The sequence below is a fragment of the Parasteatoda tepidariorum genome, chromosome 2 (genome assembly GCF_982258835.1).
Source record: "Parasteatoda tepidariorum strain Cologne lab strain chromosome 2, Ptep-v5.0, whole genome shotgun sequence".
NCBI lineage: Eukaryota > Metazoa > Arthropoda > Arachnida > Araneae > Theridiidae > Parasteatoda > Parasteatoda tepidariorum.
Genome location: NC_141756.1, coordinates 91813123 through 91940586, shown reverse-complemented (window position 1 = coordinate 91940586; position 127464 = coordinate 91813123). Strand labels below are relative to the sequence as shown.

General features: G+C 29.4%; 4 protein-coding genes across 8 annotated transcripts; 2 read left to right on the top strand and 2 right to left on the bottom strand.

Annotated features, from left to right (window-relative positions):
- Positions 1 to 23068: 23068 nt before the first annotated feature.
- Positions 23069 to 23635, bottom strand: LOC147815915 (protein FAM200B-like). Its single transcript, XM_087156654.1, has one exon. It carries the CDS (start codon positions 23633 to 23635, stop codon positions 23069 to 23071), a length of 567 nt encoding a protein of 188 aa, XP_087012780.1.
- Positions 23636 to 30119: 6484 nt separating this feature from the next.
- LOC107453384 (solute carrier family 41 member 1) lies at positions 30120 to 110230 on the top strand. 5 transcript variants are annotated; one of them, XM_087157743.1, is made up of 12 exons: positions 30120 to 30256; positions 88344 to 88506; positions 91798 to 92264; positions 93787 to 93894; positions 94796 to 94867; positions 96062 to 96203; positions 97370 to 97516; positions 97597 to 97741; positions 101720 to 101793; positions 104157 to 104294; positions 106947 to 107095; positions 108636 to 110230. In XM_087157743.1, the coding sequence occupies exons 2-12, from the start codon at positions 88365 to 88367 to the stop codon at positions 108804 to 108806; spliced, it is 1755 nt and encodes a 584-aa protein (XP_087013869.1). In that variant the 5' UTR covers positions 30120 to 30256; positions 88344 to 88364; the 3' UTR covers positions 108807 to 110230. The 5 variants fall into 5 exon arrangements, with proteins under 5 accessions (XP_087013869.1, XP_087013870.1, XP_087013871.1 ...); XM_087157744.1 differs by lacking the exon at positions 30120 to 30256 and adding an exon at positions 43818 to 43971; XM_087157745.1 differs by lacking the exon at positions 30120 to 30256 and adding an exon at positions 74484 to 74747.
- Positions 110231 to 116628: 6398 nt separating this feature from the next.
- LOC107453382 (U9-ctenitoxin-Pr1a-like) lies at positions 116629 to 122656 on the bottom strand. Its single transcript, XM_016070203.4, has 5 exons — positions 122593 to 122656; positions 118855 to 118966; positions 117176 to 117252; positions 116847 to 116885; positions 116629 to 116729 (listed from the first exon to the last, which is right to left on the bottom strand). The coding sequence occupies exons 1-4, from the start codon at positions 122629 to 122631 to the stop codon at positions 116853 to 116855; spliced, it is 261 nt and encodes an 86-aa protein (XP_015925689.2). The 5' UTR covers positions 122632 to 122656; the 3' UTR covers positions 116629 to 116729; positions 116847 to 116852.
- Positions 122657 to 122841: 185 nt separating this feature from the next.
- LOC147815914 (uncharacterized) lies at positions 122842 to 127140 on the top strand. The gene is made up of 2 exons (XM_087157750.1): positions 122842 to 123321; positions 126564 to 127140. The coding sequence occupies exon 2, from the start codon at positions 126592 to 126594 to the stop codon at positions 126928 to 126930; it is 339 nt and encodes a 112-aa protein (XP_087013876.1). The 5' UTR covers positions 122842 to 123321; positions 126564 to 126591; the 3' UTR covers positions 126931 to 127140.
- The last annotated feature ends 324 nt before the right edge of the window (positions 127141 to 127464 follow it).

The window sequence follows — 127464 nt, the reverse complement described above, 5'->3', positions numbered from 1 at the left end:
TAATCAGTATATATTCTAGAGAAATTTTAGATTTGTTTTAATGTTTATTTAAAATAAATAATTGGTTCCGCGGTGGACTGATCGTTAAGACACGGTTCCCAGCAGATCACCGACAGATCATCAAGCATAATTGGCTGCAGTCAGTGTGCGGTTGGGTGACCACTTGGATCAGTCTGCGTAGGGACCGAGGGTGTGCGGTTTTGGTCCTCGTTAAACTGTTCTACCGTAAAGTGCTCGACTTCGCGCGCAGGTCGTCAGGCTACCGAAGCGGAGGTGCCATCCCCTCTGCAGAGGATCAAAATTGTGATGGCATATCTTCGGATGATCCTCAAGGATGTTTCCCAGACCGTCGCCAATAGTCCATTATGCAACTCTAGTGCAACGTAAATGAACTACAACAACAACAACTAAAGTAAATAATTGAAAAACTACATTTTTCAACAAGACTAAAAGAAGGCTATTTTATTTTTATCAAAAGAACCAAAAAATGAAAGACCTCTAGAGAGGTTTAATTACGACTCTGATTTTTGTGTTGTTGTAATATGTGTTATAGGTTAAGGGAAAACACCGGCTCTTTGCAAATGTCGCAGGCATTCTACAATGTGCTAGGCTGATTGAAACAGTCACCAATATTTTCTTATCTGACTGCTAACTTTAGGCTTATTACGATCATTTTGTCCTCCTAGCTAATAGGATACTGGAGAAATATGACTCAATCTTACAGATTTTGCTTCATTCAATGAACGTTATTAATTATTTCAATGAACATTCGATAAGGTTATTAACAATGAGTATCCTTTTCTTTCAGCGAATTGCAAAGCTTCTTAAATAAACCTGACTAATTGAACAATTAATTATATATTTTGAATTAGTCTACGTAGACTCATGGGGAAAAAACCTAAAAGTGTCAGGCTGATTAGAAATTCAAAGAATTTTTTTCAATCTGCCTGAAGTACTTGTAAAGTAAGGGCGAATGTTTAAAAAGATCTGGATTATTTAATCAGCCTGCGACGAATATCCTTACTGGCACACCTATTTTTTTTTTAAAGAATTCATCAAGAATGCATATTTTTAATGACTACATATAATCAAGAATACATATTTTAAATGAGCAGACCGGACTGTGTAGGTGACAGGGAACTGACCTTGCATCAAAAAGGTTCTGGGGTCGACTCCCGAACAAGGCAAGGATGTTCTTTCATTCTTTGTACTATCTGTCTGTACTGTGGCAGCAACATTGGCCCACCTAATATGGTGCCCCTGAAAGAGTGCCCAATAAATCTGCCCTAAAAACGCCTGAATTGATGAATGTCAACCAAGGTGGACATTAGGAAAAAATATTTATAATTGATGTTGTATTACATGATCCAATTTAACTATCGAAAAGTGTTTAAATAGCGAAAAATGTTTCAAACTACTGGATTACATCATCATCAAAGCCAATTGAAATTACTAAAATCAACAGCGCTCTCAAACAAATCGGTTCATTGTTCAACCAAATTATTGGCACCTTGAACCTTAATATTGAGCAAAGGTGCTGTTGTCTTAATAAGAAAATTAAATTAATTTAACTTTCCGTATTTTCGTTCAACTTTAACTGCATTTAGAATCAAGATGAATTAATTAGCCTGATAATAGGGTTCAACATAACATTGTAATAAGGTTGCATTAAATTTAAGAGACAAATACGGTGTAACACGTGTTAAAACTACACGGGAAAACAAATTCAGGAAAAACTATCATACTTGCACGGTTATGACATTTCCGGCAAACGAATCCTCAATTTCTTTCTAATTAAACCAAAATATACAGAATTCAAACCACATATATGTAACATTTAGCACATTTATTGTCCTTCCGTAAGACGTTGTGAAGCGTAGTAGTGGGTTCAATATCTCTGTGCTGTTTTTCTCATTTTCATGCCTGATTTTAATTTCATAAGAGACAAGTCATTTTGTGCCTTGTGCAAACGAGCCTGTATATGTATCTAAAATAAATGTATTTCTTTACTTTCACACATCTGTGATTACTCAACCTCCATTTTAAATTGAATTTGGTGGAAGGACGAAAGTGCTGTAAAAAAATATTGAAGAAAAAAACATTAATATGCCAAGAATTATATTTATTTATTGATACACAAACATATGCAGACTTGTGTGCTCATTACAAAGTAAGATTTATTATAAGTCCCTGTCAAATAGATGTTGTGGTTGTTGTAGTTCATTTACGTCGCACTAGAGCTGCACAATGAGCTATTGGCGACGGTCTGGGAAACATCCCTGCGGGTGATCCGAAGACATGCCATCACAATTTTGATCCTCTGCAGGGGGGACCTGTCAAATAGAAGAACAGATTGCTCAAATCAGAGAAAGGCATTACAAAGAAGCATTTATTTTAAGGTGAAGGTAGCTGGTTCGAATCCCGCCGTGTCCCAGGATGTACGTTTGTGCTGTCTTTATCTATCTAAAGCTATCTGTATTTCGATTTGACAATAGCATATAAGAAGAGCTTTGTAATAAGCAGACAAGCCTGCATATCTGTGCGTGACGATTAATAAATAAAATAAATATAAATATATAGATGCTTCCAGGGTTACGGCTTGATTTGAAACCATAACCTCTACGCTTCCATTTTATGATGATAGGACAGCTCTGCTACTTAACAGTAGAGCTACTGATTTTGTTTACCCTTGTCCAGTTATTTATGCATTTACAAATGCTTCCCGCAGTGAACTGACCGTTAAGACGTGGTTCCCAGTAGAACACTGAAGTCAAGCATCACTGGCTGCAGTCAGTGTGCAAGTGGGTGACCACTTTGATCTGCCTGCAAAGGGACAGAGGGTGTGAGGCATCGGTCCTTGTTAAACCGTTCTTCAGAGAAGTGCTCGACTTCCCACACAGGTCGTCGCACTAGCAACGCGGGGGAGTCATCCCCTCTGCCGAGGATCAAAATTGTGATGGCATGTCTTCGGATCATCCTCAGGAATGTTACCCTGATAATTGCAAATAGCCCATTGTGCAACTGTAGTGCGATGTAAACCAGCAACAGCATTTACAAATGCGCATTTTTTATAATTTTAAATGTCAGTAGATGTCAATTAATAACTTAAGTAGGAAAAAAACAATTGACCGACGAGAAACAAAATTAACAAATGTTTACTAACTATAGAGGTTATAAAGGTCATCAAACTGGACCTTTTTGCGCCAACTTAAGCTATACTAGTACTATTAAAATTACCAACTATTCGTTAAAATTACTAACTTTTACCACATTTACTATCAAACAGCAAGGTAGTAAAAACTATATTTTATTGTTAATTTTACCACACTTCTTGGTGTTCCAAACAGAACCAGAAAAATGGTAAATTTTACCATATTGTCGTAGTTTTGGCCATACTTTTTTTCTCTTTCTGCTAACTACGTAGAATTTTTCACTATATAAATTAATTTACTACTAAAAACTTATTTATGATGTATTTTTTAAAGAAATTATTTCAACATTATTAAACGAGAATCGATATAAAAAGGAAAGAAGCAAAAACCTCAATGTTTAGCAAATTATGATTGTTATACTCATTGTTCTACCAAAAACTCCGTTCAAATATTTTCGTTTAACTAGCATTTTAACTTATCTCATATAGACATAACTCAGTAAATTGAATGATTTTGTAGTAGTTCTACATATAAAGTAGGTTGTATAGTATGTTTATATTATGTACCCCATACAGATCCGCAATTCTGTACCGAACTGTACTGAATTTGGTTCAAATACGTTTAAAGACACGGCGGACTTAGCTTCGATCGCTACATCATGAAAAAAGAATTTTCCATAGGATTTGATAAATATTTTATAATACTGATTCGCTAGCTTGCAACTACCAATCAATCAGAAATTGGTTTCATTACACGTTCGTATGAGTTATTCATTTACCGTTCCCTGTGTTAAATTCTTTTTTTTCCAATGCCCACCTGTGTTATCATCCGTCAATTCAACCATTTGCAGGGTGTTTTCGTTGGCCTCTCTTTCAGAGGCACTATATTAGGTGGGCCAACGTCGCTCCCACAGTAAGGACAGATAGTACAGAGAAGGAAAGAACATCCATGCCTTGCCCGAGATTCAAACCTAGAACCTTTCTGATGCAAGGACAGTTCCCTGACCCCTACACAGACAGGTCGGTCCTGTGTTAAGTTATCATAAGTAAAATCAACGTTCATTATTTCATAACGTATGAGAATGACATGATTGAATTGGTATTTAAAAAGGTATAGGAGTCCATGTGTTTCCCATATTAATACTTACGCTTTTAAAACGTGTTTCTATAAACTTAATGTTATACCTACAAGTTACGTAGTATGAGTATCTCGATCCTGATTGGTTGTTGAAACGTGGCATTTGTTTAAGTTAGAAACTGTTCTTTCCATTCGATTTCGAATAAGCCGAATAATTTTCTTAAGTAACAGATACTAAATTCTTTCACGAAGATTCTTTCTCAAAGATTTCAATTCTTTCATTATATATTTGTTGTTGTTGCTATTGTTCATTTACGTCACACCAGAGCTGCACAATGGGCAATTGGCCACGGTCTGGGAAATATCCCTGAGGATGATCCGAAGACATGCCATCACAATTTTGATCCTCTGCAGAGCGGATAGCACTCCCGCTTCGGTAGGCTGACGACCTGCACGCGAAGTCGAGCACTTTACGGTAGAACAGTTTAACGAGGACCAATACAGCATACCCTACGGTCCCTACGCATTCTGATCCAAGTGGTCACCCACCCGCACACTGACCGTAGCCAGTGATGCTTGACTTCGGTGATCTGCTGGGAACCGTTTCTTAACGATCAGTCCACTGCGGGACCATTATATATTTACACAGAGACTTACCACAAAGGCAGGCACGAAAACACGTGGAACGTAACTAAACTAATTATGCATCGAAGTTGCCAGGTACGCAAAACAAAAATATATCAAGGTTACAATAAAATACATAAACAAATAATAAATCTAAGTTAAGAAAAAGAAGTAGGCGAGAAATAATTATATTTCAACTAATTCGATGTTAGCTCAGTAATTAACTTATCATTAATTAACATTCTAACTTATATAGAGAAACTTCCATTTTGCTGTAAAGATTAGCCGACGCTGATGTCATAGGTCACGTGCGTGGACCTGTGACGAATATTTTAGTCCGAATATTTCGTACCGAGTATTTTAGTCGAATCATTGGTGACGGAAAGTGAAAAGAGAAAATGGAAAGCTTTCTAAACTTTAAAAAAGTTCATCTGTTAGTCAGCGAAATTGGATCATTTTATAAATCGTATCACTATCGTCGAATGAACCTTCCTTTAAAAGGTCTAAAATTAGATCCAGTTTCCTTTGATCCAATTATAATTATTAACAAGCGAATAGTAACATTGGACATCTTAAAGATAAGAAGTTTTGATCGAGAATACTCATTCCTTGTCAAAAAAGACAATTCTACTGAACAAGTTATTATTTTGCGTTATTATTATTTCTGATAAAATATAAATAGACTTCGCATTTGCGTAGGTTCGCTCATGCAATAATACTTCTGCAAATCACGATGACTCATAAATTATTTAGTAAAGCTTAAGTAAAAAATACAAAACTCTAAAATCTTTAAGTACAATTAAACAGTACAGCTTGCTCATAATTATATTAGGCCGCTGCTTGAGTACCAGAGTTTGACGTCGATTACAGTGATCGATTACAACTGCAATTGATTACAAATAATTATTGCTATGTAATCAATTACTTGTAATCACGATTACAAGTAATCATAATTTTTTATTACGTCAGAGTAGAGAAAAAATGTGATCGATTACATTTTTCACTTACAGTAATCAATTACTTATAATCATGATTACAAACATTCATAATTTTGATTAGAACTGTAATCGTGATTACATAACCAATCACTGTAATAAATTACTTGTAATCATGATTACAATTAGTCAAAATATATGATTACATGTTATCCAAATATACTTGTATGATTACAAGACTATTGTATACTTACATATGATTATATTTTACATAGTATAATGTACCGTATGCTGATACATTTTGTACATATTTACATACAGCGTACGTACGAATAAATAATACTAAAATGCATGTACATATGTATTTATCTAATGCATATGTAGATATATTTGTACAGACATTTTAGTGACACACTCATATGCATACACTTACATTGTATATGTTACCGGCAAAGTATGAAATGCCGGCATTGTATAGAATGCCTAGGAAATGTATAGAATGCCTGGCGTTTTTAGACAAAGTATGAAATGTGAGAATTATTATATACTTTGCCTAGGTATTGTATACAATGCCTAGGCATTCTATAGAATGCCAAATGCTATTTAGGCAAAGTATGAAATAAGCGTCCTGATGAGATTATTATGTAAATGATGTGCATGCTACTGTGAATGGCCGAATTCGGTGGTTGACTCTCATCGGTGAATGTTGACAATCAAATAGTCACCTTGGTGAATGTCCGAAATATTTATTACATCCGATTTGATATTAATTTATTCGTCGATATAATTACATTTATTCGATATTTTAATACTTACTGACGATAGATTAGAAGAAACATCAGTGTTTGGAGTATCTGGCAAATGTATACCGGGCAGTGGCACTTGACCTTAAAAAAACATCAGTGTAGGGTATACCGGGCAATGGCACTTGACCCTAAAAAAACATCAGTGTAGGGTATACCGGACAAATGTATACCGGGCAATGGCACTGAACCTTAAAAAAAACATCAGTGTTGGGTATGCCGAGGAAATGTATACCGAGCAGAGGCACTTAACTAGACCTAGTATATATTTCGGTACCAAAGGTCTAGTCATACTAGGTCTAGTAAAGTGGCATTGACCGGTATACATTTGCCCGGTATACCCTACACTGATGTTTTTTTAGGGTCAAGTGCCACTGTCCGGTATACATTTGCCCGATACTCCAAACACTGATGTCTCTTCCAATCTATCATCAGTAAAGCATTAAAATATCGAATAAATGTAATCTATAGTCAGTAAGTATTAAAATATCGAATAAATGTAATTATATCCACGAATAAAGTAATATCAAATCGGATGTAATAAGTATTTCGAACATTCACCAAAGCGACTATGTGATTGTCAACATTCACCGGTGAAAGTCAACAACCACCGATTTCGGTCATTCACAGTAACATGCACATCATTTACATAATAACCTCATCAGGACGTTTATTTCATACTTTGCCTAAATAGCATCCGGCATTCTATAGAATGCCTAGGCAATGTGTGAAATATAAATCATTTCATATTTCACCGGCTAATTTTAGGCACCCTACACAATGCCTAGGCATTGTATTCAATGCCGGATTTCATACTTTGCCGGTAACATATATATAAAATATATGTACGCATGTATATAGCTAATAATTATGTATGCATGTGCAAACAATGTAGACATGCACATTTATACATAATGAATGTATGCATTTTATGCAAATGTTACTTGTGTATGTAAAATGTATATCCATGTTTATGTCAAGGTTCGTGACTTTTTTGATTTTTTTTTAAAAAAATTAAAAAAATCAGATTTTTTTTTATTTAAACTTGATTTTTATTTTATTTAAATCGAATTTTTTTGATTTTTATTCAAAGACACTGTAAGAACTTTGATTTATGATTAAAAAAACTCTATAAACGCTTAATCAAAATTAAATGAATATTAAAACTATATTATAACAATATTTTAGAAACTCTAACTACCTAAAACAATTTTTTATTATAATACATAGCTTTGAATACATAGCAATCATTTTGAAACAAATGCATAATTGAAATTTAGACTAGATGAAATATAGAATTTAAGGAATACTTTAACTATTAAAACAAAGTTTCAATTAGCAATCCATAATTTTAACTTAAAATTGTGATTTCTTTTTTTTTCTCTCTTGATTCTTAAAATGACAAAATATATGTAACAGATTTAGTTTAGTCATTTATCAAAAAATAAATAAATACCTAATCTATATATTTTTATATTAAAATGTTCATTTTTAATTCTATATCAAAATAGATAAGTTAAGCTAAAAATAAATTTAAGAAAATCTATGTACTCATTGGAATTATTTTCACAAAATTTCTTTATAGAAGATATATTATATAGATATGATAATGTCAAAGATACTGTAAACCTATTATGAGAAAAAAATACTTATTGATAAAAGAAACAGCTCAATTCTGATTCCGGGTTATTTAATTTAATAGAATGACACTTCATCAGGAAAAAAATATCTGAATTCATCAGCATTTTTTTCTTCTTCTATTTTAGGCATCGTCTTCTATATTATATAAAACGCTAATACGTACGTATCACGTATACGTATGTATCAATAAAACCGATGATATTTCTTTTCTCGCGCTGGCAACAGTTTTCATTTTTAATTGACAACAGTTTTCATTTTTTGCGCAAGAGCACGTAGTGAGCAACCAGATAACAATAACCAGAGTGAGCATTATCAGGTTGTTCAATTCAGATTCATGCACTAAAAACATGACAATATTTAATTTAAACTCAATTAGGAATTAATTAATTAATTGAAGTGAGAATGCTTTAAAAGGCCGCTGTTGAATTGATATTTTTCTACTGGGAGCTACCTAAACGTCTAAAAAACGTTTAAGTGTTTGTATTGAATGCATTGAATTTTTTTATATTTCGAGGTTAATTAATCCATTGAATTTTCACGCTTTAAAATGCAGAATATTAGTGAAGCAATATTTGATAATTTATTTTGCTAATATGTTTCTTATTTAGCTAATGTTTTTATTTTTTCACCATGTACAATCTAAATAGCTAATATACTTTTTTAAAAGCCAATAAGAACATTGGTAGAATTCTTCTACATAAGTACAATACTATGTCTTTGATGATAAAATACTATGTCTTTGATGATAATATATTATGTCTTTGTGCTAGAACATTGTGTTCATTGGCGAGCGAGCGCAGCGAGCCATGGTGCACGGCGTGAAACACATAGGATTGCGTAGCAATTCTCGGGGGTTGGCGAGCGTTAGCGAGCAGGAGGCGGAGCCTCCTAGTATTATATAAAACGCTAATACCTACGTATGCATCAATGAAACCGATGATATTTCTTTTCTCGCGTTGGCAACAGTTTTCATTTTTAATTGATATGCTTCGGCGCACAAGAGCACGTAGTGAGCATCATATGGCTAATCTATATTATATAAAACGCTAATACGTTTTAATTGTAAGGCTTCGGCACGCAAGAGCACGTAGTGAGCATGATATGGCTAATCGGGTGAATTCTCCCCGATTATCAAAATTATCTTCATCGAAGCCGATGCTTTACATCCGGCTTTCAGTACTATTTCATATTGTTTTACAGCACATGGTCTTAGCCCTCTGGTGGGAAAGACTTTAAAACAAAACTTACAACAGTTACTTTTCTCAACAACTGAAATTTAGAATAGTGTGATTATTTCAAATTAATATAGAAATGCACAGGTTTAGAATTTTCTACAGTGAAAAATTTTCGGAACTTCAGTGTTCAAAAAAGTATACAAAAGCTAGGCGTTAAGAACGTATCCAATGAGCGAGCAAAGCGACCATCGGATTGCGAAGCAATCCGAAATGAACTGCGAAAGCAGTTTCGGGGGTTGGCGAGCGCCAGCGAGCAGGGGGCGAAGCCTCCTAGTATAAGAATAATTTCTTTTTAATATAACCTCAAACTTTAGAAATATGCATTTTCCACCAATAAAATATAATATAGATAAAATATAATTCCATGCTTTTTCAATCAAAAGGTAGAATTTTAAGTAACATCATTTGTATTTTTTTGTGAAAAAAATTCCTGTTTATTAATTACTTGCTACAGCTATGCTATAAATGTTTACTTTAATCTGTACTTTCAATCTCAACGATCAAAAGATTTTTAAAAATTTTGAATGTGTTGGAATTTAGCACTCACCAAGAAAGAAAGTAATGTTCATGTCTGGGGATTTTGGTGGCCAGCGGAAGTGTCTAAATTCAGAAGAGTGCCGCGGGCCACCAAAATCCCCAGACCTGAACATTATTGAACATATTTGGGATGCCCTGCAACGTGATGTTCAGAAGATATCCCCACCCCCTCTTACTCCCACTGGTTTATGAACAGCCCTGCAGGATTCATGGTGTCAATTATCTCCAGCACTACTTCACACATTGATCGATTCCATGCCACGTTGTGTTGCGGCAATTCTGCGTGCTCGCGGGGGCCCTAAACGATATTAGGCAGGTGTACCAGTTTTTTTGGCTCTTCAGTGTATATATATATGTATATACGTACAAATATATATGTATACATGTACATATACACATACATGCATTCGACATGCATATATTGTACAGATGAATATACATATAGTGTACAGGTTAAACATTCATATAATGTACGTATGATGTAATGAACATATGATGTAATTTGCATATAATGTTCTTATATTGTACATATGCGTGTACATATATTTTACATATGTGCATACAAATATTGGACATAAATCTTTAGTTCAAATAAGAATAAATTTTAAAACAAACTTTAATAACTTTACTGTTATAATTTTTTTAATGCATGCACAATCTATTTGTACATTGTAAATGCATATATTTAAATGTACGCATGTATTTATACATTAAATGTAATTACGTTTATATATACGTTGTATGTACATACGCACATTGTACATCCAAGCATTTTTTGAGCATCCATACATTACATGCTCATATGTATGAACAACGCATATAGTTATATAAGTACATATGTTGCGTGTACAAAACATATATGTTGCGTGTGCAAACCATATATATGTAAGTACACGTAAATGTACGTGAATGCATTTTATTTACGCAACTATGTACATATTGTGTACCTATAAACAACATTCTTACATATTGCACGTAAATACGTACAGTGTATTTACATACGTACATTGTTTATACGTGCTATTATCGCAAATTTATACAATGCATGTACTTACGTACATAAATGCATGCATACGTATGGACATTTTTTCTCACATACGTTCATACATATGTTGTCTATGTATACAAACATACAAAATATTGCATTCGCATACAAACAAACATACATGCGTACATGTATCATGAATGCATAATTATGTGTACTAAGCATATACGTATTGTATTATGTATATTTCAATATAATTATGCATATCGTACTTACTATCATATCACATTTTAGAAATTCGTCCCCTTTGTAATGATATAACAGGAAGTAAATCTAATCTTTTTTTATTCACACGGCAATTAGAGGGCATCTATAATTCATAAATGTATTTATTATATTACTATAATAATAATGTGCGAGAGGAGGAAAAACAAGATTTATGAAAAGAAGAAAAATTTGAAAATCACTTAACTTTGAAATGCCTATTCTATTTATGAATAGAGCGCTCTATGATGTGAACCGGGTTGGATGCGATGGCTGATGGATACGAACTCCGCACCCGGCTTGTACCGACCACTGTGCTGATGTAAAATATCCTCATTGGTAGGCGGATAATAGGTGAGAGTCCCCTTGCCAACAGACTAACCGTGGGGGGCTTTCGTTGTTTCCCTCTTCGTGTAACGCAAATGCGGGTTAATTCCTTTAAAAAGCCTTGCACGAAGACTAGTTCGCCCTGATGCTTAATCCAGGAGTTCTCTCATCTTCTGGGTCGGTATCAAAATTACAAATCTATGAAGTAGAAATTAATAGTCGTAAACTTAGAATTGGGTCAGCTGTTCAATGCTGAATATTGCGATAAACGATATTGTAAACTGCATCATGAATTCACATCCCGGAGTACTGTTCTTGACCTTGTTTTAGGGAGTATGGACAATGACAGTCAAGCCACACGAGATTCCACTTAATACTGTCCTTAGTACCCTCCGGGATTGGGCAAAAGATAATGAAATGAAAGACAACTTTCCATTTCTTTACTTTAAGTACTAAGCATAAAAACATTGTGTCGATATATGATGAAGAAAACTGTAGAGAAATCAAGAAGCCACTTTCCTCGGAATATTTGTGGATACCAGACTGCATAGGAATATACAGGCCTGTAAGATAAAGGGAACTAGCAGTGGAAGAAATGGACTGCTAATAAGAAATACGGGTGTTTAATGTAGTACAACTTTAGATCTTCTGGGTAACATCCGTAAATCATATATTAGACCGTTATAGCAACCTAGAAATTATTTATTTATGTGTAATTATATGTATTATTATAATTTCAAACTAAAATTACTAAATAATAAAAATTGTCTATAATTATCAGAAAAAATGTGACTTGTGTAAGACTTTTAATCTAATATATATAATTCTCTTACATGGCTCCCAAATTTTAGCTGTATTTCTCTTCCGCTGGTGGCAACAGTTTTCATTTTTAAAGAAGTACTTTGTACAACTAAATAAAATTCTTTTCACAACACTTAAATATTTACTTTATTTTCTTCATATATAGGGAGAACAGTCGGCAAAGAATTCTGTTAGGTTAAAAAACATTTCGCTAAAAAAAGAACGAATTCTAAAATAAATAAAAATAAACATCTTAAAAAATATAAATGCTGTTGCCAGCCATAGAATTTTTTGAAAGTTAACTTAGCAACATAAAATCAAAATGCCATAGAAGCGTAACTAGATCAAAATTATGATACCTGAGCCCTTGACGTAACAAATCCTTCAATTCTATAAGTGTTGTATCGCCAAATGCCCAGATTAACAATTGTGTTCTTAAAGAAATTCCATAAAAAAGTTTTAAATTAAAAAAACTTCTATCCAGCTACTTCTACAACTGCTTCTTGAAGAACTTGGCTCATTGATTAAAAATATTGTTTTAATTTTACAGTACTAACTTTACTTCTACTAACATTATTGCTATGACCTTCTTTCATTACATTTTACAACTTCATGCTAAATTTGAGGACTTTAAGTTGTTTTGTGGTTGAATACTGACATTTAGAAATGTGTGCAGAAAAAAAATTAATATTTACAGGTTAAGAGTTGCCTCAGAAAAATTTGAATTGTTGACACTGAATTTAATAATGGAAACAATCGTTTTGGTGAAAAATTGAATTGTATTGCTGACATCAAAACTAAAAATATTGTGTTTCAACTTAGCAATACTACCTTAATTTATACTTTAGAATTGCCTCGGAGAAATTTGAATTGTTAGCAATAACTTAAACAAAAAGTTTTATTCTAACTGACAAAAACTATATTATAATTTTAACTTTTTCTATGACTATACTCATTTTCTTACTCTTTTCTTTGTTTTTTATACATTTTATATTTTTGTGATAAAATAAAAAACTTATAGTTGTTCTACTTCTGAACACTGATGAAAACACAAAATGATGGGCTTCATCAACAATCAAAAATATATACATTTATTTTACAAATTCCATATTATTAGGGTGGCGCCTTTTAGAGAATTAAAAATACAAAATTATCTTCATCGAAGCCGATGCTTTACATCCGGCTTTCAGTGGCAGACTACTATTTCATATTGTTTTACAACACATGGCTTTAGCCCTCTGGAGGGAAAGACTTTAAAACAAAACTTACAACAGTTACTTTTCTCAACTACTGAAATTTAGAATAGTGTGATTAAACAAAATATGTGAACTGTTTGCAATTTCAAATTAATATTGAAATGTACAGGCTTAGAATTTTCTACAGCGAAAAGTTTTCGGAACTTCAGTATTCAAAACAGTATACAAAAGCTAGACGTTAAGAACGTATCCAATGAGCGAGCAAAGCGAGCATTCGATTGCGAAGCAATCCGAAATGAACTGCGAAAGTACTTCCGGGGGTTGGCGAGCGCCAGCGAGCAGGGGGTGAAGCCTCCTGGTCTTTAAAAATTTCCGGTCAGAAATCAGATAAATAAATAGAGCCCAATTTCGTTAATTGTCGCAATATCAGTTTTCCAAATTCTTTACATTAGTATATTTTTCGTAAAGTTTTTTTTAAATCTATTTTTAATCTAAAACAATATTATTATTTAATGTTTTGGGTGAGACAGCAAAAGCAACAATTCTCTAAACTTACATATAGAATAAATTATAATGAATTTTTTTTTTTTAACTTTGCACAATACCATTCGGATAATGCTAAACAAATCATCTCTAATATGTTCGATGCACTAATAAAGCTCCTTTAGTAGAATTTAATGCTTTTATTAAGTTTAGGATGGTAATTATTTTATCTTAATTACCACTCTTCATTCCTCACTGAAAAAATTATAGCATGAATTTTCCTGAATACTGATGCTAATTTTTATTTTTTTACGGATGACTAAGCAAGAAGAAACGTTTTTTGCGAAGAAAAAGTAAATTAAAAAAAAAAGAAATTACGTGTAAATTTGCAGTAGCAGTAATTTTTATTTTATCATTTCGCACAGATTATTTTGAAAATATTAAATATTTTTTTCTTCATATCTGACTAATCAGAGGGGAAAGTATCCGAAAACTTTTTTCACGTTTATTTCATTTGACTCGACTTGAAGTATTTGGTTGCAAACAAAAATAGCCTGTTTTTTATGTGAATCCGTAGAAATGATAATAAAACGGAACATCTATCTGTTGCCTCGAGGTTACTTACGTAATTTGTAGGAACATAAATATTTAAGTTTTATTAACACATTAGTGCTAGTTTGTTGAAACAATATACATTTAAGTTTTTCTTATTTATTTTTCTTTACCTCTAAACAAAATTGTGATAGACGCAATTATGGGACTGATAAAAGAGCGAAGAAGAATATATGAAGAAAACGTTCACCATTTTCCCAATACTTATTGAGCTTTTTTACATGGTTAGAAAAATATCCCCAGATAGAGTAAATAATTCTTGGTATATTGCCTCCAGGCATTATATACTACTAATTATTATTTAATTACTTATAAAAATACTTAAGAAATGCATATATAATTAATTAATATATATATTATTTATGCATCTTATATATAGTATACACAGTATTTATAAAAATTAAAATAAGATAACCGAAAAAAATTTTTAATCAGAATACTACTCCATTGTAAAAAAAAAAAATCGTTCAATATATCAAGGCTAGATGGCAGCACTAAAGTAAGAAATATGTTGTTATAATAATAAAATATAAATAATCCTGCATAATAATAAATATGAATAATCTTGTTTCAAGTTAATTAATAAATACAAAAATTCACCAGATCAGATAGCCGGTTTACTTCTAACCTTGAAAATAATTTTTGCGACAACCTAAGAAAAATAAGCTGTGTTTTCACTCTATATTTACGTATTGTACTCCAGATTTTAGGATTTAAAAAATTATTAAGCTTTAGTGGCGCCATCTAAAAGTATTTATTGAAACTGAAGTTGAAGAGTAATTCGAAATCATTTTCCCGGTACCTTGGCTATTTTTGTATGCCAAGCCCCTTGCAAACGGAGAATTTCAAGTGCATGAGGAGTAGATAAAAATATGGCCAAAATATATTCTTTGTGTAAACTGAAAGAAACAACCTCTTTTTTAATAACATAAATATTCGAAAACTTGGTAATAAAAAGCTGCAGGTAGCTGGTTAAATTTATTAATAGAAAAAAATGATTGGTTAATTTTAAAATGGCAGTTTAAGAATTTTAAAATTAACGCTCCAAAATGTTGTGGCTTATATTATACCTTCTCATATTTTCTTTATTCTATACACATAGTAGAATGAATTTTCAACTCATCAGAATAATTGATAGACATTATCGCCCAACATTAATTTTACATTCAAGATAGATTTTTTTTCTAAAATGCACCATTTGCTCCAGAATAATTTTAAAAAATGTTTGCCAACATTTAAACGACATGTATCTGTTAGTTTTAAATTTAAAAATAAAATGTGTATACTTTATCTAAATAACCATAGAACTTTTCGTTAATATGCATTTGAATGATTTTCTCGAAATGTTTGCTTAACAACTTTTGCTTAAATCAAGTAGGAAAATTTCATCTCATTAATAACCGAATGTTGATGATTTTTAAATTAAGTCTACATATGTAAGTGTACAAAACAGCGCGCAGCATGAAAGTATTTTAAGAATAAAAATTCAGTGATAGTTTCAAATTGAAAGTGCATGGAAAAATGCAATTACTGTTTCCTTACGCTGTAAACGCTTTAAAATCACAAAGATTTTTCATTTTTTTTTCAATGAATAAATAATTAGTAAGTAATCATTGGAAAAAATTTTAAGTAACATTTATTTGAAAATTGAAAACCAGAATTTTTGTTTTAAAATGCAATTTTGTTTATGGAAACAGTAATTACTAAAAGAGAAAGTAATGACAATAAACTGAAGAAAAAAAAGCTTTTAAATTCAAGATAAATTTTTTTTCTTAACTGCACCATTTGCTCTAGAATAATTAAAAAACATGTTTTCCAACATTTAAACAACATGTATCTGTTAGTTTTAAAATTAAAAATAAAATGTGTGTACTTTATCTAAATTATTTATAGTTTTGAAATGGTTAGAAATTGGCTTTGTAACTTTTTTTTATTGACACACACACATAGTAAAATTTTCTTAAATTTTTTAATCGAGTAAAAGTTTTATTCTCGATCTTTTTATTAACTTATATTTATCTAAAATTGTGTGTGAATGGTTAAATTTTTATTAGCTTGGATGAGCACCCCTTTTCCATTAGCTAGAGCGCAGTGAAGTGTTCTATGGCTCTGCGCCTGACGAAAATACCAGTTACAATTATTCCTTACCTTTCATAATTTAATTTATCACGATATTTTCACTAAAGAGAATTTTATCGACAGTTACCACAATCAGAATTTATCCTCATACTATAAACGGAAAAGAACTTATCCTCATTCAAAGGTAGGTAGATACTTTATTTACGCTGCACAACGGGCTATTGGCGACGATCTGGGAAACATCCATGAGGATGATCCGCAGACATATGATCGCTATTTCGATCCTTTGCAGAGAGGATGGCTCTCCTGCTTTGGTAGCCCGACGACATGCGCGCGAAGTCGAGCACTTTATGGTAGAACAGTTTAACGAGAACCAATACCTCGGTCCTTTCGTAGAGTGATCAAAGTGGACTCCCATCCGCTTACTGACCGTATCCAGTAATGCTTGACTTCGGCGTTATACCGTGAAACCGTGTCTTCGGCGGAAACCGTGTCTTTACGATAGGTCTACTGCGGGATATTCTCAATTAAAATTCCGATCACTTTCCGAATAACTAGAAATCTTGAATCTCATCTGGAACACTATGCCTGGCAATGGAATATTTATAGTTTCCTAACAACTCCTGTGTTCCTTGTACTACTAACTAATCTATTTCTATATTTTCAATGCACAAAATTTATCTATCGTTAATTGAGATTCCGACGTCTATCCGGCTCGCTAGACTACTTGAATTTTAATTGGAGCTCTCTGCTGAGGTACATTAGATGTTTCAATCATTTCCTAATCGCTCTAGCATATATTATTTTATTTTACAGCAGTGTAGTTGAACATGTCAAATTTGAACCCAATTTTGAGTTTATGATTATCAATGTTCAACTCCGTAGCCCTATGTTTTTATCCTAATACAGAAGACAAGTGAACTCTTAAATCAAGTATTGCGGACTTTTTTGATGGCATTAACCAGCGTTTGCATTACATTGAGAGGAGAAACACGGAGAACTCTCATGATTAACCCAACGACAAAGGGGATTCAAACTCATGAGGATATTTTTTGTTAGCAATATGAGCATCGTGTGCTGATTTCGCACCGACCAACCATCACTGGGATTCGAACCTGGTAAACCTTATTAGCAAGCGAGTGCTCTATCTCCTGAGCCACCGAGGCTTAGCATTTATTACTGCCATATTATTGACAAAAAGAATTTATCACCCATCACCTTAAGAAAGAATTTACTTTCAGAAAAGAATTTATCACCCATCAATTTTGCAACTAGTCGTGCAACTGGACCTTGCAACTATTAATTGAAGTGTTAACAAATGAAATGAGCTTTGTGCTTGATTAAAATGATTATAGTATGCAAGTTTCAATCGTTTTGACTTCCTCTAACAGAATTTATATCATCAAATAAATGAACACTAGCGATTTGGACTAAGAAGAGGGCTAAAATAAATTGCCTGATGAAAATCATATTCTAAATATTGCAAACTAAATTTATAGCCTATCGAAATTTCTATCTTCGTTCCGAAATATTCTGAGATGGAAAAAAAAACTAAAAAGTAGAAAAAAATAAATTAAATTTAGGAAACAGCATTTGTCAAAAGTGAGCAAAAAGAAAAATAAGAATACATTGATTTTCGTCGGAATAAAAATGAAAATCGAAAAGCGCATCACTTCCTGAATAAAGTACTACCACCGCCGCAACTTCCCCGTTTACTTTTTCCGAAAGGGATGATTTTCTCCTTTGTAGTCAATTTCACTAAAAAATAGTTTTTATAACTTTTATTTAATTTAACCTAGCCTTTTATAACCATTTTTGTTCCAAATAAAAAAAAATTGCACTGCTGTACTCGTCAAATACTGACATTTAAACAAAATATTGCATAATTTAATCTAGGAAATAGCATTTTTACACGAGAAAAAAAATGAATATTTGGCGTATTTTATTTTTTAATGATTAAGTAATTGATTTTGTAAGTTCAGAGAGCTAATCCATTTCGTTTCAACCAGCTGTATATTTAAAAAGTAAAAATAAAAGAATGGGAAAAAAAATGGCAAACATTTTGAGACCCCGCTTTCCGAGACCCGATCAATCACTAAAAAGCTATTAAAAAAACTATATTATCAATGATATATTAATCATGATAAACCTCAAATTTTAATCATGATAATATATCTTGAATAATTAATGATGCATTTAACTTGGAACTTATTAAAAATAAACCAGCAAAATTAACATCCGCACAAAAGTAATATATTGAAAAGAATTTGGTTAGTTAACTTTTATTTTTTAATTATTTGAGGTACTATTATTCAGTTGAAAGTCTAAAAATGTATTAAAGGCAAAATATCAAACATAACCTTAAATGGTTTTTGAAAATTGCTTGTATAGTTTACCTACCGATTTCTGAAGTCTGCCTAATCACTAATCATTTTCTTAGTCATTAGTTATCTTTCTGAATTTATTTCTTCTATGGTGACTTGTTTTCGTTCTCATAATTTTTTTTTGTTTTCAGGTTTACCACCATATTTTTTGCCATTGGGATTGTCACCATGCTTCTTTTCGTCTTTCTTGGTCATTTTCAAAAGAATAAGAGCTGGAGAAAAAAATACAAACAAATTGTAAGGATTTCAATTGTAACTTAGAATCACAAAAGTTTTGTAGTTTTATAACTCATCCAGAAAGATAGTAAACGAATAATGATCCAAAACTTAAAAGTGTCTCACGTTAAAAGAGCATCTGACTAATCACAAGTACCAGAGTATTTTATCAAGGACTCATGACCACATGCGGTAAAAAAATCTTGTTTCGCTCTATTAAGTTTGGATTAAAAGTTTGACAAAAGAAAAGGTATTATAATATTAAAGAATTAAGAAAAGTTATTAAGAAAAATGTGTTATTGCTGTTGTTTTAAAGGTCACTTGCTAATACCATCAAGCCTGCTTAGTGAAACCAAGAGAATATAAGGTAGAGGGTGCGTTTCTTGTCTTTTCAGTGGCGCCATCTATGGCGAAGAATACGACTTAAGGTACACATACGTCACAGCCCATTTTACAGGGAGGACCCATTCATAAATCCATTTATTCATCCAGAAATCGTAATTTTGACCTGAACCAGAGAACGATCAACATCCAATTCAGTTACCCCAGAACAATTATTTTGCTATGGAAACATCGTTAAAACATCGTAAAAACTTATATTGACGACATAGAAGTATTTAAAGAGTTTCCAATCTTAAGCTAGAAAAAAGTGACATTTAGCGACCCCTTTTAAAAACAGACTTTTTCAAACAATTTTTGTCCAAAAGTGCGTAATATTTTTTTTTAATTTTTATTGAATTTTTTTTTTAGTGCGTGATATTTTTTTAATTAACCAATTTGAATAAATATTTTTTATGAACACTGTGATGCATATTTTTCTCTAATTTTATTTTTCTGCTGTTGTCAAGGGTTCTGAACACATATGTAAAATGTTAGCAATTTAAGAGGAGCAAACACTTTCTGTTGAGTAAGTTTTAACCTGAGCTAGTTTTTTTTTTTTTTTTTTTTAACTTGAAACGATTATTGGCGAATTCGAACCTGATTGGTAGGGCGTTTAGGCTCATGACTAAGTGGTCTTGAGTTTGATCCCTGTCGCCCGAGAACTTGTAGTAAATGGTGACTGGTGCACATTTATGGGTCCACCCTATAAACGAGCTGCGACGTGTGTGTGCTGAATTCGTATTGCTCGTCGTAAATGGCACCACTGAAAAACAAGAAACGCACCCTCTGCCCTATATTCGCTAGGTTTCACCAAGCAGGCTTGTTGATATTGGCAAATAGCATTGGAAACACCAACAACATTGCAAATTTGACTTTTTGAAAATGTTCAGTTATACCATTTAAGACTAATCGTGCGTTTTAATGAACGATTAAAGTTTCAAGTTCTGCAAATAAAATAAAAATAAAACAAATGTCGTAAAAAAAAACTTATGCTCAACAAAAGGATTTTTAATTTCTTACAAAAAATATTTTTACTGCAAAAAAATTTTTTTTGTGTCTTAATGAATGCAATTTAAGCATATTTTTATGAAAATATCGCATTTTATAAAATTTCTATGCTTGGTCCAGAAAGGGCTAAAAAACAAAAACCTTCTAAAAAAAACTTCTAAAAAAAATTTTTTTTTAGAACTTTAAAAAATGTACTATTTTGCAGATTTTGTAGATAAAGAATTTTAGTCTAGGTTTACGGCTTAGTAAAATAGCCAATGAGCACACATGTCAACAATAACTTGATAAAATTCATGCAAAATTGTTCTCTGTTTCGTGAGTTATGGTGTCAGCTACGTAGATGTTAAGTTTCATGTAACAAAATATCCCTTAAAAATATACAAGAATCAAGTCCAAATAATTTATCAGGAGTCTCATGGAAATTCACAGAAAATTAAGAACGGAAAATTTCTTTAAAAATACTGAATATTCGGAGGTTCAGTATTTGTACAGTTGAAAAGTAAGTAAGACTTCTCAAATTACTTTCCGGTTTTTAAGCCATAAAAGAACGCTATACCACGTGAGAAACGATTTATGTCGAATTCTGTTTCAGCTCCAATAGTACTTTGAAATTTAAAGCTTAGAGAAAAGTGAGTTCAGGTTAACCTAAGGTAAACCATGAGATTTCAAATGCTGAAAAATATCAAATATCAAAATGCAAACAAATTATGGCAGGATTGTATCTCTTCTGCTCACCTCAGAATAATCCTACAATAATTTGTTGGCATTTCGATACTTTGAAAAACATTTTCAACATTTGATACTTCATGGTTTACACCAAAGGTGCGCAAACTTTTTTCGACTGCGACCCCTTTTGTAGAGAAAAAATTTCTGGCGACCCCTAGAGATAAATGTTCACAAATACGATGTATATTTCGTGCATTTCTTTCGCTTCATCGAATAAAAACATCATCATATTTGACTCATATTAATTTATTTATAATTTTAAGAAAATACTTTTTGTATAGCACAAAAATCAGTAAATTGCCCTTTAATGAGATGTATGTGGATGCAAGTTTCTAATTATCTTATCGATGTTTGGATGTATGTTGCTAATTGCAATTAGCATATCATCTTCAGGGTTTAAAAGCGAGCGGTATTTAGTTTTTATTGAAACTAGTTTGCTAAATCCAGTTTCACATAAATACGTTAATGCAAATTGTATTGACACTCTGATGGCATTCTTGCTTAAAACGGGATATTGTTTTCCACGGATAGCCTAAATTTTTGACAAAGCTGAATCTTAAACTGATTTCGAAGAGTATAATCACTAATTAGATCTATCAATTGCTCTTTCTCACTAATTTGAAGAGTTGAACTGCATTTGTCAAAGGAAAATGGATCACGAATAAAACCAAGATCGTTCTCATTAAAATCCTCGAATCTTCACGAAAAAATTTTCTTTAACTTTTCAATGTAATTGGAAATGATGTTTTTAAATGTAAATATATCTATATTATTTTCCTTGATAAAATCGTTAAAGCAAGGGAACATGTCGGTGTTGTTTTTATTCAGTTCAGTTTGCCAGAGACTAAGCTTATTCTTAAAAGCTTGAATTTTACTGGCTGCAGTTATGATAGTTGAATTCTCACCCAGCAAGCTCAAATTTAAGTCGTTAAGTTTTTCGAAAATATCAACTAAATAGCTCAGCTTCCCTAGCCAAACTTCATTGATATAATAACTTGTTAATCTATGTTTCTTTTCGATTGAAAACATGTACACTTAATTTCTCAAATCAAATATCCGTCGTAGTATTTTTCCACGTGAAAGCCATCTGACTTCGGTGTGCAACAGTAATCTCTCATACGTTGAGCCCATCTCATTGCAAAGTATTGAAAAGAGACGACTGTTGTGGCTGTTGCATTTAATGTAGTTAATTGAACTAACAGCGTCTTGTAATACGTTGTGCAACTCTTCATCCATATCTTTTGCAACAAGAGCTTGCCGATGAATCATACAGCGATTAAATACCATATGAGGCTCCACCTTCTGAATTAAGCCTCTGAGCCCTTTATTCGAACCTGTTAATGCTGCAGCACCATCAGTGCAAACAGCAACACAGTTTGCCCAGGTAAGGGACTTTGTTTCGAAATATTCATTTATTACTTCGAATATTTTTTCTCCAGTTGTTTTTCCTTCCAAACTTTTGCAACATAAAAACGTTTCTGTTATATCTTCATTAAAAATAAACCTAAAGTAAATGATTAGTTGTGATATTTTAGTGATATCGGTTGTCTCGTCCAGTTGTAAAGCAAATACAGATTAATTTTGTATGCGTTTTATGACTTCTTACTCGATATTTCGTGACATTTCGGAAATCCGCTGAGACACGGTATCTCTTGGTAATGGTACTGTTTTTAGTTCATTTCCATATTTATCACCATGCATAATTGATGTCATCTTAGTTGCTGCAGGAAGGATAAGGGATTCTCCAATTGTATGGGGTTTCATTGTTTTTCCCATTAGATAAGAAACTTTTAAAGAAGCTCGTAATGCTTTCTGGGGTATTGTTGTAAATTTCTTTAAATGCGCATTTTGAATTTTCAGATTTTCAGCTCGTCTTTGTAAAAAATCGGCATGTTTATTTTGAAATTCTTTATGTTTAGTTTCCAGGTGCCTTTTTAATTTAGCTGGTTTCATGCTCTCATTTGCTAATTTTTCGTTGCAAATGACACATATCGGGCGTTCTTCATCATCAACAACACAAAATGTAAAACCATACTTAATAAATTCCTCATTGTATTTTCTTATTTTTTTAGATCGAGCATTTAGTTCAGTATTTTGTGACTCCTCATCAGTATTTGTTCGTTTGTTAGCTGAAGATGTACCTGGTGTACGTATTACACATTTATCCATTATGAAGATAGGGGTTAAATTATTTAAACTAAAACAAATAATATATAAAATTTTATCATTTTTTTTCGAGAAATTCAATAAAATTAGCAGAGATCTTTCTCTAATGATGGTACATACCTGATAACAAGTAAGTTAAGTATTACTTCAATACTTATTAAATAAATGAGCAAGATCTAGCATCTCGCAAACACGTTTAATGACAACCTAACGAGATACACAAACACAAACTGAAACTAAACATAAATGCAAACTGAAACTAAAACTAAACAGTTAATACACAGTCACAGTTAATCTGGCTGATGCCACATACACAGCGTCACATGATAAAACTCGAGGATAAACTAAAACAATTGCAGGTCAACTGCTACATGCTACAACTTCAAGCGAACACTTTACGTCTTCACTCTGACTATCAGATACACCACGTACCTCGCCATCTGATTGGCTGATCACGGAAGCGAATTTTTGCCCTTTCCCTGCGGTTAACGTCTAGTCAAATAGGCGTTTTTCAGTAAAACTGGCGAATAACCACGAAGAGGGCGCTATCTACCGGAGTGAAAAACTTGCGTCTTCACACTTTACATACATTACGCATTACGGTCATAGAAAGAGTGGCCAGCATGAAATTGCAATTAAACAGTGAGTGACGGCGCTTCACTCTTTATATGTACATTGTATAGTATGCAGCATGCAGGGATAATGCATTTCATAAAAATTTGGTGACCCCCAAAAAACTTCTGGCGACCCCCACAGGGGTCGCGACCCCTAGTTTGCGCACCACTGGTTCACACCATGCTTACCTGAACTCACTTTTTCCGGTTCTTGAGCCTTAAAAAACGCTATACCACGTGAGAAACGATTCACGTCGAATTCTGATTCAGCTCCAATGGTATTTTGAAATTTAAAATTTAAAGAAAAGTGAGTTCAGGTTAACCTAGAGTAAACCATGAGGTTTCAAATGCTGATAAAAATGTTCTCAAAATATCAAAATGCAAACAAATTATGGCAGGATTGTATCTCTTCTGCTCACCTCAGAATAATCCTACAATAATTTGTTGGCATTTCGATACTTTGAAAAACATTTTCAACATTTGATACTTCATGGTTTACACCAAAGGTGCGCAAACTTTTTTCGACTGCGACCCCTTTTGTAGAGAGAAAATTTCTGGCGACCCCTAGAGATAAATGTTCACAAATACGATGTATATTTCGTGCATTTCTTTCGCTTCATCGAATAAAAACATCATCATATTTGACTCATATTAATTTATTTATAATTTTAAGAAAATACTTTTTGTATAGCACAAAAATCAGTAAATTGCCCTTTAATGAGATGTATGTGGATGCAAGTTTCTAATTATCTTATCGATGTTTGGATGTATGTTGCTAATTGCAATTAGCATATCATCTTCAGGGTTTAAAAGCGAGCGGTATTTAGTTTTTATTGAAACTAGTTTGCTAAATCCAGTTTCACATAAATACGTTAATGCAAATTGTATTGACACTCTGATGGCATTCTTGCTTAAAACGGGATATTGTTTTCCACGGATAGCCTAAATTTATATTTGTGGGGCCTATATAAATTTATGTGGGGGTCGCCAGAAGTTTTTTGGGGGTCACCAAATTTTTATGAAATGCATTATCCCTGCATGCTGCATACTATACAATGTACATATAAAGAGTGAAGCACCGTCACTCACTGTTTAATTGCAATTTCATGCTGGCCACTCTTTCTATGACCGTAATGCGTAATGTATGTAAAGTGTGAAGACGCAAGTTTTTCACTCCGATAGCTAAAAACTCTGATAACGAGAAACTCTTTAATTTAAGTTTGAACTTGAACTTAATTAATTTAACAAAATATTTTGACGGAAAATTTTTATAAAGTAAAATTACTGATTGCGTCTCAGATATGAACTATTTTAAATTAATCCAAAAGTAGAGGGAAAAACAATTTCATTCCCATAATCGATGAAATAACAATAAAATTTATGCAAAGATATCACTGAAAAAATACCTGTTTTACATTTGCTGCAAAATTCTGGAATGTTTCAAAATTGTATGCTTGCATCACAGGTAAATCGTGGTATTTGTCGATTCATAAGCCAATCAGGTTCGACACACGCATGTGACGTCGCTTACAGGTATCCAATTAAATCTGATTTAAATCACGTGGTTAGGCGTAATCACTTCACTTCTTTTGGAGTGGCAAGTACTGAATTGTAGATTTACACCTTTGAAATAAAATATACTAAGGAATATATTTCTGAACCACATACGCTGGAAAAACGCTCCACTCACGTCAAGAGGTTTTTGTCATCGTGCTGTACGCGTTGTAGGTCAACATCAAAGAAATTAAGGTGACGTTTGTGGTTCGTACAGAAATAGGAATAGGTATTCAGATTTCTATTCAGCATTGAATGATTAACGTTTCGCTATGAGTTGTGTTCGACTGTTTTGGTAAGCGCATCCATGGTAAGCGCATTTCTTATCAACACAAGTGGTTATAAGTGTTACTCTAGGAAAACCCAATATTTACCGATAAAATTCATTTTTAACATCATAGTTTGCATTATGTTAATTCGTATGAAATACTTATGCAATAATATTTTATCTGCGTAATAACAGGGCCGGGATAGCATGGTGGGTAGGGCACTAGGCCCATGTCCGAGAGTTCGTGGGTTCGAACCCCGCCGGCCGAAGACTCCCTGTGTTGTAAAGTGACTGATGCACGTTAAATCTGTCGAGTCGCAAAAGTCCTCCATGTTCCCATAACAAATCAATACCTCTGGGGGTACTGGATTGGAGATCGATCGTTCTCTGATTCATGTCAAAATTACGATCTGTGGATGAATGAATGAATGTATGAATGGGCCGCCCTATAAACGGGTGCGACGCATAGTGTGGCAGAAGTCAAATTCTTGGCTATAGATGGCGCCACTGGAAAACAAGAAAAATCACACACCCCCTGCCTAAGCAGGCACACGTCAACAACAACAACGTAATAACAAACTATTTTAATGCAAATTATTACTCAAAAATCTTTTATTTTCAACGTCTGCAGTACAATGTCCGATGATTTCGAAATTTCATCGTTATATTTTTGGAATAAAATATGCTTAAAATATTATTTCTTAAAGATAGGAAATCCCAAGAATTACCGTTGAAATTTGAACATCGTAAATTATAATGAATAAATTCTATTGAAATTTTTATAACGAAACCATTTTATCTACATATTTTGCATGACAAAAACCATTTTTATGCAAATTATCTGCGAAATAATTGAAAACAAAAAGTAAATTAGAATTTCTACACTTATAAAAATGTAATTCACAATGTAAAATAAAACTTTGAAGGACAGATTTTGTTTTCAAAAATATAACAAACGATAAAGCTGAACGATTTATAACCAGAATGTCAGTATTGTATTACTAAAATATAATACTTTCTGTAGAAACTTTACTGTATTTCGATTCATTTATAAAGCTATAATTAACGAAAACAAAATTCTCTTTGAAAGAAAGACGTCCCTTTTTTTATTAAAATTATGAAATATCCTCATAACATTATTTTTCATCGAGAAGAATAAGGAAAATGCAAAACAAATAACACTAGCTTCTTTATCTCTAGACATCAACTGCTCCCTCAAACATATCAGTATTATGTAATTATTGCAACTTGGGAAAAAAATGAACTATAAGCTAAACGTTCATCAGCCTCATAAGAGACAAAAGATGGGTGTTTGAGACAGTGAAGGTTAAGGTTAAGTGTTACAAAACTCAAATAAACAAAGAACGTCTGTGTTCCAATTCAAAATAAATTTTGTGGAATTTTTTGTTTTTTGAACAGGGCCACACTTTTTGTCGCTCATTTAATAATGGAACGGAAGCTTGCTCAGTAAGCATGAAGATTTGGAATTTGTTACGCTACGCCAGATTGTTACAAATGAGGTTTCATCGCTTTCCCATTTTTCAAAGAGATTCGTTTTAAATGGTCTCGCGTCATTGCTTTGTGCTTCAAAAAGAAGGATTCACCTTGATATATCCGGCGCTGAACTTTCGCTATTGTTTCATTATCTTCTTCAAAAATGTTATTCATCAGAATGATTTTTAGCTGAAGACACACACGCAGCTTATGCTTGTTCATTGTTATGTCTACAACACATGTGGTCTGTAGTTCAATACTTTTACGACATCAGTCTAAATCAATACGATTTCTTGGAATTATGCTTGTACGCTGAGAAAAAAGTATGGTCAAAACTACCAGAAAAGGGTAAAATTTACCATGTTTCTGGCTCTATGAGAACATCAAAAAATTCGGTAATATTTCAAAAACGAACTCTGCTAATGGTTTTAGTAAAATTAAAAACAAAATTTAGTTTTATAATGTGTGATAAAATTTTATCAGATTTCCTTAGAGCATGTGAGAGAGAGTATGCAAGACATCACTAGAGCTTTTTAAATGAGTAAATGTGAGCATAAAACCTTTTAATCGGTTAAATTCTTCATTAAAAAATGTTTCATCGCAATGAAGAGGTTGTGAAAATTCTTCATTTATTGTAAATAATGTTTTAGAATAATTTCAGTATTCGGATTAAATAGTCACTGCGCATGCATATTCACTACCTTGGCACTGAAATGATTATCACTTATAAATGTATTATATATGTGTTTTTAGTTTTTCTTAAGAAAATAAAAGATAAGAAAAAAAACTTAACAATATTAATTTGATTTACACAAATTCTCCAATTTATTTTGTCATAAAACTTTCCAATAGCTAAAAAAAAAAAATTTAAGCAGATTTTTAAGTTAAATTAGAATATAAATAAAATTGAATTAGTTTTCAGCGGAAAATGAAAAAAAAACAAAATTTGCAAAAGATGAAAATTTATGTTTCTTCTTTCTTATTGAAATTTACATCAGAATTTTTTTTATTGTTCATGTTTCCTTTGAAATGTTTTGCATTGCGATTTTATTAATAAAAAAAAACCTTAAAATTATTTTGAAATTGAAAATAGATTTTAATACTTTTTAAATAATACTTATACTGCCACTTGTCTACAGCTGTTTTTGCTAATACTGTTTTTAAAAAAAAACTAAAAGTTTTAATGCTATTTTAAATTGAAATTATTATTTTTTCAAGAAATTGTTAAGCAGTCTAAAAATGCTTTAAAAATTTCCTGTAAACAAGTTAAAGTAAAATAGATGTCTCGAATTTCACGCAATCATATTTCATTAGTTTTGAGATTTATTGTTTTGTTACAGAAAAGAAAACATAAAAAAATTATCAGGGGAAAAATTTCAGAACATTTTATTTTTAAAATGGGGAAAAAAGTCATTTACTTTTATCTCGCGAAAATATTACTTAACTTTTTAAATGATAAAAAATCGCTGCTTTGTAAAGATTTTTATCGCTCGATTCCTACTCCCTTTGAAACCTTAATCAATTTTGAGTTAGTCGGAAAAACTTTTATTTTATTGCAGAAATGGCAAAATTCATGTATTTTTCAATAAATTTTGAACCTGTTTATTGCAGCTTCATAGCAGTTTCGGAAGCACACAATAGAAATACAGTATATCTTCAGAACCGATGGATTTCTACGCATTTGCACATGCGTCAAATCTGCTTTGAATAAAACAAAATAAGCATGCGATGAGATGAAAGATATTGTGTTTTTCTTCATAGTTAATGCTCGCATAAGAACTTCTAAAGAAGCAAACCTCAACGTATCTGCCCTTTCTGATAGTAGAATTGTTCTGTTAATGTTCGCATATGAATTTCTAAAGAAGCAAATCTCAACGTATCAACCCTTTCTGATAGTAAAATTGTTCTGTTAATGCTCGCATATGAATTTCTAAAGAAACAAATCTCAACGTATAAACCCTTCCTTATAGTAGAATTGTTCTGCTAATGCTCGCATATGAACTTCTAAAGAAGCATATCTCAGCGTATCAACTCCCTCTCGAAGTAAAATTGTTCCGGAGTGGTAGTTATTGCTTTTGAAAAAGAACACTATTAAGTGATTTCTTATTTTTCTTTTGCATATCATACTAGTTTTTAAAATAAACATCACATTAGTTACGCCACAAAATCAGTTTAAGTGATAAAGGGTTAAAGAGATTATTTTTAATCTGTTACGAAGTCGAAATATATAATTAAAAATATCTTTGAACTTTTAAATATTTCATATCGTAAATGCTCTTGAAAGTGACGTGAATGATATACGTCTCCATAACTAAAAAAAAAAAAGAAGAAAGAAAAGATTTATTCAAATAAGAGGTATTCTTAACTAGATCTGAGGTGTTTCGATAATTTTGCGATTTTTTTTTTTATGTTTATCATTTAAAAAAGTCTACTATCTCAAGTTTGAACACTTAACAATACATTCGAATTATGTTTTTCCACATTACGTTGATAACAAGAAAGGCACTTTTTTATTGTTAAATTGAAGATAAATGTTAAAGCGATAAATAACAGGAAGTATAATTCAACCCTTTTCAAAATTTTCAAGCAAGCTGCGCAGGCAATATTATTCCTTGCTGCAAATTTTATGCCTATGCTGAGTTTTCTGTATTACCGCTCTGTAACCCTGCTTTTAAAAAATTTTCACCCTCGACAGTAAGTATAAATCATTGTGCATAAATATAAATTCAGAACTTGTTTTCTTTTCTACTTTTACTTCTTAAAATGTAGCAAATTAATAATCTCAAAGTATTATAAATCTGATTTTAAGTCATTTCTATGTTATAAAAATACATATTTAATAAAAAATCAGTGTAAAAATAAGTGCTAGCATATAAACTTTTATATTAGATACTAGACAGAGTATGCACTCTCTCGTAATATCACGCAGGCTCACGTACTCAAAATCTGCGCAAAACTACAAAACGTGCGCAAAGCCTACAGTAGGATGCTGCAAGAGAGGACGAAATCTCACTGTTAAAGGTTTTAAGAATTTGTCTGAATAAAATATTTTTTTTAAAAAATTAATAAAAGAAATTTTTGGAAATCAGGAAAAATCTTGTATGTATCTTGAATAAGAAAATCTAAGTTAAAATTGTAAAAGACTAAATTAAACAATGCAAATTTAAATTAAACTTGTGCAATATCTATAAATTTCATGTCATAAATCAAAAAGATGTCAAACGCTGTATCCTTCATGAGACTGTGCCAAAAACAAAATCCTGATTTATTATATTAAAAGAAAACTAAATTAGGAAACAGTATGGATGAATACGATTGAAGATATGTTACAACATCAAGAATTCAAGATGAAGTTGCCTTTTAATGATCTACAAGCCATTAAAAAATTTTGTTGAGAAATAGAAGATGATTAATTTTTTTAACAATATATCCAACAAACAGGATATCCAAAATTTGCATATGAATAGTGTTACTTTCAAGTAATTCACTGGGCATTAGTAACATACTATGAGGTATTGGATACCCGATATAAAAGGGAGCATAATTTTCTCTACCCGTTTTCAACCATTCTCAACCCCATATGAAAGGGAGCATAACTTTAAGTAAGTCCAATTTAGTTTTGAATAAGAGTGTGCAAAAAAAGCTTTGTTTTTAATGCTGAGAATCTGGCTTTTTGTTCTTTAATTTACTAATCAAAATTAATAATTAAAGTTTATAATTAAAAAAAACATATTTTTAATATATTTTTTCATTCAAATAGGTCGTTCAAAAATGCATACATTTAAATAATTATATTAAATTATTCAACGCATTTATTTTATCCTGAAAAATTCATTAATATATTTTCGCAACTTCATGAGTTTTGAGCTAGTACATACATTATAAGAAAGTAAAACAACATTATTACCAATTAACTTGATCAAATAGAAATATGTGAGCCAGGATAGCCTGGTTGGTCGGGTGTTGTGCCCATGTCCAAGAAGTCTTGAGTTCGATTTTCCGCCGGTAGAAGACAATGTACAAAATGGTGACTGGGGCGCACTAAATCTCTTTGGGTCACAAAGTCCTCCAAGTTCCCATAACAAATCAATATCTCTGTGGATACTGGATCGGAGATCGATCGTGCTCTGGCTCAGTTTAAAATTAAGATCTGCAGATGGATGAATGATGTGTGAATCATTGTGTCCTCCCTGTAAAATGGGCTGTGACGTATGTGTGTGACAGACGTCGAATACTTGGCCATAGATGGCGCCATGAAGCAGCGCACCCTTCCTGCTTTATTGGCATACGACAACAGCAATAACAAATATAAATATGTAATTTAAATCGTTATAAATGAACCATTTTTTCGATCTCATAATAATATTTTTGTGGACAAGATGCATAGAACATTTAACATGGACATGCAAAGAACATTCACCGTTTCTCATGTTAGCTAATAGACGTGTTATTGAATGAAAATTTTATCGTAAAATAGAAGAGTAAATAAGGCAATAGTCAAAGATAAATCTTCTTGAATAACTCAGAATTAAGAAAATTTCTTTTCTTAGAATTTAGAAGTTTAAGAAATTCTTTCCTAAAATTAAATTCTTGAAAGATAGTGTTGAGATATGTATATTTATATTCAGCGCAAAGCATATGTTGAAAAACGTGACTTATATAATATATTATATAATTCATGTGTTCAACACACCGTAGAATTTTGTGAGATGGAAATACATATCCCTAGCCATGTTCATCCCATTTGTCATATCTATTTTTTTTATTGTGATTACTCATGAGTGTAATTGAATTTTTATTCTCGCATTTTTATTTATAAATGAAGTGTAATCAATAAACGGTAGGTATTAATTTTTTGATTTGCTATCTTTGCAGATAGCAAATCAAGATATTGATCTTAGATCTAAATCTCAATCTTATGTTGTATTTAAAAAAAAAAGAACTTTTTGAAATTGTAAGCTTCTATTTGTCATATCTGTTTTGTTTTTTTTACATTCTGATTACTCATGTGTAAATGAATTTTTATTCTCGCAGTTTCATTTATAAATGAGATGTAATCAATGAATGGTAGGAATTAATATTTTGATTTGCAATCTTTGTAGGTAACAAATCTAAATATTGATCATAATCTAGAAATTAATCTTAGGTTATACAATTTTTTTTTTCAAACTCCCCAATTTTAGACTTTTAAAAAGGAAAAAAAAATAATTTAAAATTCTAAGCTTCCATTTGTCACATCTATATTTTTATTGTGATTACTCATGTATGAATGAATTTTTATTCTCGCAGTTTTATTTAAAAGTTAAGTGTAATCAATGTTGTATGATATATATTAATTTTTTGATTTATCTTTGCAGATAGTAAATCAAAGTATTTATCTTAAATCTAGATCTCAATCTTATGTTGTACCAAACAATTGTCAAAGTAAACTCTCAAATTTCAAGCCTTCGAAAAAGAAAAACTTTTTAAAATTCTAAGCTGTTCCAAAAGACTTTTCCGACTATTGTTTTATTTACTCTTCAATAAACTGTTTTGCCAAAATACATCAGGATTGATGTTTCATTTCTTTTTGGCTCACAAGAACAAATAGCAATTTCATAGTTTCTCAGTGAATTAAAATCCAGTCATTATTAACGGATATAATCCAAACATATTTTTCATTGCTAATAATAATTGTTTTCAGACGTCCTATCCTGTAAAAAAATAAAAATAAATAAAATTAAAATACCAATCTCGCAGTTTTATTTAAAAGTTAAGTGTAATCAATGTTGTATGATATATATTAATTTTTTGATTTATCTTTGCAGATAGCAAATCAAAATATTAATCTTAGATCTAGATCTCAATCTTATGTTGTACCAAACAATTGTCAAAGTAAAACTCTCAAATTTCAAGCCTTCGAAAAAGAAAAACTTCTTAAAATTCTAAGCTGTTCCAAAAGACTTTTTCGACTATTGTTTTATTTAATCTCTTATAAACTGTTTTGCTAACATGCACCAGGATTGATGTTTCATTTCTTTTTGGCTCACAAGAACAAATAGCAATTTCATAGTTTCTTTGTGCATTAAAATCCAGTCATAATTAACGGATTTGATCCAAATATATTTTTTACTGCTAATAATTGTTTTCAAACTTCCTATCTATAAAAAAATAAATAAATAAATAAAATTCAAATATCAATTCCTTTCAAGGTTAAGTAAATATTCACCTACAAAAACCTACATGCCAAGCATCAATCCCTGACATTCACCTAAATACAGTAACAAAAAAACTTTTTCTGAATGAAATGAAATAAACAAATTAAATGAAATAAACTAGGCGACATAAAAATGTTGAAAACCTTCGATAAAGGAAAGAAATAAGGAATTGCAAACGTTTAAACAGAAAAATAAATAAAATAATATAAAGTGGATACCGCGTGGTTGGATACGGATCACTGGTTAAAACATACAAAGCGTATTTGCTTGCATACCAACCCAATTATCGTCCATTCATTCTAATACACCCACCCCTCCCAATAATTCTTTTTTCACTTTTCGATTTTTTTTCCTTCTGAACACCGGATGTTAGCGGTCATGTTTTTGTGCGAGGGCAAGGAGCTCAAAATTCTAAACAGGTACGAACGTGCTAGGCCTTCTAGAAAATTCGATTGTTCGATGTTCATTTAAGTTGAGAGTAAGTAAAGAATATTTGTTTTAATTGATCAGTGAGAGCTTTTTGAAAATTAAGAATAGGAGACTATTTAGGTTGCTTCCGAATGTTCTAATTGTCGCCAAAGAGATTTTTCATCCTTTTATAAATTATCTGTAATTTAAAAGAGTGCGTAGCTCTAACTTTACTTTGTAAATGTCTATTTATGAAAGACATAACAGATTGTTTAATGGATAAGTTTTCATATGCTTTTAATTTATAATTTGCTTAACTGCATTTTGGCGATTGTTGAGCCAGATGCAATCGCCAAGGTGCCAAATATGTTATAAGCTTTCAAATTTTAAAAATAAAACATTTTTTAAAAAATCATGTAGATGTTTGCCTGGAGTGACTACGAGTTATACCTTTCGAGTTGGTCCCTTTCTGTGATGTCTGATCTGTTGTTAAGTTTCTTGTGGGCGATTATTCTGCCACAGATCGTGATACGGAAATCTCCATTTTCGTCAATTTCATTTCGAACTTTCAGTACTGCCGAATTTCAATAACTCTAAATTGTTAATTAGTCTGAACTGTGCTTAGATCATTCAGGGCAACTCTGAAAATTATCTTATATAAACAAACGTTTTGGGAATTAAATCTTTGATTCGAATTTTGATCATTAAAATATACATATTCTGTTTCTATATATTTTAGTTTTGTTTCTATATATTTTCTGTTTCTATATATATATATATATCTGCTTCTATATATTTTAGTTTTGTTTCTATATATTTTCTGTTTCTATATATATATATATATCTGCTTCTATATATTTTAGTTTTGAAAAAGAAAACAGTTTTAAATATGTTTAAGTCATTAGTTTAGAGACTCATTATCGTATTAATGCAATGAAAACAGAATATTCTTAAATAGAAAGGAAACAATGGGGAATTTTAAACAAAAACATTTTCTGCACATTTTGAAATATCTTCATCAAGCATTTACGAAATAATGATACCATTCATTTGATATGTAATAAACAATCGCTTTATATTTAAAGTTTATATTATTTCTTATTAAAAATCCTACCTTGATTTCTATTGCTTAAAAAAAAAAAAAAAACTAGGATAAGTTTTATCAAATATTCAAGTGTGCATATTAACACAAAATTGCTAATGAACGTTGAAATCATTACTTTTCCTTAATTACTATAATTATAATAAATTTATCATGTTTCTGTCTCCATGGGAGCATCAAAATCTTGGTAACTTTTGCCGAAGCCCTTTGGCAATGATTATAGTAAAATTAACAATAATATATAGGTTTATAATGCGTAATAAAATTTGGCAAAGGTAGTAAAGTTTGATAATTTTATTATGATTTTGGAGTTAGAGCACGTAAGAGAGGGCATGTAAGAGAAAGCAAGTGAGATACCAACGGAGCTTACTAAATGTGTGGTAATAAGAAATATAATTTTAAAAACCACAATTTCCGGTAAACCGTTATCAAATTAAAGGAAACGTTACAAAATAAATGCCTGTTTAGGCAGAGGGGGTGCGATTGTTCTTGCTTTTCCAGTGGCGCCATCTATGGCCAAGAATTCGACTTCTACCACATTATACGTCACATCCGTTTATAGGGCGGACCCATTCATTCATCCACTGATCGTAATTTTGACCTGAATCAGAGAACGATCGATCTCCAATCCAGTACCCCCAGAGGTATTGATTTGTTATGGGAACATGAAGGAATTTTGCGACTCGACAGATTAAACGTGCATCAGTCACTTTACTACACGGAGCGTCTTCGGCCGGCGGGGTTCAAACCCATGAACTCTCGGACTTGTGCCCAGCGCCCTACCGACCAGGCTATCCCGGCCCCCAATGAATGGTTTAAATACCATATATTTTAGTTTTATTAACCAGAATTACTTTTTTTTATGAAAAATGTCATTACCATACACTGCGGTAAAATTAAAGAAAAAAAATTTCGGAGTATGAAACCGAATGAACCAATATGGCAATTTATTTACAATTTTTTATCATTTGTGAAAAATACACTGATTTCCACCATTAATTCAAATGCAATAGAATCAAGACCTATCTTTAAAACTATCTCAACTCTAAACCGAATTTCTTAAAGCGAGCACGATTTAAATGAACAATAAATGTATATAAAGATAATCTTGAATATTTTTCTGTTTGATATTTTCCTTTAGAAAGGAGTTTCTTTAACCTCTTCTTCACAGTCTAAATATCCTCCTGATGGTTATTTTCTTTTGGCGACTTTTTTTTATGATTTTATCGCTCCTCTAGTTTAGAAATTGAACTGTTTAAAGGCGCTCGTAGTTTGGAATAAAGGCCTGTTTGACACGGATTTACTACCAGTATTGTCTGCTCTCCGTCGTTTAAACTGTATGCATTGCAAATAATAAAATATAAAAGCACTTTCACGTTTTTTAGTTTGTTTTATGTAACTGAAAGGCGTAACGTAAACTTAATAAGCAATGGGGTTTTTCCTTTTGTTTCTAAGCAGGAAATTTCATCATGATCTGATTTACTCTTGCTTTATTTGAGAGAATTAATGAGAAAAATTATAAAAGAATTGAAAAATTGATTTAAGAAGTACTTTCAATAATATAATGCATCTAGACAATGGGGTAAATGTCAAAACGTTACAAGAGAAATGGAAAGTTAACCAAATTAGTTTTATAAAATAAATAGTATATTATGATGATCACATAAATTTTATATTATATAAAATTTAACTTTAAATAAAACGTTATATTTTATATAAAAAAAACTATAATTGAAGCTATGATGGAATTAGTTTTATAGCATTTTTTACATATAATTATAGAAAATGTGACAAAATCTAACAATTCAACGAAATCGATTTAGGTTATTGGGAATTAGCTAAAAAATATAGTTTTTTCTTTAAAAATGTAGGTTTCTTAAAAAATTGCTATTGCTCATAAATGTTTCAAAAATTTTTAGCAAAATTACATTTTTATATCAAGTTATTCTGATATTAATTATGCAAATAAAGTCAGTTTATTGACTTTTTTTTACTTCGTAATCAAAGACTTTGACAATGTTATGTGTCCTCTTTTTAATTTGATAAATGGTCTTTATTTATCAAATTAAAATTAAATGGGGAAAATTAATATCAGAGGCCATCCAAAAATGAAGCCGATTTTATTTTAACATACAAACGAATCAAAAACAAAACGTATGTAACAGATCATAATTCAAATTTCATTTTTAAACTTTAACTAAGTGTTTTCATGTCATTTGAGAATATAACAAAAATAATGATTAGATATACACTTATATTAAAAACTAAAAAATATAAAAACTAATCGTATAAAAATATTTTATTTATTGTTTTTAAATGTTTCAATTCTAATCAAAATGTGCAATGCAACTTGTCTTGGTAAACCCTCCCTGCCTAATCAAAACCTGTCATATATTTTAAGAAGCCCTCTCTTTTCTCAAGCCATAACATCATCTAGGGACGGCCCCACAAAATTGTAAATATCATTTTTAATTAATTTTGTTTTTAGTGGAAGAAATTAACTAATTTAAAAAATCACTTGAAATGAAAAAGCATATTTGTCACAATACATATTTGCATATTAAATATCATATTTATCATGCATATTAAATGGCATATTATTAAATAGCACAATGCATATTAGATAGCATATTTGTCACAATGGTCTTTGAAACAATGGATTCCCAGAAAATAAAAGATAATAAGCATTTTACATTAAATAAATAATTAATAGAAAGATCCCGAATTACTATTCTGTGGTACTTTAAAGCATGAAAAAGAAATAAATTCTTTTTAAATCTAACATGTTCTTCAGCATCTCGTTCCCACATCTCTTTTCAATTATCAAAGTTCATCTTCATGAACTTTATTCTTCCATGAAATAGAAGTTGAAGTCTTTTAACTTTTCCAAGACAAGTTTATTTTTTCTTCCCACCCAGACAGATGCAAAAATAAACCACAAACTTCTAAATTCATACATTGATTAGTAAGTGTCGATTTCAGCTGATGGTGAAAAGAAAATATATGAAGGCACTCATAAACTTTGTTTAGATTCTGCCTAGCTGTAGACTTTTACTTAATTTCCGGTTTATGTTGACCTCGTAAAAGTGAAACACTGTTTTATATTTGATCGTAAATGGTGATTGTCATTTAGTGTCTTTAGCCTGCGTGTGAAACAGTTACTAAGCTACCCATTTAGCACTTTCTCAGAAATTCTGTCAGCTTAGTGTGAGGACCTACTGAGTCGTTCGAATAAATCGTGTGGAATTATGGGTAGTGAAAAAAATCGATGTAATGAAATTATATAGTAATAATAGTAATCTATATATTATATCGGTATATCTTATAATCGGTATATATTATATAATCTTATATCGATGTAATGAAATTATATATCATTAAAAAAAGATTAAATTTGTGCCTTTTTAATTAATTTTATTTTTATTTTAATGATGTAAATTTTATAGTTATCTATTTATAATAATGATCTATAATGTATTTATAATAATCTATTAATGATAAACTATTTGTAATAATCTATTTATAGTTATATATTTAAATGATATTTAATGTAATTTTAACGGTTTCAAAAATAAAAATAAATAAGGTAATTGTGCGTAAATAAATTACAAATAATGGCAATCCATCAATGATCAATGAGTTACAGATAGCAACCAATAAGAATAACTTCCCATTGGGATGTGAATATAAATTAACAATCGGAATGGTATGAACGACAATTAATTGATTTTTCCACTCAGTGATATAATTCAGCTTATAGCTTGGACATTCTATTGTCTTTAGTAATAATATTCAAAACAAAAAGATGCTGATAAAAACTTGATAATTAGCCCATGTATTCTCATTTCAGGGGAATTACAGGATAAAAATTTTATTGAACCATAAACATCAATGAATAGTTGCAACAATGAACATCGCCCATGTTTAAAATCCACACCAATAACCCTTTTTACATCTAATATACATGCTCCCCAACTTCCGAAATATCACATCTATCTCTTGTCGTTTACTCATTTCTTTACTTCACTTATTTGTATAAATTGTTTATAACAAAACATCTAAAATCAAGGTCTGGCAACAAAAAAAAGTAAAAATAGCGGCTATATTATTTGTTTGGCAGTTCTATCAGAAAGGAACCTTGATAAATTTTAAAAAAATACCGTAAAAATCAGAGCTTTCCTGACAGTAATATGTGTAATTACAAGAATAATACAGCGTGATATACATTGTTTTCATTATGTGGTAAAACTCATAAAAACTTACTTTTAACCTTTATCTTTTAATTTTGGTATTCTGGTAAACATAATGAGACAGATAATTCAATGCTGTGCTGACAACAACAATAAAAACAAGGATATAATATATCCTTGTTTTTATTGTTACTGAAATAAACAAATTTGTGACAGTTAAAAGTTATACTTCCTTATAATTAAACTTTTTTTTAATCAAACAAAAAGAAACAAACACGAGCCTTACGGTTAGCTGCAAGATATTTATTCCGTTAATTTTCTATTGAATTTATTTTCTCTCGAATATTTCAGAAAGCTTGAAACTTTTATTTATTCATAACGCAATATTGTTTATTATTCATCATATACATTCATCTGTATTATTATATATTGCGCAATACACTTAACGTATTGTACCCAACACTGACAATAAATTTTAAGCCAATTTTAACGGCTGTACTTAAAATTGTTAATCTTAATCTAATGTCCTCTAATAACTATATATATGTATATATGGGCAAAAAATTGGGAAGGATAAAAGATGATTGTTTCAATTTCAAATACAGAGCATGATAATTTAATGAGTTTTTCTTTTCTAAATAATGCATTAAAAATCAATTCCATCGCATTGCTTCACAACGAAACGGTTTTTACAAGCATACTTTAAGTGTTCACGTTGCACGTAAAATATTGTTTAAGGAAATTCTAAAGCTTGTCAGCGTTTTCTTTTGGGGTATTATAGTACATGTAGCTTGGGGAATACCAGAACATTATGAGAGTACAATGTTATCTGATTCTTATATCAATGGCTTTAATGACACACTGATAATTTATAAAATCATAAAGTGTATTGAGTTTTGAAGCTTATCTTTATTGAAAAGGCACATCTCTGTGATTGTGTAAAAGATATTTATTTATAGGTCTTAGTAATTTTATTGATGGTATTAAAAGTAAAAACATGCAGACATTTTCTTTTATTTCATTTGTTTCAATTTTATTTAAAAGAAAATTAAAGGGATCCTTTACACATTTACTTCAAAAAAGGAAAATGCTTGTATTTTTTTTATAAGTATGCAAAATTTGTACATAAAGTTTTTATGGAGACGTTTTGAGTAATTTTCTACATGTTAAAAGTTTAATGTTTCTGATTTGTAATGTAACTGAAAATATTATTTTTTGATACTATCAAGTTGGAATTTAGTTTTAAAACAGCAGATTTTAGTTTATTTTCGGAAATTTAGATGTTATTAGTATTTATAAATAATGAATAAATTTTTTAAATATAAAATTGTAAACTTTTAATTTCAATTGATTCTTCAAAATTTATTTTTTTAAACTATATGAAATTAAATTAAGGAAACCCTAAATTAAAATGAGGTAGACAGAAACAGTATCGCCAGCCAAGCGCTATGTTAAGCATGGAGGTGGCGGGTTCGAATCCTGCTGTAGCACTGGTTGTATTCTTTGTGATGTCCTTCTCTGTATTGTGCTATTTGTCCTTCTACTTGACAAAGGTTTATAAGCCTTAATTGAGCACACAAGACTGCAAATGTACTATGTTGTACCAATAAACCAATAAAGTACCTACCTACAATTCAGAGAGTGACAGCACGAAAATACTTCAGGGGTTACATTGGGATTCGAACCTTTTACCTCTACTCTACAAAGCGTTTGACGGCAATGCCGCTAGGCTAGGGAAGCCCCAGATCAAGGGGTAAGTTTTTGTACATTATAATTCTACATTTAAGAGCTAATGCTTTTCACTTGTAATCGCTGGAATTTTTATATGTATATATTTATTTATTCAGAATGTCAAGCTCAAATCTGTGATTTTGAGTTCTGAATGCACATTAAATTGCATTGTTTTATCGCCCAAACTTGCTCAATAAAGTACACAGCATACAAGCGATTAATTTTAGAATTCTCAAATTTAACAAATATAGCTTATTTCAGATGATATCATCAATTATTATCTATTAATAAATGAGATTGCATTTGACTATGGTTCTGCAGTGGACTGATCGTTAAGACACGGTTCCCAGCAGATCACAGAAGTCAAGCATCACTGGCTACGGGCAGTGTGCGGGTGGGTGACCACTTGGATCAGTCTGCGTAGGGACCGAGGGTGTGCGGTATTGGTCCTCGTTAAACTGTGCTACCGTAAAGTGCTCGACTTCGCACGCAGGTCGTCGGGCTACCGAAGCGGGGGTGTCATCCCCTCCGCAGAGGATCAAAATTGTGATGGCATGTCTTCGGATCATCCTCCGGGATGTTTCCCAGACCGTCGCCAATAGCCCATTGTGCAACTCTAGTGCGACGTAAATTAACAACAACAACAACAGCTAATAGCCTAACAAATGACGTCGGCAGCTTGCAAAGAACAGGACGTTTCAAATAGCCTACCTGCGACCGCGACAAAATTAGCATACATCTCAACGGATACTTGATATTTGTCTCCATGTTCAACTCATCACCAGGAGCTAACTTGAATGTACACACCAACCAAACAGCTCACTCAATATTTCTCTCTCTGTAAAAACTATGCAAGTTAAAAGCTAGAATTATTGCTTTAACTGGGAGATGAGAAAATTTTTTAGGCAGATTTGTGATGAAGTTAGCCCTACTTTAACTTAACTAATGTAAGCCACTCACTTAAAAGCTGGTTCGTTTGTGACTTTCGGGCACAAATTTACGACCTCATCTGGCGAATTCTAGGAACTTTCGTATTAATTATGATAATCGGAATTTGAGTTGAGTACAATAGAATGCCAAAATAATAATTAAAAATACAAACTACTCATAGTTCGGAGCCTCTTTGGCTACGTTGTGTAGAAATTTGAAATTGCAACTGAATTTGTTTTCTACTAACAGCATGCAGGTTCTGGTTCCATGAAGTTTCTAAAGAACCTTAGATTTTATAAGCATACAATTACACTTATCAAAACAGAATTAATAAAAAAAGTCCACAACACACGCATTATGAATGTGCACCAAAAGAATGAGGTTAACTTCGGAAATAGTAATCTTTGGTTAAATTCTCTTCTCGTTCATCAGCCATATCGGATTTCACTCTCATCGGCTGCAGTAATCTTACTTTTTTAATTCTACAGTTACTTTTAAACTCTACAGTTGAAACGCTTTAGCTATTTGTCAGGAAGTGCTGAGGTTTTAAAGTGACTAATAATCACGTGAGCTTTTGTGTTACAATTACAGAGAAGTGCTTGCTTGGTATTTGTTTGCAAACGCTAAGGTTATTGTTGGAATTACGAAGTCTAATTTTCTGTATCTCAGTCTAGGACTTCAGTTTAGAAAAAGACTTCACGGCCTCTTACATTTGTCTCTTGTAAACCACAGTTCCACATTAAGTTGATCTTACTTCAATTAAGCCTTTCTATGTTATACGCTTGCAAGAGCTGTGACTTTTCAATAACTTTCATGACACAATACCGTGTCCTTTTATCTCACAGCCTGTGACCTTAGCCCACACGATTCCACTGTCATTAAAATAAGGTTTCTAGAATACCTCAGTAACACTTTACTTTGAAATAGATCTAATACTTCAATTAAACGTTTATATCTTATTCACTTGTAGGAGATGAAGTTCTTCATTATCACTGCAACACGAACCTGTGACCTTTCCTGTCGCAGTCTTTGGTCTTAGCCACGACCTGTAAAATCAGATCTCCAGAACATCTCAGTGGCATATCACTATGAAATTGATCTTATATTTCAATTAAACGCTTCTATGTTATACACTTGTAAGAACTGAAGTTTTTCACAACTATTGTGAGACAAACCTGTGACTCTTACAGTCGTAGTCCTAGACATTGGTCTCTCGGTATCCGGCCAATCACATGAAGTGTTAAAAACAATTGGATGCCATACAAAATTTAAATGGAAACATGTTCTTTTAAAACGGCATTTTCACAATTAGACAAGTTTGATTAATCTAAACATTAATTGAATTTATAGGTAAATAGATGTCTAGACACTGAAAAACGTAACGTCAGAGCCAACAAACAAAACATCTATATTCACATAATGTAAGATCTGATTCCTACTAAATGTTCTCAGATGATGTCACAGTTTTTTTTTTCTTACCGTGACAAAACCCATAGAATTATAACACCTAGTTCATCATTTTTTTATTTTATTGTTCAGTTCCATGTTCTTAAACTGGCGAAGAAACGAGAACAAAAGTGGAATTTGCTTTCGCTTCGATAAGAATTCTCTCCAAGCATAATTTAATAGGTAAACGAAGATGGCTTCGTTTTTTCCGCTTGTTGCGGTCTAAAAGGTGTGACGTCACATGTAGAGCTGAAATTCGTCTTTCTTTCCCCGCGAACTGACAACTTCAATGAGAAATTCGAAATCGGTTACTTTTTTGTTTGTTCCGCTGGAGAAAAGTGTTGAATGCTATGAGAGTTAAAGTTCGGTCGTTAAAAGTTTTTTCTATTTACGAACAAACACACGGTAAATATTGATTTGAATTTTCCTTTTATAAATATTATAAATAATATGAAATTTGAATGCAGATCAGTTGTAGATTTTTAACTATATTAATGTGACATTGTTAATTGCTTAGAGATTATTCATTAGCTTAATCCCTTAATAGTTGTTTATAAATACAGTATTTTTCTTATGGTATTTGGAGTTATAATTGAAATTTGAAATTAAGAGAGGGGTTAGTAATTTGTTATTGTTTTGTTCAACCCATCGTAAAAATGTGTGCAATGCTATAAGAGTTATAACTTGGTAATTGTTTTTATTTATTTATTATTTAGAAACAAAGTTACATTGCATACTATTTTCAATTTTTCTTAGCAATTTTTAATGTTAATCTTATTGTAGTAAATGATTGCATACCGTAACATCTCATGTTTTAATAAGAGTGATATATAAAGACTGATGTTTTAATATCTGATAGTCAGTTTCTCATTTTCGTTCTATAATACTATGCTTCCCTGATTAGATTGCATTTCTTAAAATTTATTTTAAACTATCCGAATCAAACTGTCGATCGTATTTTACATGAATTTTATTACAAGCAAGTTATTATTGTGCTTCTGTATAGCAATCAATTATTATAGCAATTATAATGTAGTGATAATTTAAAAAAATAATGAAGTATATGTTGACATTTTGAAAACTATCAAATTTCAAGGCTTAAAGTTTTGCTAATGGCAGAGTAAACCTATTCTGTCAAAACTTCAATCAAATACTCTAATTTGTCGGAGACAGACAAATTGTCTGTGTCAAATTAGCGTGTTTGATTGAAGTCAATGACAAATCACTTTGTTCCGTCAAAATACAATTTTTGCTTTTTCAAATAAGATTTTTTGTAACGAAATATGATATAGAATATTCTTAAGAGCTTATACATTCTAAATTTAAATGTCTTGAATTTATTGTCAATTAAACTTGTTCTTTTATATTTTATTTTCAATTATTATGCCCCAAGTCATGGTGGCTCAAGGTAAAGAGCGCTCGCCTCCCAATGAGGTTACCATGTCCGAATCCCAGCTGTGGCTGGTAGATACGAATTCTGCTCCCAGCTGTCACAGACCAGAATACTGACATAAAATATCCTCAGTGGTAGACGGCTCATGGGTTAAAGTCCCCTTACGTTAGGCTAACCATGAGGGGCATTCGTGGTTTTCCTCTCCATGTACCGCAAATGCTGTTTAATTCCTTCAAAAAAGTCCTTCACAAAGGCTAGTTTGTTGCAATGCTTAATCCAGGAATTCTCTTGTCTTCTGGATTGAATTCAAAACTACAAGGCTACAGAGTTTAACATTGATAGTTGTAAACTCAGAATTTGGTTGGCTGCTCAACACGGGTTGTGAAATGTATTCTAGAATTGTTGTGCTTTATAAATCTTTTTGTGCTTATAAATCTGTGCTTTATAAAAAATTTGCTAACAAAATGTCCAATCAGCTGTCAATTTAAGTTGAAAAAGGTGTTAAATGTCATTTAACTTCTATATTGTTTACAGAGCAATGCTAGAAAAACTTATTTACGAATAAAATTTCCAGTCAATTGAAGTCTTTGATAAAACATGTTAAATGTCATTTAACATTTTATTTTACAAAGTTTCAGTTCCCAAATCTTTTTTTACTTTTTTTTTATTTACGAAATTTCTTTTATATTGAAAACCTTAGTAGATCATGTTAAATATCATTTAACGTTTTCTTTTACCAAGGTTTTGAGTGTCATGTTTCACAATTTTTTATTTGTAAACAAATGATCTAGTCTATATTTATAAAACAATTCTTATCAATTTAATAAAAATCTTGTGAAAATAATTGTCTGAAAAACGTTTTTGCTCAATTTTTAAGATTTTTAATGTTAAATATAGCTGTTTGCTGTTAGGAATTTTTTTTTTTATTTGCTATGTTTGCGAAGTGTGAGTGGTTTAATAGAGGAGTTTACATAACTAGGTCAGCACAATATATTTACAAAAAAGATACGAGATAGCTTAATTTCATTTTAAATATAAAAAAATTAACATATTGTAACCGAATTTGTATTTTAGAAAAAGAAAGATGGCAAATTTTATATTTTATTTAAATGTGGTACGTTAAAATATTTAATTTTAAAACTCTATTTCTCACTACTTTCTCTGAAATTAGGGAATTGTTCTACATTATTTATTTGAAATTTAATTATTATTTATTTGAAATTTAATTATTATTGATTTAAAAATTATTTATTTGAAATTGTTCTACATCATTTATTTGTTATTTATTTTGAAATTTTTTTCATGAGACACTTCCGATTTCTATATTTCTGATAAAAATACATTTAAAAATGCAGAAAGTTTTTTAAACATTTAGAAAAATTAATTAAAAGTTTAGCTACTTTAATCGACATTAAAAAAATCTTTCTGTAAAAACTTAGATCGTTTAAATAGTATTATGAAAAAGGAATATTTCAAAAAAAAAATTAGAACTATATTAAAATATGCTTAAAATGTTGAGGAATTAATAATCATGTCTAATTGAACTAAACAAAAATCCTTTTAGCTCTATTCTTTAGATATAAAATTCATAATTAGATTTTCTTATCTCAAACATTTTCTTGCAGCTTTGAATACTTTAATATGAGAATTGTCAAGGTTAATAAATCTGAACTGACTTAATATCTACAAAATGTCAGATTTCTGTTAATTCTGACTAGCAATCGAGCAAATTTGATATGTACTTTTGGGAGTTTTATTTCCTTCAAAGCACGAGGACTCAGAATTATTTAAATTTCTTTTTAATTTATTTAGCTTTCTTTATAAAGTATCTTCACCTTGTAATACTTATAATAACCGGATTAACCGATTAAATATACTTATAATAACCGGATTAAAAATTGGACAGTAATGTATGGACCATTACATTTGCCAGGCATTCCCTACACTGATACGTTTCTAATTATCAACAACAGATAAGCCAATTAAAATAAAAATTTATCTTCCTTAAAAAATTATTTCCTTGAATTAAGAAAATATTTTTTTGGTCATCAATTCAGTAAATATTTTTTTTTAAAAAAGAAAGCGAAGAAAAATAATACGTTCCATAAAAAATATACTATTTCCTTTTTTGTGAATATCCGCTAAATAATTTTATCACGCTTTGCCTGAAAAATGCATTGGTCATTACATACAATACAAGTTAATAACAATTCTCATATATTTATCCTACAAATTCGACGTTATATATATTATGTCGGCAACTTTTATTTATGTATTTCAAAACTAGGATTTTTTATTTACAATTTTATTTGTTTTTTCTCAAAAAACTCATTACTATATTTTCATAATAAACGGAAGCGACAAAAGGGAAATTTTTATACGTTTGCATTTTTAAAGGAAACCTCCACTTCCTTCTTAGAACAGAAATAGAGATTTCTGTTTTTACTTCTTTTACATTATTAATTATATATTAATTTCTTAATAGCTATTTGATTATTTAAAGATTTTGACCATGATTAGAATAAATGGAAAACTTTTAAAGTGATGTGAAATATGAAATTTTTGATGAATGTGAAATATGAAATTTTTGATGAATGCGAAATTTTGATTTTTAAGAAAGGAATTTTTAATAAGATCTTTTAGCTTTTCTTTTTAAGACATGTAATGAGTGATAAAACTAGATCTCACAAATTGTTAGATTTAAAATTTTTAAAACCATGATGCGCAAAATTCCACGTTACATATATATATATAAAATAATTTACGAAAATTATGCATTACAATTTAATTAGTCTCAGGTTTTTTTTCGTTACAGTAGACCATTTTTTAGTTTTTTAAAGTTTTTAAATGAGCACAATATTTGCATGAGGTGAAAAAGTTCCAGGTCCAAAAAAATATAGAAAGAAGTTCACCTCATCGAATACGTAACTAACGGCTCTGTGCGGTATACTATACCAGAAAAATAACTTAACTTACAAAGCGAGCAACATACTCACATATAGCAAAGAATCATATATGTACAGATCCAGCGCATGCGCATGAGAAGCAAAGTGACAGTCAGGAGGTACGTTATCTGAGAAAACGTTGTAGGACAACTCTGCCTGTATAGTGTGTCTAAGCTAAGAACTCCTCCCGCCACAAAGTATGAGGCTGTCTGGTGCTGTGGAAACAAGAATGGCGCATTTTAGGGAGGGTAGCTTCACTCTAAGACTAACACAATAAACTGAAGAAAGAGATTCCCTTTCTCCCGCCGACCCAAACAGAAACCCCTCCAAAGCAGTGACCCCGTAACCCTACTTGAAGTAGTCATACCTTGTTACCATGGTCACCGCCACAGGTCCAGACGAATGTCTGAAGGAGTTCTTATTTTAGACAAACTATATGGCTACGTACGCTGTCTCCCGCTAACCGCCATTTTATTCTTTCTGTCTAAAAATATGTTAGCAGACAAGGATGATATAAATGTATTCTCAACGAAATATCTTAATCAATATTCTGTTTATGTAAATAATGCAAAAATGCATAAAAAACCAACAATAAAAGGAGAACTTTTCCTCCCCAATCCTTCCCCAACCCCAGTAGTGGTTAAGAGGAGAGGAGGGTGAAAACCTATTTCAAAAACTTCTTCTGGTGTGTCCCTAAATGTTGTTTTTTTCCTTTATACACATCAACCGCACCAAGCCTTGGGGGACTGGTTTTGGTTTACATTATGTCTGTCGAAGCTAACCTTCTTCCCCTATGCATATTTTTTGACAGGTCTTGCTTTCAAGTTGGCCCGAGCTCTCAATATCGATTTTTAGAGAAAATTGCGTTTCGGAAATTTATACAAAATAAAAGAAGCAAACCCAAAACTGACATTGGTATTTAACTATTTGTTATACGTGCTGCATATACTTTTATGCTTATTTCATTCTTTTGAAATTCAAATAAAATTTTTTAGTTTCTTTTAAATACTTTCCTTTTTTCTATTAAATAAATACCATAATTTTTTTGACAGAATTATATATGAACCAAACTGAAAAATAATTCAGGCATAAATTAATGCAATGCTATTAAATGTTTTTTTTTTTAATTATACTTTTCGCAATAAAAGTGATTACGATTTTACTTTAAATCTACGAGCTTAATTTGTTATAGTCACCTTTTTTAATTCTAGTTTTTAACTTCTGCGTGTGTGTGTTTTTGCATCAGATACATTTTCTAGCATTATTGTTTTTTTTCCTAGTGAACTTTTCAAGTCTGTTTCTATTTTATTGCCCCCCCCCAATAAAATTGGGGGGGGCCAATTTTAATCTATTTTATTGGGGGGGGGGGTGGAAGGCTGTAAAGCCGCATTTGGTTTATTAAGTCAGGGAGTTTAAAGTTATGTTCTTCCAAACAAAAAAAGAAGAAAAACTCTAACATTTTACTGTACTTATATCAATAATTTCGTATCGTATCATAATACAAATTACAAAAAGTGAAATGAGCTTTAAAATTTAACTTTAATGCAAGCCAAAAATAATTTATTTCAAATTCTTTTTAATTATTTTAAATCATTTGCATGAACTGAATTCAAATATTTCAATTTAAAAAAAAACTATCTTTGAAAACTCTGCTATTCTTGTTTATTCATTTATTTATGTATTCAACGTATTTAATATTACTTTTTTATTATTGTCTTTGAAAATTTTGTTAGTCTAGTTTATTCATTTAATCAATAATATATTCTTTATATTAAATCTTTTCTTTTTTTTTTTAGTTTCAAAACCTTTCCTCAATGGTCTATACTAAATCTCTATAATATTTACTAAATTTTAATCAAGCATTTTCTTGGTAACAATGATCCGAGCATCTCTTGTTACCCTGTAAGTTAAGACTTTAATTTTCGATAAAGCTTCATATATTTTACTTATACTGACTGCAAACGGAAATCGCGTTAATAAGGAAATGCATATAGGGTTATAATAAGGTTGCTTGTAACGCAACCCTGTTTCTTAATCGTAAGCCAACGTCGGTGGTCTTTTGATTATTTTATCTTGTCCCACATTTTTTCTCGTTCATGGAATTGCTATATCCATTTTAGGATCGATATAATAATGTTTTTTTGTGTATGCTACGCTTTATAATTTTTTGAGACATTTTTTTTAAAATTTAACTAGTGTCAGAAAATGTGATTTCTTTCTTTTTTATTTTTAAATATATCTAGCTTAGAAAAATAACTTGTACATGCAATGAAAAATTTTTTTTATTTAAAAATCATATTTAAAAAAAATCATGATTAAAAACTTTAATAAACTTTTCTTGTTTTGTTTTAAAAGTTAAATAACTTTTGTTGTAATTTTTATTTGTTGTATAAAATTGCTCAAAGGGCAACAAGAATCGAACTTATTCTATTTATTCTCTCTTATTATTTTTTGTAAATTATGGAACATTTTTATAGTGCGTTCCTTCGTATTGTGGTCATATAATAAGAGCCCCTTGACTGAAGTAATGAGATAATTACATGCCATATAAAAATACTTAAAAGATTACAGGAATCGAATTTATTCAAATTATTCTCTCGTATAATTTTTTGTACATTATAGAATATTTTTATAGTGTGTTTTTTCGCATTGTGGCCATGTAGCAAAATCAATTTAAATGAAGCAATAAGATATTTGCATGCTATATAAAAATACTCAAATGGTTACAGGAATCGAATTTATTCAATTTATTCTCTTATTTTTTGTACTTTACAGAATATTTTTAAATTGCTTCTTTGCATTTTGGTCATAAAACAAAATCCACTTTACTGAATTGAGATACTTATATGCCATATAAAATTGCCCTAAAGGTTACAAGAATCAAACTTATTCAATTTATTCCCTTTCTAATAATTTTTCGTACATTATAGAATATTTTTATAGTGTTTTTTTGTCATATTTTAACCATGAAACAAAATCCGCTTGACTGAATTGAGATACTTATATGCCATATAAAATTGCCCTAAAGGTTACAAGAATCAAACTTATTCAATTTATTCCCTTTCTAATAATTTTTTGTACATTATAGAATATTTTTATAGTGTTTTTTTGTCATATTTTAACCATGAAACAAAATCCACTTGACTGAATTGAGATACTTATATGCCATATAAAATTGCCCTAAAGGTTACAATAATCAAACTTATTCAATTTATTCCCTTTCTAATAATTTTTTGTACATTATAGAATATTTTTATACTGTTTTTTGTCATATTTTAACCATGAAACAAAATCCACTTGACTGAATTAATGAGATATTTGTATGTCATACAAAATTGTGCAAAAGTTTACTTTAATCAAATTTATTTCCTCTCTTATAACATTTTTGCCTTATAGAATATTTTTATAGTGTATTTCTTCATATTTTTGCATTGAAATAAAATCAACTAGACTGCAAGTAATGAGATATTTGCTTGCCATATAAAATTGTCCAAAAGATAACTTGAATGGAATTTCTTCCTTCCCTCTAATAATATTTCGATTTAATTAAAAACTGCGACCGACAACTATAATTCTTATTGAATTTATAAAGAGACAATTGCTTTGTAAGGGCAAACAAACAGACAAAAATCTAAAAATATTATTTTTTAGAGATAAAATTGCATTAAATGTTGTTTTATATATTGAAAGCTGAATCTCAATAGGTAAAATAAAATAGTTTTTGGAAAATATTTTTTAACAAAAATAACCATGCACTGAATAAAACAATTTAGTGGTTTAGTTTAATCACTTATGTTTATGAATTATAAGTTACTAAAAAATAACTATAAAGTTAAAATTATGAAGAATATTTTAAGTAAAGTATTTTATTCAAAACAATTTTTGATTAGTTACTCTATTTACTGATATTTAAAAAAAAAAAGTTAAAACACAATTTTTGTGTAAACACGTTGAATGCCATGGGGGTCACCGCACCGGTGACTGGCACTGAGTTTGTTCGTAGTGCCACGGGGGTCACCGGTGACCGGCGAAGCCAAGATTATTAGAAACACATAATTCTAGTAAATTTTAATGCTTTTAATTTTTTTCTATTATTATCCTTACTAAAATGGTTTGAAGAAATTAATGCAATATAGAATACACAAAAATCATTTTGGCCAGACGGGCAAGCCATGTAAAATTAGCGTGGCATTTAACGTGTTAATTATATATTACTCATCGCTGTTTAATGTAGTATAACGAAAAAAAAATTAAGCTGATTTTTTTTTCAGCAGTAGCCTATCAAATTATTATTGCTAAGAAGAACTTTGACAACCGGGATTTAAAACTCCAATTAGTCAATAATTCAAAACACTCATCACTAATGTAAAAGCTTTATGAACGACCTGTTTAAACGAGTAATAATTGTTTCCCTTTAAAGCCACTTTATTTTAACGTAAGGAATGTCTTCCGTAAAACTAATTATTCCTAATAATGCTTCATTTTTAGACAGATACAGGTCGTAACATCTTTGGGAAGAAATTAGAGGAATTAACGTCAAACCAACCCTAAGTTAGTCCACGAAACAATCAGACCGAAAAGTTCCATTTGAAATCTAAATCTGCAGGTTTCGTAATTGTATATTTTCTCCGGAGCACATATTTTTAATGCGTATTTTCTACTGGGTATATTTTCTTCTTTAATAGCATTTCTTATCACAAGCATTCAACTGCCAATTGATAACGGTTTGGTGACTTCGTAGAATTTTAAATTTGATCAGTAAAAGCTCTGAAAATAATGGAACATCTTGATCAAGTATTAGTACATATTACTTGTTGTAGAGGACTAGTTGAGTGAAGTCTATCAACAACTTCTGGTAGAGAGAAGGCCTCAGCTGGACTCAATTTAGTAGCCCGATGCAACAAACATAAACTGCGCAGGGGAGCATAATAAGAAAGATGTCCCTACGTTTGGGCTGCTGAGTTGCGCAGTGGGGGAAATACGGAAGATGTCATTGCGTTTGGACTACTAAAAGATCAAATTTCTTGTTTATGGTAACCCCTGTTGAGGCCTTTTTTTTCTAGGAGGTATTGAGCCTATAATCAAAGGAACATTTTCGCTTCAATTCTTTTTCCTGACAACTGGAATTGCCAAGATGACAAAAAAATCTTTGTACTCACAGTAAATAAATAAATAAAATAAAAAATACATTTAACGTTTATTTAACGTTATACATTTAACGTTAGACTAGGAGAACCCTTTGAATTTGTCATGTTTTTTGTTATTTTTAAGTTTTTTGCGTGTCACTGCCGGTTGTTTCCAAAAAAAAAAATTACTCTCTATGATTAGTTCGATGGCAAGATGACTTTAATCCCTGTTTTATATCTCTGCCAATTTTTTTTTAAATCCTGAAAAAAGGTTGATTTTCTTAACACTTAATTTTTTAAATTTTTCTTTTAATCCTTGACTGTAAATCAATAGTAATATTTTTAATATGTATTTTTTTCCCACTTGTTTTTGGTTTTTGTAATTTTGCTCCTCTGATAGATCAATAAAAATTTGGTTTGATGGCAGGTGCGCCGCGAACTTTTATTCTTGGGAAGGGGGAAATTCCAATTTTGCCGAATGAAATTCCTAATTTGACGGAATAAAAAAAAATGCCTGCAATCGTTCTTTGCATGCAATAAACAAGCATCAAGAGCCTCCCTAAAGAAATAAAAGTTTTAAAGAAATGTTCAAAAAAAAAGTTAAAATAAAATGTTCTTGCGCATTATCATTATATCAAATTAATTTAAACATATGTAAATTATCTGATTATAATTATTGCGGTTTTAGAGAGATGTAAGAAATTTCTTTTTATAATTATTGTTGGAATTTTTATTTCATTTCCTCTAGAAAAAATATTGCAAAAGTACATATGTTGGCAGTTAAGAAGAAAGAACTTGTTTTATAGAATATTAACAAACAAGCATATTTTTGAAAGTCTAATCTATAATAAAATAAAATTTACTAAAAGCGAAGGAGGTGGATTTGCTATAATCAAAGCGAAATAGTTTTTATGTATGTAAAGTCAAAAGAATTTGAAATAATTTCATTAATTTATAGTTCTAAAAATAACATGATATTTAATTCGGCAAAAATGGCCGAATATTGAATCTAAATTTATTGAAATCTTTTAAAATACATTTATTTGTCATATTTGAAAAAATAAGGTAAAAAAACTTAGTATTATTGATCAATTATATGTATATAACGATGTAGTTTATTTATTTGAATAAAAAAATTTAATTAATTTGTTTCTAAAAATTTATCTATGTATTATTTTTTCGCGGGTTTATTAATTATTATTCAAGTTAGTAAATAAAGTAATTAATGAACCATTTCATAAATATAAAAAGAAATCTATAATTAAGATGTTTTTTCATAATCCCAAGAGCCGAAACAGGTAAATTTCTCCAAATATCGAAAAGAATTATTGAGGAAGTCGAACCCACTACTTAATAATCCATTAAAAAAACGATAGGAAAATATTTGACATTCGTTGTGTCCCAACAATGTAAAAATTAAGGATTTTTTCTTAATCTTTCAGGTTAGTATTCTGCCGTCCAATAAACAAAATCATCGCAAGCGCGAAAATTCAATATTCAGATTTTTATATATCTTATGTAACATATTGGAAAGAAAATATGTTATCCCGAAATTTATGTTGAATAACGCACGTTGTTTTTATCAATTGCACGGCAGCATAACAATACACAAATTTTTAAAATTCTATTACTTCTAAACTAATTCAATCTCATTTAAAAAACGAGTCAACAGTTCATTTTTCTAGAAATATTAAAAAAAACTCGCTTAGTTTCATCTGATAGTTTTTTAACTATGTCAGTGCCAAGCATGTTAGGCGAAAATTATCTAAAACAGTGGTGATGCAGGCAGTAACTTAAAAAAAAAAGAAAAAAAAACATAAATAATCATAAAATATTTCCAAAATTTAAACATTCAACTTAGTGTCGTCTGTGTAGTCTTTTCCTTTTTAAAATTTATGTATATTTTTAAAAATCAAGAAAAATTTCTGCTGTATATAAGTAAATTGATATTTTTTTCAACTTCGTGCAGCATACGCTTTTATTACTAACCAAGCTGTATTTACCTCTACACTATTGCACTTTTTAATTGCTTTTCTATAAAAGAAGACGAAGAGTTTTTGAAAGTGAGCTAATTGGCATATTTGCTCTCAATTTCTGATGAAAAATGAAACTGACTCCTTCTGAAATAGCTTCCCTTGGAAATAAGAGCTCCATGACGAGTGATTGAAAAATGGGCTTTTCAATAGCAAAGAATAGCATAAGAATTGCTAATTGGATACCTAAAATGTGCATATTTTTTCATTGCTTTTTAAAAGAAAGTTAATCAAAGATGTCATATTGATTATTTTTATTTGTGTTTTCATTGCGAAAAAAAAAAATGAAATTTCTTAAATATGCCGAATGGCCTAGCAAAATTTGCCAAAAATCTTGAGGTGGGTCACAGCAGCCTCTCGGAGCTCATGTCTGGTCTGGGACATCAGCCAGATACATCTGTTTACTAATGTGCAAATGGATGACAATTTAATATCACCACTGCTTTGTTAATTCGATTGAAATCGTGTTTCCACGCGGGTTAGCAGACTATAAAAATTTCTTGTAAGAATTGTCTGTAAATTTTGTTATCGAAAATTGCCATAACTGTTTTGTTTAAAAATATAGTTCAGAGGCCAAAAACACATATATCTATGAAAATTGAATAAAAAATGCGAATGATGCTTATTTTTAAAAAAAATAAATTGGGATATCTTAATGTAAGAGCTTAAAGTTACATGAGAGAAACTCGTAGAAAAATTATACGTGCTGTGTATTGTACTTAAGTGTTTCCTAAGCACCACCCTTCATATCTATTTTTAGAATTTTTGTCCTTAGATTAGAATCTACACATTAGAGGTCTCCAATATTCAAAAAAAAAAAAAAAAAAAAAAAAGAGGGAATACAAAAAAGGAAATCTACATCGTAATTTTAGGACGCAGATTCTAGGTTGATCTTAGCAAAGTTTGGAGGCGAAAAAATCAGAATTAGTAATTTAGTCGGATGAAAAACTAAGACAAGTACCAAATAATGCCTTTTCCAGTTATTTACTAAAATTATTATTACATATTTATCGCATTTTGCATTTTAATAAAAAATTACGCACTATTTATTTTTGTTTACTTTAACTTCTACGGCATTTAAAAACACTTTGGTTCATAGAGTTCGTATGTAGCTAAAAGCGGGTCACATAGTTAACAACATTTATCTTTATTCCACTTTTTAATTCCTACCTGAAGGTTACTTATCTGAAAAACGGAGGTTAATAGATATAAATGAATGCAGAATAGTGCTGCTTTTGTGGGAGATATGCTCTGAATTTTTAATATACTACCATAAAAAAAATTTTTAAGTAACTTGCTTTTTATGCAAAAACATTGTTTTGAAAGAAAACAAAAAATTATAAATTATTTTTATTTATTTTTTTTTAGTTTTCATTGACACTGAATCGTAAAAATTCTTGTCACAGAATCATAAAAATCTTATTAAAAATTCTTTCAAGAAAATTCTTGTAATTTATTAATTTTATAAATATGCTGATGATCCGAATCAAGTTTTAATATTTTTATTTTCTTCAATGTGTTGAAAAAATTCGTTCTGCAAGCTAGAATTTTGATATTATTCGAAACTAATTTTTAATGATAAATTTTGCAAAAAAATAATTTTTTTTTGCCTAAAAAAGTTATGATTCTTTTTCCAGAATTTTTTCCTTGAAAACTTTTTGACTAAATGCTAAACTTACAAACTCAAAGCGTACTTATTTTTTCTTCCCTCTTTTTTTTTCATTTATTTTTTCTCTTTTGTTTCCTCTTTTTTTTCTTTTTTTTTTTTTTGCATGAGACTTAAAATTTAACGTCCTTCAATTTCGTTACTTATTAAAAGCGTAACATCATATTGGTTAGCCCCAAATTGTCAATTTAGGATTTTTTATCAGTGAATAGGACATAATAAATCATATTACATTAAACTTTGTCAAAACTTTGTTGATCATTGAACTATTAATATCGTTCGAATTCGCAGGAAAATAAAGTTGGGTGTCAAGTTAAAACAATTTTATAGAGCGAATTTCTGATTTGTGCATTTGCTTTTACGATAGTTTAAAGCACTTATACGATAGTTTTGTTATTTTTGTACAGATATTGCTACAACGTGAATCAATTATGTGTAAAACCATGTTGTGTTTGCATAACAAATCTATCCAATCATTTTAGTTGAAATTGATAACAAGAATCAAAATTTAGTACACCTCACTACAATTTTGCTTTTTAAAATGCGTATAACTTTTATTTCCACACTTTTTATTATCTTAGATTACTTGTTTTTTGCAAAAAGTAGAATTTACCGGCATTAAAAGTCGGTCACTGATCCCAAAATGACGGAATTATGTAACAGAAGACAGGAATTTGACGAAAACATAAATATTAAAATACAAAATTTACTGACTATTACCGTTGTCTGAAAACAATGCAAATACCTTGGGAACATTTGTTTCTTTCTTAAATGGGGCTTCATAGTAAATAAACTTGAGATAGGTTCATTCTTTTAGAAAACTTAATTTATTACCACATATGACTTAATTTTTTCATTTATTTTGTAAAAGTAATAATAAATAATAAGTGAAATACTTATTTAAATATTATATTTAAATGTCTTGCATAAACAATAAGCAAGCTGAATATTTGAAATAATTTATTTCATATTAATCAAAATTTTAAATACCTTTTTCCGACTTTTTTTTATATTTTAGCCCTTAACATTTTAATTTTTCGTTATAAATTTTGTAATTACTACTGTAATCAATGCCCATTTTCCTGGACATTATACTTCTGTTTTTTTTCTTTCTATTTTCGTTTTTATCATGCTGCATCGATCTATTTGATGCAATATTTCTTTCTTTTTAAAGTTAGAACGGATTATCAAATGCATGTATTTATTTTATAGAACTTTTGCTTAGTTTTTCTTAAATTTTAATTACATTTTTAAACCTTGTATGATATTAAACAAAAACATCGTTCATTTTTTAAAATATACTAAATACAGATTTTTAAAAAATTTTGAAAAAAATTAACGACTAGTCTTTGTTGAATACGAAACTTTTTTTTTCTCTATCTTGCTGAGTTTCTGATAGCGGGATTGAGCTAGTTATGTAGCAAAACGTTATAGTCTATCAATTTATAAGTGATTCCTTATGCATTGAAGCGAGAGTCTATTCATCAATTTGTTTTCTGAATCGAAAGTTAAGATATTGTAACTAACCTGAATGTTAGATGGCGCCATCTAATGTTATCTTCTTTTTTTTCCCCTACCCTTAAGATTAAATTTAAAAGAATCGGATTTCGTTTGAAAAAATGATTACCCCTAAAAATATTAAAAGCATAACGACAGTTTTAAGTTTTTTTCCCCATGAGATTATCTTCCTTTACGAGAAATTTGTTACCAACTGAAAAATCGCTAGGAAAAGTTGTGATTTTGTTATTAGGGATAAAAAAAAAATATGATATCATTATTTTATTGTTCCCGGCAATACTAGTTTGTGTTAGACATAATTATTTATTATTGGAAACTGAGAGTATGCTTTAAAAAAAGCTATTTTAAACTTTAAAAAATTTAACCAACATTAGTAATTAAATTTGGAAAAGGAATTCAGGGCATTGAGAATAAAATCGAATTTTTTAAGAATAAAACAGCATTGCTTCAGATATTTTCTAAATATCAAACTAATATTTCGTAACAAACAACAAAACTATCATCCGTTTTAGAAGGATCTGATTGATGTCTATCACTCCAAAGTGCTTTGATTTACGTTTTTTCCGGTACAAAGAATAATTAGAATTAGTAATTGTCTTACAGAGGCGTTTGGATGCTCGGAGCAAATATCGCAATAATAGGTTACTTGAGATTACCTTGGAAATAAGAAAGTAAATCAGAAAATAAATCCAGTTTAATTAATAAGAAGGGAACAACATAACTTAAAAATCTGAATAAATATTTAAAATTTTTCTTTAGTAAATTATTGTAAGATCTTTTAAGAAAATATTAGTTGTTTTTCTGAAATGCAAAGAATATTTAAATTGTAATGGTTTAAAGTTTTATTATTGTGTTTATCATATTTTGTCGTAAGCGTGAAAGCGTAAATGCACGTTACTAGAAATTTCTTAGCGAAAATTATTTCCTCGCTTGGACAACGAAAAGCTAAAATAAACTGAGCTTGTATGTTGTAAGGAAATAATTTAAAAGTTAAAAGAGAATTGCTCACATCAACAAGCAAATTGTTCTATATTATGTTTTAACTATGCAGGTCAAAAATAGTAGCATTTACTTTCATTTAAATATTTTTCATTCCAATAGCTTATTATTTAGTTTTAAAGTCTTACTTAGCAGCGAGCATGGTTTGGATAGCAAGCTATATAAAATTGCATAAACATCTTCAGGGGTTATGGAGCTGGAGCGTTTGACAAACAGGGGGCAGAGACTACTAGTATTTATAAAATATTTCACTTAGATCACATATATACCTGCTAAAAAATTAAATTGCAGCATAAAAATAATAATAAATTTAAATGTGAGTTTCCTTATACTTCGATTGACTTCCTTCTTTGGCTAGAAGTTTGCAGCCGTCCTCCCTTTGCAGCCTGCTACTGAAAGTATTAAGGAATGTGACGATATGTTTTTAATCGTTTGCAAAAAATAAGGTCAATCTGTTTGTTTTTTTTAATTTACAATTAATTATTTAAACCTATTTCAGAAATAAGCCAAAAATGAATCAGTCATTTAGGGATATTTCAATGTCACTTTTTTATTGCTAGCAAAGATATTTAGCTTTTCTTAAAAATATCAATTCGGTAAATATCGATTTTAAGTTTAAGAAGAAGGTTTACCATAATGTATTTCATATTTTACTTGTACTTCGAGCCTAAAAAGCTATTAGGTTGCCTAACTAATTTTTAATGGCAGGTATCTCCATTTTCAAGCCTCGCTCACATTAAAAAAATTTAGTTTGGCTGCAAAATTATAATTTGATAAAAAGGTAATCAATTACAATTTCAGCTGCCAAAAATGAGAATTTAATAAACAAAAAATTTCATTGTTCTTGGAAAACTTTTTCATGGTAATTTAAGTTTTTGACTTCAATAAAAAAAATTGCATTAAAACCTTATCTTCTTTTATCTGCCTTTCAGCATAATTGTCACTCTGAAAACTTACGTGATTCTTTAAGACAAAATTATCTGAAGTAAAGGCAATGCTTTTATTTTATTTTTGAAAAATTATTTCCATATTACATATTAAAAACTTCATTCACTTAAAAATGATACAAATAGGAAATAATAGTTGATAGGTTCTAAGCGCTTTCTTGAAGCGCTATTCAAATTATTTATAGAGATGTACTTAAAAAAAATTTATGAATTTCCTTAGAATATAAAATTCATATTTAACAATTTAAATTGGACACTTTTATCTAAAAGTGAGATAGAAATAAATTGATTGAAGTAAAATGTTAACTTCTTCCAATTCATACAAGCTACTACAAATAATTAAACTTAATTTGAACTCCGTAAAAACTTCTGTAAATCTGTGTCTATTGCAATAAAGAAATTTAATATCGGAATATGAAAGTTGTCATTAAAATATTTCTTCGGACTATCAAGTACCGAATGAAGTGTCATTACTTCAGTTTAATGACTTTATCTGAACAAGTTATTATTTTCTTTTTCATAACAGTGCAGGATGTGGAAATGGTATTCTAAAATATTCATTCATTCAACATAGATCAAATGTTGTATGCGCATATTTGTCTCGGAAAATAATCCAAACTTCTTTGTCAAGTTAACTGTTTTCGTAAGTTAGTTTTTTTTTCATCATTGCATCAAATAAGAATTCAAAATTCCGCTGTTTAAAACAAGTTTTTAAATAGCCGCCATTTAAAACTGCTTAAACGAAATTTCATTTTAATCTAATTTATTTAACGCAAAACTGCAAAAACTATATAAACTATTTAAAACAAAAAATATTTATCACTCTAACCATTCTTACTTTTTAAAAACAAAGTATTAGTGTTAAAACTAATAAAATAATTTAAATTATTTTTGAACCCTCTTAAATATTTAAACAATTTTACTCTTGTTAAATTATTAAAACTATTTAAAATAATTTTAAATTAATATTAAGTTTTCAAATATTTGAAGTAGAATTGAAGTTTAAAGATTTTTATTAATGGATATTTTGTATTTTATTGTAATGCAGAATAGTGCGACGAGCTCTTTGCGGAAGTTTATAGCTTTGCTGGATATTCTTTTATTTTTTGTAGCAAGTACTTTACTAACGGTTTTTGTGCAGTGTATTGTTTTGTACCGAAAATTCGTTGAAACTATAACGCAATGCAGCTTACTTTTTTACTGAATAATTTTTACTTCTTAATAAAATATATGTTTTGTATAAAGTAAATTGTAATTAATTCTATGACAAATGTTACACATGATAAGCAGGCTGGAGCAGAATTGAAACTTTTTTCGTGTTGCCAATTTTGAAAGACCATTTAAAAAGTAAAATTGTTTAAATTTGTAACGTTTTTTTTATATGTATTTAATAGTCTGAATCACATGATCGGAAGTGCTCCTTAACATATCAGACTAGTTTCGACAACTTTTTTTTTAAATATTAATAAAAAATTTTAAAATACTGATTGATTTGTTTCCTCATGCATAAAAACTTATTAAATTAGCAAAAAAAAATTATTATTTAAATGGTCATTTTTAGGTAAAAAAAAAATAAGGCCTTTTTTTGCATACGCGCTTGACACTGTAAAAAAATTTCTGTGGCCTAAAACAAAAAATCCTTTGAGGATTTTATTTAGAAGCTATCAACTATGCAACTGAGTTAGGGATCAATGTAGTTAAAAAAGCAAATTTTTAAAAATTTCTGCAGTTGTTTCGCGAAAAAACATGCATAAAAAATTTATTCTACTTTTTTCTCTTAGTCTCTAGTTCAAAACACGTGTGCTGTAATCATAAACACTCATGAAAAATTGTAGACAATTATTTTAAAAACAGCATGAAATTGAAAGCGATGTAAAATGTGAAAAAGAAATCTTATTTTGAGATAAACGCATTCATTGACTTAAAATCATTAGTCTATCAGGATACGAACTGCTTCGTTTTCAGCAAAAATTATAATAAATTGGTAGGGAATTAAATAGTAAGAAATGTATATATGTTGCCTATTCTTTAAAAGATTCACCACGAGATAATACTGCAGTAAAAGTGCATTTCATATGATACATCGAATTTTCGATATGTAGTGGTGAAAAATATTTAACTACAAATTACTTAAATTTTGTAAATACTAGAAAATGCTTTTTTACAAAGGGGGAAAAGTTGGCATCTCTGGTCTATCCACTGTTATCACCTTGCACATAAAATGCTATAACTTTGTAAATAATTAGGATAAAAGCAAAAATTATATGTATTTAAAAAGCTAAGAGTACATAGATTCTAAATTTAAAATAAACTCAATTTCAAAAATTTTAACCAAAATCATGTTTTTACACTAGCAAAGCATTTCAAAGGCTCCTGTATAATTAGTTCAGAACATTTCTTTGGCCGAACTAGATAAATTATGACGTCTGGCTAAAAATAAAAGAAGCATATTCTTGAAAACAAAATTATGAAACTAAAACTCTAAACAAGAAACAAAACTATGTAAAACTATAAAACGAATTTAGTTTGTTCTTCAACGAGGGTTATAATAGCGCCTCAAACCAATGTGTAACAGGTTTTGAATATTTCACAATTGTTAGAAATCTAAAAGAACTATTATTAATTGGGTTACTAAGGGAATATTCAATAGAAAAAAGAGAACTTTAAAATTTTTAAATGATGGTGCGCTTTTAATAAGTGTAATAACTTTATGCGGGAAGCTTTGAAGCCATATTATATATTTTATAATGGGAAAAAATACAAATATTTAGTCAAAACCTGACGGGCGGTCATTATTAAATGATGGAATAAAAACGTTTCAAATCAATTTTACTGATAATAAAGAGCAACTTATTTAATAAAAAAAGCACCTTTTAGTTTTATCCAATAATCATTTTTATCTCAATTTATGGTTTTTAAGTTCTTGAAAAATAATTGATGCTAACTATTATAATAATTATTCTTTTTAGTAATTTTTGACACAGTTTTTGCAAATTCGCTTTTGAGATGAATTCAAAAAATGTATCTAAAGAACGTTGGCAAAGTAAAACGCAATAAAAATTCCTGTTGAAGTTACCTTTTAGGCTTATTAAAAAAAAATTTGAAAATTCGTTACACTATTCTTAATTAGACGAACAAATAAATATTTGGTGGAACATATTTCGATTTCATCCATAGATGTGATTACTTTTAGTCTGAGCTTTACAATAAGTGACCTTGACGGTGATTAATTTTTTTCCATAATAAAATAACCCTTTTGACCTCGAAAATGTAAATGCTAATGACTTTATTAGTGAGGAGGACCCTACAAAGCTGATTTAAACAAATAGGTTCAAAAATACTGAGTATTTTCGAGTACTAAAAGAACCGAGAACTCAAAATACAGAGTATTTTTGATTTTTTTTTCTGTTCAAAAATAATTAACTAGTTTAAAACATCATCAAAAAAATACTTCATTAATATAATTTCAAATTCTAAAAGTTTTCAAGCTTTATATTATACTTAGGTTTGCAATCTGGTAGAAAAAATATTTTTTTGGTGCTACTACTATTACAATTATCAAACTAACCAACGATTAAAATACAAACTAATTTGTTTTAAATTTGTCATGTGTTCACTATTTTAAGTTTAAAAAATACCATTCATTTTTAGTCTAACTGCATATTTGTTAAACTATATTTTTGCTTTGTGTTCACTGTTTTATTTCATTAATAACATACGTTTTTTTATCGTTTCTGTCTGTATACTCTTCAAATCATTTTGTATTTGTTTTGCGTTTACTGTTTCAATTTACAAAGGAACATAATTCTTTTTATCTTTTGATTTTTTGCTCATCGTTTCTGTGCGCGTCCTTTGCTCTGAATTAATTTTTTTAATGTTCTATGACTCTGTTTTAATTCGTGAAAAATATTAATTAATTTTGATGTTTTGTTTCATAATGTAAACTCTGGTATATTTTATTGGCTTTTTTAGGTTAGGATAAGCTTTTTTTTGTATCATGGGTGTAATTTAATATTATATTATCAAAGGACTGCTGATACACATAGTAGATTTATCAAATTTAAACCTCTCTGGATTTTTACCTTCCTCGAATTATTGTGGATTCCCTAATTCTGAAAATACTGTTTTAACTCCTTCTTTAAACCTCAAACTCAGAATTTTCATTAAACATATTTTTCATACTTTTTTTCCTCAATATTTCATATTAATTTAGATAAAAAAAAAATTAGTAAAAATGTTATATTTAGCGTTTTAATAATTGATGGTTATATTTAGCGTTTAAATACAGCAAGTAACATCAGTTTCATTTTTTTCTGCCTAAAAGAGAAAATTTTTCAAACACGGCTCATATTCCTAAGCAATTTTTCATCTATGCACTTATTTGCAGATAATTTGATCTAAAAGAAATTTCAGTCATCATAGACAGTTCTTTAGATTAAAATATGAATGAAAAGTATTTCAAATTGAAAAATTTCCACAATTTCTTTAATTTACTATTGGGTACTTGCACTTCAAGAAGATCAAACATACCCACACATGTGAGCTATGAAGTCAGTGCCAGCTGATTGTCAATAAACAAAATGGCTTGTCAAAGTTGACCTAAGCTTTCCCACATAAGTTAGAATGTTAATTTAAGTGAAGTTAATTAAATACAGCTCCGCATCGCACATTGAATTTGTTGAAATATAATCCTTTCTTAGATTAATTGATTACTAGTGGGCTGAGCCCCCTGCTCGCTAACGCTCGCCAACCCCCGAAAATTGCCACGCAATTTATATGGATTGCTTCGCAAACCAAGCTCACTTTGCTCGCTACTAACTTAGGTGCATTGCAAATGCACAAAACTCTAAGAATTCAAAACAATCATTCAAATCCATTTAACAACTTTTTTTTAAAAAAAAAATTACATCTTTTTAGTAAATACTAAGTCATTAAAATAAATTTGAATTCAAATAAATGACATGTAATTCGTTAAACCGATTAGAAATGTGCTATAGTATAAAATCTTAAAGCGTAACAGCACGTCTGAGACTCATTTTTCAATGAATAACTAATAACAATAATGAAACAAATAAATTCGTGATATAAATAAAAAATCGTCAAATAAATTCGTAATATATAAATTCGTGGAAAAAAAGCGCTTTCGACAAAATACTAAAATGGAGATCTATCGACCTAGACTACTCACTTCTGCCTAGCTTAATAGTATGAGATTGCCGCAGCTGATAGGGTGAATTTCGGAAGATATCACATTTGATGAGAATGCTCTCTGGTTATTTCAGTTTCCGTTTTTAAAAGCACTATATGTTAAGCCACCTCAACTAGATTTGGCATGTGACATTTTTAGTGGCAATCATTGGTCGATTTTCCAGCGTTGCCATTCGGGGAGTTGTAATGAGGCTTTTTTTTTGTCACCGTGTTAGAGAAATATATATATGTAGATGTATTTTATTGTAACACGTGATATATTTTTGTTTTGTGTCCATGGCAACTTCAATTACTAATTCATAATTAGTTTGTCTATGTTCTACACGGGCTTCGTGTCTGTCTTTGTGATAAGTAATAAATATATGGTTAAAGAATTGAAATCAATGTGAACGAATCTTTGTAAGGGATCATAGAATGTATCACTTAAGAGAATGGATATTTGACGGGGTAAGCTAACTCGAAATAGAATGGAAAGAACAGTTGCTAACGTAAGCAAAGCCACGTTTTAACGTTCAATCTGGCTGGTGATAGCCACACTACGTCCCTTGCTGGCATCCCATTGAATATGAATGAAAAAATATATCAAACTACTTTTTTTGGACATATTTCAGAACAAATATATTCCAGATAATATAACTCATTTTTTTAGTAAGCAATAAACTGCTTGTTACAATTAAAAAAATATCAAAATATAGTTTTCCCATTAATTAGTGTCAGAAAAATATATTTAAAGGGGACACCGGCGTCGCATTAACTTACATTCGAGTAAGGAGCAGCTTACTGGCTTTTAGCTCTTTTCTACATTATATCTAACGTTATCATATGCATTTAATATCTCTTAATCTGATGGGTCTTTTCATAAATTTTTTGTTTTCCTAAAACTATTTCAACTATCTCATCAAGTTCTCTTTTTGTCGCAAAATTTTTTTATTACGCTCATGTTACCAATTTTTTTTTGTTCAATTCAAAGAAAACCTAAACTTTCTTAACGATAGTTGAAAAATATTCTTTAGCAAAAATTTCGAAATAAAATCCCCCTTTCTTTGTGTCAAATATTTAAAGTAAAACACTGGAAAGTTCTCTACCTATATTCTAAAAATAAATGTTCACACGATGCTGAGACAGCGCCATGTGGTAGACTTTCTCTTACTTACTGCGTGATAAAAATGAATTCATAGGTCAAAGATTACTATATTAATTTCAATAACACAAATGGATATTTCATTTCTTAAACGTAAGTCATAAAAAATTTCAATAATTTAAAATGTAAGTATTAGCAAATTTTTAGTTATTAAATGTTAGTATTAGTTAATTAAACTTCTCCCGATATGTGCTAAATAAACATAAGAATTAGAATAAATATAGCAAAATATACAAATTTTTAAGAAAAAAAGTGACTCAAAAGTTAATCATAAGAAAACTAACTAATAATACACCAACTAGCTGAGAAATATACCAAATTTAGTTTAAATATTTGAGATTAATTGCAATAAATAAACATCAATATATTTATATTAAAAATAGAATATTTTTAAAAAATTTGTTATACATACCTCACCACTTTTTTACGCAGCATCTTTTAACATTATGATAGTTTTATGTTCTATTATTTAGTATTGTATTTTGAATTAGTATTTTGTATTTAGTTTAATTTTCTATCAAAATTCTAATTTAAATTCACATCTTACAAGTTTTCGCTTTGAAAGCTAGAAAACGATTCTGAAAATGTTTTAATAAATTTGTTTGGTCAAAATCGCTTGCTTTTTCTTTGTTAAAATATGAAATTATTATTTCAAAATGGAAAAGGACTCAAGCACTTTTTTGAAAACAAATATAAGGTAAAAATTATTTTTTCGCAAAGCTCTCCGAATTTGAAAATAAATATTTGAGATTTCTAATATGTGTACATATATTTAGTTTTCCTTGTAACACTAAAAATTGTTTTTAATCCATAATCGTTTGACAAAAATTTTTTTAAGAACTATTCTTTTTTTATGTTTTCATATTTGAAGTTGAAAAGTTTTTGAAATAATAAATCTGTAGTTTTCATCAGTATAATTCTTAACATTTAATCGAATTAGACACACGAAATTCATTCATTTGAATTTTATTGTGTAAATAGGAGAAACTGGAAAATTTAGCAAATTATGTTTTGTTAAAAGGGAACCTACGAGTACAAAAAGAATGCTTTGTTATGATAAAATTAGTAAGTAATAAATAATTATTAAAAAATTTGACTGCTAAATTTAAGACAAATCATATATTATATGCTTATTTTTTTAAAAAAATAATATACTGTATATAGTAGTTTTATCAAGCTATTAAAATTTATCTTGCTATAGTATTTCTAACAAGCACTGATTCTGTAAACTTCAGAAATACATGTGAACTTCAAATTAAATTTTGAATGTAATTACATTTTTTTTTAAGAATAATTACGTTCGAATAATTTAATTACATTAAATTTGGGTTCATCAGCCGGAATCGAATCAAATGTAAAATTTATGTAATAGTAAAGAAGGCGCCGTTTTCGGTGGTTTTTTTTCTATGATTTAATATAGAGGCTGTGATTATTCATGTATGGCTGAGATTCGAAAATGATATATTAGTTACTAGACACTCTGAGTTAGTTACTAAGTAATGGAAACATTTTCTGATGACACATCATAAACTTTAACTTTATGAGAAATATTTTGTCATTTTTAAAATTTGAATCAGTTTTATTAAAATACTTTTATAATATTTTACAATAAATGTAAAACAATTTTAAAAAGTGCATTTTAAATTAGAAAAATAAACATCTCGCAGGGTATATTTAATATTTTCAGCAACATTTTCAAGTTATACCTAATTAAAAACCATAAAAAATCTTTAGATTTCTTAAATAGTATTGATCGTTTGATATATAAATTACTTAAGAGCAATTTTACCATTTATTATTTAATTAATTATTAGAAACTTTTAGAAATTTACTACTTTTTTAATTCAAAAACTAGTTACTTTCGTAATGTAATGTGATACATCCATAACACAAAGTTCGCAATTTTTAAAACTTTTTATATCTTATGAAAATTACTAAAAAAGGCAATAAATATGAATGACACCAAGACTATTTATTTAAACAACAGTTATTAGAACTGCTCGATTTTTTTTATCCCTTAACTCAAAAACCAAAGATAACTCAGCCCGAGACAACTGTTAAGTTAAGGCAGTGTTTCCCAAGGTGGGGTACGCGTACCCCCAGGGATACGGGAACAGTTTAACTGGGGTACTCGTTCTTATGCGAAATATCAAACGAAAATTTCAAAATTTTTTTATTTAAAAGCAAAAGCTAGCCATGAAAATTTACGATTACGTATTTTTCTATTGACTATTGTTTGCTTAGTTAACAATTAACAATTAGTGGTGTCAACAGCCAGTTGTGCTTTTTAACTTTAGTGCAATTTTTTATAGCAATAAATACATTCATTTTATTAGTAATACACAGAGTTACGAAAAATTTAGAAAGGATACACAAAAGTCATAAGTTTGGGAAACACTGAGTTAAGGGGTTAACTGAACTATATGCTTTTGAAGTCTGCAACTACGTCATTCCTAAATGACGAAATCGCCCATAAGTATAGTTACTGACATATTTAAATGTGTTGATTCGCTAAATGGATATAAACATAGCGATAAAACAAAAGCTTTTTACATTTCTGTTTATTTCACCACGTCGGAAATTTTTTTTCATAAATATCAATTTATTTCATTTTGATGTGTCTGGTAATGAAATTTTAATGCATAATTGTTATGTCGGCATCAATTGCATATTCAACGTCTTCCTTTGTAATTTAATGAATTGCATTCGATTCCAGTCTGGCTGGCGGTTCTTTTTTCTGCCCTCAAATGTGCACAATATAACTTACTGTCTTTGCATTAATAAGTGCAAAAAAAATGATTTTCAGCATTTATGTTCTCATATTTTATTCTATTTTACGGACAGAATAAAAAAAGAGCTTTATCAATTGTTTAAATGATAATAGCTGTGTTTTCGAATTTGTTTGTTCTAGAATAAATTTATATTCTTAAGTGAAAAACAGTTTGGTTATAAGTATTTTTTTTTAAAGTTGAGATATGTTTGTTGCATTAGATGAAGTGCTAAATCTAAAGGATTTATTTCCAGTTCATACCCTCTATTTGAATTTTTTGTAATATATATTCATTATTAGTAGCGAACTAAAGCAGAAATTTTAAAAACTAATGTAATTTTTTATAAGACTTTGTATTGGGTGTTCAGTGGCTGTTAATTATTTTTACAACATTTAGTACATAGTTATTACGTTATTTGACCTTTTTAAAATATTTTTTATACCATACAGTGGTGAAAAAAAATTCATTTCTTAACATATTAGTGGATTAAACTGTATTGTAAAATCTGTCCCTGTATTGTAAAATCTACGTTTAGTTAGTGAAGTCTTAACTCGGACCATTTAGAATTTAAGTAAAAAAGAAAATATTTATGTACACTATGCACTAAAAACAACCAAAAAATACATGCGTATAATTTGAAAAGTCTCTTAAAAGAAACCCTTTCATACCGTTTTGACAAATCTATTGATTGTACGATCGTATGCGTTTTTCATAAAGTTGCAAGAATAGGGCAAACTAATGATGCACTAATTTTTAAATTGATTTAGAGATCATTTTTTAAGAAAATGTTTGGGTAACAAGAACCGGTATGTACTCCCATGTGAGCGAAAAATCCTTTTCCTATTAGAAGTTATCATGTAAACAGAAACTGTTATCTGGAGGAAATCTCGGAAATTTGTGATATATCTATCTCAAAACAATACTAAGGATCAGTTTGGTGTAAAAAATGACACTATTATAAAAAGTGACTTTTTGCTTTACATTCCTAAACCTTTAATTATAACTAAGACTAAAACTCTTGTTCCACATTTCTGAGTTAAATTGAGACAAGCAAAAAGCACAATAAATCTATATTAAGCTTTTTTTGTCAAGAACGTGATCATATTTAACTCATAATAATATTACCTCTCATATTCTCTCATTCAACTAATATAGAAAAATTAAGTACAAAATCTTGTTGATTAAAGAAGGAAAGAGAATTATTAAAATTTCCAGATTAAAAAAAAAAGCCGTAGTAAGCATTTTTTTAAAGAATTCAACAGAAATAGTGACCTTAACAGTTAAAAAAAAAAGGCGTTAATATTTGACCTTATTCTAGGAATTCAACCTAACTTTAAATAACCTCATTGTTGATGAAAGCGGCAAATTTATAAACGGAACTTTTTTATTTAAAAGAAAGGAGGAAATAGGTAATATGATATTTAATGTTTGTTTCTTGTCTTTTTGTTTCCTGCTAAATATTATTACATGGTCCATTTAATGTAACGAAACAAACGTAAATATACAACGCAGTATGGTCTAAGGTTTTATAGACCGTAAAATTGAAAAAAATTGAATAACATGTCCTTAATTAAATGTCATAATTAGTAATCGAAAGAATATTCCGATATTGCTTATAGTATGCTGTTAAAATTTCTACGAATATTAAACATATTTTTCTTTAAATTCATAAAATCGTTTTATAATTTCTAAATTTAAAGTCGATAATTAAAGAAAGATCGTTTGCGTTAATAAAAGTTATTATATTCAACGTAACCTAAAATACTTTTTTTTTCTCGCCCAAACAGTGGCTCAAGCCTGTCATACGATCTAAGTTATATTCTTTTGTTTTTTTGTTCGAAGAATCAGTCAATGAGAAGTTATGCACGAACTATCAGTTATCTAGAATTTCCGAACAGAATCTTCCAGTGACCATATCGATGGAAAAAAAACTGTATCATTATTTTGAAAAGATAATTTTTTATTGTGGCGTATGGATTGTTTATTTACTATGAGATTGTTATAGGTATTGTTTGTCTGTTTTAAGTTTGAAATATTTCCAAAAAGATTATGTAACCCTATCACGTTTTATCAAAGTTATATTGCTAATTTTAATGCGTAGAACTGATTTTAAATAATGTAAATTTGGAAACTTATGTAAATATAATGCATAAACTTTATTTGGCTAGGAGTATCATTGGACTTCAATGCAAAAAAATATATTTATTTCAATTTATTAATCGCTTTTGATATAAAATATTCAAAAAATATATTGGTTTTTAAGAAATATATCGGTTCTTAAGGTCAATTTAAAGTAATATAGACAATTATTTTTCGTAAAGTTTTAAAACAAAATTTTATATGCATTAATTTTGAATTAAATAAGACTTTTTCTATTTGCTGCAAAATTCAAAGAAAAAAAGTCATTACTCTAAAACAAAAGCATAAATTTCTTAATCTTTCTTCCTATCTTTTACTTTTATTATTTTAATTTTTAAGAAATAAGGGTTTATAGTATTAAAATGTATGGGATGTGTAATATGCGTTTCAAAATCTACGAATCAATTTTCAATTTAACTCTAAAATGAATTGATTAGAATTTTAAATTTGACTAAAATATTGAACACATTCTATATCATACTAAACTAATGCATAAACTATATTGAACCTATATTTTGCAGAAAACTAATCTTAATCAGATAAAGTAATGTTTATTCATATATTCAGATATAAACTATATTTCCTTGACTAATTTTGTAACTTAAATTATGACCTGCACTATTTTACTTACTAAATTTAAGCTATTTCTTCGAACTATTAAGATTGCATGTTAAAAAAAAGATAATCCAATAATTAGATAAATAAGATAAAGGTATTTTATTTTTATATCAAACTTTGAATATAGGCTTCTGTCATTTAAAATTACGTACTTTAAAAACATGCAGAAATTTGTTTATTATGCTATAGCGTTTTTTCGGTTATTATTAAACAAATTTGTTAAAGTTCTCGAGATACAGTGAATTATGAGAATTACAGTTACAATAAAGTAAAAGTAACAGAACTTAAATCCATCGAAAAAGCTTTTTCAGAGAAAGTTTTTCAGGGAGTTCAAAGAACTCCCTATATAATGTCAGAGTGCGTGACATTTTTAAAAAGTGCTTAAAGGTGCTTATTTTCGTTCTTCAAAGGCCCTTAAAGGTGCTTTATTCATTGGGAGTTTTTAAAAAGTGCTTAATTTTCCTTTTCCAAAATGAGATTTTTCCTTTACCATGTTGATTTTCGCTACGAATTATGCAGAAAGACGCTATTCACATTGTTCTATCCAACGTTTTCACAATTAATTCAATCCCAATCTATTTCTGCTTATTGCCAGTCCGTAGCGTATGAAAACGCCATTCGATTTCCATGATTAAAACTTTTTGACAATTGTCAAAAGCAATGCCGAAAGTTTTTTTTTTAATTTTTTGACATGACGGTTAAAACCAGATAAAACCGTCAATTGTCAAAAACTTTCCAATTCTACCTAATTGTGTTTTTTTAAGTGCTTAAAAATATTATTTGAGTACTTGAAAAGTGCTTAAAAGGTGCTTATTTTTTGTTGAATAATTTGGCTACGCACCCTGAATTTGTCTTCCAGGCATATTCGCTGTTCACTATTGCTCTATTCGTGAGTATTATTATTTATTCCAATTGATTGTTATTTTTTGAAATAAAAAAAACAGGTTTTAAGAGAATTTGTGTATTTTGTCTTAATTTTAGCACCGGAAGGACTCAGCTCCGAGGGTAGATCAAAAACGCGCCCCTGCCTCACTGAAATTGTCAAGCCCCTCTCAACCATTAACATTGCATCTGATCACTTGATCACCCCGCCAACCATTAACATTGCATCTGATCACTTGATCAAAAGTTATTTGAACAGTTCCGTTTTTCTTTTTATGCTGTGCGCATTTAAATTTTAAATATTTGTTATATAAGTTCTTTAGAATTTTTAAAAAAAAGTATTTTACATGGTAAAATGAAAAGTTTTGAAAATAATTGGTCGAATAGCTCCTCAGACATAGATTTTTAAAAAAAGTCGATGGTTTTAAAGTCCGAATTTTAACACAAACGTTGTATGTAAAATTATATGCCATGAAAATCATTTAAATTTATATTCCTTAAAATCATGCAGCTTTATATTATTTAAAATCATGTAAAAAATTGAATAACTATTTAACATTTTTTCAACTATTATTAAATAAAATAATAAATATTTGCCAAAAGTTATTTTTTGCATGGAATTATCTTTGGGTGAACGAATTTTATAATTGTGAATAAAAATGTTACAATTCATTTTTAAAACGAATTCAAGATATGGCGAAATAACTAAAAATAAATTTTAATGGGTCCAAATTTTGGACTGCTCTTTTTACCAAACTATTGGGACCATGTTCCTCAGATTTTTGCTACCCCCCAAACTAAACTCAGTGGCGCGACAGCCCATAGAGGGCCAAGGCCTACTGTGCCCATCTCAGTTTTCTTGACCTTGGGCTCTGGGGTGCAGGAGGAGATGTTCCGGTAAGGTGGTCAGCCGAACGCGAAACCCCCAGTGCTTAGTTCCCAAGCATGTTTGGTACTCATTTATCGACCCACTGAAGGGATGAAAGACTGAGTCAACCTTGCCCGGCCCGAGGATCGAACCCAGGACCTGTGGCATTGGAGCACGAACCGCTACCACTCAGCCACCGGGCGTTTTGCTACCCCCTATATTATCAACAAGAAAAAAAGTATGATTATCTTATATGTCATGAAAAAAAATGCACGTCGAAAAATGGTACATTTGTATTAAGAAATATATTTAAAGTCAACCCCTTAACCACTAAGATTAAGTCCTAGAACGAGAAGATCGGATCATTAGATCAAAAGTTATTCAAATTGGTCTCTTTTTTTTTCGCTCTGTACTACTTAATCCTAAAATGTTAAAAAATTTACTATCAAGTGAGAGACGCATAACTTTCTTTCTTTTAAGTGAATTACATATATCGAGTAAACTGATACATACTTAAACATCCACAGTCAACAAGGAAGAACATTTTTATATTTACGTCTGCCTTATTACGAATTATTTATGAAACTCGTTAATTAAATGAAATATTATGGAATTTCGGAAATTAGTGCATATAAAGGACTTCAAAGGCGTCATTCTCTCACAATGACATCATTCCAGTCAAAAAGATCTTGCTAGTACCTCCTCCAAAAATAATTGGTCTTTGTATAATGGATTTCCTTTGATTGGCGCTTTTAAAGACTTGCTCATCGTGTTTGTAAGTCTTACTTAGGTATGGCAATTTGGAAAAACACTATTCTGCCGCATCAGATCTCTAATATCAGTGACTTTACGAACAGATTTGTGGATATTTTGAATAAAAAGTGCGCTCCTTGCCGCTGATTTTACGAAAGTTATTCTCACTAAAAAGTATGTTTTACTTTTTCTTTATACTTTTTAACATTATACTATTGTTTACTTCGCATTGTAAAAAGTGTTTAAAATAGTTTGTATAAAATATTTTATGAAAATGTTTAACGTAGTTATAATTGTATCATTTCATTGTATTTTTTGTTTTCTTGTCGTTTTTAGATTGAAATTTTAAATTTTAGTGCGATAAATTTTACTTGCTTAAAATTAAATTTTAAAACTTTTACTTATACAAAATGAAGTTAGAAAAATATAATTTAGCTAGATTAAATGATTTTACTTCTAGAATTTTGTAACAAAACTTATAAATAAATATTTTTTCTAAAGTAATACGATTTCAATGTTCGAAAATTGTTTTGTCTGAATCAGCTTATTGGCTTTTCAACTTTTTTTTCGAAAAACTACTAAAACATTAGAAATCTTATTAAAAGTTTGATTTCATGGTTTTGACTGTTGAACAGTGATTTTACGAACAGATTTGTGGATATTTTAAATAAAAAGTGTGCTCCTTGCTGCTGATTTTACGAAAATTATTCTCACAAAAAAGTATGTTTTACTTTTTTCCTTATACTTTTTAACATTATAAGATTGTTTACTTCGCATTGTAAAAAGTGTTTAAAAAAGTTTGTACAAAATATTTTATGCAGTCATAATTGTATCATTTCATTGTATTTTTTGTTTTCTTATAATTTTTTAAATTGAAATTTTAAATGTTAGTGCGATAAATTTTACTTGCTTAAAATTAAATTTTAAAACTTTTACTTACAAAATGAACTTAAATATAATTTAACTAGATTAAATGATTTTACTTCTTAAATTTTGTAACAAAACTTATAAATAAATAACTTTTTTTTCTAAAGTAATGCGATTTCAATGTTCGAAAATAGTTTTGTCTGAATCAGATTATTGGCTTTTTAACTTTTTTAAAAAACTACTAAAACATTAGAAATCTTATTAAAAATTTGACTTTATCGTTTTGACTGTTGAACATTAAATAGATCTGAAAGTTGAAAACTCATGATATTTTTTTTCAATAAAATGAAAAAGAAAACTGAAAAGTATTTTTTTATGAAAATATTTTCTCTTTGAGATTTATTTTAAGAATAGAAAGTCTTTTTCGTAATTTACAATTAGAGAGTTTTATTTACTGGAAATTGTCTTTCCTAAATAGCTAATTATTTGAATAAAGATTAGTTTTTGTACCGAAAATTGTATTAATAAACAAAACTATAAATAAAATCTTTAAATAAATCTTTTGTAACGATATAATATTTTTATTTTTAAAAGGAAAATATTATTCCATTCAAAAAAAAATTTAGAAAAAAAACACATTTAGAGTGACTGTTACAACTGTAACAAATATATTATAGCATTATCAGTGTGGTATGATTTCTTGATTGTAAACAAACTAAAGGCGACTGTATTTTAAAACCCATAATTAATTTAAATAAATGAATTTTTTAATTAATTTTATAATGCCATATTAATTTATTGATTTTTTTTCTTAGAAAGATAGGTTTTTAAGAATTTAGTTTTGTAACTGTTTCACTTCTATATTGATAGTTATTATGCCTACTAAAATGTGCAAAAATAGTGTTTAAGTGCTTTTATGCATATTTGTATAATTTCAAATAAAAGCTCATCATAGTTGGTCTGCAATTTTACAATTTTTTATTATCTAGCTTAATCTGATACGCGTGTGTCAGCTAATTTTACACTTTTATCTCTAACTTTACATCTGTATGATAAGAAGGGAGTAAAGAATTGTTTTCGTTTTAATCAATTATTGTTAAGAAGAAATATATTGTTTTCATGCATGTTTTTCTTCGATAAAACTTTGCGTTTGTGGACGATAATTTTAAATAATCATTTTTCAGTACAAGGAATGGATATTTTTTAAAAAATACATTAGGTTTAAAAAAAATCGTCTCCAAAAATGTTTTTAGCAGCTTATTATTACGGTAAACATTCTTTTAACGCTTAGGGTAATAAAAACTAATGATATCTTAACGAACTAGTGAATTTCGCTATTTTTATTATTGCTCTCTTGAAAAAACTGCAAATTTAGAATAAAAAATAATAAAAGCTATTAATTTTTCCTTATTATTAATTTAATAAGTTTCGTTAAAAAATATTTGAGTTTTTATTTTATTAAGCGTATAAAACTTATATCTAATTCCTTCTATTAACTATACCATGAAAGTTAAAGTTTAAATTAATAGGGATAAATTTTACTGAGCAACACATTTTTAAGCTATATAACATAAAATTTCCCAATAAGCACAGGAAGAGTTAGATTTACATTTTGGAAGAAGGTAATGCTTATTTCCTCTAATATGCAAAATCTTTATCTTAAATTTACTTCAAAATTCTCCAGCATAAAAATACTCCGAATTTTTATTTGCTAGTTTGAAAAATCATCACACAAAATGGTTATATTCTTAACGTGCTACTGCTTACAAACCTACCCGTACCTACCAGAAATTATAGCTTTTCAAAATACTTATGGTGATATATTAATAACATTTTTAATTCAGCAAATGCTTCAAAATTTGTGTTAGCCCCTCCCTAAAACCACCCTAATGCTTTTTAAGGCATTAAATTATTAAAATGCCATGGTGGTAAAAATTATTTTAAATAGCATGTAAAAGGAGTACCAGCAATATTACTGAATTTAAGGAGAAACTGACAAGTCTATTTGTATTCCTAATGAAATTAATCATAAACATTAAAATAACTAGTTAACTAAAAAAAAACTTATATTATATTAAAAACTTTGGCCCGAAATATTTTAAATGAGTATAGATCATAAAATTTCTAGCTATGTATAGATCTAACTTAACATTGCCAACTTAATAAGTATAGATCTACATACATACTAACTTACTTCTTTAAAGTATCTATAAGGAGTATAGATCTAGCCACCTAGATCTGAAATAAAGTTTTTAAATGGACGCTTTCTACTGTTTTCGCGCATTCTGAAGTTAACTATATTTAACATAGATTAGTCAGAGATATCAACTGCTCCAGATTCTACAAATTATTTTACACAAATGACAAAAAACTATAAATCTAACTTGTAGTTTTTCGGTTAATTTCGCTACTTTTTTAAAATGCTCAACACGAAATAACTATCAAAGTAACAGGGCCGCGCGAAGGATTTCAAATTATTAGCAACTAAATTACCCAAATATCAAAAGTATTCGCCAATTTTCGAAAGTCTTCGCCAAATGCAAATCTTAACAATTTTTCTCCATAGAAAACTATTTTACAGCTGTTTGTTTTAGGCTCATATTATTTGAACCCAATTCTTTTTGGTTATACGGTGCATCTACAAAAGCCAAATTTAAGATTTTGGCGCATTTGGTGAATGCTTAACCCGGTCTCTTGTTTCTCATAAGCTTTTGAAATGTTTAGAAGTTTTTACTTAAAAACCCTATGAATCATATTTACTGAACCAGGAATCGTATATCAAAACATAAATTTCGCTACCACTAGAAAATATTTATCTGCTATATGGAGCAAGTTAACATGTCTGCATAGTATGTCTCTGAAGTATTCAAACAGTATTGTTTTTTAATTAATTAATTAATACCCATTTAGTTTCTTTTAAAATAAGATAATTTCATTTTGCAACACATGTGAATATAATTTTTATTGCACATTTCATATTCTATCTCAGTGGCAATAAGAGAACTGAAATTGACATTTAAATCATTTAATAGTAAAATTACTATTGAGAAATTCATTCTGAAAATGCTTATTTCAGAACTTTTAAAAATTTCAACACGTATTTATATGTTCATTGATCATATAAAATTTAAAAAAAAACTAATTTCAATTTATAATGTTAAACACTATTCATAAATAAAATAAAATTCCAGATATGCAAGTTTTTTTTTTAATATAACTCTCTTGTTCTATTCTTATAATTAAGTTTTTTAATGTTTAAATAAGTTTATAAGTATAATGTAAAAACTTGATTTGCTTCAAAATATTCTAAAGCTGAGTAGACACGTTTTCGAGCTCTCAAAATATTCTCCTATTCCCAAGATTCGTTCACGCTTGATGAGTTTTGAGAATGGGGGGCCTATTTTCGAGCGCTAGAAGCAATAACTTTTTATCTTTAATATTTGAAGCAAAGGATTTTTTGAGTTATGGAGCATACCATTCCTCTCCAATTTCTCGGGATTACTAATTTCAAGTTTTTAGATTATTACACTAATACGAGCTCCTCAGAATATACTTAATCGCACCAAACGTTCTTAGTTTAATATGTTAAATGCATTTTTTTTTCACTTAAAATAATAATAAATTCTAAAAAAAACAATTTTTATAACGTAAATGCTGCTTCTCACTGAAAAACCTGTTTTATTGATTTTGCATCGTCAGTGATCGTCACTACGTTAGTTATCCTGATAATAATTTAATTTATTGTCCAGATAATATTTCTCTTACAATTATTTTCCCACACGTTTTATCTGGCAGTAAATTTTTACTCATTTTTAGTGTTATAAACAAGTCTTCACTGTCTGGTTTGCCAACTTTAATGATTAATTTGATGTGGGATGGATATATTAGCATGTGCTCATTATTAATTAGGAAAATAAGGTTTCATAAATTGCTTGATTTTCTTTTACGCATTAGAATTACATCATAGCAATGAATTTCGATTCATGATTTTTATTATCTAAGCTTTTTCGATGAGAATTTTACGCGATTTTTTTAACTTAATTATTATAAACAAGTTCCTTATTGCGTTATGTAAACAAAATTAAGATCTAAGCAGCAATGAAATCATGTTACTTTTTTAATAATGTGGGGTAGTATTTCCATATGTAGGGTTTTTAAAGACTTGTTTTAAGGTTTGTAAAGGTATAGCAGAGTCCCGATTATCCGACGCCTGATCATACACTTTGGTTATCCGACATCCAATAAAAACATCACTACACACGTTGCATCATTATACAGTTGATAGCCCCCAATTATTGTTGATATTTGAATCCTATACCTTTACATTCCCAATCCAATTACTCTTGTTTCAACGAATACGCAATCTGACTGCTTGAAAAGACTAGTTTTCTGTTTATATTCTTCATAAATTGTCTTAAAAAGAACCAGTGATTAACCAATGATATCGATATATCGATAATCGTGGTTCGCGATATATAGGGGGTTCAATAGTATCTATTGACCTGAACCCAAGGATAATCTGGGTTCTACTGTATGACTAAACCATTGTACGTTCTTCTTAAAAAGTCATCAGTCTTCTTAAATACATGAGATCAGTTCGAAACTTTTTGGATGATAAATTTTTCACTTGTTATGAAATTAAAAGAAATTGGAATGTTACAAATCTATTTCTTAAACATTGCTAACTTAATTTTTACGAAGAAAAAGCCCTTTATAAGCCCTAAGAAATTCTTATTGATATTTTGTTAATGTCCTGGAAAAAATTCCGAAAAAATCCTGAAAAAATTAATTTTGTGTAAAAAATTTGTCAGAATTTATTTTTCTTATTTATGCTTACCAGTATATAATTATCATTTTATTAGTTAACCCTTTACCAGTATTAAGGTTTTTATACTAGTTTACTCTTACTGGTATTTACGTTTTGATGCTGGTTAACCCTCTTGTAGTATTAATGTTTTAATACTAGTTAACCTTTACTACTATTAATGTTTTGACACCACTGGAAAAATCTTTTTAAAAGTAAAAATTCCTTTTAAACCATTATGTATAGATTTAATAGTTTTAAAAGAACCATTAATAATGCTGCACGCAAACATGTTTTCGCGAACTTTTTACTTAACAGCTTTTTTGTGTGTGTTTTTTTCAATTCTTTTGAGGTGCGTGTTAAAATAACTGTGTGAAAAATAATATAATAAAGATAAAGAAAGGAAACGAAAAGGATATCAACACTTTTTAATGAAGATATACAAATTGTGACTGTAAAATTAACGGTGTTTTGTCAGTCAAAGTAACAAAATTATTTTTCGAAAAGAATTAACCAGGAAAAATCTGCAGCATGCAAACATGCAGTTTCCAATTATCACTAGTTTCATTTTTTCCCCCTCGAAGCTTCAAAATTGATGTCTAGTACTTAAAATGGTTTTTTTAAACTTGAGCATTGTTTTAGGCGATGGCCTTGAAAGCTTACATAGATGAGAGCAAATTACTGATGTAGCTTAAGCCATCCCAGTGATAAAACATGCACGCAAACTTTAAAAGGCTGATCAAAGAAAACGTCAGCTCGCGAAAACAATACTGTGAATATAAATATACAATGATATATGGCATAGCTAGAGCTGCGTTAGAAATAATGAACAAAAGTCAAAATTTTCATTTCAAAATTATATAATTATTTTATTAAATGCATATTTTCAATGTTGAGGAGAAATTTTGAATTGTTCACAGAACAGTGACATGATTCCGGTGACAAGTGACAAGAACCTTTCATTTTTACATAGTTCTTTTTTATTTAATTTTTTATGGCAACTATTCGCAACTATTACTACCCTCCACCCCCCGATTAGAACATATACATTTACTTGTAAAGTTTATTTCAAGTCAATGAATATTATAACTGTTATTAAGTAATGGTAGCCCCGAATAGTAGAAAAAAATAAAAAGTAGAAAAACAACGTTTTTACAAACCATTTTTTTTAATTTTCCACAAATATGTAACTGACGTAAATTGACTTTTATAATACACTCCTGCTTTAACCCTTTATCTCAGAAATTTTACTCAGCATATTTTTCACACACGTTTCATTATTAGTACTAATCTATACCAAAATAAGTGAAAATATTATATTTAGCATTTTAAATAATTTATGGTTGTGAAATAAAGCATGAAATACCGGTGTCTTTTTCTCAGTTAAAAGTAAAATCTTCCAAACACGGCATTCTTTCAAACAAGAATTTTTCACATTTGTACTTATTTGCAGTTATTTAGATCTAAGAGAAACAGTTATTCAACATTGCAATTTCTTTAATTTACAAAGTCAATTATTTATTAATTTTTGAATATGAATGGAAGAAACAGCAAACTACTTTTTTTTGGATTTTATATTTTTGTACAGACATTCTAACAGATTTTAGTAGTTATTAGACTGCCTTTTTTATAATTAAGAAATATCAAAATATATATTTTTGTTTGTAATTAGAGAGTCAGAAAAAAATATATAAAAAGGACAAAAAGTGTTCCATCTGCGTCAACGAATTATAGCGGTAAGTCCAAAATTCCTGACTTTTGCTTAATTATCATTTATTTCGAGTTGTAAAGATACAGTTTTAAAAACAGGCGATCAGGAAACAAAGATGTCTCAAACGTTACTTCGTCTAATATTAGTGATTTAAAGGTGGTAAGGAAGAAGAAAAGAACGAAAAAATTTCAATATATTAAAGAAAAGTTTATATCTTCTGCGAAATTCTGTTGTTCTGATTCTGATTCCTTACTTTATATAATATTTGAAATATTTATAGTAGCTCTAAGAACAAGAATCAATGATCAGGGAAATATCAGTTCATTATAGCATCAGTATTTCGTAAAAACAAAGAAAATAGACTTGAAATACTTGTAAAGAACGTTTATATATTTCCTAATACTGGGTATTTTAATACACTTCTTGTAAATTGTTACTCATGGAGCTCTATAAATTGAGCTAAGCAGCGGAAAAGAATATCAGATACGCATATTTGCCGCCGAATAACCACTTAATTTTCGGCAATGCTTTCATTTAGAGGTTTAATTAGTTTTAGCGGTTTTTTTTCCTCCATGCCACTTCGCTTTTTTTTTTAATTATACGCGGCCCACGCCAGCCCAAGTTTTATCAAACCGCAAACGCGAGCTTTTGATTCAGATAAAATAACCAACTTAAATATTGATGACGACTTCGTATTAAAAATTTTCTAAGAATAAGTGATCTTTCTATGAAACTCTTGGCATACAAAGAATATGTTAATGAATGTTCTAGATTCTAATATTCAGAAGTAATCTGTGAGATAATTTCAGAACTCGCAAGAAAAGAAAAGCAAGTTCTATCTGTATTACCCAATTCAAAGACAGCGGAAGAACTGAATCCTTCTACGAATTTTTTTTAAAGAAAATATGACAAAATTTTAAGGAATGTCACGAACTTCACTTCGCATTAATAAACTTGAATAATCTGTGATATAAAATAACTTAGTTAAAACCTTCCTGCAACAATTGAAAAATTGTAGCAAAAACGAGGAATAAAATAAAAGTGCATTTTTCGTCGAATTGAGTTTTTCCCTATAAAATTTAGTTGTTTTCTGAGCCATCACCATTTATTCTGTTAAATTTACTTTGCACCTTTACAGTTTTGTATTTTTACTAAATGTATGGTAATAAGAACAATAATTGTGATAAAAAAGAATTTCCGGTAAACTTTTACCATACGAACTTAAAAATTACCAAAGGAATGGTTTAAATACCGTATATTTTGTTCTATAAACAGAAGGTTTTTTTTTATTGAAAATGCCATTTACAAATACGATAATTTTACCAGAATATTTTCTCTGCGTATGTATCCAAGTTTTGTATTTTCCCCTTCGTTTTAAAAGAGAATGTTCTTTTAAAAATAAAATTTTTTTTCAAAATATTGAGGAAACACATAAAAAAAATGCTTCCGGTTACAGAATATTTTCTCGTAATAATAACTATTTTCCTTACAGCTTTTACTGTATTAGTCTTACATTTCTAGTTGAAATCTGATTTCTTTAGACCATCATCATGCTTTCTTAAAAAATCATGCTTTCTAGTAGAACTAGAAATCTGTTTTCTTCAGACCATCATCATGCTTTCTTAAAAAAATTTAAACCTACGATTTTTTTTTTTGTTCCAAATAGTGATCGAAAATTTTTGTAATTGATTTGATTTGTAATCATGTTGTGATCTTGCAAAACTGAAAAACTTAATCTATTATTATAAAATACAGGAAAATGTATCATTTATCACAGACGAAGTATACATAATGAATCACTGAATGCGGAAGAATTTTTTTAGAGTAAAGAGAATTATTTTTTCATGAATATATCTTTCTCTACAAAATTCACGTGTCTTATTCTAAATATAATGAACAAACTCTGAAATGTTAAAGTAAAATATCGCCTCTAAATAAGTTCATTAAACCCACAGTTAATTATTAAAATAATCTTTATTGGGTGATTTGCAAAACTCCGAGAATAACAACTTTATTTAGTGCACTCTTCCGAAATCCCGAAATTCTTAAGTCATTCCTTTGCTTGCATTGTTGACATGCTTTGTGGACTGACACGTGCGTTTCCTATTTATTTCAAAACCCACAGTTAAATTATTAATGCTTTTTTCTGGTCAAGTTGGGTGATAATCTTTAAATATTTCGTACATTTTTTCCAAACATTCTCTAAAGGTCTTTTTTTTTGTATGAATAATCTAGCATGAGTCCTGTGATGGATTTAGTGAACGGGAAAGGGTACATATGCTTTAAAAAGTTTAAAAAACAGTAGGCATAAAAATAGATTGACCTGCCGTCTGTAATTTTTCGCAATCCTGGCTATCATCGTGGGACCACCCCTCCGAAAATTAAATTCTTTATAAAATTTCAAAACTTCGTTATTTCCTAAACTTGACATAATTAACGAGAAAAATTGGTTTCCTTTTTTTAATAATGGATATGGATAATAATAGATAATGTACGCGATAGACTAAAATGGAACAAATATATACTACATAGATGAATAACTTTCTTTTAAAAAAATAGAAAACCATAAAAAATGCGTGAAGGAACTTATTATTGAAAAAAATAAGTTTATTACGAATGTATAGTTAATTATAAATGAAAGAAATATGAAAAGATTTTTTGCGCATTTTAAATTATGACTTCGAGCTGAAGTAAAATTTTATAAATTTTATTAAACTTTCATCTTTAAAATCTTTTTAGAATTGTATAATGCTAATAAGCTTAATAGTATAAGCCGTAAATGTACACTAAAATTATATATATTAACTACAACAATACTTCAATTTATGATGTAAAATTTACAATCTATCACATATTTATTTTATTTTATAAGTCTTTGAACAGCCGTCCAAGCTTTGAGTTTACGACTATTAATGTTCAACTCCGTAGCTTTGTAATTTTGAACCCAAACTAGAAGACAAGGGAACTTTTGGATCAAGTATTGGGAGAAATTTGTTTTCATGGAAAACTTCTTGGTGGAACTAACCAGCTTTCGCATAACATGGAGGGGAAAACCACGAAAACCTCCAACAGTTAGTCTGACGGCCAGGGGACTCTAATGCATGATCCGTCTCCCGTCTACCACTGAGGATATTTTACGTCAGCTCTGTGGTCGGTGCGAGATGGGTGCGGAATTCGTACCGACCAGCCCTCGCTGGAATCCGAACCCGGTTCACCTCATTGGGTGGCGAGAGCCACCTCCTGAGCCACCACGTCTAAGTCCCTATTTTACATCACTTTGAATTTTGAATACTATCTTTTTTTAAAAAAAAAAGTTCGAATTGTGCTCATTGAAATCGTATAAACCCAACAAAATTTTCTAGCAATAGTTATAAACAAACTCTCATATTTAAACTTTAATTCTTGAATTTTTAATAAAAGTTTCGCTGTTATATTTATACCTTTATGCACTTAAATGTCATAAAATGTTAATTTTTGTTTGTTTTTCAAATATATAGACAATTTTCAGTAGAATTTTGCCTCTAATGCATGCATCTGAACTACACTCCATTCTTATAAATTACACTAGGATCTACATTCTGAAACATATAGAAAAGTTTATCCAAATATTTGCTTTCATTCACTAACAGTAGTCTGCAAATTCATAAAATCTTATGTTTAATTGGAGTTAAATGCAGCATTAAATTGGGAAAGAACATCTATACAGCGCCTAATGTAAACGGTATCATCTAATTTTGATAAACCTTACAACCAACCACAATTTACTCAAAATAAAGGAAAAGATGGTTTCTGGGGGGCACTTTATGGTCTTGAAACCCATGATGTTTACCTGAATTCCCTTAGTGAAATTTAAGTTCTTATTTTGTTTCTTTTCATGAAAAAATACAGACATTGATATTCAGAAGCGTAATTTAATGTCTGTTCGCCACTTTTTTTTCTAAACTTGAATCAAAAATATTATTTATTTTTATACGATTTATTTTTAAAATGTTCGTTATTTTATGAATAAAGTGCAATGAATATTAGAAATAAAAATAAGAGAAGAATAAAAAATATCATAAATTCTTGAAGAGTTTCTAAGTTAAGAGATAAGTTTTATACAATAAAAATATCTAACAACCCATTTTTTGATATCTAATTTTACGACCTTGTGTTTCTTACAACCATTAAAAAAACTGTGTAACAATATTTTTAAATGAATTTATTGTTAAACAAAAAAGAATGAATGAATATTTTTAAGTACCTTATATTGTGGGTTTTTTTTCTCGAATATCATCAAATCGATGTGAGAACACCTGCATATACAATTCATTGGAAATTTTATGCATATCTTAATATTTCTTTTTTGAAGAAGCATAAAATTCTGTCTGTGGAAGTTTCTCGTTTGTGGAGCCGATGATCTCGTTTGTTCAGAGGATCTAATTGCAGCTGATTTTGTTTTATGAGTCTGAATAGCATTCTTATATTCTGATAAAACTGAATAAGACTTTAACCCTTCTTTAGAATAGATTTTGACCTGAAGTAATCAGTTTCCATGTAGTATGATGTCGTATATACATGACAAATATTGCTTTTTAACGCAAATAAAATGCGATCTACTGTTTTCCAGTCAAAAGTTTAATTGTGAACTTGCATAAAACGCTTTTGTTGTTTGAAAAAAAGGAATTTACTCATAGTAAGAAAAATGTAAGTGATATTTAATTTGAATTTTCTCATAGTGATGAGGATGTGAGTGATATTTAATTTGAATTTACTCGTTGTAACAAAAACAGCAAGTGATATTTAATTTGAATTTACTCATAGTAACGAAAATGTAAGAGATATTTAATTTGAATTTACTCATAGTAACGAAAATGTAAGTGATATTTAATTTGAATTTACTCATAGTAACGAAAATGTAAGTGATATTTAATTTGAAGTTACTCATAGTAACAAAAACAGCAAGTAATATTTAATTTGAATTTAATCATAGTAACAAAAATGTGGGACATGTTTAATTTAACATAGCAGATTTGATATGGTTTTAAAACTTTATTTGATGAATGATAAACTTAGTTTTTAAAATGTTATAATAAGAGAACAAGATTAAGATTCTGTAGTGCTATCGAAATTAAAATAAGAGAATGTTGTGATATTTTTATAATATAAACTAAAGTATTTCCAGATAATTTTTACTATATTGTGACCATAAATGTGTGAATTGGTAATTTTCCGCTTTTTTCCTCCTTTTTTTTCACGTAAATTGAAACTAACTCTGTGAATTTTTGTATTTATATTTCTAAACTTTAATTTAAATTCTTTGCACAATGAAAACGTGTTCCTCTTTTTACATATTAGTAGCACATGTAAGCAAATTCAAAATTCATTTTACCAAGATGCTTTCACCATCTTACAAAAATTTAAATTTCAGATATATCATTTTTCTATGAATAGAAAGGGAAATAAAATGACCAGATTAAACTATCTGAATCTAACGTAGTTAAAGAACGATTAGAAGTAGTTTCAAAATTGTTCGAAAGAGTAAGATGATGACTACCACAATTAGAAAAGTTAGAAGAGAAAAACTTTCTTTACCCTTCCTGAAAATCAGGTTAAGACAATAGAGTTAAGTTTCATTTTTTCTATTAATTACACCGCCCACACGCACGAACACACACACACACAAAGTAGCGTAGATTATTGTTAGAATAATTAGTTAGTTTAATAATATAAGAATATGAATTTTATGTTACGTTACTTTAATATTTTTTGTTCATTTGAAAAATGTTCTAGGAATATCAGGCAAGAAAACTATCATTTTATCGAAAAACTTTTTATTTGACATACATTAACACATACCAACAAGCAGCAGCCAAATGGAGATATCACATTTTTGAAAGCTTATTATTTAAAAGAAATTGGTTATCTAGTTATTCAGCATTATATTTGCATATTATAGACTCTTTACTAGATTAGTTTTTAAAGCCAGAAAATTACCTATAGTTTTGAGATACCTATAGTTTTTAGAATATTTCTTTCGTTTCTTTTCGGTAAATTTTGGCTCTCAGCCAACCACAAATTGTACCCATACGTCGTGATTCTCTAACTACGCTAGATATAGATTGACAAGCTTTCGAGCACCAAGCATATATCCCCCCCCCCCCCATAAAGCTTTATTTTTAGTTTAAATAGCTACATTCAATACTTAAGAGTTGTACAAAATTTAAGGAAAATTCTTGAAAGTTATTTAAAGTGTGTTTTTTGTGTTATTACTAACACTGCTGTTTGTGTATTTATTAACTGTGCTGTTTGTATAATTATTAACACTAAGTTTTTGTGTCTCATGGTATTCTCTTAAAACATGAACTTACACAAATTACTATATTTAAAACTAATTCTTTGTCGATAGATACCTGGCTAAAAAGGCTAAATGGCTCGCCTTCTTGGAATGCGCCGCCTTGAGCCTGTTGTCGATTTTCGACAGTCAGAATCGAGCTCCAACCTAACGTCAATCAATCCTGAACAACCTGAATGTTTTCAGAATCCATCCTTTCAAGACGACTATGAAAAAGGTAAAATATAAGCTATAAAGGATATTTATTTTGTGTATCGATTATACATGGCACTGTAATACATGGTAGCCACAGTCTGGAAAAATTTAAAAAAGTGGTGACTACTGTTTCATTAGGTTATCATAAATTTTATAAGCTTTCATTTCACATTACTTACAGGCATGCAATTCGGTCAATTGTAACACAAATATTTATTTTACAAATATTTTTGGTCGATAATAAATAGTTAAAACACTTTAATTGCTTCAATTTTTTTCTACTAATTTTTAAATTTTTCTAATAAGTAACTACCATGTAATATCATAATTTCCTTCTTTACTTCAAAGTTATGTTATTTTAAAGTCACGAAAACTAAAAAGTACGTTTCGGGTACAGTGCAAAAACTAGTTTTAAATACTGGTCTAGTGATTATTACCTTCTATTGTGTCCATCTGGAAACAATAATTAGAGGTTAATTTGATGTAAAAATTTGGAGAAAAAGTGCAAACAAAGCCTTTAATATAAAAATCTAAGACTATCAAAATCTTATCAACAAAAAATTGAAAATATTCTATTTTTGAAAATATTTATTGCAAAGTAGTTCTATTTTTAAACACATTATTTTTGTATATTTTATAAACAATTTTTGACTTGATAATTGCAATGATCATCTTAAAGTTTTTTATATTTATTTGATTAAATATTATGTCAATTAAACTTACGTAAAATGGTTCAATTATTTAAATAGTGAGTTATTTAAAAGACTGCTCACTGCTCTCTCAGATTCCAACTATTCATACGCATCAAAATTAATATTCACTTGAAAGATGCCAAAATACTTTATTGTATTTTCTGAAATATTCATCTAATTTATTATTTATCAAATAATTTAATTTTTGATTTCTGTAAAAAAAATTATTTAGTCAAAGAAATTACTTAGCATTAGCGTGGAATGTCAATTCCTAATAATGTTTTAAGATTTTGTATTCTTTATTTTAATTGCATTTGTTAACTGGGCATAGTTTTACACAAAGCCTATTAAAATAAATAAAACGTATTAATTATTTTACAATTAAAAAATGGTTAATAAAACATTTTTAAATATGTATATCACAATATTTCCCTTTATAAGATAACATAATTGATAGATTCAAAACTTTAATTTCGAAAAATATTCAAAATCGAAAACGTAAGAACAAAAAACACTTCTATGAAAAGATAAATTTTTAAAAATTACCGTTAAATGAGGGACAGGGACATATTTACAGGTAAAAAAAAAACACTTTTATTAATTTTACGCTGGGGAATATCAAACAAATATTAATCTTTTATCGTACGAGCTTATTTATAGGTTAATAAGAATGCACTGACAATTAGGAACGATTTAATAGAATTCATTTTTATCGAATCCATTAAACCGACTTCAAAAAAAATTCCAAATTAGAATAGAGCAATTTAAGCTCAAATTATATACAAACACAACAAATCAAATATGAGAAACTATTTTCAAGTCAGTGCTTTTTTTTTTCTTGAAAAGATGAATGAGTTTATTCTTAAAATGACTCATATTCTTTTAAATAATTTAGATGGACCAATAAAATATTTGTCATATTTGAAATTGTTTTCTAGTTATACTGTAGGCATTAAATTAATTTCCAATATTTTATTCATTTATAGATACTGTGACCTCATTCATATCAATCCACATATAACACAAATTTCAAAAAACCGAAAACCATATCTCATTTTTTTACCAGCAATTGTTATTGTTCTCGCATGAAATTAACTATTTAGGGAAAAAACGCTGCTAGAAATTTTATCCATGTGTGCTTAAAGACAGTATCAATCTTTTCCTCAAAATTAGAAAGCAAAAATGTGGAACAGAAAAAAATGTTCTAGAACAACTTATTTCGTTATTTATTGCTTGTTTTATAGTCTTTTATTGCTTTTACATTTTTTACAAAATTATTACGAAATTTATTTGTCATTGTCTTCGTTGTTCTAATTTTCTTTCAAGGCAAATGCATACTACATAATACTTGTTTTCTAGAAAAAACGGCGTTTACAAATGACCCTCTGAATAAATATTAACAAACTCAACTCAAAACGTGCTTACGAGCAGAAAAAACAAACAAAAAAAACACGGACTTTTTTTGTGTCTTACTTGTAATTATTTTCCTTGGGTGAATTCTTAAGATATTTAAATAGTGTTAACTACTTTAAAAATTAACTAGCCCCATCACAGACAATTTTAAGTTTACCAGCTAATATTTATGACAAATGTTTTTTATATTAATATATATATATAAATACCGAATGATTGTGCGATACAAAAGTTTAAATATAATTTTAAAAAATAGATTCAAATGGTGAGTGGTTAAATCTGTAATGGTATTTCTATATGTTAAAAACTGTAAAATTGATCACACACATTTGAGATTTATATTTTATTGTAAATAAATAGATATTATATAGAACACGCTGAAGAGCTACAAAATTTCTGCAGCTAATTCAAATTTTAAATAACGACCTCAATCAAATTTAAATATTTAGAAGACAAAGATCACGTGTTTAATCGCCCCTCATATGGCCGTGAATGTCAACAATCACATTGTCGCTTTTGTGAATGTCTGAAATATTTGTTATATCCGATTTAATATTAATTTATTCGTTGATATTATTATATTTATTCGATATTTTAATATCTGCTGAAGAAACATCAGTGTTTGGAGTACATATTAAATGCATACTAGTTAGTGACACTTTACCTTAAAAAATGTTGATGTAGGGCATACCGAACAAATATATACCGGGCAGTGACTCTGAATCTTAAAAAACATTGAGGGCATACCGGGCAAATATATACCAGGCAGTGGCTCTGAACCTTAAAAAAAAACATTGAGGGCATACCGGGCAAAAATATACCAGGCAGTGGCTCTGTACCTTAAAAAAAGCATTAATGTAAAGCATACCGGGCAAATGTATACCGAGCAACGCACTTAATTAGTCTTAGTATATATTTTGGACATTTACTAAAGCGAGTATTAAATTGTCAACATTCACCAACAACCACCAATTCCGGTCATTCACAGTAAGATATACATTCCAATTTCTTGAGGTATGCGAAGAACCATAAAGCTATTTGGTGCCATAAAGCTATGTTTTTACCAGATATGAGAAACTAGCGTATATGCATTATCGTTTCAAATCAGAGGCTTTAATTTCCTAATTATTCAAAAGAAACAAAAATATTTTTTTAACTAAATAAACTGTTCTAACTCTAGTAACTCTAAGAATGTTTTCATTTGATAGGTGAAGAATGGACCCGTACATCCCCAAGAGTCTCCATATCATTCCAAACTGCCATCGATCTATCACTGCCTCCAACTAACAACAACAACAACATCGTTAACGATCAAAGTGATATAAAAAAAGAACTCAATTCCACAGATTCTGGAATTCTCATTAGTCTTCCATCAAGTCAGTCTGTTAAAGACGATGCCTCTTCCGTAGGAGGCAAAAGCCTGGACTCTGGAGTCTATGAAGTACTTGGGAAAGTGTGTCTTCCTCAAAATGGGGTCTCCAAACCACACTCTGGTGGGTCTGGTAAGCACCCTAACTGGACTGCCTCTTTGAGAAGGTACAGTGTAAGGAGCTTTAAAGACGGGCCTCACGAGGAGGAAGAAACACTGCTGGCTATATGTGTACAAGTCTTCATTCCATTCCTTATTGCTGGAGTGGGCACCTGTGGTGCTGGTATCGTACTAGACTATGTAGAGGTGAGCATGTTATTGTTTTCTTGTTTGGATATCTGAATGAATATACTTCTCAAAGACTATAATAAAATGTGTAAATTGAGACATTTTAAAAAGTTTTATACCGTTTAATACTAAAACATATGGTTCGTATTCAGCAAAAACAGGATTAAAATGATCTAAGTGCATTAAAATGGTCTAAATGCACAGACCGTTCGCTTGTGCTATGTGATTCTAATAAAAAAAATCATACATTAGGTTCTGAACAACATTTTCTTTTGGGTAATTCAGAGCTATTGTTGACACATCTAGATCAGGAATAAGATATCAAGTAAGAATCGTTCAGAAATATTGGTCACGAATGCAATGCAGACACGCTATGTGAGAGAAAAGTTAGAGATCGAACAATACAAGGATGATCACAAATAGTGATATTTTATTACACAAATCTGAGTTAACCCAAAATTTTTGTTTTGAAAAATGCTTTAATCACTTATTAGCTTAGGTATTCGAGATTGCACCCTGGAACTGAAATAAAAACTTCGTAATAACGATCCATCGGTTGACAAACATTCGCAAGAATTCCTGGTGGAACAGCAAGAAGCACTCGCCAAGCAATGATTTGTTATATCAAATCTATATCTTTTTCCACATTTGCGTAATAAACAAGAAATGCTATTTTATTTTAAAGAACAAAAAACTGTAAGGGTCTAACCAACTAGATGGCCAATAAGTAGGTTCAATTCGGCTAATTTATCATCCAGATATTAGAAGCAAGTACCGCGTCTGTATTGCGTTTTCGCATGATATCTTATTTGATCTGCATGTTTATTTGTATTCAACACAATAGTTCTGAATCACATTGCAAAAACTAAAATTGCCATACACTTGATATGTTTTTCAACATTATGTTATTCTGTGTTATGTATTTTGGAACTTTGTAAAGCACATAGAAAGACCTAGGAGACAAACAAGCTTCATAAAACGTATACAATTGGTTAACTGCAACTAACATTATGCATGGTAATTCTCGGCATTTATTGATTCAGAAGCCAATCAGGTTCGAAACACTCCCGTGACGTAACTTGCAGGTATCTAATTAAATCCGACTTGAATCACAAGTTTAGGCATAATCACTTCACTTTTTCTCTAGTTACAATTACCCAGTTGCTAAAGGATGAGGAGCGTAGTCCTAAAGACTACGATTTAAGCAGTTCCCGGGTTGTCACAATAACGTAACTCAACCTCAGTGATGAACACCACTTATAACAGTAATTAACCCAATATAGTTTGGATTTAACATTAGTTTTTAAACTTCAATTATTGATCTTCAATTATTTTTTTCTCTATTTGTCACTGTATTCACTTTTTTTTTCTTCACACATGCTTCAAATCAGGTAATTAAAATTATTAGACAATGGAATTTTTAAATTATGTTTAAAGATAAATAAGTATTTTTTTAAAAATTTATTCGAATTTTTTTAACTTTCTTTTCTGTAATGACATTATTAATTGTTCTGTATTATTCTATTTCTAATTTGTTTAGACATGGAAAGTATTTATTGAGGTGAGTGAGTTATTCATACTCGTACCGACGCTTTTGGGTTTGAAAGGAAATTTAGAAATGACTTTGGCGTCAAGAGTGTCGACACAGGTAACTGATTTCTGCAAAAAATAATAATTTACAAGCATTTTGTTATATCCAATTAATACAAAATTACATTAAACATTTTTCTTGACTTATTTAAATTGTTTTTATTTCGATATTTCAATACCAAAAAACTATCAATAAAGTTTTTTTCGGCATTTTCCATTTATTCCTTTATTTCAATTTTTGCCTCGAACATTATTTTTTATAGTTAACAGGATTTTTGAAGCCATTTGGCTGAAAAATGAATAAATAAAGAGGCACTGTTTAAGCGTCTTACACTTGAGTAATAATAGCGTCATAATAATGAGTTAGTAACTAAATAATAGCATTGTAACTTTTTTTTCATTCCGAAACTCAGAAAAATTTTTACTGCAAAATAAGACTAACATTCGAAGACCTATTTGAGCTAAACTATACTACCTAGAAACTGTAATTATACCGAACTATACGACCTAGAAACTAAGATATTCATTGTTTAGTTGTATAAAATATATCACTCTCGAATAGTCATAGATAAACTACTTTTTTTTATAAAAGATTTATTTCTAGAAAAAGTCAAACTACTCGGTTTTACCTCACTAGTGGGGTAAAACCTGAGACACATGTTAACTCTACGGCAAATTTAAAAACGCTAGAATTTTGGTGAAAAAGTAGCAGAAATGTTTACTTTATGACAATTTAAGAAAATTACGCGTGTAATTTACATGTGATGTAGCAAAGGCTGAACTCAAGGGGAAAGGGAAAGAGAGGGAAAATTGTTCCAAGGACCAGGACAGCAGAGGACCAGCGCAAATTTTTTTACAAAACAATATAGCATTATGTAGAAAGCCATATTTAGAAAGCATATTTATAATTTTCAGTTATCGACATTGTGTACTGAATTATATATTCGATATATTTTTAGGCAAACTGTGGAAAACTGGACACTTTGAGAGATCAATGGCACATGTCTTGGGGAAATATGGCTCTCATTCTAGTAAGTATTCATCAACCATTTTTGAAATAGGGTACTTTCGAATAAAATTAATTACATGTTTGTTCTATTTTTATGATAAATCGAATCTTAATTTAAAAAAAATAGAATAGTGTTATAATTTAATCATTTTGTTGAAAATTAAACAAAAGCTTTTGACATATTTTTAAAGAGCTATATTGTCATTCTCTTAAAAAAATGATAGACAGGTGTTACTGATATGCTGATCTTCTCAGACTGATTTTACTACGAAACGAAGTATGTCAATTGTTTAAATCATATCTAAAATGTGACTTTTAAAAAATTCCCCTACCACTAAAATTCAATTTAATTTTAATTTTGACTGTTTAGCAACTAAAGTTCTCCTACTTACAAGTATTAGTCGATTTAAAAACAATCACTAAACATGATGCAAGTTAAACGACTTATTGTTTGTCCTTAACATCATACATTTCTTTTTTTAATAATTAATGTATTTGAGGTTATCGTTAAATTGTTAGAAATATGTTATTGCATTTTAAACTTCTGTCAAATAGTAATTGCAATGAAAAAATACTTCTTTATAATGTAAGTCCTATTTATATGTCAAAATATTTTAACTAGCCAAGTTTTGTATGCATATATGATAGGTTTAACCCCGGATTGCCCGAGGAAGTCATTTTGACTGTTTCTTAATTTCAATTAGAAAAACAATGATGTATATAATGACACAATTTCTTAGAATTTTGTGACTTCTTGTACAACATATAATTTTTTATATTGCTAATATTTACTAATAACTTGTTATATAACTGTAAATAATATTAAAAATATTGAAAATTAATTTTAAACGAATTTCTTTACACATTAGTTATTATTTCACAATGCAGTCATTTTACTGCTTTTGGGCAATATAGGTATATACTAAGTTTCAGTCTTTCTAGTGTTAAAGAAATATTTACACTATAAAATTCAATTTAAATTTAAATTAAAAGTGACTTTAAATGTACTCACAGTATGTTATGTTGCACCCTAAATATTCAATGGCCTCGTCCGAACTTTTTTTCCAGAAATTTTGTATTTAAGGGTATTATCAAGGTTGGCAGTCACATTTGCTTTATCAATATTACATACTTAAAAATTTTCTTATTGATCTAATAAAATAATAATGTATTCAAGGTATAAACCTTTAACTAATTATAAAGGTCTACTTTTTAGTGTCAAGCAACTGTGATGGGCTTCTTAGCTGCTGCGTTCGCGACTTGCATGAGTATTGCAAAAAGTGGTTTCATATTGAGTAATGCTCTGATTCTATGCGCCAGTTCTTTATTTACAGCTGTAATAGCTAGTCTTGTTTTGGGTAAGTAATCAACTTATTCATTTTGTCTTCCAAAATTTACATTGTAGCGTCGAGTATTCAATAATAGAATTCTAACATTAATTTCTTTTAAACATTTACTCTTCATTTACTCTACATTTACTCTTGATGTTTTAGAAAATAAAATATATTTGCAAATTAAACTTCGCTTTAAAAATGTCAGTATTCATAAATTTTGGAAACATATATCATCATCAGTGCTATATTCATAAATTTTATGCAATTAATATTAAATAAATAATTAATGACATTAATATCATAGTAATATTAATGACATTAATATAATGACATAATATGAAATTAATTATTTAATAATGTGAAATTAATAATAAATTATTAATTTACTATTAATTTAATATGAAAATATTAAATTATTAATTTAATATATAATAGTTAAGCAATTATTGATTAATAATTAATGTATCATTAACTGCAATTACAGACCTTATAATATCAATTATGTAGTTAATTGTGATCATATCATTAATTTAGTTCATTATAAATATGATAACAATATGAGTGATAAAGTGATTTTTGCAATCGTATACGTGGTATTGGATTCAGTAAGAAAAACTGACATGTCTCTTATATGACGGCATTGCTCCGTTTAATCTTAATGCTTAAAAAATACTTATTAATATTGCTTTAGTTATCCTTTTACATTGCACTAATTTAAACTTGAGTTTCGCACGTCATTCTCATTTTTTTACGTCTCAAATATAGTCCATATTTTTTTAAAACAATTGCATAAGTAATTTCAAGACATTTTCAATATAACCCCATTTCAAGTTACGAAATTTTCGTTTTCGCTTTAACTCAATTTTAGTCTTACAATTTTAAATCTTACTCTTCGGTAAGAAAAGTTGCTAGAGTGCTGTAAATAAGTCAAAAACTTCAAGAGCCATTGTGTGTGTTGATCTTCATAAAACCATTGTGAGCAGAAAGCATGATAAGTTTCAGTATGTCAATTTCTATTATTCGATTATCATTTAATTATCAAATAATTGTTAGTACTACTTAAAAAAACTCTAATAATTTTTGATAAATATGATTAATAATTGTAATTAGACTATTTTCTATTTAACTATATATTTTTCAACTACTATTATTTAATTATCTTAATTTTATTAATATTTGTGATTATTTAGGTACAATCACCCTTATAGTGGTTGTAGCTTCGCATAAATGTAAAATAAATCCGGATAATGTTGCAACACCGATTGCGGCTTCATTAGGTGATGTTACCACTTTGGGCTTTTTAGCTGCCATCAGCAGCTATTTGTACCAGACCAAAGGTAAGTTGTGATAATAGTCAAACATAACCATAAAATATAATATTAAAATAACAAAATTAATTTATAATTTTATTTTTCAGATAATTTCTTCCCTCCAGCCTTAATTATAAGCATATTCATGCTGTTGATACCAGTGTGGGTGTATTTCTCATTCAAAAATTCTTTCGTTCGGCAAGTTCTATACACGGGATGGATTCCAGTTATCATGGCTTTGGTAATTACTAGGTATGTTTAGAAATTTAACTTTATTTTCAAGAACTAAATTTAAACTTAGATGAACAATATATTAACTCCATAACTACAAAAATGTTACATTGTGTGTGTCTGTGAATTCTGTACTACTTTTAACATGGCCACCACACTCACCAGATTTAACATTGTGTAGAATTTTCTTGTACAGTAGTATAAAAAGCTTTGATTTTACAACATTTATCGCGTAATTTGTCGCAGAACTGCGTGAATGAACCACGCTTACTGTTACTGCTATTGATAGTACCATGTTGAATAAAGTCTTGCAGAAATTTAACTGTCACGTTAAGGTGTACCTTGCAGGCAAGTTTTCACTGTTTTATTTCATAACCGAGGTTGCGCAGCCTACCCAAATGTAAGTTTTACGACTATCAATGTACAACTCCTTAGCCTTGTAATTTTGAACCCAATCCAGAAGATAAGGGAACTCCTTGATCAAGCATCGTGGCAAACTAGTTTTTATAGTGGACTTTTTGATGGCATTAAGTCACATTTGCGTTTCATGGAGCGGAAAATCTTCTATGGTTAGCCTGATGGTAAATAGATTCGAACCCATGATCTGTTTTCCACTAATGATATTTTACGTCAGCATTGGGGTCTGTGCGAGCCGGGTGCGGGATTCGAACCCGAATCACCCGGTCGGCATTAACCCATAACGTAATGCCGGATCACAGCGTTACATTCAGAGAAAATCCACGAAAACCTTGCATGGTTAGCCTAGAGCTCTAACCCGTTATCCGTTTACCACTAGGACTATTTTATGCTATTAGCACTCGAGTCGGTGCAAGGCTGGAGCAAAATTCGTATCTACCAGTCAATCCCGGGATTTCAACCTGGAGCGCCCAATCTCCCCAAACATCACGGAACACATGTAAGAATTAAGAAGAAAAAAATTATATCTTTATTTAGTGTCAGGCTTTTTTTTTCTTTATTTATCCTATTTTCATTTATTTCAGCCTTCTGAAATTTCGAAAATAATTGTGTCTAGATATATATTATAGTATCCGTATTATGGCATTTTCTTTTCAATGATTATGATTTAAGAAAAAATTTATAGAAATTTATTTTATGAAAAATGCTTACCTTTTAAAATAATGAGTCTTTTCTATTTTCCTATTCTAATTTTTTTTTTAAATAGGAAAATAAAAAACTCATTATTTTAAAAGGTAATAGTAACTAGCGTTTTTCATAAAATATCAATAAATTTCTATCAATGTTTTCTTAAATAATAATTATTGAAATGAAAATTCCATAATTTCAAAAAATTTGCAAATAGTAAAGTTTTAACATTTATCACCCTAAGAATGTCTTGAATTTTCAATCAACATTATCTATCACAGTTCAAAGGTCATTTCTAAAGAGAAAATATATTTAGTCATCAATGAATAGCTTCTCTCTTCGTATTTTCTTTTGCCCGTAGTATATAATGGTATTTGCATGAGTGAAGCGTGTTTGACAGATGTTTCCAGTTTATTTGTTTGAAACATTTCAATGTCGGTCAAAGATGTCGTAAAAGTTTTAGTGCTGTATCATAAAACATTTCTAGATCAAAATCATTATTTTATTGCCAGAAATGTTTATTCAAATATGAAATCGTAAAATATTTGAAGTTGCGACTTATTGTTTGAGTTCAATAATCATCTGGACTAGATTATATCATAAATTGTATTTAAAACGACTCATTTTAATCTGATTTCGATATAAAACTAAAGTAAATATTATATATTCTGTATAAATAATTTGAAGTAAAAATCTGTTTACTTCAGAGGCTCAATCATGTAATAGGTATACCAATTGTTTCAAAACTATATTTTATCTGCTGTCACTTTTAGCCTGCAGATGCCATAAGACAGCAGTCAGTTACTCTAAGACTGTAATTTAGTTACTCTAATTTAATAGTCTTATATGACAATAACTAAACCTCATAGGCTTAACGTTAACCATTATACCATGAGTTAGTCTTCTTTAAACCAGGAGTCGCTATTTCACTGTACCAGGAGTCACTGTACCAACAGGTCTTAACTGAAACACTTTTAGTTCCTATTGGGAGCTTGCGCGATTTTAGGTGGCAGATACTATTACACTAAAACGATATCGCTAATTTTTCGTAACCCATAAATAAAGGCATGATTTGATAAGCAGCTTTAATTATTTTCGATTTTACATACAAATATATTTAGATTTGTTTGCCTACATGAGCAAGCGAAATTTTAATGTTGTTCTAAGTTACCACCATCTTTTGGTGTCGGAGATTATATCAAGCAGTATGGTTATTGCTTTTTTTCACTTTATCTGCTCAATTGTTTAAAAATTTTGCTTAACCCTATCATCCATATATTTTTCACTTGCTTTTATAATTAGTATTTATGTGTTACAAACCCACTTAGTATCTCAGGATTGTGGTGTAATTAATGATATGGTAATTTAATTTTGGAAATTTTGTCCTGTATAATCAGAAATTTATGTCGCTTCGAAGTGAGGACATTTATGGTATATTTTATCAGTATAGTTTTGCTTGTGGAAAAACTGAATATTCAAACTTCATTTATAGATTAGAAGAAGATATAAAATAATATCAACCTTACCAGTAATTCAATATACCCTCCAAATAAACGAAATGTAAAATAACAAAATAGAAGGAATTCTTAATTACCAAACCGCTTGTACTTCGTCTGATGCTGGTGTGTATGATCTATAACCTCCGGCCCATTTCTTCATGGGTAGATTCTTTCAAACTATTGTAGAGCCAAATTTTGTAGAGGTAAAAGATCATCGATTATCCAATTTAAAAAAAAATTAAAAATAATTTAATGATTTTGGAAGAAATGGCATATATAGTATCTTAATAATTTACTAAACTAAACTAAACTCAATGGCACGACAGCCCATTGAGGGCCAAGGCCTGCTGTACCCATCTCAGTTTTCTTGACCTTGGACTCTGGGGTGCAGGTGTTCCGGTTAGGTGGTCAACCGAACAACAGAACCCCTAGTGTTTAGTTCCCAAGCATGCTTGGTACTCATTTATCGACCCACTGAAGGGATGTGAGGCTGAGTCAACCTTGCCCAGCCCTAGGATCGAGGACCTGTGGCACGGGAGCGCGAAACGCTACCACTCAGCCACCGGGCGAATAATTTACTACAGAGATCTAAGTGGTTGGTAGAGTAAGACAATGTAGAAATAAAAAAAATCTACAACTTCAAAAATGGGAGCTGAAATAGGAGTAGAATTTTTGGTGAATACTTTGTATATATGTAATTTATATTGGTGAAGACAAACGGGTTAAAGTAAAAACTCAATTTGGAATTTTATAAGGGGTTTGATGTTAGTTTTATATTGTTTGTTTTCTTTTTACAATTGAAATAATTGTATGTCATAATGATTGGATGTTACCATTCCAATGAGGAGTTTATTGTTCCGTACGTTACCGCAAGCGCTGTTGTAGCAATGCCACCCAGTGATAAAGCATAGTGAAAAGTGTAAAATAAAATGGCAACCGTCCACTTCTACATATTTGTACGAGCATTCATTATTTTATTATTCCTCAATAAGCACTCAGCTCTCAGCTCAAACAGCATTGTATAACACTGACGAAACTCCTCACTCTACACGCTTGGTGGTGCTGCTACAACAGCTCTTACGGTTAGGTATAAAACAATGTATAAACATTATATAGTATTTGTTTAAGTGTATGACATATGTTCTGTTTGTTTCAGAAACTAAATATTATATTTTGCTTGTTTCAGAAAATAAATAGTATATTTTGCTTGTTTCAGAAAATGAATATTATATTTCGCTTGTTTCAGAAAATAAATAGTATATTTTGCTTGTTTCAGAAAATGAATATTATATTTCGCTTGTTTCAGAAATTAAATATTATATTTTGCTTGTTTCAGAAAATAAATGTTATATTTTGCTTGTTTCAGAAAATAAATATTATATTTTGCTTGTTTCAGTGCCGGTGGATATATTTTGGAGTTTTCTGTCACAGAGTTCAAAGGTTTAGCAATCTTTCAACCTGTCATAAATGGTGAGTACGTTGTGTGATAATGGTAAATACAATATTGTTCTATATACAAATAACCGTTTAATACTAGCGTGATTTCTTGTGAATTTGTTATATAATTTCCTAATACTTTAAAAATTTATTACATTAAAAATATTTTAAAACTTTTTTATAGTGCGTAGTTTTATTTACTTTTTTATTATTTCCTGAAAAAAAAGTTAGTGATGAAATATAATTCATACTATGTAAAATGCACAAAATAAAAAGGGTACCCCAAATAACTTTTGATCTAATGATTTGATTTTCACATAATAGTACCTAAACTTAATGGTTCGAGAACCTGTTGCGGATGATATTTTTTGATACAAGTCACACAGAAACTGACTTTCTCTGAATAAACATACCGTTTTTCGATGGATTTTAATTCTTGACCAATTATTATGGTGGTAGTCGTAATTTAAAAAAAAAAAAAAAAACGTTTCACCCGAAATATTTTGCTATAGAGAACGGATGAAAGCTTAGTTTCCTTAATGTTAGCTTTACTTTCTATGTACTTAGCCATCTATGGAGAACTCTCTAAACAAAGGGAAAAAACTTTGCAGATAAATATAAAATTATTTTATCCAAAGAGAATTCTATGCAAAGTGTACTTTCATAATTTTTTAAAATTTTATTTAATTTTAGTAAATTATCAAAATTATTTGAATTTTTTGATTGATAATTTATTGAACTAAATTTATTGATAATTTTTTGAAAGTTTATTTAATAATAGTAAAAAAAAATTCATTTGTAAGGCATAATTTTTGTCATTTTAAAGGATACAATTTTATATGTTCAAATACAAAATTTCTCAAATACGTTGGTTCTTGAAAAATCAAGTTAAAATATGCGAAATTTTTTAAGATTTGATAACTAAGAAATTAATGATCGATTTTAACTCACATTTTGTATTTGAAAATTAAATTAGCATTAAGGGGTCAAAACTCTGGAACGCACTACTGTACAACTTGTTGAAACCAAACTATATCTTCCAAACTTCATAATATATTTTGAGGGCCAAAAAACCGATACTGTTGAAAAAAAGGTATGTGTATTCAGAGAAAGTACGCTTTCGCGTCTAATTTCATAACTTATCGTCTGCACTAGTTAATTAGCATATTTGATATCAACCATCGAACGATTAAAATTGAGTCCTGGTTCACGAAAATTCTATCATTAGATCAAAAGTTATTCAGTGTGCTACATTTCTTGTTTCGTGAACTGTACATTTTAGAAAGAAAATAATATATTAAACGTTATATATCTTAACTATGTAAAAATATTTTAAACGTGTTTTTCAAAAACCTTTTAACACTTTCGTTATTAGTGTATCATGAATGTTCTAGAAGCAACTGAATGAATTTTTCAATTAATAAATGAAGTAACAGTACTTCATTTGATAGAGGAAATCGATGTTCTTTTTTTCCTTTAACGTCTTGAAATATTTTTAAGATAAATTTAACGTGCTTATAAAATCACTATGAAGTTTCTCATATTTAATTTACTCAAGGAAATAAGTGAATTTTAGAAATTATTAAGACTTTTTCAAGAGTCTTTAATAAATTTGAGATGAAAAGTTGGAAACATTTTTGTTAAAAACTTAAAAAGATAATTTTGAAGCATTTTTTAAATTACAAACAGGATTAAAAATTGAGTAGTATTTATTAGGTCATAATTAAATTTACGCAAAAAATTTAAAAATTAATTATTACCCCCCTCCCTTAGATCTTGGTGGATTTGCTTTTCTATGATAACTTTAGGAATGTACGTTAAGCTAAAATGTATTCATTATTTTTTTTCTTTTTAAAACGATTTGAACTAAATCTAAACAAGCTCTAAAAATAAGTGCTAAACAAAATGATATTCATATGGCTTATAATAAGTGAGATTTTCTTTTTTGGAAGACGTTGTCACTATAAAATTTAATTCAATTTGTTCGAATTTTTATAATTTTTTTTTGTATCAAAATATCTGATTAATCGTGGAAACAAAATCATTTATTTACACCATAATTAATTCAAAATTTAAAAAGCATGAAAGCGCAGTACTCACTTTTAACTATACAACTACAGTTGAAAATAATTATTAATCTCCTATATTAGTTTTTGCTGAATATAATTGTACAACGCAAAAAATAATGTCGAATTTATCATAAAATAACACAAAAACTAACCGATGCACTGTTACCATTTTCATGTACTACTTCATGAACATTTTCCTAAAACTGTGTTTATCAACCTTTTACCATCCAAAAGTTTTTTACGTCATGAGGATGAAAAGTGTTAAACAATGGCTTCACTTTTGACTAACAAGAAGAAATACGGTGTCTAAAATCAGTTTTCTTACAGGTGTTGCTGGTAACCTCGTAGCTGTTCAAGCTAGTAGAATATCCACTTATTTCCATCAAAACAGCGAAAAGCCTGGATCACGTCCTCCAGATGGATCACCCATATGTATTTCTCCTTTCTCCGCTTTCTTCGGAAAATGTAAGCAAAGAAAGAAAATTTTTGTTTTCAGGAAAATATAGATCCAAAATTTACCCTTTTTTGTCTTTAGGTTTCTTTTTACGGTTTTTCTTTTCTAGTACATTAACTGCAAATCAAATCTGGTCACATTCAAATGACTCTTGAATTTAGCATCTATAACAATAAAAATAGCGTCAATGTAGAATTAAGTAGCTCTGTGCTACTAGATTAATATTTTTATTTTATTTTTTCAAAATGCGAAATGAAATCTGCATACACTTAACACGTTGAATGCCACGTTAATTTTACATGACTTGCCCGTCTAGTCAAAATGATTTTCTCAGTATGCGCTGCTTATTTTGATGAAATAATATTTACACAAAACAGTTAATTTTTGAAATCATTCGTTATTGCTCATGGTTGGTTACTCTTCGTTGCAATCATGTGACAAATAACATGCTCGTATAATCTTTAAGGTTACACGTTATATCTGTATATAAATAAAACTATTTGTGTGTGTTTTATATTGCATTAATTTCTTTAAACCATTTCAGTAACTATAATAACATTAAACAAAATTAAATTAACAGAAACAAAATTAAACAACATTAAAAATTCACTCAAATTATGTGTTTCTGATAATCTTGGCTTCGCCAGTCACCGGTGACCCCCGTTGCGCTTCGAACAAACTCAGTGCCGGTCACCGGTAACCCCCGTGGCATTCAACGTGTTAAATAAATTTTAAATTTTGAGATCAACTTCCATAAAAATAATATCCATGTTTAAATAAGTAGCCTTAGTAATCAATCTGTTACTGATCTAAATATCTAGATATATGTTACTGTTCTAGATGCCTGCTACTGATCTAAATTTCTAGATATATGTTACTGTTCTAGATGAATGTTACTGATCTAAATATCTAGATATATGTTACTGTTCTAGATGCCTGCTACTGATCTGAGTAAATATCTGTAACTGTCAGTCAAGCAGTTAAATTCAGAGTTAGCGTTTTTTATCTCGAGCATAGGACACCGTACGAGAAAAATTAGTGACATATAACAATGCAATTGATAATGATGATCCGTTTGGCTGCGTAATTTAGAACTAGCATTCTGTATAACATAAATGATGAAGCATAAAAGAAAGACTGATATGAGATGCAACAATGTTATTGACAATAATCTGCTATCTTGAACTGTTTACTAAACACTAAATCTTTAGCTATAAATTTAAGTTTTGAAATCTCATCGAATAGCTCAAAAAAAAACTTCCACAAAGTTTTTGGCTCAAGGAGTCTTAGTTTAAATCTGCACAACTGAGACCGACTGCAAAGTGGTCGGCATTACTCAGTGACGGCCTTGATTTCATAATAAAGCTTGTAGCCATAAATCTGAAGCTGAGTAGGCTTCAAGTCGCAACCAAGAAAAGAACCCTGGTCTTATACACAATAACTATTCAGAGCCTTGATCACAGTGCCATCGTGACTCTTTTTAGGATTACTCTGTGTTATACTTTTTAGAACATGCCGTTATATCTTGGCACTATTTTTAGAACAATATATAATTCTAAACCTAAGCATTATTATATAGTATCAATAACCATTCAAAAGTTGTGTGATAACAGTCAAACTCTCTCATGTGATTTTATAAGATGTTAATTTTAACTACATTTACAACTATCCTAATTTTTTGCAACCTTAATATAGTGCCATATTGAAAAATGAACAGTATTAACGTGAAATTTAATCCTTCTGAAACTTGAATTCTCATACGATTCAACTTGAATAGATATTTAATTCGATTTAATGCCTTTTAATGTATGTAAGAAGTATGCCCGGTTTTTTTGGTTCAGACAAGCTCCTTAACCAGTTCATTTTTCAAACCAGTTCAATTTTCGAGAGATTCTCTGATAAACTTGGTTCATTTTAACACTTCATTAAAGTATACAGCAAATTTGCATAATATTACTGTTCAAACAATGGATGTTTTAGTTCAATGCTCTACTGATTTTATGAAAATTAATTTAATTTAGGCAACTTATTAAATGTTACGTCTTCAGATAAATATCTACTTAAACCGATCTAAATTCCCAATTATAATAAAGAATAACAATGTTCATTCAAACTTCTTCTCTAGAAAAATATTCTTGAAAATAGCAAAAGTTCTAATTTAAATGAAAGCACAAGTTATCCAAACAAGTTATATAAGACTTTTCTATAGGTATTTTCTCAATTTTACGATAAAAACGCAGTTAGTATTATCACATTAAAGGGTTGACATTTTTTTTACCCTCTTTCTAACGACAAGCTTGTAATGAAACCTAATTTGAAAAATAATCTTTCAGATTAAAGTTTTTGCTCTACCCATTCAATACATACTGTTTCGCGACAAGTGATTTAGTTCGGCTTTTCGTTTTTTCTTAATCATTTATTTTTTATCCACACATAATTAGAGAAAGAAAATTTACTTTCTTTTTCTGGTTTGCCTTAGCACAATACAGCAGCATCTAGTAATTATGCCGTAAAAAAGCAATATACTCAATCCTCTTCCTAAAACTAATTTTCACACTAATTGTTTTTATATTCTTTATATGTTTTTCAGAAATATATTTTATTCAAATGTTTTCGGAAACACATGTACGTCGTTTAATGACATGTTGCATTCTTTTCTATAGCTATCCACTCTCGATCAGCAAGAATTCTTATGGCAATGGTCATTCCTGGACATTTGCTTTTTGGCTACGGCATTACATGGATAAAGGGAGGAGATACTCCACTTACTCCTACCTTCTTGCCAATCTATCTCATCTCAGCCTTTTTGCAAGTAAGAACTTGTATTAATCATATATATATATTTCTAGCATTCGCATAAAATTAACCATGACATCTAATATTGTACGTCTAGTTAAGCGAAAGTTTTAAGTGAAAATTCGGATAACAATTTGGAACAAATCTGCGAACTTATTGAAACCTGTTGACCATCCTAGAATGTTGATCACCCATTTAAGTTTGTCTTGATGATAATACACCAAACTAGCAAAAACTGAGAAATTCCATTTTTTTTAAGCTGACCACGTCTAAGTAAGAGGATCGGGCCGGGATAGCCTGGTCGGTAGGTCGCTGCGCTCATGTCCGAGAGTTCGTAGGTTCGAACCCCGTCGGCCGAAAACTCGCCCGTGTAGTAAAGTGACTGATACACGTTAAATCTGTCGAGTCGCAAAAGTCCTCCATGTTCCCATAACAAATCAAAACCTCTGGGGGTACTGGATTGGAGATCGATCGTTCTCTTATTCAGGTCAAAATTACGATCTGTGGATGTATGAATGGGTCCGCCCTATAAACGGGTGTGACGTTTGGTGTCGCAGAAGTTGAATTCTTCGCCATAGATGGCACCACTGGAAAACAAGAACAATCTCTCCCCCTCTGCCTAAATATATATACAACAGGTATATAACAACAACAACAACAGGTATATAACAACAACAACAGGTATATAACAACAACAACAGGTATATAACAACAACAACAGGTATATAACAACAACAACATGTATATAACAACAACAACAGGTATATAACAACAACAGCAAGAGGATCAAATTGTTTTCCCTCAAGATGTCAACTTGCACGTGTCTCACTGTGCAGTGCGCAAAATAAAAAAAAGAACCACTCTTAATAACTTTTGATCTAATGATCGGATCTTCACGTTCTGGGACACATTCTTAATGATTCCAGAGTATGATCTCACATATGTTAATTAATTAGCTCAGACGATATTTGAGCCTACGAAATCAGACACAAAAACGTTCTTTCTCTGATTAAACATACCTTTATTTCGACGGATTCGAATTTCTGACCCCCGAAAGTTAGGGGATAGCCGCAATCTGGTCCTAATAGTTTAGTCAGGTGAGTGGTCTAAAGTTTGGACCCTTAAATGTTAATTTTAATTTTTGCTCATTTTATCGTATCTAGAAAACTTTGCGAGCGAATTGAAAATTTTTTGAACACAATTATAAAATTCATTTATTCAAACATAATTTCATGCAAAAAAATAAATTTTTTAATAAGTATTTATAATTTTTATTATTTTATTTAATATTAGTCAAAAAAAAATTGTATGCAATTTTTTGCACCGTTTAAAAGAATATAATTTTCCATGGTAAAATACAAAATTTTAGTGAAATCGGTCGAACCGAGAAATCGATTTTCAAGAAAGTCTTATTCTTAAAAATTAGATCTCTCAGGAACTATGGACCGATCACTCATCTTATCAATCAATTGGTGCAGTAGACTGCTTGAGCTCTCATTTAAAGCTTCTGTAACGAATCATTTGTTTTACAATAAACTATATTTTCTTTATTCTAGATTTCTCTGCTGTTATACATTGCCCAGTGCCTCGTCCAGATCTTATGGCGATTCAAAATTGATCCAGACAACTCTGCCATTCCTCTGCTTACAGCTTTGGGAGATTTTAGTGGCATGTCATTCCTAACAGTTGCATTTTACATTCATCGAAGCTTAGTGCCACAAACGTGAACTTTTTAAAGCCGTTTAGGAACAAACTCATCGGCAGCTCGTTGGTTCCCTACCCGGGGCCCCAAACAATTTTATGCAAGGCTAGATTGTTGAAAAAGCGCCTCATCTTGGCAGGTTTCAAGTACTTGGACTATGATAGAAGATGCAGTATTAATGATGATAGAACACCAGATGCAATATAATTCATCAGTCATAGTTAAGTTTTTAAAGTTTGCATCATGTCGATATTTATGATACATTAAGGAAGTATTCTAAACTAACACGAATCATTACCTTTTAACTTCTAACTTGCGTTGCGAAGGAAATTCTTTTCGATCATTTTTATAGCCTTATTGGTTAGTTTTAATGTTTACTTGCTTTTCTAGAGAGATTTTTATAAGAAAATTTCCTGGAGAAAAAAACATAGCTTACGAATGTGATAAATATTTGACTAAACGGTCTTTTCAGTATCTTGCTCTACGAGTAAATCTTGATTAAAATTATGTAAAATATCGATGAATTTAAAGGCCAAAATGTACTGTTGGAAATAATCTAACAGTTCCATCTTTTTTTAAACTTGACATTGTAAAGTTTCATTATATTGCATGTGATTGAAATAAATCATGTGCTTATATTTAATACTAAATATAAATCCATTAAATAGCGAAGATTAAATGCTGTAATGTAAAACCTTTTTAATGTTTGTACGAGAATGCCAACTACTTAGGATTTTTCGTAATTGCTACTGATTCTAGTTCCGACTGCTGATTTATGCAAAGATTGGGAAAATTACAGAAATTTTTACCGTTTTCTTAAAAACATATTTTTTTCCGAATGTCTCGTAATTTGTGAATGAACCTCTTAATTTCATATCTTTGCATCTTAGTGACAATCCCTTGCAATTTTTTGTGTGAATATCGTTATTTTTTATGGAAACTGAATTTAAAGTTTTTCAAAAATTCAATAAACACTTTTTCATCTTGTAATTCAATTTTAAGTTTATCATATTGCTCCAAAGAATATTAATTTATGATATATTAAAATAATTTATATTGAATTTTTAAATTACTGTGGAAATTATACAATCCCTATAAAATAGCGGCTCAGAAAAGTACCATTACAAGTTGGCATCCTTTTATGTATAATTTTTAACTATTTTATGCTGTTAAGTTTTAGTCTTGATTGGCACTGAGTAATTATATTAACTAAATTGTATTTTTAAATTTTTATAGTAGAATTTTCTGATTAAAATGGTGGAAAACTTAGTTAAAAATTAGCATTTTTTTTATACTTATAATCTCATTGCAAAGCATATGACCTGTAAATGTCTGTTTCCTAAGGAAACTATTCTTTTTTTGTATACTTGTTCAGTAAATGCCTGCTGCTATAGTTGTGCAATGTTTAAAACTGTATTTTTGTAGAAAAATAAACTTTCTGAAAGCGGACTAATTTCTTTTCATCTGTATCTTAAAATATGGGAAGAGCTTAGTGAAAGAAGGCTCCACATGATATTATAGAAAAAAAGTAGGATTTTTTTCCCGAAAAATAACTCCATTTCAAAGATCTCAGTGGTTGAAGGTACTAAGTAATAGTTTTTGATTATTTTTGGTGAAGAAAGTTTTAAGTGCATGTAGCGAGAAAGAGATGATGATTAACTTTAAGTCTCTTTTAACAACAAATGAAATAAATTGCTAGGAGTACAAATGCAATGTCGAGAATAATTTAAATGAATGTAAAAAATTTATAACTTGGAAGCTATTTTCAACGTATAAAGTTAAAAGCCGATTTATAAGATTTCTTTAGAATTTTCCTCTGTTAACTTTAAATGTAATTGTACATATAATGAATGATAAAAGTACCATCTTTATTTTCTCTTATCAACATATGAATTGAAAGTCGATTTACTAAAATTCTCTAAAATGTCATTTAGAACCTAAATCCATTAACTCTAATGTGGCTAAGTATAAAAAGAATGATTCTCAAGGTTTGATCTTTATTTTTTATTGTCAACGTATAAACTTAGATGTCGATTTACTAGAATTCACTAAAATGTTACAAGATTCTTCACCCATTAACTTCTTACTTGACAGTGTATAATGAAAATGAATCTAAAGCTTCAATTTTTATTTTCTGCTTTAATAAAGCCTATTTCACTAGAATTCACTAAAATGTTGCAAGATTCTTCACCCATTAACTTCTTACTTGACAGATGTATAATGGAAATGACTCTAAGGCTTCAATTTTTATTTTCTGCTTTAATAAAGCCTATTTTACTAGAATTCACTAAAATGTTACAAGATTCTTCACCCATTAACTTCTTACTTGACAGTGTATAATGAAAATGAATCTAAAGCTTCAATTTTTATTTTCTGCTTTAATAAAGCCTATTTCACTAGAATTCACTAAAATGTTACAAGATTCTTCACCCATTAACTTCTTACTTGACAGTGTATAATGAAAATGAATCTAAAGCTTCAATTTTTATTTTCTGCTTTAATAAAGCCTATTTCACTAGAATTCACTAAAATGTTACAAGATTCTTCACCCATTAACTTCTTACTTGACAGTGTATAATGAAAATGAATCTAAAGCTTCAATTTTTATTTTCTGCTTTAATAAAGCCTATTTCACTAGAATTCACTAAAATGTTACAAGATTCTTCACCCATTAACTTCTTACTTGACAGTGTATAATGGAAATGACTCTAAGGCTTCAATTTTTATTTTCTGCTTTAATAAAGCCTATTTCACTAGAATTCACTAAAATGTTACAAGATTCTTCACCCATTAACTTCTTACTTGACAGTGTATAATGGAAATGACTCTAAGGCTTCAATTTTTATTTTCTGCTTTAATAAAGCCTATTTCACTAGAATTCACTAAAATGCTACAAGATTCTTCACCCATTAACTTCTTACTTGACAGTGTATGATGGAAACGACTCTAAAGCTTCAATTTTTATTTCCAGCTATAATAAAGCCTATTTTACTAGAATTCACTAAAATGTCATTTAATACCTTCATTCTATAACTTCTAATATGATTGTGTATGATAGAAATAGTCCTTAAGATTCAATCTGTGTTTAGTATTGTCAACTCATAAACTTAGATATCGATTTAATAGAATTCAATAAAATGTCATTAGTAGACTATTAACCTCTTAAAGGAAATTGTTTGGAAATTGATAATTTTTCCCATTGCATTCGTTGTTGTGCATATTTCGAAACTTCTGTGATTCGTTGCAAATTTTTTTGCCCAAACTAATATTTTTAATAATATGTCTCAGCAATCAAAGCAAAATATGCAATTTTTTTTTTACATATTACTCTCCGAAAAAAACTATATTATTCAAAAAATTAACTTTATTTGCAAGGATACTTTCCATGTAAGAAATATCTCGACTTTAAATAGAAGCAAAAATTATATTTCTACTATCTGAGTTGGAATTTATATCATCGTTTCTTAAAGAAAAAAAATTCAACATTATTAAACTTTTTGTGTGCTCCTACGGAAATTGTATGAAAAAACTCGGTATTAATGATTTCAACTTGCATTAATCAGTTCAGAGTTATTTAATCAGAGATGATTGTGCTCCGGCAAAAATCTGGATTACCGGATTTTTAGCTAACCGTAATCCGGAAGTTTACGGAAATCCAAGTTTCAGAAGTTTCAAGAAATCATCGATCACATTTATGCATAAGAATTCTTGTATATTTTATTTAAAAATATTAGAACTAGATTTTGTACTTGGCATCACATTCAATTGTAAATACTTTTACTGGTAGATTAATAAATGTGATTAGAGATAAAAGTAAACTTAAACATGATTATACATTTAAATTTGACTGCCTATAATTTAGTTAGAATTTCATGTTTTGAAAATATCAATGATTTAAATTCATAAAGACATTAATTTTTTGAAATGCGTCATTAATGATTTTACTCAAGAAGTTTTCAAGATATTTGAGTTGGGCTCACAATCACCCCTGTTTAATTAAACAATGTATTGTAACACTGTTTTTTAATTGAAAGTGATCTTAGTAAAATGGCATTGTTTAAATAGTCTCAATCAAACAATAGTATAAATTAAAAGAGCATTCTAATTGTTAGAATATAACAAAGCATTGTTAAACAGGAAAATTCTCATTTCTAAAGTTTATAAGCGATTTGTAAGGTTCTTTTTTTACGATTGCTTAAGCTATATTTAGAAAAATGGCGAAAGTGGTGCGATTTTTGAGGAAAAAGCTGTAAGTATCAGTTGTTGGTAAAATCTTTTGACAGTTTCAATAATTTAGTAAATTTTTTTTAAGATTCCTTCAAGGTCATTATTTCAAATCGAAGTAAAAAAAAAATCCTGCCCTGAAAAATTCAGAGTTCTAATTGTATTCTATTAAAGAGGTTTAAGTTGATTTTATAAGAACATTTTTTTCACTCGTAACATTCGCAAAAATTTACTAGAAGAATGTCCTCTCTCAAGTCTTGAAAATGGGCGCCCATTTTTGAGCACTTTCACTATCGACTGTTATATGTCACTTGAACTAGACTAAATTGTTAATTGTTAGAGAGAGCGATTTTGCTCGGTATTTCTTTTAAATTCAGTAATTATGATTTAAAATATTTATTACAGAGGAATATTATAGTGTCTTAATTGAAACTCAAGAGTGTTTTTTACATAATTGTCAAATTTTAAGTTACTACATACTATCTACGTATTATAGTTAATTTTGAACACAACTTTATAATCATCTGATCTATTAACAAAATTGAAAAGCCTTTTAATTTTACTAAAATAAGCAATTTTAAAGGCCCATTAGAAAAAGATTTGTGTAGTATTTATTTTTTGGTAATGGTATTTGTAAAGGTGAAAACGATTAAATTATTTAAGGTTATAAGAATATACCAGACTCATTACAAAAGTTCCTTTATGGGGAACATTTTGAAGAAACAAAATCTCTTTAGTAAAATAACAAAAGCTACGAATCTGTTGTAGTACTGAGGAAACTGGTTCATTTTCTCTCAGCCGTGTCTTTCTGAATATATGAAAATAAGTTCCTATTTTCATCAAAAAGCACAAAAACCATATATTTCCAGAATTTCTAGTTTTAAAAATACGAACTAAAGAAATCATTGACTCCGTTTACTAAAAGAAAAGTCCATATGTATGATAACATTTTATATGAAGTTTTCGTTTTTACTATAAAGTGTTTGTTTTAACTGTAAAATGTTCTGTGAAGGTTTCGTATTTATAATAAAATTTTTTGCGACTGGTCATTATTTACGATAAAATAAAATATTTTATGAAAGGTTTCTTTTCACGAAAAAAAATTTGTGAAGGTTTTACTTTAAGAAACACAAATTTCTCCTAAAATAACCCCAGTTATATTATATTAACTTATTTGAAACATGTTGTGGTACATACGGTGCTTAAAAGAGAACTAAAATATTTTTCCAATTTTAGTGCAAAAGTTTTTAAGAAGGGGGAGAGTATGGATGAGAATTATTTTGAAATAAGAGCTTGGCCTGAAGTTCTTAAAGAACAAATGGCATTGGAAAGTGAGACTGGAGAGTCTAAGACTCGTAATGATGAGTCTATGGTTGGTGGTGATAAAGGAAATATAGAGAAAAAGAAGACTCTGGATGATCCAACTCTTAACGAGTTTTATATGGTAACCGATGCCAAATTTAAGTTAAGAGCTTGGAATGATGTTCTAGCAGAACAAAAGATGGAAATCGAATACAAAGAGTCCAAAGATGCTCCCAAAAATGAAACTTTTGATAGTTCTCTTGTTGCAGAGAGCAAGGATACTTATAAGTATGGGACAGTTGATGAAATGGATACATTGGAGCAGTTGCTTGGGTGGTTGCTGCGCTGGTGAGAAATTAAAAAAAGCTTGTAATGATAACACAAGCTTGAGATAATAATTGAAGACTCACTGAGGACTCAAAATTCTATAACTTTTGATAAATGATAATGAAAAAGAATAGGCTAACGATGATTGAAATAACGTTCTAAATTGTTTTTGGTGCATTTTTTATTGCAATAACTCATAATGTTTCAATAAACGATTTATTGCGTAATAATTCTCATGTTTTTTTTAATTCCTTTATCTGATTTAAATTATAAATATAATAAAACTATTTGTTTCAATTTGTCTAAAAAAGAAGTAAAAAAAATTTTTTTTTACATCACACCTTAATCAAAAAACGCTGGACGCATCACTTTCAAATGACATGGTGAAAAATTTCGGAAATGGTCGAATATAATCAAGAAAATTGCTCTTTTCCTTATAGACGTGATGAAAATTAAATATTTTTCTCTTTTTTTTAGGAAACTTGAAAAATCTAGTTCTTTAGTTTCTTTTTCTCACATTTTCATTTAGTTTTGTATCGTTTAGTTTATTATCAGAAAACGAACAACATTTTATTTCGCGAATAAATGTTGAAACCATTGGTTACAACATTTAGAAAGCAATTATTAATATAAGTTGTATAAAATCACAGCTTACTCCTGACTCACCTCGCGTGACTGCAATTGCGACTATAAGCAGATCTGCTCGCGCAGGAGCGAATCGCATTGACGTACAATCACATGTACAAATGGCAGTGAGATTGACTTGATTAGACTCCTGTGGGGACACGATTGTCTAGCCCATCTTTTTCATTTAAACATTGTTGATTCGCTTACATTTTTGCTTTGTATGACTCATCAGAATAAGACTGCTTTGCGTTAGGATAAGTGTCGTGCACTATCTGCTATCTCTAATTCAGTGTTTCTTAACCTTTTTGATATAATGGACCCCTTTTAAAAAATTTCAAGAAGTCACGGACCACCCCCCTGTGAAAAAAATAATTGCAAAAAACATCAATTATTAGAAAACATTTAATTTTATTATTTTAATAGTATACAAAATTTTTAATGTGAAGGTTGCTGCTGCTTTTCCTTAATTAATAAATTGAATTGGAGGATATTTTCGACAAAGCAACGTGCATATCATGTTCAACATTCAATCGATTTCGATGTTATGTTTGTATTGTCACAAGTGTGGTAAATTCCACTTCGCAAAGATACATTGTAGCAAATGGAATTATAGCTGCCACAGCTCGCTTTAGAAGCAATGGGTAGGCTTCCAAACATTTTAAAAATTAGGAGTAGTCAGCGGACCCCCAAAAACTAACTCATGGACCCCTTAGGGGTTCATGAACCACAGGTTAAGAAACCCTGCTCTAATTGAATGGATAAATATTGGAGAGCACTTGGTCTAATGACCTAGTGGCTAAACGACTAATATTTTATGAATAAAAGTAACTCATATTCAATAAAATTTTGAGTCACACTCCCTTTTACAGTTCTGCTGGAACTTGATATTGCAGTTTGAAATATTAGATAAATCATCGAACATTAGCCATATCATGCAAGTTGGGAAACCATTTTTTTAAATCAGAAAATCTATATTTTTTTTATTCGAACAATAAACTTTTCAGACAACAGACATAGACAACACGAATAGACGATAACTTCAACATAGGATTAACTTGGACTCCGGGCATTCTGTTTACCAATTGCCCCATTATGGGATACGTAGACTCCACTTTAGAAAACACTAGAATACAATTAAATTGCAAAGCTTAATGCTGATCCTCTGTCGAAAATTCACGCACCCCTCCAAAATGATTCCAAAATAATATTAACTTAATGACCAGTGACAAAAATTTTACCCCTCATCCGCTGTGCAAGTTTCAGGACCCTAGCACAAGCGGATCTGAAGTTTCAAAGAGGAGCACAGACACACAAATGCTTTCGTTCACTAATATGTTTTGTTTTGATTAGACTAAATAAAAAAAATCTTTTCATTTCTTATTTATTTTTATTGAACATTGAATAATACTGTAGATATACACTTTAACATGTTGCTTCCTTTTCTGTAATTTCAATGCTTAGAACTTCTCTGAAAAATAATTTTTTTACAATTATAAAAATTCTTTTGAATTCGAATTTACATAAATAGGTTTGTCGTAGAAAGTTGGAATTAAGTTAGAAATATATGTTGTAAAAATATCCTTACCTGTTCTTATTTGTCGAGTCTCTGACATCTGTTAATAACCTACAAGATTAAATATAAATAAGCATTTTTCTAAAGTAACGAGGAAACCAATTATGTAATATAAATTGAATAATTGAAATTCTTAAATAAATCTTAGATTTAACTTTGAACAATTTTAAAAACTAAAATTAAATTTAAAAAGTTCAGTTAATAGTTTATTCGGTTAATTTATTCAATTATTCAAAAAATATTTCAAATTTCATTCTGCACTGAAGTTTTTGTAATATGTTAGTACTGTAAGTTAAAGCTTACAATTAAATATTTCTTTTAAATAATTAATTTCAACTTACGCTGCAGATCATGCCATCTTCGCAAGGACAAGCCACGCTGTAATTTTCGCCGCTGTTTGGTCGTTCACATGGTTCACCTGAATATTTAAGAATGGAATTAAAATAATATTAAAAATGAATGTGTGTAGCTTATTACTAAAAAAAATTATACTAAAATTTATGAATTTTTATAACTCTCAGAAAAATAATAAATGCAAATGATATATTTAGAACATTTCAGTTGCAAGATCGGCACTAGACTTTGCTGTCTTTTAATATTTTATTTCTATGATGCGCCTAGGAAAATGAATCCCTTAAAAAATGAATAAATGCAACTGATAGATTTAGAGAAAGTCAAGAGTCACTAGACTTTGCGACCCTTTTAATGTTATATTTCTATGGTGCTAATGCCCCTAGGAAAATGAATCATCTAAGAAAATGAATAAATCTAACTGATTGATATAGAGCAGTTCAGTTGCAAGATCGTCACTAGATTTTTGAAGCATTTTTAATATTTTATTTCTGTCGTACACCTAGGAAAATGAATCACTTGAGAAAATGAATAAATGAAACTGATAGATATAGAGTAGTTCAAGATGAAAAGCACCAGTAGACTTTGCGACCCTTTTAATGTTTTATTTCATTCTGTTATTGCTTTCTATTATTGAATAAATGTAGGCATATATTATTGAGATAAATATGGTTTCTCTTTTCGAATTTCATCCGTAAAAACTTACAACTTGATTTTATAAACCATCTATAATATTTTATAGGGGTTCTTTTAATATTCTATCTCCCATGCACCCCTAGGGAAAAAAACTTCTTAAGTCCCTCTTTTATTCTCTACCCATTAAAATAAATGTAGTTTTACTTCTTTCATAGTTTTATTCCTAACCTTTTATTTTTTGACGGTTTATCCCACGAATATTATACTGTTTCATTTAATGTAGACATCATTAAGGATTCTTAGTAATGTAGAATTCTGCGTTTAAGAGCCGTACTTAAATTGCCGTTTAAAGTCGTTTAAATAAATCTTATTTTCTGAACCAACACTTTTGAATGTAATAAAGTTTTTCTTTTTACTAAGGCCCCTTAAAATATGTAGGAACTACTGTCTTCTTTTCAATTTCATTTATATAATAAAACTAAAATAATATTTGTAAATTTCCATACAAGGAATAAACTCATAAAAGAAAAAAAATCGATAATTATTAAAAATTAAAATTTGCAATTCAAGCGGGGCCCTTGAAATTTTTATCTCAACTTTCAGGTACAAGTCAATCAACTGTTTCGGTTTAAAGTTCGTTTATTCCTTTGACGGAGATGGAACACCGGTGTCTCTTTGTTACATTTATTCTGACTCTCTAATTACAAGCAAAAGTGCATTTCGGTATTTACAGAATAAAAAGATTTTTTTAATTCTGAGAAACCGGAACAAGCGCATTTCATGTATCTCGGTATTTACAGAATAAAAAGATTTTTTTATTCAGAAAAACCGGAACAAGCCCATTTCGTGTATTTCGGTATTTACAGAATAAAAGAAAAAATTTATTCCAAGAAACCGGAGCAAGCGCATTTCGTGTATTTCGGTATTTACAGAATAAAAAGATTTTTTTATTCTGAGAAACCGGAACAAATACAGGATACTTGATTCATTCGGTTAATTGGCATCTGGATAAATGACACTCTACTGTACTAACCTTCTTTAGACAGACGTATGCAAACCCTGTGGTAGAATGATCCTTTGCAGCATTCGCCTTCTCCGCAACCAGGCAACTCACCACAGTATTCAACACCAACAGCTATCTCCACCTGTAATTGATATCAAAGCAAAATATCACTTATAAATATTGTAGTTCAGTGTCTGTTGCAAGGTTGTGGAATCGGAGTTGAAGAGTTAGAGTCGAAAAATGTTTTTCATGAAATCGGTGTAGGAAAAACTTTTTCAACTCCAACTCCTGATGACTTAAAGTGAGAACTTTAAACCATTAGAGAAGTTAGGTCTTTATGAAATAAGAATAAAAAGTTTGATCTTATGAAGATTATTCAGGCACATATTTATAAGTATGCGAACAAAAGCATTGCTCAAATTTATATTGTTACAAATATTTAAATCATAACTTACACTTTATAAAAAAGTTTAGTGTACTCCACACCAAAAATTTTGTCAACCACTTACACCAATAATCTTTTGCACAACTTGATGTAAAAATAACCGTCAACAATTGTGTTGTTCAATAACTTTAAAATTTATAAATACAGTAAGATTCAATAGAGTTATTTTTATAATTAATATAAGTACGAATCAATATAAAGTACGAATCATAAGTTTAGAATGTATATAGACACAAATTCTTAAAATAAAATTAGTATGTAAATCAAGCTTATGCGTATCACAGCGAAAAAACTAATACGAATTCGAACTAGACTTAACAAAACGGAAGCGGAGAGAAATTGTATTATACAGGGTCTTTATAATTAAAGTTCCATTTTGAAATGGCTATAAAAATAAAACTACCCGACCAAATGTCATCAAACTTGGTAAATGTCTATAAAAGGTCATGGGATTTTAGTTCCTGCAAAAAAATTTAAAAAAAGTCAAAAATTTACCACCAGCGGAGAATGGCGCTGTATGCAATAGTGTTAAACAAATGTGAAATATGCAAATTTGTTTTACACGTAATGTGACTTTGCAGTTATAAAAGTGAGGCGCCTTGTCTGAGTTGTCAGTGTTCTGAGTCGACAATGTCTGTTACCATGCAAGACCGTGCTTTGCTCGTGAAATGTGACTATGAATGCGACAGCAATGAACGGAGGGCTTTACAAAAGTTCCGTACTGTAAGAGGAAAACGCCGAGGTTCAATGACACCGCAAGATTTACGGCAAATTTACGGTAAAAGCCGTGTAAAACAAATTTACATCTTTCACATTTGTTTAACACTATTGCATACAGCGCCATTCTCCGCTGGTGGTAAATTTTTGAACTTTTTTTTTTTTTTTGTTGTTGCGGGAACTAAAATCCCATGACCTCTTATAGACATTTACCAAGTTTGAGGACATTTGGTCGGGTAGTTTTATTTTTATAGCCATTTCAAAGTGGAACTTTAATTATAAAGACCCTGTATATAAAATAGCCGTCAGCAATTTTGCTGTTCAATTACTTTAAAATTTATAAATACAGTAGGAATCAATAGTGTTATTTTATAATACAATATAAAGTACGAATCATAAGTTTGGAAGTATATATGCACAAATTCTTAAAATAAAATTAGTTTGTAAATCAAGCTTATGCGTATCACAGAAAAAACTAATACGAATTCGAACTAGGCTTAACAATACGGACGCGGATAAAAAGTATACATTATAAAGTCCCTTAATACTGTTTTCAGAGATTTAAAAATCAAATAATAATTATCCTTATTACGCAATATTATCGTTGAGAACAACAACAAATTCAGGCCACCCCATTCCAGATTGTGAACAAACTACTCGCAATATTCTACTGCCGTTTCTTAATATTCAATGAGCGCCAACATTGGTGTCATCGTGTATTCTCGCATATTGTAAAAACGTGAGAGTTAGGTGTGAGATTTCTCAATTTTAGGTGTTTTGATTCAAATTTCCCCCTTTCAATCGTATATGGGTCGATTTGGTGTTAACCCGGAATAAAGTGTTCCTTCATGCAATTTTTGATGTTGTTTAATATTATATGTGAAAAGATAATAAACCACAGTTTTCACAGTATCAAATATTTAATTTATCACATCTGAATGTTTTTGAGCCTATATATGATCACGCTATTGAAAAGTAATAATAATAGTTTCATAATAATAATAAATTCCAAAGCAAAATTATTTATCTCACTTGAAATTTTTATTTAAATGAATTCTATACATCATTTGTAATAGTTTTCTAGTTCCAAAATATTTCTTAAAAAATCTTTTTCTAATAAGATGTACCCAAATTTGCGGAGGTGTGTGTCATATATTGATTTCTACCTCTTTTCTTATAATGCAAACGTGCTTTCAGAGAAGTCTGGAATTTTGAGTCGAAAGTATTAACAACCGACTTCACGGCTCCGGTTTATGATCAGTACATTTGATTGTTAGCCAGTTTGTTGAAAGTGTTTAAGTATTTTATGCAATCCAAAAGAGTATTGAAAAGCCATTGTTCTATTCACACCTATACTGTGTTTTACCTATACTATTTTCTATTCATACCTATACAAGTATATATTATACCTATACAAGTATACCCATACCTATACAAGTATATATTATACCTATACAAGTATACCCATACCTATACAAGTATACCTATACCTATACAAGTATACCTATACCTATACAAGTATAAGATATTTTATGTTTTCTGAATGCTATATTTTATTTAATGTTAAATAATTCAAAACTCAACAACGTCAAAAATTTAGAATTTTGTAACAATAATTAAAACAATTAGCAAAATCCAATTAAATTTAATCCAGATAAAAAAAAATTCCATTTTATCGCATTAGTGAGTTTTTTTCTTCTTTTTTTCAAATGCATTTTTAAATAAACATCGAAGTTATGACAGAAAGACAGAATGTTATGTTAAAAATGACAGAAAAGCGATCTCCTTTTTTGTCATTGCTTAAACCTTGTGTCTTAAGAGAAGACAGAATTTATGATCTTGACTTCAAAACTAAGAAAAAAATAAAAGAATGTTGAAAATTTCAATAAGACTAAATAAAAGCTCTCTTAGAAAATCTCATATATATTCACATCATATTCACTTTTATCACAGAAAATCTCATATATCTCATAGAATACATCATTCCACTAAACTTTTTGATTAAAGAAAAAAATATATGTAAAATTTCTGATATACAAACAAAAACGTTTCTAAAATTTCTCCCCTACCTAAAGAAAAAAATAATTTAAAACTTCTGTAATTCTACTAATTATATTTTAATACACAATGAGTTGTCATATGAGAAAGTTATATATTTAACAAACAAAACAAGTGTAATTGCAAACTATAAAACTGTAAAAATTTTATAAATTTTGCACATTTGAATTGATATTCAAAAACTGAAAACCATAAACGCATTTCAATGCTGTATTTTCTTTTAAACTCAAGGAAAATGCATAGTTTGATTCTACTATTTCCTATTTATAAATCCTAATTTTGAAAGAAAGATAAAAACTGAATAAATAATCAAAATTTTAGAAAAAAAAATTGAATTTGAAAAAAAAATCAAAAATTTTAATTAATATCAAAAATTTAACATATATATTAAATATGCATGCATATATAATTGATTAATCTAAATATCCTAATTTATTAGACATAAATGTATATTAAATAAGTACAATTACAAAATATTCAACGAATCAAATAACTATTAGTAAAGCTGAAATTTAAAAAAGAATAATTATATAGTAATCTTTACTCACAGCACAGACTACAAAAATCAAAGCTGCTATGTATTTCATTTTGTTGAAATCAGTTTTTCCTTACACAGATAAAACTAAAATTCCAAAACCACTGCAGCCCCTATTTATCAGAATCAATTGCAGAATTGAACACCTGGTTATGTACCCATCAACATCTGGAATACAACATGTTAAAGATTAAACTATCTTTTAAATATCGCAGACGTATTTAAATTTTTAAATATTCATCATTGTGATTTAAAAGTTTCAGAGTCTCAATTTGACATCGATAAGGAACGATAGTAAAATCGATAATAAAAATGTCATGGAATTTAGATCGTTTTAATAATGCATTCCAAAATGGCTTATTGAAAGTCTGAAAATTTAAATCTGAAATATGATATCTGAAGTTCGTTGAATTGGCTCGTATTTCACGGAAGCCGTTTATGTTCTGCGCATGTTTGTGAGACAAATTTGAAAAAATATTGAATTCTATTACGATTTTTTGTGCTTCACTTATTAAGTTTAAAATAAATCAATCTTAAGTATACTGTTTCAGTGGCGCCATCTATGGTCAAGAGTACGACTTCAGTTAAACACACACGTATCACGGCTCGCTTTACAGGCAGGACCAATCATTCTCCATTCATTCATCCACAGATCGCAGTTTTGACCTGAACCAGAGAGCGATATAGATTTCTTATGGAAACTTGGAGGACTCTGTTAAGTTTCAACCTTATTGGGCAAAAAGTAATTATATTTTAACTAAATTATATTTTTAAACTCTTACAGTAGAATTTTTGGATTAGAATGGTGGAAAGCTTAGTTAAAAATTAGCCTATTTTTATACTTAAAATATCATTGCAAAGTATATGACCTGTAAAAGTCTGTTTTCTGAGGAAAGTATTCTTTTTTTGTATACTTGTTCTGTAAATGCTTGTTGCTATATGTTGTGCAATGTATAAACTGTATTTTTGTAGAAAACGAAACTTTCTGAAAGTGGACTAGTTTCTTTTTGTTTGTATCCTAAAATATGCGGAAAAAATTCAGCATATTATTGAAAAAAGAAAAAGTTTTTCCCCAGAAATAACTCAATTTCGAAGATATCAGTGATTGACGGTACTAAGTGATAATCTTTGATTATTTTTGGCAAAAGAGGAAGTTTTAAGTGCATATGGCGAGAAAGAGTTGATGGTTAACTTTAAAAGTCTCTTTTGGCAACAAACAAAATAAAATGCCAAGAGTGCACACGCTATGACGAGAACAGTTTAAATGAATGAAAAAGATTTATAACTTTTGACGCTTAGTTTATCTTTATCTTCTATTTTCAACGTATGAAGAAGTACAAAAGAAGATTTATTTGATTTTATTAACTTCGAATGTTCAGTTTCTCTAAAACAAAGTAAAAACTGATTTATTAACTTCGAATGTACAGTTTCTCTAAAGTAAGAACTACCCAAACCATTCGTCTGGACCCGTGGCTGTGACTATGGCAACGAGGTATAACTATTTCAAGTAGGGGTGTGGGGTCATTGTTTAGAACTGGTTTTAGTTCGGATTGGCGAGAGAAAGGTAATCATTTTCTTCGGACAATTGTGTTAGCCTTTGATAATGAAAAGCTACCCTCCCTGATATGCATAATTCTTGTTTCCATAGCATCAGACTGCCTCTGATTTTTTTTCGGGGGGAGTTCTCACCGTAGACAAACTATACCATCTTTATTTTCTCTCGTGAACATATAAACTTGAAAGCCGCTTTACTAAAATTCTCTATAATGTAATTTAAAATCTTCATCCTTTAATTTCTAACATGGAAAGGATCCTTAAGGTTCAATTTTGATTTTCTTTTGTAATAAAGCCAATTTTCCAAGAATTCACTAAAATGTCATTTAATACCTTCATCCTTTAACTTCTAATATGATTGTGTACGATAGGAATAGTCCTTAAGGTTCTATCTGTATTTTGTATTGTCAATGTATAAACTTAGATATCCGTTTGCTGGAATTCAGTAAAATGTCATTTAATACCTTCATCCTTTAACTTCTAATATGATTGTATACAATAGGAATAGTCCTTACTGTTCTATCTGTGTTTAGTATTGTCAATGTACAAACTTAGATATCTATTTACTGGAATTCAATAAAATGTCATTAGCAGACTATTAACTTAAAAGAAATTGCTTGGAAATAATAATTCTTCCCATTGTATTGGTTGTCGTGCATATTTCAAAACTTTTGAGATTCGTTGCAATTTTTTTCCCAAGTAAATATTTTCAGTAATATGTCCCGACAATCAAAGCAAAATATGCAATTTTTTGCATATTTTTTTTAAAATTAAGTTTATTTGCAAGGATCCTCTACATGTAAGAAATAGATCGCCTTTAAACAGAAACACAAATTACATTTCTAGTATCTGAGTTAGAATCTATATCATCACTTCTTAAAGAAAAACATAAGTCAAAATTTTTAAACTTTTTTTGTGCGCCTACGGAATTGTGTGAAAATCTCGGCATTAATGGTTTCAAAGTGCATAAATCAGTTCAATTTTAAACAGGGTTATTTATTTAAATAATGTATTGTAACATTTTTTTAAAAAAAGTAATCCTATTAAAATGCCATTGTTGAAATAGTCTCAATTAAACAATGGTATAAATTAAAAGAACAATTTCATTGTTACAGTATAACAAGACATTGTTAAACCGAGAAAAGCTCATTTCTAAAGTTTATATGCGATCTGTAAGGTTCTTTTATTACGATTGCTTAAGCTATAATTAGAAAAATGGCGAAAGTGGTGCAATTTTTGCGAAAAAAGCTGTAAGTATCAGTTGTTGGTAAAATCTCTTAACAGTTGCAATAATTCAGCAATTTTTAAATTCCTACGAGGACTTTATTTCAAATCGAAGTAAAACAAAACTCTGCACATAAAAATTCAGACTTTTAATAGTATTCCATTAAAAAGGTTTAAGTTGATTTTATAGGAGCATTTTTTTACTCGTAACATTATCAAAAATTTAACTTCTCCCCAATTTAATTTCTTAAAAGAACCACGTACTCTTCTTGCCTTGAAAACGGGTACTCATTTTGAGCCCTTGAAACATGTAGACTGTTATTTTCAATTTGTATGTTTTTGAAGCAAATAAAGTTTTTAAACAAGTAATGTCCAAAAATGTCAGTTTAACTAGGCTAAATTGTTAAATGTTCAAGAGCCTAATGTTGCACGGAATTTCTCTTATATTTATTAATTATGATTTAAAATACTTATTACAGAGGGATATTGCAATAAATCTTAATTGAAAATCAAGAGCGGTTTTTACATATCAAATTTTAAGCTACTACTTACTATCAACGTATTACAGTTAATTTTAAGCACAACTTTATAGCCATCTCATTTGTTAACAAATTTCAAAAGCTTTTTAATTCTATTACAATCAACAATTTTAAGGACCCATTAGGAAAAGATATGAGTAGAATGTATTTGTTGGCGATGGTATGTGTAAAGGAAAGACGATTAAATTATTTAAAGTTATAAGAATATACTACACTCCTTATAAAAGTTTAGAATATGTGAAAATAAGTTCCTGTTTTCATAACCACAAAACAAAGCTGCACAAAAACCATAGACATCTGGAATTTTTAATTTTAAAAATACATACAAAAGAAGTCATTGACTCAGTTTTCTAAAAGAAAAGTTTAGGGTCCATATTTATGATAAAATTTAATATTAAGGGCTTTTTTATTATAAAGTGATTATTTTAACGGGAAAATGTTTTGTGAAAGTTTCATATTTACAATAAAAAATTTTGCAGCTGATCTGTATTTAGATAAAATACTTTTTGAAGGGTTTCTTTTTATGGTAAAAAACTTATGAAGGGTTTACTTTAAGAGACACAAATTTCTCCTAAATTAGCACCAGTTATATTAGATAAAATTATTTGCCGCATGTTGTGTTACATACGGTGTTTAAAAGAGAACTAAAATATATTTCCAATTTTAGTGCAAAAGTTTTTAAGAAAGGGGAGAGTATGGATGAAAATTATTTTGAAATAAGAGCTTGGCCTGAAGTTCTTAAAGAACAAACGGCATTTGGAAGTGAGACTGGAGAGTCTAAGACTCGTAATGATGAGTCTATGGTTGGTGGTGATAAAGGAAATATAGAGTCAAAGAAGACTCTGGATGATCCAACTCTTAACGAGTTTTATATGGCAACTGATGTGAAGTTTATGTTAAGAGATTGGAATGAAGTTCTAGCAGAACAAATGATGGTTGAAATGGAATACAAAGAGTCTGAAAATGCTCCTAAAGATGAATTGGATAAAATTGATACATTGGAGCAGTTGCTAGAGTGGCTGATGCGCTGGTGAAAAAATTAGAAAAGGCTTGAAATGATAGTACTGATAACTCAAGCTTGAGATAATGATTGAACACTCTAATGACTCAAAATTGTACAACTTTTGATAAATGCGAAAGAATAGGCTAATAATGTTTGAGATCACGTTTTAAATTGTTTTTTTGGGTATTTCTATTGCAATAACTCATAAATATGTTTCAATAAACTATTTATTGAGTAATAATTCTCATGTTTTCTTTTAATTCTTTCTGATTTCTGATTTAAATTATAAGTCGTATAAAAATAAATATTATGGGAAATAATTTTCTTTAATATTTTCAATTTCACAGTTTGAAATTTGAAAAAAAAACTACTAGGGTTCATTATAGACAAATGAATGTATAACATTTCAGAGTTACTTAAATTTCCAAGGATGAAAAATGATATCAACTTTAATGTTGAGTTGACAAAAAACTAAAAATATAATAAAACTTGTTTCAATTTGACTAAAAAGGAGTAAATATTTTTTTACAACACACCTTTATAGATAAAAGCTGGATGAAATGTC

Coding starts and splice junctions, on each gene's coding strand:
- LOC147815915 (XM_087156654.1), bottom strand. CDS start 23,635: ATGGATAAATGTGTAATACGTACACCAGGTACATCTTCAGCTAACAAA.
- LOC107453384 (XM_087157743.1), top strand. CDS start 88,365: ATGGCTCGCCTTCTTGGAATGCGCCGCCTTGAGCCTGTTGTCGATTTT. Junction 92,265..93,786: donor TCGTACTAGACTATGTAGAG/GTGAGCATGTTA, acceptor TAATTTGTTTAG/ACATGGAAAGTATTTATTGA. Junction 104,295..106,946: donor CTCCGCTTTCTTCGGAAAAT/GTAAGCAAAGAA, acceptor TCTTTTCTATAG/CTATCCACTCTCGATCAGCA.
- LOC107453382 (XM_016070203.4), bottom strand. CDS start 122,631: ATGAAATACATAGCAGCTTTGATTTTTGTAGTCTGTGCT. Junction 117,253..118,854: donor CATACGTCTGTCTAAAGAAG/GTTAGTACAGTA, acceptor TTAAATATTCAG/GTGAACCATGTGAACGACCA. Junction 116,886..117,175: donor AAGATGGCATGATCTGCAGC/GTAAGTTGAAAT, acceptor TTAATCTTGTAG/GTTATTAACAGATGTCAGAG.
- LOC147815914 (XM_087157750.1), top strand. CDS start 126,592: ATGGATGAAAATTATTTTGAAATAAGAGCTTGGCCTGAAGTTCTTAAA.